This window comes from Rhinoderma darwinii, chromosome 2 (assembly GCF_050947455.1).
Source record: "Rhinoderma darwinii isolate aRhiDar2 chromosome 2, aRhiDar2.hap1, whole genome shotgun sequence".
NCBI classification, from domain to species: Eukaryota; Metazoa; Chordata; class Amphibia; order Anura; family Rhinodermatidae; genus Rhinoderma; species Rhinoderma darwinii.
Window position 1 is genome coordinate 366,948,966 of NC_134688.1, and position 144,179 is coordinate 367,093,144.

The 144,179-nt window shown below is 42.5% G+C and overlaps 1 protein-coding gene across 2 annotated transcripts; it reads right to left on the minus strand.

Annotated features, from left to right (window-relative positions):
• Positions 1-21,982: 21,982 nt before the first annotated feature.
• CTTNBP2NL (CTTNBP2 N-terminal like) lies at positions 21,983-97,462 on the minus strand. Of its 2 annotated transcripts, none has more exons than XM_075853871.1 (5): positions 97,363-97,462; positions 74,232-74,339; positions 41,970-42,203; positions 30,932-31,039; positions 21,983-29,866 (listed from the first exon to the last, which is right to left on the minus strand). In XM_075853871.1, the coding sequence occupies exons 2-5, from the start codon at positions 74,328-74,330 to the stop codon at positions 28,403-28,405; spliced, it is 1,905 nt and encodes a 634-aa protein (XP_075709986.1). In that variant the 5' UTR covers positions 74,331-74,339; positions 97,363-97,462; the 3' UTR covers positions 21,983-28,402. The 2 variants fall into 2 exon arrangements, with proteins under 2 accessions (XP_075709986.1, XP_075709985.1); XM_075853870.1 differs by lacking the exon at positions 97,363-97,462 and adding an exon at positions 83,149-83,297.
• Between the last annotated feature and the right edge of the window lie 46,717 nt (positions 97,463-144,179).

Here is a 144,179-nt window from a genome sequence, read left to right on the forward strand (position 1 = left end):
GACAAGATAGTAAACTATAATCACTGCAAACTAGCTAAAATTGACATTTAGGAGCCTGGTAAAACTGCATGCCTTGTAGATATAAGGCCGGGTTCACACGAGCATGTTACGTCCATAATGGACGGAACGTATTTCAGCCGCAAGTCCCGGACCGAACACACTGCAGGGAGCCGGGCTCCTAGCATCATAGTTATGTACGACGCTAGGAGTCCCTGCCCCTCCGTGGAACTGCTGTCCCGTACTGAAAACATGATTACAGTACAGGACAGTTGTCCTGCAGAGAGGCAGGGACTCCTAGCATCGTACATAACTATGATGCTAGGAGCCCGGCTCCCTGCAGTGTGTTCAGTCCGGGACTTGCGGTCGAAATACGTTCCGTCCATTACGGACGTAACATGGTCGTGTGAACCCAGCCTAATGGTGGTCACCGGCCAGCAAGGAAAGAGAACCTAGAAGAGTATAAATAGATTATTTAACAACTTTTAGTAGTATATTTTTTATCTTAAACCCCTTGGCGCCAGCCAACACAATGTAAGCATGTGGTTGTGCCCGCGTGATCACCCATACAAGTGGCTGATTGACAACCGTTGCAATGGCTGTTTAAGGCTTGTAATGTGCATCATCAAAAGGGAGGGGCGCTCTCTGTTTCCTGATCATCAGGCCTGAACGTTTTTATAAAGGACAGCCCTGGGACCAACAAATGCCCCAAGGGCTGTCCTAAAACTATACACATTTGGGCATACCAAACAGCTGCATGTTTTGGAATACATAGGTATTCCTATGGATTATAATAAAAAAAGAAAATGTAAAAGTCCCCATTATGGGACAAAATAATTAGTTGGGAAAAAAACACATACACATGAAAAATAAAGAATATTTTCAATAAAAACAGTTTATTAAATAAAAGTCATATAACTTAAAAAAATACATTATATATCCCCTTAACTTCTACAACCGTTATATAAAAAAACAAAACATAACTTAAGACGTTTAGAGAACTACAGGAAAAAAATAATAATAATGTATATACAGCTGCTTTTCTCCACCTGTGGTAGTATCAACTTGCTGGTTCTTCTGTGTTTAGCCCTGTAAAAATTGTACTGTAAACATGTAGAAAGAACATATGGAACATCTCTCCTGCGAATATCTCCAATGTGTTCACAAACTAACAGGTAACGCTCTCTGTGAACCGCCATTGTGGGCCTCCAATTTAACTGGTTGAGTACAAACAATGAGTATACTTGTTCTGAGCAGCAGTCTGTTGCATTAGATATATGGCAGTACATTATAGTTTAAAAAAAAATGTGCATTGTCTGTGCTGTGTGATCTTTCTCGCGAGATTACAGTCTTTCCTTCACGGTCTGACGAGCTAGAGAGAGAAGGAGAGCGTGCGTGCACACACAGCAACGACGCAGCCGCTACGGAACAGAAGAGGAGAAGAATTCAGATTCTTCTCCTCTTCTGTTCTGTGGCGGCGCTGTGGCAGCACGCTCTCCTCTCTCATGCGGTTTTGAGGTTTAGAAAATGAAATGAAGGTGGTTTTATTTTTCCCTTCATTTCTTGAACTGTTGCGCGAATCACGCGCAGCACACAGAAGTGCGCCCGTGTGCTGCGCGTGATTTTCACACACCCATTGACTTCAATGGGTGCGTGATGCGCAAAAAACGCTAAAGTAAAGTATAGGACATGCAGTGAGTTTTTCACGCAGCGTGTGTCCGCTGCGTGAAAAACATGGAATGTCTGAATGGCCCTATTGACTTACATAGGTCAGTGCGACGCGCATGAAAATCACGTATCACGGACGTGAAACATGTTAGTGTAAATAAGGCCTAAAGATGCAAAGTCCTTCATTCGGTCACCTTTAAATAGATGTTTTAATTTTACAGACACCCTTCTAACACCACCACTATCCATCCTCTAGTTTACAAATTTCAAGAAAATATATATTCTCCCATAATGATGTGAACTGTAAATAACCGCTAATCCCTTCCTTACATCAACCTCTTTTCATACTGTGTTAATTAAGTGAAATAACTCACTTTTTGTGCATCTTTTAAACTCCCCCATTTCCAACAATTAAATGATTATATACTCCTGAGGGTATGTTCACACTGCAAATCTTTAGGTGTATTTTGGAGCGTAAAGGGCTCGTATTACGCTTCAAAATACACTTGAAATATGCTTGCAAACAGTTTCCTATTGATTTAAATGGGAAATACACTGTGTTGTTCATATAAGGGTATTTTTGTGGTGCTGGATTAAAAAAACGCCTCATTAAAATACGACTTTTAAAAAGAAGTGCTACTTCTTGAGGCTTTTTGGACACTACAAAAAACACCTAAAGAAAAGTTTCAAAATATGCTTGCAAATACCAAATCCAGCTCCAAAATGCCTGGATTTAGAGGCTGTTTTAGCTTGAAATCAGCCTCGAATTTATCCGCCTCAAACATATGCCATGTGAACATACCCTTAGTTTATCTGGATACCAAACTCCTGATACACGCGAACGACATGCTTCACATCCGATGATTGCCAAAGATACAGGAGAATGTCATTCGCGTATAAGGACATTTTTTCCTCTTACCTCCTGAACAAAAATAACCCTAATAAATGCTCGTACCTTTTTTGAGAGGCACGCCATGCCACTTCATCTGAAAGAAAAAGTGTATACTCCGCTCTATTCAGATCCTGCCTCATGGAGTCTACCACCTGTCGCTCCTGTTCTTCTAGATATTTCTCGATAATAACCGCACATTATTTAAAATAACCAATGTGAAGCTGACAGTGAGTAACCTATAAGGCACAATGCCTAGGTATTACTGTATTTGATATGGTCTATTAGTGTTTGGACCAGTGGCTGCAGTACGCTGTATCACCACTACCTACTTCTGTTTATTTATCGGTCAGCTAAAACATTGTACTAAAAGCGGCCAGCCCCCCTCCCCCTACACGTTTCGCTACATATGTAGCATCTTCAGGGGTAGCGAAACATGTAAGGGGGGGGGGGGGCTGACCACTATGACATACAGTAATACCTAGGCAGTGTGCCTTATAGGTTACTCGCTGTCAGCTTCACATTGGTTATTTAGAATAAATGCGTGACTCTCTAATGTTGCGTTGAATAGTAATTAATAAGTTATATTTTAAAATTCTTTATATAGGTATTTGGGAAAGTTTTTTTTCTTGCCTTCTGGCAAATAATGTATAGAAATTGTTCATGTGCCTGCCGACTACCAGGGTAGTTTGCTGTTAATCAATTGGTTTAATCACCTGTTTCTTTTTGACCCTACTGTCCCACTTCAGAATTTTTTTCTGTCTTTTGACAGCTTATGGTGATAGCAGGTTTTTTGCCTAACAAATTGAATCCAAATATATGCTGCCGCAGCGGACAGGCTATCTTCTGCACGGATCATATACCACTCCATCAGTTTGATGTCAAAATGGCCTTCAGGGATTTGCACAAAACATACAAGCAATATATAAGATCCTGTTGGGAGATGGCAAGTTTGGAAGCATATATGCAACAAAAAAATGTATATAGAGGTTTACTTATTAACAACCTTGCCAACATTTTACGTATCCATACGTCATAGCCGGGTAGGGGAAGTATGGAACGGGCTCACGGAGTGAACCGGCTCCATATGATGCAAGTGTCGGCTGTATGTTACAGCCGACAATTCAGAGTAACGAGCGGGATCCCGCTCGTTTAACCCGTTAAATGCCGCTGTCTGTAGTGACCTCCTCTAGCAGCTCATCGCGCCCCCCGCAATGCAATCGCAGGGTGGCGATGGTTGCTATGGCTGCCAGGGGGTCTAATGAAGGCCCCCAGGTCCGCCATCTTTGTGCTCTTACTAAGCCCTGCCTCTGGCCGGGCTTAATGGAAGCCTGTCAGAAAGACTATATACTGCAATACATCGTGCAAGCAACTATCTATCGCTGGTTGAAGTCCCATAGGGGGGGGGGGGGGGCTAATAAAAAAAAAAGTTAAAATTTGTAAAATAAAGATTTTTATATGTAAAAAAAAAAAAAGAAAATTAAAAGTTACAAAAATCCCCCCCGTTTGCCATTTTCCCCCTAGAGCATAGAAAAGAAAAAAAAAAAACAATTGGTATCGCCGCATCCGTAAAAGTCTGAACTATTACAATATATCATTATTTAACCCGCACGGTGTACGCCGTAAAGAAAAAAAATGTAAACGCCAGAATCTCTATTTTTTGGTCACCTCATCTACTACAAAAAAATCGAATAAGAAGTGATCAAAATGTTGCATGAACCCCAAAATTGTATAACTAAAAACTACAGCTTATCCCGCAAACAATAAGCCCTCATACCACTTAATCGACAGGAAAATGAAAAACTTATGGCTCTCAAAATTTGGCGACACAAAATAAATTTTATTTTTTACACTTAGTATTTTTACTTGTAAAAGTAGTAAAATATAGAAAAAACTATATATTATTTGGTATCTCTGTAATTGTATTGACCCGCAGAATAAAGTTAACATGTTGTTTTAATTGCACAGTGAATTCCGTAAAAACGAAGCGCAAAAAACAATGGAGGAATCACTGTTTTTTTTATTTTCTACCCCACAAATAGTTTTTTTCCCGTTTCCTAGTACATTATATGGCACAATAAATGGTGCTCCGAAAAACTACAACTCATCCCGCAAAAATCAAGCCCTCATAGGACTAGATCAACGGAAAAATAAAAAAAGTTATGGTTTATGGAAGGTGGGGAGGAAAAAACGAAAATTAAAATCTGAAGTTGTTTATGACAGGAAGGGGTTAATAGTACACCTAACTCTTATTGTAGTGATACAGCTTTCATAGAGGACTGAAAGGAATTCTTAACAGACAATTCCCTACATATGCTCAATTATCTCCTAGACTTTGAAAAATGAGACTTTACTAAAATTCGTCTTTAACTAGAAAAGGAAATTGAGGACATTCAGGTGTTCAATTCAGTGCCCGATTTTAGCAACTGCGAAACTAAACTGCAAAAAAAAAAAAAACATTGGGGGTTTACAACCCCTTACTGCTTTGGCCAATTTTGACCTTCCTGAAGGAGCCTCATTTTTAAATCTGACATGTTTTACTTTATGTGGTAATAACTTTGGCATGCTTTTAGCTATCCAAGCGATTCAGAGATTCTTTTTTCGTGACACATTGGACTTTGTTACTGGAAAAATTAGCTTGATACAGTCAGCATGTAATTGTGAAAAACACCAAAATTTAGCAAAAAATTGCAAGGGGTATAGTGAGCAGTTTCACCCCACAGGTTTATTACAGAAATTATGGGAAGTAGGCCGTGAAAATTACATTCTTTCAAAGAAAACGTAGGTTTAGCTATTTTTTTTCTCGTTTTCACAAGAAGTAAAGGAAAAAAAGCACAACAACATTTGTAAAGCAATTTCTCGTGAGTAAAACAATACCCCACATGTTGTCTTAAATCGCTGTTTGGACACCCACAGCAGGGCTTAGAAGGGAAAGAGCGCCATTTGGCTTTTGGAGCTCAAATTTAGCAGGAATGGTTTGCGAAAGCCATGTCGAATTTGCAAAGGCCCAGAAGGGACAAAACCGTGAAAACACCCCACAAGTGACACCATTTTGGAAACAACACCACTTGAGAAAATTATCTAGGGGTATAGTGAAATTTTGACACCCACAGGTTTTTTCCAAAAATTATTGGAAGTAGGCCGTGAAAATGAAAATACAGTCTTTCAAAGAAAATGTAGGTTTAGCAAATTTTTTCTCTCAGGAGTGATTTGCAGAGGCCATGTCGCATTTGCAAAGTCCCTGATTATACCTCCCGGGTATGGTGATGCCATATATGTGGAAGTAAACTGCTGTTTGGGCACGCTGTAGGGGTCAGAAGGTAGGGAGCACCATTTGGCTTTTGGAGCATGGATTTTGCTTGGTAGTAGGTTTGTTTGGAGTATTGCGGGTATTTCAGGTTATAATGTGGGGGTACATGTAAGCTGGGCAGAGTACATCAGGGGCATAGTCAGGTGGTATAATAATGGGGTAAAAAAATAATAATAAAATAGTCCATTGTTGCATATTATGCTGTGAAGCAATTCTTTCTGCACAGGTTAGTGTCAAACTAATAAAAGGTCCTTACTTTTCCCCCTTTTGGTCCACACTCCGCACCTTTGCAGTTTGGAGAATTTTACTGGGAAAGTGTTGTCCTGGTATAATATGGGCACCCTCACTGTAGTTATTATTGGTACCATATTGGGGAACAAGCGACTTTTTAATCACTTTTTATCCTATTTTTTGAGTGGCAAGGTGACCAAAAAACAGCAACTCTGGCATATTTATTTCGTTTTTTTTATACAGCGTTCACCATGCTTTATAAATTACATGTTAATTTTATTCTGCGGGTCAGTACGATACCAGCGAAACCTAATTTATAGCACTTTTTTATGTTTTACAACTTTTTGCACAATAAAATTACTTTTGTAAAAAGAATGTATTTTTTCTGTCCCAATGTTTTGAGAACCATAACTGAATTTTTTTCGTAGACGGAGCTGTATGAGGACTTGTTTTTAGCGAGACGAGCTATAGTTTTTATAGGTAACATTTTTTGGATACATGCGACTAGGGTATTTGAAGGTCCAACTGTCAGATTTTTTTTCCTAATACTTTGCACTACCTATGTAGTGCAATGTAACAGAACTGTCAGTCATTCACTGACAGCAAGCCGATTAGGCTTTGCCTCCGGCGGGGCCTAATCGGCATCCGTAATGGCAGAGCAGGAGGCCATTGTTAGGCTTCCTGTTGCCATAGCAGCAGTCCAGCAGCCCTGCGATTGCAGGGCAGAGCTGCCGATCTGCTGCCAACCACCAACGCGATCGCTGCATCTAAGGGGTCAATGGCAGGGATCGGAGCTAGCTCCGGTTCCTGCCGTTACAGGTGGATATCAGCTGTAACATACAGCTGACATCCACCGATGACGCCGGCTCATCTCCTGAGCCGGCGCCGGCTCATCTCCTGAGCCGGCGCCGGCTCATCTCCTGAGCCAGCGCCATCTTGCCGACAGCTACGGAAGCCTTTTAGGCCCTGCGGGGCTCGGAAGGGTTCCGTACTAGGCCTCTGGTTGCCATTGCAGCCACCGGAACCCCAACAATTTCATTGCTGGAGTGCCGATGAGCTGCAAACACCTTAAATGCAGTGATCGCTTTTGACCACTGCATTTAAGGGCTTAATGACGGGGATCGAAGCAAACTTCGGTCCCAGCCATTACAGCAGGGTGTCAGCTGTAAGACACAGCTGACATCCGGGGATGATGGCACCATCAGCTTCTGAGCCAGTGCCATCCATTTGTCGTAAGTATACAACAATTTGCGTGAAGCACTGGCTTTCCATGACGTATACTTTACGACAAATGTCGGGAAGGGGTTAAAGATAGAAAACATCGTAAGTACATACAAGATCATAGAGATTTGGATACAAGACAAGCCTATACCTACAAAGCATGAATACATCCAATCCCTAATAGGGAAACTAGATTTACAGATTTTCTGAATCTGACGTTTCGGGCACGGGCGAATCTAAGCAATCTAGCGACAACACCAGATTAGGTATTAAACGTAAAATCAAAAATAGAAGAAATAATCCTTTAAAGAAAACTTCTAAACCATCTAAGACATCTAATACATCATGTCAAGGTAACCGGACCCAGCGGGGCTCCTCTATCACCTCTACCTCAGCCTCCTCCACCTTTCTCTCCTTACCCACACTTGGCACCCAAAATATGCCAACATCCCCCTTTGTGATGGTGAAAAACGCCAAAATTAAGGGAATAGTACGTTCTTAATTGGCACTGGCAGTACACCTATAGGTCCCCTCAACTAAACGGCAAGGGGGCGTGATGTCTTCGCTCTGACACTGTCCAAACAGCTACGGAGTATGTCAGGGCGGCTTGCGTTGTGTTCCTTTCCACGAGAACACACACAGACTGAGAGAGCGCTCTCTGCAGAACCACCAGTCTGTGTGTGTTCTCGCAGGAGGGAACACAGCGCAAGCCGCCCTGACACTGTCGGACAGTAGCCGATTGGACACTGTCGGACAGTAGCCGATTGGACAGTGTCAGAGCGAAGACATCATGCCCCCTTGCCATTCAGTTAGATAGAAAGGCACCATTGACAGTTCAGGGGCTTATTTACATATCGGGCAACAAATATAACGGCACCAACATGTAAATAACGGATCAAGATAGGGAAAAAATTTAAAAAGTGAGTGTTTGTGAAGCCCTGCCTATTACATGCTGCGCTCAGCTGCACACGTAAGGGCAGATGAAAGGTTCTCTTTAATTTAAACGGATATATAATCCTAGCCCACCTTAGCGTCTTTCTATGCATTGCCTAAAATCCATAAAGCCTCTAGCCCTGTACGTGGCAGACCCATAGTATCGGGTAATGATAACCTCACACAGGGTATCAGTATGTACGTGGATGAAATGCTTTCATCTTCTGTTACAGACTTACGCTCTTTTTTGCAGGACACCAAGGACACGGGTGCATCTACTTACACTAATTTATTTTTAGGGTGGTGGGAAGACACTTGTTTTCACTGAAGATTTACTTTTTTCACTTCTCACATTTTATTTTCGGGTAGGAATTAACGAGGATATACTGATTTTATGGGATGGAGATTACATTTTTTTCAGAATTTATGATCATACTCAATATCAATACTATTGGGATGAAATTTACTCACGAGATAAAAAAAACTTAGTTATTTTTTGTGTATTTAAAAATCTCGCTGGACCCTGGTGGCAGTGTCCACACTGATATTTTTCGTAAGGCTACAGCCACAAATAGTTTTTTACACTGGGAGATCGGTCATCCACTTGCATTGAAGAAGGGAATCCCAATAGGACAATATTTGAGGGCCAAGAAAAACTGCTCAGATGAGCAGGCTTTCCAATTAGAATGTGACAGTTTATACCAAAGATTTCTAGCACGGGGTTACCCCCCAAAAAAAGCTTATATAGGGTTTATGCCAGGGCCAGGGTGACTGATAGGAGAGACCTTCTTTATGGCAAGAATCCAAAAATCGATTAAGTCCTCTTCTAATATCAGATGCATAGGGACTTTTGATGTTTGTTCCTCTCAGGTAACCAATATTCTCTAAAAACATTGGCCGATCCAGACTTAAAGAGGCTCTGTCACCACATTATAAGTGGCCTATCTCCTGCATAAGGAGATTGGTGCTATAATGTATGTTACAGCAGTGCTTTTTATTTAGAAAAACTATCCATTTTCACCACTTTAGGAGCGATTTTAGCTTTATGCTAATTAGTTTCTTAATGCCCAAGTGGGCGTGTTTTTACTTTAGACCAAGTGGGCGTTGTACAGTGGAGTGTATGACGCTGACCAATCAGCGTCATGCACTTCTCTCCATTCATTTAGACAGCGCATAGTGACACTGGGTTGTTCACGATGTGCTGTCTTATACTGACATATTAACGTTACTGAAGTGTTTAGACAGTGACTAAATATGCCTTCCAGCCAGGACGGGATGTCTATTCACAATCCCTGCACTTCATTAATGTTTGTTTGGTACTTACAGCAGAGCAAGCGTAATCTTGCGAGATCTTGCTGTAAATGGCAGGTTACAGCGAGATTACGCTTTGCTCTGCTGTAAGTACCAAACAACCGTTAACAAAGTGCAGCTATTGTGAATAGACATCCCGTCCTGGCTGGAAGGAATGTCTAGTCACGGTCTAAACACTTCAGTAATGTTAATATGTCAGTATAAGACAGCACATCATGAACAACCCAGTGTCACTATGCGCTGTCTAAATGAATGGAGAGAAGTGCATGACGCTGATTGGTCAGCATCATACACTCTTCTGTACAACACCCACTTGGTCTAAAGTAAAAACACGCCCACTTGGGCATTAAGAAGCTAAATAGCATAAAGCTAAAATCGCTCCTAATGTGGTGAAAATAGATTGTGTTTCTAAATAAAAAGCACTGCTGTCACCTACATTATAGCACCGACCTCCTTCTGTAGGAGATAGGGCACTTATATTGTGGTGACAGAGTCTCTTTGAGGGTATGATCACACGCTGAGAGGCAGTTAAGTGTGAAAAGACAGACTGTTAACAGCTGCCTCGTTTCACACGTAAAAGCTCCTCCTCGTAATTTACGAGGCGTCTGAGACGCTCGTAAACCTTGAGCCATGCTTCATTGATTTCAATGAAGAACGGCTCAAATTACGTGGCAAAGTGCCCTGCACTTCTTTGCCGAGGCAGTATATTTACGCGTCGTCGTTTGACAGCTGTCAAACGACGACGCGTAAATTACAGGTCGTCTGCACAGTACGTCGGCAAACCCATTCAAATGAATGGGCAGATGTTTGCCGACGTATTGCAGCCCTATTTTCAGACGTAAAACGAGGCATAACACGCCTCGTATACGTCTGAAATTTGGCCGTGTGAACATACCCTAAGTCACGCCATTTCTGCCATTCCAAGCATCACGTATTGTAGAGGTAAAAACCTTCGTGAATTTTTGGTTCACAGTACCTATTTCAGACAATCACACAAAGTATTTGTCTCTCATCTCCAGTTAAAGGATCTCACCCACGTGGGAGATGCTCATTCTGTCCACTTATGCCCACCACCAAGAACTTTTGTAATCCTTTGGATGGTAAATCCTATAAAATTAGGCAATCAATTGCCAGAGTAGTGGAGTAATCTACGTGGCAAGATACCCACGCCCCAAACTATATGTGGCAGGACTGTCCAACAATTAAGGAGCAGAATTTCCTAAGCACCTCAGTACGAAAAATAAAAAAAGAAGACACGCCTCTATCAAGACATATGAGATCCAATCCTTGATGGTAATATGAGGGTTCTCCAATTTTGGGGTGTTACCCAATTAAAACTGGGCCCAAGAGCTGGGAATTTGGATCTTAAAATGTTGCAGGAAGAAGCCTGGTGAATCTATCGACTTGGTACCCTAAGTCCAAATGGCTTAAATGAGGGCTTTACCTCTGTCCCAACTACCCACCTCTCTTGCCCCAATTTTATATAACATACCCCTTACTGTATGCTATAGGAATTCTAGTTCTAGCTTTTCCTGTGATTCCTCCTTAGACAATAGCTGCATTAAAATCTACATATGTTTACTTAATATTGGAAAACAAACGGGCTATGCTTTAGGCCCAGTTTTGAACCACTGTCTTGTGACAAAAACTCTCCTCTTTACCCTTTTAATTTCCTTCTTAAGTTAGCTTTACTATCTAATAAATCTTGTTTCCAATAATTTTTCTTGGCCACCTCTGGTGCCATTGGCACACTCAATATAGTAACAAGATACATTATTATATTAAATTTCTATTTCCATCCAAATATTGGTAATAACAGACACACAGTACAGATGTAGCCATGTTTATATTGACATTTAACGCATTAAATACACAGTGGCAAGATCCTTTATCTTGACTTTTTCAATGCCTTTTGTTGTGTGAGGTCACGCAGCAGCAAGTTATCAGAGTCAAGATAAAGATGGCTTCATCCATACTTGTACCAGTGGTTTATTATGTATCATTTTGTTATTTAAATTCTACTATGACCACATTGATCCATACAGAACTAGCCTTTAGGGACTAAGTCCATAGGCATGCGCAGTAGATCTGCTTCTTGGAACGTCTAAGTGACCTGACATGCGCACTTAGTTAATTCTGACACTTAAACTACCTGTGTCTTCCCTTAAGACACAGAAATTGATTGATGTGCTCCGTGGGACTAAGTCCCTATGCAAGCGCAATGCATCTACTTTAAAATACTGGAGTGCACAGATATGCGCAGGGGGTTCTCCCTGCATGTAGACACTTAGTGCGTCCCACTGTACATATGCGCATGCGCGGGCAGAGTATCTCGGATTGGATGAACCTGTGGCTTTGTGATTGGACGGCTTACATGTCCATCCTATTGAACGGGGGCTCGACCCTCGGAACATATTTCTATTGCCCATTTCTCGAAATACACCTATTTACACGTTTCGCAAGTTTCGAACATGCCGTCATTAGCCCCAAACTACTGAAGATGCTACATATGTAGCAAAAACATGTCAGGGGGGGGGGGCTGACCACTTTTAATGCAACGTTTTAGCTGACAGATAAACATAAGTAGGTAATAGACATTAACTTGCTCTCAAATACAGTAATACCTAGGCATTGTGCCTTATAGGTTACTCACTGTCAGCTTCAGATTAGTTATATTAAATAATGTGTGGTTCTCTAATGTTTCTTTGAATAGTAATTAATAAAAGTTATATTTTAAAATTCTCTTTATAGGTAGTTGGGAAATAGGCTTTTTCTTGCCTTCTGGCAAATAATGTATAGAAACACCTTGAAGTCTCAATTTTAACAAGCAATGGTTGTCCGAGAGGCCTGTGGTTTCATATTCTACCCCATATAAGGACAGTGATATCAGGAGCAGAACTGGAGTCCCAGGAAGAGCGCTGCTAGAGCTCTGGCAGGGACTCCAGCTCTGGGGTTGCCCCGGACATCACTGTCCATATATGAGTGATATCAGGGGCTTCCCCAGAGTTCTGGAGCAAAGCTAGTACCAGTGCTCCGCTCTGGTACTCTGGTGTTGCCCCTGACGTTACTGTCTATGGACAGTGACGTCAGGGGCTCCTCCAGCAGAGGAATCCCCGGACAAAACGTCGGCTGTGGATTCCACTCCTAGAGGGACCCCCAATGAAGATATCTACAGGGAGGTGTGTGTGTGTGTGTGTGTGTTTGTGGCAGTATCTACAGAGGGCACCGTGGCATTATCTATGGGTGGGTGTGTGGCAGTATCTACAGGGGGCACTGTGGCACTATGTAAAAACTGGCTACCCAATCTTGATATTCTTGTGTCTGCCAAACGCTGCAAACTGAGCAGTCAGACTGCATTTAGCGACACTTAAACTGGAAAACAGGATTGTTAAAATAAACACTTGGAGTAAACTCACAAATTTCCATTGAGTTTAAACCTAGTGCTATTATGGTAATGTAGTATCGTTATAGTAGTTCGAATAACTAATTGATTAACAATACTTTTGTATTGTATCAAATTTGAAAGTAATGCGGCCAGTAAATTTCAATTTTTTTCTATGTTCGGCCCATTTACCTGGCCAAGTTGGAGACCCCTGTTCTACCCTCTTAACTAAATCATTCAGTTGTTTATTGGCCAATACGAAGTCTATTCTTGGGAGGGATTCCAAGGTCTTAGAATAACAGGAGAACTGGGATGTATCTGGATTACAAATCCTCCATGTATCAAACCATCCCACCTCTTCCAAATAGAGCTCAAAAGAGTGGCTAACACATACAGATTTTAAGGGGGACCTCCTGTGCTGGAGCTTTTACTTCATCTGACATTTTATTAAAATCCCCAATTAAAAGGAAAGGAACTCCAGATTTATTAACCAGAAAGGAGGCAATCTTAACCAAGACTAAGTAAGCAAACGGTGGAGGGACATACACCAAACCCAGTTCCATGTCGAGCCCTTCAAAGCTCTCATATAATAAAACAAATCTTCGCGCATCATCCAGCAAGACCTCGTGGATCTGGACCACAATACCCTTGTGGACAAAGATACCCACTCCTCTAGAAAAACATGAATAGACAGAATGGTACGTATAGGAAAACCAACTCCTAAATAGTCCACTGGATGTTGCGGGAAGGTGGTGATTACCGCAGGTAGATTATTTTGGATCAGGTTGAACACTGCCAACCTCTTGAGTCTATTGCCCAACCCCCTAATTCTCTTACTTTGCCAAAGAAAAAATTAAAATGAAAAAAAGAAATGGAAAAAAACCACAAACCCTCCTCTCCTCCCTTATGCGCCAGGTCCAACCCCCTCCCTCACCCCCTACAGCTCCCCATAAAAAAAGACCTACTTTCCAGGGAACTCCTATATTTGGCATTGCTTTTTCCCCCAACCCCACATCAAAATACCACATTATCTATACAGCCTGCATAATATATAAGTATATGTGCCCTCCTGCATTACTACCATGGTTAATATAATTCTATATAAGGAAGCAAACTATTAAGCTTCAAAACTTAACATACTATACAAGATTTATAAAAAAAAAAAACAGCTCGTTAATCCTATTCGTGTAGCTTCCCATTGTACGGTACCCATCAGAAAAAAATCCCCATCCTTTGTATATTAACATCCTTGGTATGCAGGAAGCCGCTATTCTTACCAAACCACTCTCCATCCAATTCCAAAACATAGAAACCCAGACCACAAAATATTCTGTCCTACATCTTAGTTGACCCATCCGCGGGCCACTTCATCCAACTGTGCAACATAAAACACAAAACGTTTTGAACAAATGTGGTCGTAATATTTGGAGGAGAAAATTCCCATAATATATTGTGCATTTAAATACAAGCGTGATATATGCATCCTACTGGTCGTTATTACAATTCACAGCAAAATATACATATAAAAAATACACCAAATGCATCCATGTCATCCTCGAGATATACATGCAATAAAGAAACGTCCCCAAAGCGGTTTCCATGGAAGTTGTCACTAGTATTTTATAATAGTGCTACAAATATACAGTGCATTCTTAAAGTCTTCAGACCCTTTCTCTTTTTTCACATTTTGTTATGTTGAGGCCTTGTGCTAAAATCAAAAATAAAAAAATTCCCCATCATACTGCACTCAATACCCCATAATAACAAAATGAACACAGAATTGTATAATTTTTTGCAAATATTTTAAAAATGAAAAACACAAATTTCGCATGGACATAAGTATTCAGACCCTTTGCTAAGACACTTGAAATCTAGCTCTGGGGGCCTCGAATTTCTCTAGATTATCTTTGAAATGTTTGTACACCTTGATTGAAGTCTAGCTGTGGTAAGTTCATTTTATTGGACATAATTTGGAAAGAAACACCACTGTCTATATAAGGTGTCACAGCTGACAATGCATATCAGAGCAAAAACTAAGCCATGAGTAGAAAAGCCCTGCCTGCAGAGCTCAGAGACAGGATTGTGTGGAGGCACAGAACTGGAGGGTACAAAAAAATAAAATTCTGCTGCACTGAAAGTTTCCAAGAGCAGAGGCCTCCATAATTCTTAATGGAAGAAGTTTGAATAACCAGGACTCTAGCTAGAGCTGGTTGTCCCACCAAACTAAGTAATCAGGGGAGAAGGGCCTTGGTAAGAGAGGTGACAAAGAACCCAATGGTCTCTCTGGCTGAGCTCCAAAGATCCTATGTGCAGATGGGAGAAACTTCCAGAAGGTCATCCATCACTGCAGGACTTAACCAATCTGGACTTTATGGCAGAGTGGCAAGAAAGAAGACTCTCCTCAATAAAAGACACATGAAAGCCTGCCGGAAATTAGCAAAAAAGCACCTAAAGGACTCACAGACTGTGAGAAACAATATTCTGTGGTCTGATGAAACCAAGATTTAACTTTTTGGCCTCAATTCTAAGTGACATCTCTGGAGGAAACAGACACTGCTCATCACCTACCCAATACCATCCCTACAGTGAAGCATGGTGGTGGCAGCATCATGCTGTGTAGGTTTTTCAGTAGCTGGGACAGGGATAAGGGAACGATGAATGGAGCAAAGTACAGAGATATTCTTAATGAAAACCTGATCCAGAGTGCTCGGGACCTCAGACTGGGCAAAAAAGGTTCGCCTTTCAACAAGACAATGACTCTAAGCACACAGCCAAGACTACACAGGAGAAGCTTAGAGACAACTTTGTGAATGTCCTTGAGTAGCCCAGCCAGAGCCCAATCAAACATCTCTGGAGAGACCTAAAAATTACCGTTCACCAACAGTTCCCATCCAACCTGACAGAGCTTGAGAAGATCTACAGAGAAAAATGGCCGAAAATCCCCAAATCCAGGTGTGCAAATCGTGTAGCATCATACCCAAGAAGACTGGAGGCTGTTATCTTCAACTAAGTACTGAGTAAAGGTTCTGAATACTTATGTCAATGGGATATTTTCGTTTTTCCTTTTCAATAACTTAGCAAAGATTACTAACATTCTGTTTTCACTTTGTCATTATGGGATATTGACTGCAGAATGATGGGGAAAAAAAAATTGAATTTCTTTTCCATTTTAGAACAAGGCCTCAACATAAAATGTCAAAAATTGAAGAGGCCTGAAGACTTTCTGAATGTGTTGTATATGCACCATAAATTATCAAGAGTCAATATAAAGATGGCTACATCCGTATATGAGAAATAAAAAGGTGCCACTCACAGTCCTTGATCTAGATGAGCATTAGGAAATGTGTAAAAACTTTTTTCATTCAGCAAGTTCTACAGCAGTTTACGAAAAATAATCACTTTGCTCACATACTTTCACTGTGATCCCTCTTAAATTATAAGGTTTTAGATATCTCTAATGGATGAGTAAAGATCTACCTGAAAAAAGCAGGATGCAGAACCTGCGGGTCCTGTAACAGACATTTCATCGGGATTGACTGATGCATCACGAGTGAAAAGGGCGATTACAAGAGGTTTGAAGAGCAGAAAAGTCCATGAGGTACAGCTTCAGGCCCCATGCACACGACCGTAAAAAATCCTCCGCAAAAAATGGACCCATTCACTTTCATTGTACGTGGACACCTTTCCATAGCGCTACGGATGGGTGTCCGTGCCGTAGAAATGTTCTGAAAATTATGGAACATGTCCGTTCTCTTGCATTTTGCGGGCCGTGCTCCCATACTTTATATGGGAGTACGGCCCGAAAATGCGGGTGGCAGTCGGCGGCCGGCCGTGCCCGCTATTGCGGGCCGTGATTGCGGGCACGGTCATGTGCAAGGGGTCTCAAGTAATAGCTGCCGAGCACCGAGTGATGTTAGGGAAGGGGGCATTGCTTTGGCAACATTAGCTGTACAGCCCAGTAACATGAAACAGTATTTATAATTTCGTCAGAGCTTCTTTGAAACTTGCATTTGAGATACCAGATTAAAATAATTAACAACCCTGGTATGTCACATGATCGTAGATCTACCCTACTATGAAAATCTATCTAGCGTTTCACTTTAAAAACTAATAAGAAATAATCTGTGAACATATTTCAGTTTTGAGTTGTTCCTATCTTAGCTTGTGGTTTTGCAGTCTAGTGATTCTTTACAGTACACTGCGGGACCAGGTAGTCATTTCTGCATCTCTTGTAGATTGTCATGTTGGAAAGCACAGACTCCAGGATTATATACTCAGGAGTCATCTTCTATTATTATTAACCTTTTCTATTATACAGGGAGGCAGTAACTATACTTTGATGAGGTGTGGTCACAACATTTTTAGATAACACAAAGTGGGTTCTTGGGTTGGCGTCTTCCTTCAGATTGTCGCAATTGTATTTCTAACCCTCTCTTATTAGGTATATCAAAATTCTATTGTTGAGCAATAGTATGTTCCATTTCCCTTTTGCTGAAGAGTCTAGAAAGCCATGTAAAAAAAAAAAAAAAAAAAAGGAAGTGAAAATAGCACAATTCTATCATAAAAACCCGTACTTCTCTCGAACCAGTGTCATTGTTTTACATGGCCCAGGGCTTTTCTGTACATCTACCTTTTTAAATCAATTATATTTTTTCAAGCATAAGGATAAGTCCAGGTTTACATAGGGCAGTTTGTAATGAATTTAAAATTATTTTTAGCTAAGACAAGGAGTGTGTCCTAAACTGAAGGAAAGACTAATGTGCATCAAGACACTTTGTTTAACTGCTATAGATTTCCCAGATTTCCATATTGCACATCTGTACAAATCTGTTAAACACACATGAAGTACTATGAAGAAGCAATCCCAAGGCCATGCTCACATGGAGGGTTTTTCCTGATGAAAAATCCAACGAGGATTTAACCAAGATTCCGCAACAGAAATCCAAAGCTGACCCTCTGAATTCTGCCACGGTTTTGCAGTCATAACTGCCACATTTCCGCATGCAGGTATGCCCTATTAAGGGTATATGTATACAGGTCAGATACGCTGCATAAAAGTATGCTGCGTATCAGTCCTAGCACCCACAGGGAGTTCCGGCTGAAAAACCGCACCAAATTTTGGTGCCGTTTTTTGGTCGCAATCTCCACTGCGGAAAACAGTGCTTGAAAGAAACAAACAAAAAAAAAACACTAAGCCCCTGGGCGTTATCATAGCGAAACATCATTCTGTTCGAGGCAGCCCAGCCTCCTGGGATGACGCCACAGTCCATCTGACCGCTGCAGCCTGTGATTGGTTGCAGCAGTCACATGGGATGAAACGTCCTCCCAGGAGGCTGGCCTAGATGGAGAAGCAAGGAACGCATTGCTGAGACAACGCCCGGGTGGTATTAACTATTTTATTAATTTAAAACAAAAGGTTTTCCTTTGTCCGATTTTTGAAAATCGCAACTTTTTAAAAATCACAATAATTTTCCATTAAAAACAAGTGGAGAAATTTTACAAGCAGTTTTGACACGAATTCCAAAGCGGGAAAACACTCCGGAATCTGTGTGGTCACGAAGACTACTACAGGAGATATTTGGGAGGATAAAAACCAAAGGCAATAAGGTTTTAAACATAGTAACTGGTAATTTCAAGTGGCTATGTTTTCAATGTTTGTGTAATGACATTTGTTTAACTTTTTTTATGTCATACTTAAAGGGGTATTCCTTTTGGTAATCAAAAGCTGCACAATTTTCCAATATACCTTCTGTATCAATTCCAAGCAATTTTTGAGATCTCGGCTGTCCGTCATTCAATAGGAACCGTCATTGTTTTTCCTTCCAGAGGACAGAAATCTGTCCTGGTCATGTGATGACACAGGTGCAGGAATTTTTACAGGTACAGTAGTCATCAGAGCTATGCTTTGTAACGAGCCAGCCATACACTGGTGTGTCCATCACATGATCAGAAAAGATTTCTATCCCTGGGAGTAAACAATAAAAGTTACTATTGAATGACAGCAAGCAGGGATTTTGAAAACCATGAGTTGTTACAGAAAGTATATCGGAAAATCGTATAACTTCATTACACAGAAAATAACCTTCATTTGCTGAAACTGGAATACCCCTTTGAGGTTAGAGTCTGTGTTGCCGATTGCTATTATGGTAGGTCTGCGTTACTATCTTCCCCATTAAAGTATTGTGGTTTGTTTGCACCCTGCTAGGATATTAGTAGTCGATTGGGAAGAGGTATATAAAGCTGCCTTAATATATTTGCCCATTTTAGGGGCATGTGAGCAGGTTTTAATCTTATTTTCAGTGAGAATTGTATTTTAGGTCAAAAAGTACCATCAAGGTAGCAGCTCCTATTAAAACCTCCAGTACATCTACTTTTGGCACACATCTCTATCATCTGGCAATATACCAAAAGGGGTATTCCCAACTTTGAAATCTATGGCATAGAATATCTGATAGATGCAGGTCCCAACTTGATCTCCAGAATCACGCGGCTGCCGCTTCCCCGTGGAGAATGAATGGAGAAGTGGCCACACTGTTCTCTCCAATTACACATGCGCATGGCTTTCTCCATTATTTCTATGGGCCGCTAGGCTGTTTTCTGAAGTCCCATAGAATAGTGCCATAGAAAATGCACAGCCATTGCTGGATGTGGCGGCGCATGACTATACGGGAGAGTGGTCGGGTGACCACCATTCTGGAGATGGGACCCACATCTATCAGACATTTATGGCATATCTTGCGGATATGCCATAAATGTCTAAGTTCTACTGCCATTTTACAGATGCTTATTAGCAGTCGGGGCAGTGAACACAAGAGCGTAAACTATACAGTCCGCTGAACAGGAGTTCAGGGTTAATGGACAGTGCTTAAAGGGAAGAGTCCTGTCAATCAGCGTCTCTTGTGCAATCACCGGTGATGCGGAAGAGGTGAGCAACACGCACAAACTGTGGTCCCAGCTCTGTAGCCAGCTGCTGATAGGCATCTGCAACATGTCACTATTTAAAGTGCCCTTTTCATGACAAGGGGAACGTTAAACAAGTTTCCTTTCGTAACATATAATGCATTTTCATTGGTACACAAGCTCTTCTTTTAATCTGGTCTCTAGTAATCTTGAAAGGTAAAAGTTAAGAACTGAATCAAAAGGTGGTATTGATCCAGATTTTACCAACGTAATACAGTATTAATCATACTCTTGTAGTTTTCCCTATACCAGTTTAGTCATTTACAAAATAAACACAAAGTTGAATATGAAGAAACAAAATCTTTATTGAGTAACGTTTGACGTATTGCTGAGAACAATTTGTATTTTTCTAATAGTGTTATATTTACATCTTGGCCATTACAAAAGGCACTTAAACATAATTAATCCCATATAAAACGCACGAAAGCCGGCACACCAAATGCAATTCATATTTCCACCATCCACCTAGCCTTTATATAAGCCAGTTGTACAGATAGCGTTATATAGCATAGACATTTATAAGGGTTATTTCTAACATTGCCTAATACAATGATCCTGTGTATTCTTATAGGCTATTGCAGACCGGGTCCCAGTTCATGTGCTGCATAAGAATTTGGATTCAATGAAGCTTGACTTCCATATGAAATTGGTAGCCATCGTAGGGCGACTACTAATAAAAATATAGTATGGAAGCTCATGATAAGTCCGCAGTTTTCAGAGAGGAGCCAGCACTACATAATTTAGCAGAATTACATCACTGAATGCTAATAATGTGCTCAATACAATATTTCATCTAGTTATTTCCTACTTTTATCTGTATAAAAAACATAAATATACAAGAAACACAATCTGATATTATATACAAATGCAATATTTGATAACAGTACATTGAATGTATTAGGTTCCTATACAGGTTTAAATGTGCAACGCGTCAACTAATAAATGCTTCCTTGAGTTGATAAATCAATCTTTTGTCACGCAGTGTTGTGAAAATGTATTTGCCCCTGTCAAGAAGTCAGGCATACTGATCAGCTCTTAAGTCCTTCTTTCTGCTTTAGAAAACCCCTTTAAATAAGCCATGTTAGGACATATGGATGTAATAGAGGGGGTATCCCACTTTTGTCAGAGCGACTCTCCGGAGGACCCAATATGCATTACAAAAATTGTCCATTGTTCTCAATGAGCAAAGTGTAATGCTGCATTTCTCCTGCAGGAGGCGTAGTGTGGGGCCAATACTGGGACCCCCTGTAATCAGAAACATTATTGGGGGACCAGTCAGATTAATAGAGCTTTTCCAAATCAGACAATCCCTTTAAACAAAGTAATACACAGATTTTAAATTACTACTGCAAAGAACAAAAGTTTTCTCTAAGTTTCCTTTAAGACCAAAAACAAATCAGTGCGACAAATATGCAATAGTAGGTGACATCGGAAAAGGGCAAATATTGTTTCACAGCCCAGTATATCGTTTGACAGCTTTGGAATATAGTTTGGGAATTTATACTGAAATGCTTACTGCACTTTAACATGCTGGGTAACTGCCTATATTTAGTAGTCCTATATGCTCTGACCTGAAGGACACAATCTTTGTTTATCTAAAATATTAATATAGAAGTAACATGATGCTTTCAGAATACAGGACTCGAATTATAATATACATAATCCAGGGACATAAAGGAAGGCCCAACAGAAGAAAAAATAATAATAATATGGCCCACTTAGGTTTAGATCACTTCTTCCCATTGCCATACAGGAGGTCCCTTCTTCCGATCCCTTGGTTGGTGTGACTTCCCTTCATAGTTTTCTAATGTTGTGAAACCTGTAAAGAGGTTTAAAGAGGCTCTGTCACCACATTATAAGTGGCCTATATTGTACATGATGTGATCGGCGCTGTAATGTAGATTACAGCAGTGTTTTTTATTTAGAAAAACATACATTTTTGATGGAGTTATGACCTATATTAGATTTATGCTAATGAGTTTCCTAATGGACAACTGGGTGTGTTTTACTATATGACCAAGTGGGCGTTGTGGAGAGAAGTGTATGACGCTGACCAATCAGTGACCAATCAGCGTCATACACTTCTCTCCATTCATTTACACTGCAGATAGCGATATAGCTATATCGCTATCTGCTGCCACATAAACACACTATAACGTTACTGCAGTGTCATGACAATGAATATACATTACCTCCTGCCAGGACGTGATGTGTATTCAGAATCCTGACACTTCTCTGCACTTCTCTGTGATTTACAGCACAGCAGGCGTAGTCTCGCAAAATTACGCTGTAAACGGTCATTTACAGCGAGATCTCGCTGTGCTGTGCATCACAGAGAAGTGGTCAGGATTCTGAATACACATCACGTCCCAGCTGGAGGTAATGTATATTCATTGTCAGAACACTGCAGTAACGTTATATGTGGCAGCACATAGCGATATATATGGTTTTGCAGTACTATTTGACTGTTAAAGGTCACAATAAACATGGCAATGGCGTTCCTTATGATTTATGTGCCTGAACCTGGTTCACAAATTGTACTATGCTCCAAAACCAATGCAAAGGCTGAGTGTATTGTCCCAATTACATTTAGTTTTGGGCAAAGATTTACATAAAGCCCACACCAGGTCTATCAGCTAGGGACAGTAACGAATATCACCAGTCAAAATATAGCGACTTACAGCATCAGACTGGAGTTGCCTGGGCCCGTCATACATATCGTATGCACACCAACACGCCAGGTACATTTTTTCAGTGGCTTGAAAGTCAGCTGCAAATGGGGTTGTCTTCTGCTGAACTTTTGGTGCCCTTTTGTATTAGGGTCCCATTATTGTGTAAAAGCCTGGGCCCACCAGTATGATTTTTTTTTTATCGCCACAAGCTGTATCCCTACTAGTCGTTTTGAATAATAACATTTATTTTATTATAATACTCATGGAATACTGACCAGTGTTTGAAAGGGGAAAAAACCCAATGAAATACAATAATATTCCTTAAAACCGTCTAACATTGAATGGTCACTTTTTCATATATCTTTTCACAATAGTTTAAAGAGCTCCAGAGTAATATAAATGTAAAATTTAGGGCAACAAAACAGGCCTATATAAGTAAGTTTCCTTAAAGAGTTAATAGAAACAAGGCATTAGATATCCAATTACCAAAAAAAAATCAAAAGGCTTTCTATCGAAGGAATACAAGACGCAGTGTATCTCAAATATGCAATAAAATTGAATACATTTCTATAAATACGCTTATAGTTTTTTTAAATGTACTCAACATAGGCAGCACAAAATACACAGCAGTAAAAATGAGGGCATAAAACAACAAGAAAATATACTATACTAATAAAAATTTTTTTTTTTTTTACATTTGTAAACATTCCAAAAATTCTAACCAGCTTGAATTGGAAAAACAAACAATTTTTACCTCAGAAAATGGTAACTACAGATGCACCAATCTGTATTTTGACTCTCAATGCGTTATATAGAGTGTGGCAAGAAATGTTAACTTGACATCAAGTCAAGTTAAACTTTGCTACATCCATACTTGAAAAACTATTAAAGCGTGTTAAATTATTATTCCACTGATAAAAGAGCCAGTTGTCCGTATATAGAGCAGTGGAGAGTAAGTAAAGAGAGCACACGGTCAATTGCGCTGGACAGGTTACTCATGGGTGAGGGGGAAACCTTGCATGCAGCGAAATGACCTCCTTGATACCTCACATGATACTAGAATTCACAGGGGTAGGCAGTGTTATACAGCAGCAAACTTTGCACAAATTTTGCCACGGCCAGATTCCATTCAGAGCTGTATCATGGTATGATAGTAGTCCACATCTCCAGTGCTGTAGTTCATTTAGTAGGAGAAAAACCGGCTGTCTACTGGGCCAGAGCAATTGTGCTCGAGCACTTAAAAATTCATAAAAGCCATTTCTGGATACAGATTACAGAAAGTAGGGCTTTATTTTGTGACTAAAAATAATACAAATATTATTCAGATATAAGAAGACACATCGTGTTGAGGCAAAAAAATTAAATAAAACTGGATTCAGTTTAATATGTCAATTTTGGAATTACAATAAAATTGAATGAAACACTAATGTTCGTAACTAGGAGTAGAAGTAAAATTGATTTTTTGTTCTGGTCTATATGGTGTGACATCTGACCTGTCTTCTCTACAGGAAATATCTTGTACAAACGCTCTAAGAATATGCATAGGAAACGTATTACTGACCCTCTCGGTCATGTCCTCCTCATGTCATCTTGGTGAAAAGGATCAGATAATGAGGTGCAAAAAATGGGAGATCTTGTGACCGCTTCTAAATATCAATTGATGCTCACAATTCCTATTACCATGCTCCTGAAATACCTCATATCAAGTTCATTTGTAGCTAATAAAGGCAATGGAACCAACCAACTTTGCACTTCTATACACATCCAATATTTCAATTATTGACAGAATTTGTTCTATATGCTAAAAGTTAAAGCAACGAAACTTGCATGGAAACTAAAAAAGGTGACTTGCTAAAAACGTCGATCAAACAACCTGTTCTTTCCATTTAACTGACCGAGACCATTGGTGTCCACAACAAAGACAGCAATACGTCCCCAATTCTCTAGATTTTGCCAACTTTCTACATAAATGACATCATACACTTTTTGCATGAGGTTTCTGGCAGGATAATGTACCTAGAATCTATTTATTTTTTAAATTTAATAACTTAGTCCCATCATTTTTAGAACTGGTTTAGGTCTTTTTTTTTCCTTTTTTATAACAAGAGTTCCAAATCCCCTGGTTCCTTTCACGCATTCATGGTGTCACATGACAAAATTCTCTCGTTCTGCGGTTGCCACTCTCATTGAACTAGAAAAAAAAACTCAAATACACGCTCTATAACGGCCAATCACTTTTTCCACTCGTGTGCTGCCACATTATGCCCCTGTGAGGCACAGTTTCTAGTGGAGAATAACTCGAATATTTACTTTAAATGAGAATGCCACAATTCTTTTTCTCACAGATTGCGCAGAAAATAAATGTTACGTGCTTCTGTATAAAACTGGAGGCACACAGAGGTACAGTTTGGGCCTGTCGCAGTCTATCGATGCCAAATTACAAAACCCTACAACACGAATCCATAATATGGCCGTATGCACGTTCCCCAGCTTGTTTTCCAAACTAAATTTTTGATGAGCCCTCTAGGGGTGATCATTAGTTGCACACACAGAATATCTGTCAATAGATTACAATATGCTGTGACATTATTTCGATCGTACATGAATTGTATTAAATTAATATCTATCAAACATCACCTTAAAATTAGATCAGAAAGTGACTTCATGCATTTTTAAAATGGGACAAATACTGTGCAATAAGATTGTTCACAATTGCTATGTAACTTGTGTGCAATGTTATCAATGTATCCATATTACGATAGTAAAACCAGATTCATGTAAGGCCCCATTCACACGACCATGCCCGTAATCACAGTCCATGATTACTGGGCACGGCCGTCCATTTGCGGACTGAGCTCCCATTATAGAGTACAGGAGAACGGTCTGTAAATTAAAAAAAATGGGACATGTCCTATTTTTTACGGAAGGTTTCAACGGCACGGACACCTTCCAATAAATATACGGGAAGGTGTCAGTCGGCCATAGAAGTCGTCTGCATGGGTCCCAAGTAAGTAAAATACATATCAATGAGACAGTGCTACTCGTAAAATGGTAGCAGGCGAATCAGGAAAATTAGAGCTGAAGTATCACAATTGTACTTTATGGAAGGATCAGTTGAGAATAGCAAAAAGCCTATGCATTGCTTATTAAGCAAAGTCAGATAACAGATTGGAGCAGACAAAACATACGAATCATGATTAATAAAAGATGATATACTTTTGCCATAGTTGGCAGTATGGGCAGGGATACCAGTGTCCTGATAATGTATTACTACTATACATGGAAGTTTCTGTAGTCCTGGTGCCCACTGCTTTTCGTGAAAGAAGGAAAAACCATTACAATAGAAATATCAAGTACAGTATCATATAAAGAACTACGAAGAATGCTTTCTAACCTTAATAGAATATCACATTTACGCCTCACCTACATAGGACAGTGATGTATAATCACAAATCATGCGGCATTCACACGTCATATCCGCCGCCAGATTAATGTGGCTACAACACCAACTAAAACCTGTAATAATGCATTTTTGTATTATTATCTAAGTAAGATATGTCCACAGCCTGCAATAATTGTTCCTTTAATATCATTTTAAGGCACTTGGGGTTGGGTTGGGACACTAATCCTTACTTATCGTGCAATAAACTCATGGTTCCAGTGCAGTAAGCAATAGTGCAAGAACGTGAATATGGGACTACAATACATCTTAGGATGGGTGGGGGGTACAGAATTACTGCCCAGGATTTTTCTATGCAACGGTCACTGCCACGGTTGGCCCCGAATCCAATATGCAACTAAAATAGCTCTGGAAAGCAAATACCCAAGGTATAGCAGAACATCAGAAACACATTAAGTATAGGGCTCCAATAAGTATAGTTAGAATAATACTGAATAAAACGCCTGCCGCCTGTCCAGCTGAATGTGAATGCTGCAAAAGTCACGGCAGAACTTATGTATTCATGTTGTTAATAAAAAGAAAAATGGTGCAAAGATTCCAAAAATACGGTGTTTAAAGGGGAACTCGACCTAAAATGTATGTTTTCACATACCATAGATGTATCATTTGACAGCATCATAGGAGTCTGTTAACCTGTACCTCTGCTCTGCTATAGAGCACACAAACTTTGGCACCACACATAGATTTTCATCAATTAAAATCTCAAAAACAACATTCTCAGAAAAGTCGTTGTTTTGAATGGTCTTCTGCTTAGACTGTTGTGTCAGAGATTCCCAGTAACTGAAATCTGAGCGGTGCCGAAAAGGTACGATCGCCACAGCCCCTTCATTATCATTGTGGATACCGGTGCTGGTCCAAGTTCATGGATTACACGGATATCTTTTGACACGTTATCAAAGACATGTCAGTAGATCAATTTTGGATGGACTTCACCTTTAAAGCGTTTACCATATTTATCAACATCGTGAACCGGTTTACTTCCAAATACCATTGGCATTCCTGCACATTGTGATATATATCTTCTCATTACGGCAACTATGTATACCAACAAAACTATATAGGAAGTAAGACCAGTCAGTCAAATAGTATAAAATTCTGTATAGCCTTTTAAAAATGTTTTGAACACAAGTCTTTAGTGTCATCACCATTAGAACGAAGATGTTGTACAAGTAGCAACCATGTTACATGATCCCCTCATAGTTTTTGCCCATTATTGTTATGTAACTTATTGCAAAGACTGCCAACTGTGTCGTTGAAAGAAAATGAAGCCAACCCAATGGTGACTTGACATTCCACCTTTTTGTCACCTAATCAGACCTTCTATACGTGTACTAAGGAATAACGAGCCACCGTTAATATGTAGTTGTTTGAGTGGCACATACTGTATAGGTTACAGTATGGGCAAACCATTTTAAGTTGGTTCCTTTTTACTGAACCACAAAGATTAAAGCTGAAAATACTCTTTTTACGGCAACATGTAGATAACGGATATTCTCCGCCCAAAACCATCCTTTTTTATATGACGTACATAAAAATGAACTGCCGCTTATCACAAAAGCTAGAGGTAATATTGTGCTTTGTTTCAGTAAAATACAGAATTTCCCTTTCAAATGCGTGCAAAAACCTTGGCACATGATCGCTTCTTATGCTAGTTTTTCTTCAGATACTGGTGGAGTGTAACACATTCAGAACTTTTTTGTTATATACTTTGGCAGTCCAATGTAATCGAGTCATAAAAAATTGATTACAGTAATCCTGTTACGTGGGAACTGAAACCGTTATAATATATCCCACAAGTAGAATCATAGAAACCTGCAGTCTGCTGCTCTAGTGCTTTTTGTCCCTTTATTCCATCTCGCAGCAGCTCTCCACGGAGTATGAAGGTGAGCTGCCGTTCAGCAAATCTTGTTACCCTGGAGGCCTAGAAAAAGTGCTTTAATTTTCCGATAATAAAAAAATGAAAATCCTCCGAGCGTACAGAATAAAGCTCAATTGCCAAAACGTCAGTATGATATTTCTTATTCAGTTATGTCGAATTTGAATATCGAAAAGCAAGCATTTTCCTATTATTAGCCTTCGTCCAGGATGTGAAACTCATGGAATAGTATGTAAGAAAACTTTGCACCATAGCGGTTTGTCACGGTCACGTCTCATATCTTCTGATTAACAAGAGATGTGAACATTTTCTTAGCGCTTTTAACATAATTAAGACTAAACCTTGTATGTGGGTTACACAAAAAAAACAGACGATACATATAATATACCATATTTTCTACTAGCAAAATAAATAAGTTTGATCGTCTAGACTGTATAGATTATTCAGGTCTGAACTGACAGCATTTAAAGTCCAAATAAATCTGTAATAAAACTAGCTTCCAGACGGTAACATTACTTCAATTTCCTTGCCATTTGTTATAATGCCATTGTTGGAGCAGTGGTTACTGGATATATCCACTGAAGCGGCCAGTGAAGAGGGTTGGGTCGGTGCTTTGGCTGGTGGAATTGGAGATGCGGGGGACTGGGCAAGGCCGGGCTTCTTTGGAGGGATGGGTGGGGGGTTTCCCCTTTCCACTCTTGATATGGTAGGGGATTTTATTCCTGGAGAGACAGGACTGAGAGGACTTGAAACTTTCAAGGGATTTGGAGAGTGGCTTCCATCATTTTTTGGACTGGAGGCATTTGCAAGGGTTCTATAGTCTGTACCAAATGGTGAGCTATTGGGAGGCACGGATTTACCAGAGGTCTGCTGGCAGGTGAAACGGGACAACACCTGAGTTACTGTATTGCGAGCAAGCTGCTTGGCGGCAGAGTTGTCTGCCAAAGTGGGGGACAAGTCCCTAGATGGGGGGCTCTGCAGTCCAGAAACATGCTGATCATGTTCAGCTTGAGACTGGAACTTGTGGCGGGCAGCATGAAACCGCTGGTTGATGCCAGCCTGATAAGGTGACTGGTAACCAGGACTACCAGTGGCCCCAATTAGACGTCTTGAGAGAACGGGAGAGGAGCATGGAGAGGATGTTAAGGAAGAAGCTGCAGTACTGCTAGGTGAGGAGGAAGCTCCACTAGAAGGAACATGTGCTATCATGTGTAGAGGAGATTCCACTCTGACAGGCGAACCTCCGTTCTCCGATAAACTGTCATTACTTGCCACTTTCTCTTTAAGGCCATCCCCCACATTTAACTTTAGGGCATGTTCATTACTCTGGATTGCTGCTCCACAATGTCCATTTATTTTCGAATAAGGCTGAGGAATTTTACTAGGTGTTGACAAGGAAATTTGAGCTTTTGGTAAAGAATCAGTATTATTCTTTTCCTGGTGTACACTTTCTGTCTGGCAAGATACAGAGGAAACTTCTGCCTTCCCTGTAGACGCACTTACACTAGATACTATTTCCTTGTTGGGCTCTGCACAGGTCGCTTTGACATCAGAGACAGCAGTCATGTCCTTTATAAGTTTCTTCAAGCTCTCCAGCTCCTCTTTCAAAGCTTTAGTACGATTTTCTTCGCGATTGAGCTTGGCCCTTAACTGCTCCCGTTCGATGTCAAACTCTGAAAGCTGTTTCTCCACCTGGGCTTCCATCTGTAAGCTACGTTTCTTCTCCAGGGCCAGCTCTTCCTCAAGCTGACTCACCTTGCTTCTCGCCTTCTCCAGCTTTAAGTTGACATCTTCCACCCTCTGCCCTTCCTCTGCCGCCCTGTTATTAGCTTTTGTGCATTCTTTCAAAAGAACCGTGGACAGTTTTTTGTGACGAGCTTTCTCCTCTTCTAGCTGAGCCGATAAATCCTTCTGTTTCTTTTCAAGCTTCTTTACTTGTGATTTTTCGAACTCCAACTGGAAACATCATTTGTAGATGGTAATATGTATAAAAAAAAACACAAGAGAAAACAATTATGGATTACATTTTTCATGGTAATGATCTCTGTTGCAGTACATGGAGATTCATCTTGGAAGCCCCTGGTTACATAGTCAAAATTATGAAGACATTTTACTTATATGCCCAGTGCTAATGTGTAATTTAATGCAGGTGGCAGATGGCGGGGGAAAGAATGATTGGGTATGCCCGAGCCTTTGTACCCACAGGAGATAAACCACTGTCAGAGGGGGCTTATACCCCTATCCCCATTAATATAAAAATGAAAGGCTCAGCTAGACCAAACATGCATGTTTATGAGGAAGTCTGAAGAAATAGCTGCTGGCACAACAGTTATTTAATGTATGTCCACCTGAAGGTTTACAATACTTTTAAGCTGTGTTAAACGAAGAAGCCCCCAGTTCACATTTAGAGAAGAATAAAACATTTTTTTGCCATCAGACAGCAATGAAACATAATAAAAATATATTGCACACTACACTCTTTTCAATATAGTTGAAAAAAAAACTGGTATGGAGATGTACACTTGCCTGGTGGATGCCAAAAGGACACCGTTTTGGCATCTTTCAGGTCCATAGGGGTAAATGGGCCCGTTCAGCGTATTTACCAGGAGTATTTTGTGGCACATATGCTACATGGGCATATCAATTGTGGTTTGAATAGATCTTATAACTTTGGTGTTCCACTGTGAAATATGTTTAAAATGTCGTTTTAATCATAAGGCCCATGCTGTAATGTATAAATATTGACGGGGTCAAACTATTGTGTGCTCTCCAATCGCTACAATTGCGCCAATAGCAAAAAAAAAAAAAAGTTCAACAAAAGGTTGTAGAGATTAAAAGGAGTATAAACACTTGAAGTGTCTCACTGTTAACCTATCAGACTGTTGTCAAAAATACATCGTTGTGGCACGATAGGATCAGTTTACCGAAATAATGAACAAAAACTTGACACTAATAGAATATAGATAGTTTATCATCATTCATAACTATGGAGTGGTGGGATGTATAAAAAGGAGGGATTACCTGCTGAGCAAGCCGCTCTCTTTCTTTCTCCAGCATGTACGTGACATCATCCCCATCCGCTGCATCCTGAGCATGCCTCCTCCGTTCTTCTTCCAAGTCTAGGATAACCTGCAGCAGATGAGCGAAAGGTTGTAAAGGGGCATGGGGTAGGTAGAAAAGGCTTCTCACTAGTACAAAATAAGCGGACTTCTCTAACCCTAGACATTCAGCTGCTATCTCTGTGGAAAGTAGGATCAGGCTATATATTTCCATTGCAGCGTCCACTGCAGGAGACGTGTAGTATTGCATGCCTGCCACTCAAATGAATGGCCATCCATGTAATACAAGCCGGGATCTGCCAGTTCTGGCTCAAATAGACGGTTCCCGAGCAGGAGACCTCTCTTTAGGATGTTCTTCTGCCCTAATAATACATAAGGACAAGGGTTGTTGCCGTGGAACAACCCGTTAAGAAGGAGTTTTCTGTCAGGGTGGCAGGATTTTTGAAAGCCATTAACTGTCAAGAACATATGTAATAGTTCATGACTTTAATTTATTGCCCTGACTAGATTAAAGTTTAGATCTTGGTAGAATATTAAAGCCCAGAATTTGTGTCTTCAAATGATACCAGGGTACCAAAGCTCCACGTGCAACACACTAGTTTGAAGTCGGGGGAGAAGTATGAAAAGTTTTACTTCCTAGTGTCTTTGTAAGTGAGTGTGGGAGAGGGAAGCTGCAAGTGACAGCAGGAAGAAAGAACCTGTTACTGTCATCTCTCCTGTACAGCCTCCAGTGACCCATGGGGGGGGGGGGGGGGGGGGGATACATGAACAGAGGATATGCACTTTCATATTTAGGAGGTGTCGGGGGTTGTTTTTTTTTCTAAAAATAAATAAATAAAAAGTGGTCCATTCATTTCTATGGCCAACGGACACCTTCCCATATATTTATGGAAAGGTTTCCGGGTCATAGAAAGCATCCGTAAAGGAAATAGGACATGTCCAATTTTTTGATTTTACGGACCATGCTCCCATACCTTATAATGGGAGCACGGCCCGCAAATGCAGATGACTATCCGCAGCCGGCCATGCCTGTGCAGGAGACCTTACGAGGTGTTGTGCGATTAAGGCCCCCTGCACATGTGCGGCCGCTGACAGTCACCCGCATTTGCCGGCCGTGACCAAATTATAAAATAAGCAGGGAGCACGGTCCGTAAAATCAAAAAATAGGACATGTCCTATTTTTTACGGATGCTTTCTATGGCCCGGACACCTTCCCGTAAACATATGGAAAGGTGTCTGTTGGCCATAGAAATGAATGGGTCAGTATTTTGATCCGCAATTATGGATCAAAATTATGGTAGTGTGCATAGGGCCTAAGACTCTTTTTTTTAATGCACATTTTACAAAATCTAACTAATGCGAAATTGCACGAAGGCGCTCATGAGAATAAAGTGTTTAGTGGCATTTTCACAAAACTGTATGAGGGGTATATTTTTTTTACTTTATAATTTAGGCTTTATTTGTATGTCAAAAGAGTGAAAATTTCCCCAAAACCCCTGGCAGGGATAGGGTTAAAAAGCTATATATTGTAGAACCCATTCGTAAGTGACAAAAAAGAAAGTGATTATTAGTGCATGGTGCCGTTATTTCAAGTGTGTTTTTGGTGCATTTTTTCCCCATTATAAGCATAGAAGAAAAAAATAGTGCGGTACGTTCCATAGAATAAGTGCTATAAACATTAAGACTTTGTCTAAAATAAGTACTAAATAGCACAAATATTTTTTTTTTGCATATTGGGTACTAAAAGTTCTGTATAATCGGGCATTAATCAGGAGGGAAGAGTCATATGAAGCAATTCCCCTAGGACAGTGCTGACCACAGTGCCAAGTGCCTGGTTATATTGTTTCTTTATTGGCAGTTTGTAGGAAAGTCACTAGAGGGAGCCCTTGTAGTTGTAGTGCAGAATAATGAACAATAAATGGAGATTGAAATTGGATTGTTTTATATTAAAATGGCATGTGTATTTGCGGTAAGGAGACCGAATTGCGAGTCCCCCACTTGTGGACAAACTGTCTGCTGTGGAATTTCCCGCTGTATATGTGGAAAACAAATTAAAAGAATGGTCCAGGATTAGAGAAATATGGCTGCTTCCTTCCAGAAACAGCGACACACCTGTCCATGGGTTGTGTCTGGTATTGCAGCGCAGTTCAGCTCAGCTCAGTTCAAGTAAAGTAGGCTGAGCTGCAATACCACTGTAGTGCTGTTTCTAGAAGAAAGCAGCCATGTTTTTAAAATCCTGTACAACCCCTTTTTAACCACTTGACGCACCTAAATGTAACCGTACGTCCTGGTGCGAGGGTTAAAGTATGTAGCGGGCTCACGGGCTGAGCCCGCTCCACGTGCTGCGGGTGTCCACTGTGTATTACAGCTGACTCCTCGCACTAACTGCCAGGAACAGAGAGAGTGCTGATCCTGGCTGTTAAACCACTAAGCTGATGCAGTCAATAGCGACCACGGAATCGAAGCCTCTAGAAAGAGGAGGGAAGCCCTCTCTGACAGCCCAACACCCACCCTCCACGGAACGAGATAGTGGGGTGCCAATTGTTGTCATGGCAGCACGGGGGCATCCTAAAAGTCCAAACTATTACAATAGAACATTATTTAACTCGCTTGTAAAAAAAAAAAAAAGTAAAAACATTTAAAACCACCAGAAATCGATGAATCACCTTAGAACTCAAAAAATTTTAATAAAAAGTGATCAAAAAGTCGTACGTACCAAAAAAGGGTAGCAATAAAGACTCCAGATTGCCCTTGAAAAACTAGCCCCCACACGGCTCAAATCGACGGAAATATTTAAAAGTTGTGTCTCAGAATATGAAGACGCAATTTTTTTTTTTTAACAAATTGTTTTTTCTTTGTAAAAGTAGTAAAATATTTTTAAAAAAACTACAAAGATTTGGTATTGCCATAAATCGTATTGACCAGCAGAAAAAAAAGTTTAAAGTTGTCGTTTTTACTGCACGCTGAAAGACGTATTAACGAAACCCAAAAAAACTGTGGAGGAATCACAGTTTTTTCTAATTCCTCCCCACAACAAAGAATTTCTTTTCAGTTTCCCTGTATATTATATTGTACTTTAACCCCTTAAGGACGCAGCCTAGATTGGACCTGAAGGCTCAGAGCCCATTTTTCAAATCTGACATATTTCACTTTATGTGGTAATAACTTCAGAATGCTTAAACCTATCCAAGCGATTCTGAGATTGTTTTCTCGTGAGACTTTGGGCTTTATGGTAGTGCTAAAATTTGGTCGATATATTCAGTGTTTATTTGTGAAAAATTGCAAAATTTGGAAGAAAATGTAATTTTTCTGAATTTAAATGCATCTGCTTGTAAAACAGAGGGTTATACCACCCAAAATAGTTACTAGTTCACATTTCCCATATGTCTACTTTAGATTTGCATAGTTTTTTGAACATTCTTTTATTTTTCTTGGACGTTACAAAGCTTAGAACTTCAGCAGAAATTTCTCATATTTTTAAGAAAATTTCAAAAGCCTTTTTTTTTTTTTAAGGTACCTGTTCAGTTCTGAAGTGGCTTTAAGGGGCCTATGTATTAGAAATACACCCCCATAAACACCCCATTTTAAAAACTAGACCCCTCAAAGTATTCAAAACAGCATTTAGAAAGTTTTTTTTTAACCCTTTAGGAATTAAAGCAAAGTGGAGGTGAAATTTGCAAATTTCATTTTTCTTGCTGAATTTCAATTTTATTCCATTTTTTTTCAGTAACACAGAAGGTTTTACCAGAGAAACACTACTAAATATGCATTGTCCAGATTCTGCAGCTTTTAGAAATGTCCCACACGTGGCTCTAGTGAGCTCGTGGACTAAAACACAAGCCCCAGAAGCAAAGAAGCACCTAGTGCATTTTGGGGCCTCTTTTTTATTAGAATATATTTTAGGCAGCATGCCAGGTTTGAAAAGGTGTTGAGGTGCCAAAACAGTAGGAATCCCCCAATAGTGACCCCATTTTGGAAATTCACCCCTCAAGGAATTCATGTATGGTTGTTGTTACCGTTTTGACCCCACAGTTTTTTGACAGCATGTATTTGAATTGGGCTGTGAAATTAAAAAAAAATTACATTCTTTCCAATAAGATGTCATTTTTTTATCAAAATTTCTTATTTTCACAGGGAAAAAAATACCCCATTTTGTTGCCCAATTTCTCCTGAGTGCAGCAAGACCCCATTTGTGGTGATAAACTCCCGTTCGGGCACATGGAAGGGCTCAGAAGGGAAGGAGCGCTATGTGTTCTTTGGAGTGCAGATTTTGCTGGATTGGTTTTCGGGTGCCATGTCGCATTTGCAGAGCCCCAGATGTATCAAAGCAATGGAAACCCACCAGAAGTGACCCCATATTGGAAGCTACAACCCTCAAGGAATTCATTTATGGGTGTTGTGACCATTTAGACCCCACAGTTTTTTCACAGAACTTATTTGAATTGGGCTGTGAATTTAAAAAAAACATGTTTTTCCAATAATATGTAGTTTTGGCTCAAAATTTCTTATTTTCACAAGAAATAAAATACCACAATTTGTTGCCCAATTTCTCCTGAGTGCAGCAATACCCCATTTGTGGTGATAAACTGCCGTTCGGGCACATGGAAGGGCTCAGAAGGGAAGGAGCGCTGTGTGTTCTTTGGAGTCCAGATTTTGCTGGATTGTTTTTCGGGTGCCATGTTTCATTTGCGGAGCCCCAGAGGTATCAAAGCAAATCAAAACCACGAGAAGTGATCCCGTTTTAAAATCTACACCCCTTAAGGCATTCATCTAGAGGCGTAGTGAGCATCTTGACACCACAGGTATTGTCTAAAAGGTAATACGCAGCAGATGGATGCAGTGTGAGATTTGTAATTTTCTATATATGTATGCCATTTCAGTGTCCAATATATTGTGCCCAGCATCCGCCACCGGAGACATACACCCTATAAATTGTAATGTGGGTTCTCCTGGGCACAGCAATACCCTACATGTGGCTGTTATCTGTTGCCTGGGCACACGGCAGGGCTTAGAAGGGAAGGACCACCATTTGGCCTACTGGGGATTTTCTGGTGCTAAGTCGTGAATGCAGAAGCCCCTGAGGTACCAGTACAGTTGAAACCCCCGAGAAGTGACCCCGTTTTAAAAACTACACCCATTACACTACATTCATCTAGAGTTGTAGTGAGCATTTTGACCAGAGACATACACCCCATAAATTGTAATGTGGGTTCTCCTGGGTATGGCAATACCCTCAATGTGGCTATTAGCAGCTGCCCGGGCACGCAGCAGGGCTCAGAAGGGAAAGATGAGGGGGATAAGATGTGCGGAGTGCATCAGTGTAAGTAAAACTGGGGTAAATTAAAAATAAAGGGATGTATGATACATTTTAAAACACTTTCATACAGAGCCCTGGTTTTTCGGGACACGTGTCACATTGATATATTGTGTCCTTCCTTATCCCCCTCTTATAACAGACTTTACACCTCTTTTGACTTTTTCCCTTGCCAGGTTGGGGAACTTCTCCTGGAAAGTGTTGCCCTGGTACGATGCGTGTGGCCTCGCTTCCAGAAGTGGGGTGTGTCCCCCCATCTTGGTCCCTAAAGATTAGGTTCTTGATAACCACCCCTTGAAATTCCAGGAAAGTTCCCATCTGGCCTGTAAATCGATGTAGCACGTACGAATTGTACAATGCCATCTGTATGATGTGTATGGCCAGCTTCTTAGACCACACTGCATGGCGCTGTAGGGCTTCAGGACTTAATATGACAAGTCCACCCCTCCCATGTACCTATTGTAGTCCAGGATGCAGTCTGGTTTGGGGGTCTCTGTACTGATACCTCTAACAGGTACATGGGTACTGGTGTGCCCATATATTGTTGTCAATACAAGGACATCTCTCTTGTCCTTGACACACAATAGGTTGCTGCTAGATTGTGCCCTGCTCCCACCCCTCCTGAGTTTTTGCCCAAGCAGAGTCTTAGGGAGGCCTCTCAGATTTCTTCTAGCAGTGCCGCATGCCGCAGTACTTCTGGAAGCGAGGCACTTGAAGAGTGGGACGCTGGTATAAAAATTATCTAGGTAGAGGTGGTAACCCTGGTCCAGCAGTGGGTGCACCAAATCCCACACAATTTTTGCATAACTCCCAGTAAGGGGGTACATTCTGGGGGATGAATACTGGTGTCCTTTCCTTCATATATCCTAAATCTGTAGGTATACCCTGATGCACTCTCGCACAGCTTATACATCGTCACACCATACCTTGCCCTCTTGCTCGGCAGGTACTGACGGAATTGAAGCCTCCCTCTAAAATGTACCAAGGACTCATCAATAGAAATACACTCCTCGGGGGTGTATGCTTGGGAAAATCAGGCACTGGAATGGTCTAATGGGGGTCTCAGTTTATACAAACGGTCAAAACTGGGGTCATCTCGGGGTGGGCACGGCTCATTATCAGTATAATGTAAGAAGCTAAGTATTGCCTCTTTTTCTTTTTTTAGGTTCCAATTCAGTTCTGAAGTTGCTTTGAGGGGCCCATATATTAGACACCCCTATGAAACACCCCATTTTAGAAACTAGACCCCTCAAAGTATTCACAACAGCATTTAGAAAGTTTATGAACTCTTTAGGTGTTTCACAGAAATTTAGAGCAAAGTAGAGATGAAATTTGCATATTTATTTTTTTGGACAGAAAATCTTTTTTATTCCATTTTTTTTCTGTAAAACAGAAGGTTTTACCAGAGAAACGCAACTTAATATTTATTGCCCAGATTCTGCAGTTTTGAGAAATATCCCACATGTGGCCCTAGTGCGGTAATGGACTGAAGCACCGGCCTCCGAAGCAAAGGAGCACCTAGTGGATTTTGAGCCCTCCTTTTTATTAGGCACGATGTCCGGTTTGAAGAGGTCTTGTGGTGCCAAAACAGTGGAAACCCCCCAAAAGTGACCCTATTTTGGAAACTAGACCCCTTGAGGAATCCATTGTAGTTTTCATGGGGTGCATGCGGCTTTTTGATCAGTTTTTATTCTATTTTTAGGTGGCGTGGTGACTAAAAAAACAGAAATTCTACTATTGTCTTATTATTCTATTTTTTTTTACAGCGTTCACCGTGCGTTATAAATGACATTCACTTTATTCTGCGGGGCGATACGATTATGGCGATACCAGATGTTTATAGTTTTTTTATGTCTTATGGCGTTTGCACGATAAAATACTTTTTGTAAAAAATAATTTACTTTTTGCGTTACCATATTCTAAGAGCCAGAACTTTTTTATTTTTCCATCAAGAAAGCCGTGCGGTGACTTGTTTTTATGCGTAACGAACTGTAGTTTTGATCAGTACCATTTTTAGGTACATGCAACTTTTTTTTTTTTTTTACACCATTTTTTTGGGAGGTGAAGTGACCAAACAATTGTGATTGTGGTACGGTTTATTATGAATTTATTTTATGGCGTTCACTGTGCGGGATAAATAATGAAATAATTTTGTAGTCCAGGCCGTTACGGACGCGGCGATACCAATTATGTATAGTTTAATTGTTTATTTTTATTAATAATAAAGGACTGATAACGGAAAAAGGGGGATTATTACTTTTAAAACTTTTATTTTCTTATTTTTACACTTTTTTATTTTTTTATTTTATTTTATTACTTTGTCCCACTAGTGGACTTGAGGGCAGGAGACTCTGATCGCTATTCTAATACACTGCACTACATGCGTAGTGCAGTGTATTAGAACTGTCAGCTACTCACTGACCGCAAGCATAGTGGGTCCTGACTTTGTCAGGACCCACTAGGCTTCCGTAGATGGCATAGCCGGACGCCATTACTAGGCGTCCAGTTGCCACAGCAACCATCGCTGCCGTCGATGGTGGTTTAACCCCTAAAAAGCCGTGATCGCTATTGAACGCGGCTTTTAAGGGGTTAATCAGCGGGGATACATTGATCGGTCCCCGCTATAGGAGCTGCGGCAACTGCTGTACGAGACAGCAGCTGTCACAGCTCATGTATGTGTCGGGAAGACGGCCGAAATGGCCGTGCCTCCGTGACGTACTATTAGTTCATGTGGCGCGAACAATACAGTTACCATGACCTAATAGTACGTCCAGGAGCGGGAAGGGGTTAACCCGTTAGTGACTGCCCATAGTGTTTTTACGGCGACCACTAATGGGCTTTATTCCGATGCAATAGCCTTTTTACGGCGCTGCATCGGAATAAACAGAGCAGAGAGCCGTTAAATCTCGCTGCACTCAGCTACCAGAGGTAGCTGAGGGCTGGGGGCATCCTTGCTCTAATGGGTGAGAGCGATATCAGTAACGATCTCACCCGTTTAACCCCTCAGATGCGGCACTCAATAGCGAGCGCCGCATCTGAGTGGTTTTGGAGAGAAGGAGGGAGCTCCCTCTCATCCCACCGGCACCCAGCGATAAGCTCGCCGGGTGCCGGTGTCTCCTACGCAGCCGGGGGCCTAATAAAGGCCCTCAGGTCTGCCCCTAGTGCCAGAGGCATGGCCTAGAAGATGCCTGTCCATTTTAAACGGACAGGCACTAATATACTGGCATACAAAAGTATTGGAGTGTATTATAAATGCGATCGGAGGATCGTATAGTGAAGTCCCCTAGTGGGGCTAGTAAAAAAAAAAAGTTTAATAAAGTAAAAAAAAAAAAGTGAAAAACCCACTTTTTCCACTTACAAACTGCTTTATTATTAAAAAACCAAAATAAAGTTACACATATTTGGTATCGCCACGTCCGTAACGACCCCAACTATAAAGTTATTACATCATTTAACCTGCACGGTCAACGACGTAAAAAATAAAATAAAACACAATGCAAAAATTGCTGTTGTCTTTGAATCCTGCCATAGAAAAAAATGTGCTAAATAGTGATCAAAAAGTCGCATCTACTCCAAAATGGTACCAATAAAAATGACAAGTCGTCCCGCAAAAAAAAAAAGCCCTCATACAGCTGCATCGGCAGAAATATAAAAAAAGTTAATCTTCAAATATGGAGACAAAAAAACAAATAATTTAAGGCCTCATGCACACGAACGTAAAAATGCTCGTAATTACGGGCCCATAGACTTCTATTGGCCACCGGTAACTTCCCGTTTGCTTACGGGAAGGTGCCCGGGCCGTTGAAAGATATAGAACATGTCCTATTTCAGGCCGTAATTACGGCATTGGCAGGCCCATAGAAGTCTATGGGGCTCCCGTAATTACGGGTGGCTATGTGTGTGCACCCGTAATTACGGAAGCATTGCTAGGCGACGTCAGGGGATAGTCACTGTGCAGGGTGCTGAAAGAGTTAACTGATCGGCAGTAACTCTTTCAGCACCCGGGACAGTGACTACCGCTGGAGTTAATAGTATTAAAAGTTAACTTACCCAGAACGCCCAGCTTCTTCCTCCAGTCCGGCCTCCCGAGATGGCGTTTCATCCCATGTGACTGCTGCAGCCAATCACAGGCCAAACACAGGCAGCAGCGGTCACATGGACTGCCGCGTCATACAGGGAGGTCGGACTGGATGTCAAAAGAGGGACGCGCCACCAAGACAACGGCCGGGGAAGTATGAACTTCTTGTACTTTCAATCGCTGTGGAAACTCTGCCCGAAAGGGCTGCCCCTTCTCTCTTTCCAGCACTGATAGAGTGAAGGGGCTGCAGATTAGTGAAGAGAAAAAGGATCCGTAAATACGGGTGGAATACTGGTGACAACGGACCCATATTTACGGGCACGGGTCCATAAATACCGGTGGAATACGGGTCGAATACGTGTGACAAAGGACCCATATTTACGCCAGTATTTACGGGAAGAAAAAAATAGTTTCGTGTGCATGGGGCCTTACAGTGTAAAAGTAGTAAAACATACAAAATCTATATAAAATTTGGTAACGTTGCAATCGTAACAACCCCCTGAATAAAGTTATTGTGTTATTTATACCACAGGGTAAACGGCGTAAATTTAGGACCTAAAAAAAACTGTGCAGAAATTGCTGGTTTTTTTCTACACCCCAACCAAAAAAAGTTAACAAAAGTTAACAATAATCAATAAATTCTTTGCACCCCAAAATGGTGCTATTAAAAATGACAACTTGTCCCGCAAAAATAAAGAAGTTATAGCTCTTTGAATGAGACGATGGAAAAACGTAAAAAAATTGCTCGGTCATTAAGGTCTAAAATAGGCTGGTCACTAAGGGGTTAAATCTATGTCAAATATCTTTGCAATCCATTTGTTTATATATCTTTCACTCCTTATATGTTTTATTCTCAATTCACACAGAAAGCTAAATTCTGCTGAATTCCTGTTACCGGATCGCAGTGTAAAAGCGGAGATGACAGTGACACAGAACTAACCTGTTGGGTCACATGATTGTCTGTGGAGTGCAAATTAACTGCACACAGATTCCAAAACACAACCAGCAGATTTTCGTTTTACTTTGGTTGTGAATGAATAAATATACAATATATAGCGCAAAATAAGCAGAAGGAAAGGAAAGGACTCGGCTTTTTATGATCCACTGTAAAATTCTGATCCTTCAACAATGTACAGAAAATCTAAAAGGATTAGTTTTGCTCTTTCGATAAATTACAAAGCAAAATCCTGGCAGTTTGTCGGAGATGAAATGATTGTGACATTTCAGGATTGCCTTTTAGAAGAACGCTCTTTTGTACAGAGGTCACGTCTGTCACACGCCTCAGGAATAAACAAAGCGGAGTCGGTGACATCACAGAATGCTTGACATTCCACCCGGCTGACAAGGCTCATACAGATACAGGAGACTTTGAAGAGATGTCATTGTAGACCCTAAACCTGAAGTATACATAAAGCCTCTAGTATATAGGCTCAGTCTATCATGAATCACATAGAAATAACAGCCTATTTGTCGACCTGCACACATCAGAGCTCCTCCGGATCCTAGAAGGAAACTTTTCTAGCCGAATCTGTAGAGTTGAAAGCCCTGAGGAACTTCCAGGACACCCAAGTGGAGAAGTGATAATACAATCATATATCAAACCTTCACCTTTCTGTGTCTGCTCTCAGCAGCCGCCAACTGAGCCAGCATCCGCTCCTGCATAGTCTTGCATTGCTTCATCACTTCACTCAAGATGTACAAGGGATTGGAACATACAGGGGGGGGCGCCTGCCCATGATTATCTTCCTTGAGGATCTCATAATCCCTCTGTAGAGCAAGTAAGGGGTCGCTGATGTTGTATTTGCCATAGCGTTCCTCAGTGAATCGGTCTTTGTGCTGTGCCTGGAAAAATCAATGAGATAAACAAGATAAATAAACAGCTAACGAAGAAACAAACAAATATGTAATAATATATCGAACGATAAATACAGCTCCATATTACTGAGCCGTAGGCGCGATATGGGATACCAAGGCAATGTTTTTAAGGGAGAGTACCTTCTGAATATAGCATGCAATAGAACAAGGCCACTATTTTTTTCCATATGGATATGTGCATTGTATGAAATCTGAAGCAGGTATAGTATGGTATAGGAGGTATAGTATGGGCCTATAGATCTCAATGGGTGCCATATTATGGATCAATAAAACACGTGTGGCAGTGTGCACGACATCTTAATCTACATCAAATATTAAATAACTTCGGTTTACTCATTTTCTGTTACATCAGGTTTCCATCTTCATTCCCATTTATAGTTGCTTTCAAAATCCTACTTGTTGCCCATGGAAACATACGGTCAGCTATCTACACACTTCTATCAGCTTTACCTGCCGGCATAGGCCCCAAGCACACGACCGTGCTCATAATCACAGTCCGTGATTATAAAGTATAGGAGCGTGTGCCGTAAAATAAAAAAATAGGACCTGCCTAAGGCCCCATGCACACGATCGTAGAATTTATCCGGAATTATGGACCGTAATTACAGTCCGTGATTACAGACCCATTCATTTCTATGGCCGATGGACACCTTCCCATATATTTACAGGAAGGTGTCCGTGCCGTAGAAACCTTCCGTAAAAAATAGGACATTGTATTTTTCTATTTTACAGACCATGCTCCCATACTTTATAACGTGAGCACAGCCCGCAAATGCGGACGTCTGTCCGCAGCCGTAATCACTGGCACGGTCGTGTGCATGGGACCTTATATCTACTTGGGGTCCTGATCACCTGTGCTCCCACAATGCACTGCTCTCTGGTAAGAGGGAATCAGCGACATAATTGGCTACGTTGACATGTACCAGATAAGCTACGGAAAAATTTGCAAAGGAAATCCGAAAGGCGGTGCAGAAAAATCTGCACCAAATTGTGCAGGCTTTGGTGCAGATTTGCCGCTAAGGATTGGCTACAACAAACAAATCTGTGTCTTCACGTTCCCAATCTCCTGCCGCTCCCCTGGTAATGCTAGTCTGGTCACCCGCCGTCTCTGGCCTTCAGCAATGATGCGTAGACACAAGAGAACAGTCACATGTCTGGATGACAAGTCATCACTGGCGGTCAGGATACAGAGACCAGCGAAGGACCAGGCTAGCGTTACCAAGGGAGCAGCAGAAAATTGGGCGAGTGAGTATTTGAAACACCTTTTTTTATTTTACAATTGTCCGCACCTGCAGATTTTGCGGTGGATCAGTGGTTAATCTGTAGCAAAATCCACGACAATTGGGTTTGTTGCAAATCCTGACTTCCTTATTGAACTCAACGGGAAAAATTCAGCAAGAAGTAATGGACATGCTCCAGATTTTAAATCCGCACCACAGGTCAATTTCCACGAGCAGGGTGAGATTTGTTGTAATCTCATCCATTTTGCCGGTACTGTAATCCACTTCGGATTTTCCGCCCACATATCTGGACAGAAAATCTGCAGCAATTTAGTCAGGTGTGAACAAGCCCGTTGAAAAGAATACATCATGTAATCCAAAAATCATAGATCGATAAATAGAGCAAAAGTATTTACCAAGTGACACAAAATTCTACACAGATATAAAATGTGGAATGTTGTAAAAATGATCAATAATGGAGTCTTCCTATAAACAATATACTTCATTTAAAATCATTGGAGCTTATAATAACTATTCAAGATGTGAAATCGCCAGCCACGATCGTCACTTATTCTGACTGTACAGTAGTCCAGACTGGGTGGGACCGTGGTGAAGATCAGCCGTTCACGTATAATTTTTCCCAATAGCTCATGTTACCAGACTGCAACTTAAAACCAAACAGACACGTAAAACTTGTTGTCACAACGGCTCAGTGAAACCCAATGGTGATGCATTATACATGGAGTTTGTGTGGGATTAGTCCCATTAAGCAGTAAAGCCGTAAGTATTGTGTATGTCTGAGGTGGAGTGACGAGAGTCAACAGAACACTGCGATTCCTCATCTACAGATGTGTTTAAAAGGCATTTCCCAGAGTGCACTTCTTCTCCAGTATTTTTGCCCAGGTAATACGACGACCTAGCCAAAGACTCTGCTGCGATAGACTAGAAGAAAAATTTAAAGTTCTTTGCAAAAAAAAAAAAAACTATTGTTGGATTTTTTACGATGGAGATATCCGAGCGGCAGTGCATTACATGTACACATGCGATCCCATAGAAATACATTATAAGCAATATAGCACAATACTGTGCTGCAGTTTAGTTGCATACGTGCTTGTGTGATAATTGTGCGCGATATATAACCCATGAAGAATTTTAGCTCAAAATGTTAAACTCCCCAGTAAAAAAAAAATCTTAGATTGTCCTTTTATAAATCCATATCTGTGTCTTTCCAAGTGTGTCAAACCTCAATAGGAGTTGTTACAGCTCCCACAAGGGTTGTGATCCAGCTTTCCTAGATCTCTTATCTTAGGTGAGAAAACACCTATCCGCCTGCCCTATTAGGGCAAATAAATGTAATATCGGAAGCGAAACATGTCTGAACATACAAGGATGACCCAGGGAAAATGAGGACTTGCCAGCAGCTTCCCATCGTTGGGTGGGCCATCACATATAAAAGGGGTTGTCAAAAGCGTACCGCCCCTATAAGGACCTGAATTATGTGAAACTGCTTTACCATTACCATATTACTTCTCCAAAAAAAACAAAAAACTACTAGGATCTCGTAAATAAATATCAAAATAAACAAAGGTTTAGTAATTGTATCTAGTCTGTACACAAAGTCTTTAAGGTGCTCAGTTCATCGCTCGCGCCATTTGAAAGCCCCATAGCACTACCAAAGAACGCAGCTCAGACTTGATTTGCTGCACACAGATCAGTCCCTGAAGAATGACAATTCACCACACCCTTATCTTGTGTGTTATACAATGACATATTTATTACTGCTGGTAACCGCCCTGATCAAATGCTGCATGAAGACCTTTGGAACCTATTGTATTGTACTATACTGATGGGTGTGCCAGAAAATGTTTGCGGTTGTTGCCCAATAAACCCAGCTTTACTACACATCCCGTCAGCTTCTCATCACTCATTACCAATGGTCATGGCATGTGCCTATTATCCATATGCTCGGTCATAATCCAAGGACGCCTGGCATAGTCCACTAATGTCTTTGACTTCGTAAACAGAAAAGTTATTTTAGAGAATTAACAGTTTTAAACAAAAAACCTTCTAGTGTACGTGAGAAATGCAGGTTGTCACAACACTTCATGTTCTGTATTCAGCGGGTTCAGTGTTGGCATAGGGACATGATGTGGGTCCAAGTCAACAGACGGGACAGCCATTACTCCAGACACACCATAGGTGGTCATTTAAATCAATGCAATGTTCCTATGACAAAGCTAAATAAGCAGAACACAGACGAGGACGTTTTGGAACATGGACCTAGTTGTATGACAAAATGCAGACTACGGGCTGGGAAACTTCTAGCAATGATAAAAAAAAATTATATATTAACATTTCCTCTGATAGTTTTCCTTTAAGAACAAATATATGAAAGAAAAAAAAATCAAGAAAAAAAAAAATAGGACCGTGAACAAGTAGTCAAATGTCAAAATTAGTGTATAAAACAAACTGTTTAATATCACCCCCGTCTACAAGATTGCGTTGTCCGACTTATAAATCACTCTTGGCACCTAGGAGAACGGTCATTGTGGCTGGAAGAAGTCGACACAAATATTTAGATAGATGTCACCTTTGGTTTTTACCTCAGATACTGATCACATTCATTTTGAAAGGATCTAATATCTAGAATACGCATTCAAGAATCTCGCGACACCAACATTTTAGTGGGCTGGCATAGACTACCAGAGACGACACATACAGCTAACAAAGCCCCCGATACATACCGACCAGTGGTGATGACTGGGCAACACACAAAGATGCCACCATGCTAGGATAGGATACACAGCGAGGGGTTAGTAGAACATTTTTGCAGTCCCTTTGCATTGCTAGGGTTATTTCCGGATAATTATCGACAAGATGCTCCGCATTCTATAGACGTTTCACCCTTTTTACCGGTTAAGAACAGGATGACATTATTCCTGCTGTGTTTATTATGAAGGTCACGGTCATTCTGGAAATCCTGATTGCTTTCAGTCTGAAAAGTAAACTGCCCTTATCCTTTTACGTACCCACGCGAGCGAGGAATGCACGTGTACATTGACCAGGGCACGACACTGACCTACAGATACCAATAAATACCATGTTGAGGGCAGGTAAGGTTATGGACTGTAAATTCACTTAGTCTTAAGCGGCCCGTTGGAGACTCAACTTTCCTAAGCCAATTATTATACACTCTGGTTGGGAGGAAGAATCAAATATTGCTTGCAAGCATCTTGGGTACCTTAGGCCCTATTCAGGCAGCAGGGATAATCGGCTGTCTGATGGCCATTTTTTTTTTTATTAACGGCGTCACATGGCTGCATTAAAATAAATGCATGTCTATGGGGTTATTCACACGGCCGTTTTTATTTTAACAGACCGTGTGAACGTCCTATTTTTGTCTGTTTTCCCAGATCCCTCAACAGACTTCAGTCATGAAAAAGGCAATTTTTAACGCCAATTTGACACCGTCATGTGAATAAAGCCTTAGTCTATGTATGTATTTACAGTCTTGCAAATAGCTTTTTAACCCTTTGCAGAATTTTTTTTCGCTCTCCTAGTTTTAAGTCTTTATGACATTCACTAATGGTAACGTTCAAAATAATTGATTAATATTTTTAGTCTTATATTAGTATTAAAAGGGTTTTCTGGTTTCAGCAAATTATTATTTGTATAATTAATAGTCATACAATTTTCCAATATACCTTCTGTATTAATTCCTCGTTTTTTTCAAGATCTCTGCTTGCTGTTATTCAGTAGGACCATTCATTGTTTACTTCCAGGATACAATTCTGTCTATGGTCATTTGAGAAGACACAGGTGCTGGGATTGTTAGAACATACAGCTCTGATACACATACTGTAACGAGCCCTGCACCTGTTTGTCCATCACATGACCATGGACAGATATTGTATCCACTGCAAGTAAACAATGAATGTTCCTACTGAATAACAACAAGCAGGGATCTTGAATACTGTGAGGAATACCAAAAGCATATTGGAAAAATTTATAACTTATAACTGTACAAAAAATAACATGTTTTCTGAAAGTGGACAACCCCTTTAATATATTAAAACTTGTTTTTCTATTAATAAAGATTGGGCAATGCGAAGTCTATAAATGAGTGAATGATCCAGTATAGTATTTATATCTGTGCACACTCCTTTTGGTAATAAAAAGGTGCACTTACCCCTTGAGGTGGATGCTTTTGTTATTAGATGCTGTAGTTTGAAGGATCTACACTTATTACAGAGTATTGCTGAAATCTATGAATAAAACAAAGGGGGAGCCATTGATTGGCCTTTCATTACCATGTGACCCCGAAATACGTCCAGCCGTCTCCTGGTCGTTTTCTTCTGAACGAACAGCAGCAGCTCTCTATTAGTGGATAGACATCACATGGACCAAGCTTACGTTCTCATGCACACGCCCATGACCGTAATCACGGCCCGCGATTGTGGGCGCGGCCAGCCGCGGAAATCCACGCGCATTTCCGGGTTGTGCTCCCATATAAAGTATGGGAGCACAGTTCGTGAAAAGCAAAGATGTCCTATCTTTTGCGGTGGCTTTCTACGGCCCGGACACCTTCCTGTAAATAAAAGGGGAAGGTGTCCGTTGACAATAGAAGTGAACTGGTCCGTAATTGCGGACCGTAATGGCGGTCCGTAAATGGAGTAATTGCGGACCATAACATTTTTTTTTCTTTGCTTGTTTTATTGTTTAAAGGGGTTGTCTAGGCATGGGGCAGTTTTCCATACTGATGACCTATTTATAGGATAGGTCATCAGCATATGATCGGTGGGGGTTCAACACCCAGACCCCATACCGATCAGCTGTTCTGGTTGCCTCCGGCATCGGAAGTTTTGTGGTGGTTAGTGCCGGAAGCAGATGGCTCAGATGTGCACCATAGAGCAGCGGTGCTGCAACACCGCAGCTCTGCTCCTATTCAAGTGAATAGGAGCAGAGCTTCCAGTGAATAGGAGCAGAGCTGCAGTACGGCCGCTATACAGTAGTTCCGGCACCGACCACTGCAAAACTTCTGACGCCAGAGGAGGTCAGAACAGCTGATCGGTGCAGCGTCCGGGTTTCGTACCCCCACCGATCATATACTGATGACTTATCCTGTGGCTAGGTCATCAGTATAAAATACTGCCACGTGCTCAGACAACCCCTTTAAGTATGAGAGTATAAATATCTAGAGTCATGCTGCAGAGGTCATGCCCCGGCAAAAATTGTAAGGGCGAAACTCAAGTTCCGTCACATGCATTTGGACTTATGCTGTCCTGCGGTCTTGTTTTATGATGTGCTTTTAAATGTTGGATATCTTGTGAGTACAGAAAAACCTTGTGCTTTAAGGAGCTGGGTCATTGTAGTATTTTCCTACAGTAGTCCGTTGCCTCTTACAGGAAGTCTTGGAGAAAAACAAAAATTTTGGTGCTGTTTCTATTACCAACCTCCAACTTTCTCACCCAAGTCACGAAGTAAGCGATAGAATATTTGAAGATCTCTCAGTTTTCCCTGATCGAATAACTGTAATCTTATGCTTAGCGATCCCACACTGCGCCAATTGACTTTTGTAATTAAGATTCATAAATCGAGCAGGATGTAAATCGCTTTGTTCAATCTGTTGATTCTAGTTACCCCATTATTTGGGTTCATTTACAGGAACTAGGGGAATTAGAGTATATTTTGTAACCTTGTCAGTTAGTGTTGGACAACAGAATTCATTACATGAAAAGTCAGTCAAATCTATTATCTGGTGACTTGGAATCCCATTGCAAGGTTAAAAAAAACAGATAAGTCCATCAAGTTAGCATTATTCCTTATACTACGATTCAGAGAAAGAATAAAAAACCCCTGTGAGATACACTATATTGTCAAATCATAGTGACATCTGACCAAGCACATCTATATGCACTTTTTACAGACATCCCATTCCAAAACTCTGTGCAATGTCTGTGGTCGCTGACCACAAACGAATTCCATCTGGTCGACGCCCTTCTCTCCAGAGATGTCTGCACATGTGGCTGTCCTGTTACACAGTGACCACCAGTGTGTGCTCGCGAGCTCAGTCAGCCTTGGAGCAAACACTAGTGTGATATTGAGCGGATTGCTTCAAGAGCACCCTGGACTATAAGAAGGGCTCTGCCCCTTCCTATCTTGCCTGAGCCTGGTTGTCGTTATCCTAGTATGTCTATGCAAATGGTCTCCTAAGTGTTTTCCAGCTCCCAGTGTTTCCCGTTCCTGCTACCTGTATCCCGCGCTATCCTGGTCAAGTGCCGTGTGGAGCTGAAGTCGTGCTGTGCTGTGCTGTGTTCCACGCCTGGCGCCTGCCTAGTCCCAGCTGAGCCTGTCTTGCTACTGTCTGAGCTACTACAGGTATATACACTATACGAACTATAGACTGTGACCTGTATCCTGTTGGCCAACTGCCATACCGTCAAGGCGGTACGGCCCAGTGGGTCCACATACCCAACGTGACACTATGGGTCATAATATGTAGTTGAGCCCCATAATATGGAGTGACTAGAACAGTCTCCACTTTCAGACTTTGGACAATATTTTGGAGTGCGTCTGTGGGAAATTGTGCCCATTCAGCCAAAAGAGCATTTGTGAGGTCAGGCACGGATGTTGGACGAGGAGGTCTTTGCTCTCAATCAGCATTCCAATTCATCCCAAACCGGTAAAATCAGGTCTTTACAGACCTCACTTTGTGCACGGAGCACAGTCACGCTGGACCAGGAAAGGACCTCCCAACTTTGTGGCAACCATTTGAGAAAGCTACAATTAATACTAATACTACTAAAATGTCTTTGTATGCTGTAGCGTTAACATTACCCGTCACTGGATATAATTAAATACATATAGAAATTAGGAATGGTGTCTCCATACTTTTGACCATATAGTGTCAATGCCAATTTCTTATGTAGAGGGAAACACACACATACCAGATGCCAATTAATAAGACAATGGATTAATTACCCATATAACAAATCTTCTATACATGACATGAAATCTAGTGGACGTTGTGGCTGACAGACAACCTGAAAATATATATTGTGACAAATATTCCATGAGGAAGGGAAATGAGTCAAGTTCACTGCACACTGTAAAGACAGCTCTGCCTGTATATATTAGTGTATCCTTCCAAGGATAGAAGATTTAGGTTTGGGAAAAACGGCTAACCTGTTGTAATGAAAAGTATTTTCTTACCTACTATTAATGATTTGGATTCTTCGGTGGCGGCCTATATGGCTTTAGACAGATAATTGTGGGTACTACCAATGGAGCTCATACCGCATTTTATATGGTCTTCCTTCTGTGGGCAATGTTGTGTTTTCCTCCACTGACACCAATGTTTTTGTATCATGGGAACTGGCAAGCTAACGGAGGTCACAGGACCACAGATGAGTTCCAGATGGAGTTTGTTGTTTTAATAAATAACCTAATGTCTCAACTCCCACATATAGACTTACTTTTAATAAAATGTTCCAGTAGCTAGAAATGCTCGCCCATCCTATAGTCTCTATATCGGAACTATTATATTAGAACAACTAAAATAACCAAAAAGTGATTTTTAGCTTTTTTTCTGACGTTTAATTTTCCATCAATGGTTTCCCAGGCATATAGATTCTCCCTTATCTAGATTTTCACCCTTTATTTACGTGCATGCTCCTGTGAATGTGTCCCGTATACTGACCCAAAACATATACCGTGTCGTATAACTGCGTACTGTACTGTGCTGCGGAGTACAGGGGGTTCTGTGACTAATGCCACATTTAGTCCTATTCAATAAGCATATAGATTCACCAATTCAACGTGGCAGAGACAGGGGACTAATGCACTGGCATAGGAATGATATGTGAGCAGTATATCACAATACTATATGAGTTTTTAATCATATAAAACAACATACCCTTTGAAACTATTTTTCAGGTATTAAGTATTGTCTATATAACCTTTAAGCCCTGGCTCCCTCATTGATACCAAAGGCCCCTTGGTTTTATCCTTGGGAAACCCAATTTCCCCTTGTGACATACATCAATAATTTATATCTAGAACGCTCCAAATTTATGCCCTTCAATTTCCATCATTTGATGACTCCATGCAATGTAACCATTAAAACACCTGCAATTACTTAACCAATTTCAAATGCCCACAAGTTTCCAACTCCGACCCCTATACAAGTACAAGGCCCAGCTCATCGAACATATCCAGGGTTGTCTCCTTATTACATAGTCTGGGATAAAAAAAAACTGGGCAAATTATTTTCAGAAAACCAAAGCATGCAATATGAATGAGGCACAAATTATTTTTTTTTCTCACTAGACTAGAACAGGGTTCCTAACCCCCTTTACTGACGGTTCCAGGTACAGTGGTGCACAGGGTGCAATAACGCACATTTGGTTATTCATATGCTTTTGGTCAAATCAAGTATCTTTTGGTGAATTGCAGTTTATTTTGACCGGAGGAAATCCCCACCAAATATGCTACCTTAGGTTGTATGCTCTCCAAGGTTGCTTGAAGAACTGACTATCCATTAGAAGATGGCCCTAGAAAATTTTAGAAGGAAAAAAAACACTGAGCCTAAGCAGGCAATCGGGAAGTGCAGGTAAATGGTTGCCCAGGATCAAACATGACCGACCAGGAATAATACATTTCTTGAGGAGCAGAAATTTCAAAGTATTTCCACCTACAGCAACATCTCATCAGTGTCTGTGAGGAGCAGCTCTTACATTCTTCTCCCTATCTCCACTGTTTTATTTTTTCAAAGAGGACCTATCCTTAGGTTCAAAAAGCGTACCATCAGTCTCCCCTTACTAACGCTGTCTCCTAGACTCCAGTTGTGCTTTTGTTTTATTTCTAGGCCTCCCTCATTCCTGACACATGTCCCCTGATTGTTTGGGTGCCAAATATGCGAATGAATCGCTGGGCAGCCAAGAGGGTGTCAACGGCAGCGATTCTCCTGAGGTGGAGCTACCTCACAGCCTCTGATACGGTCCTATCAGAATGAGGCTGCTTTACAGTCTTTGCTCAGAGTGATCTCGCAAGACGGCATTTCATGTGGATTTCTGCAGCGAGATCCGCCTTCAAAAGTTTTAAATGGGAAATCCACGTGTCCGTACATCGCTTCAACCACTTCAAAAATCTGAGTTGAGAATCTGATTTTTGCCATGGATCCTGAATTGAACACAGGTCGGATTTGCCTAAGCTTTAATCTGATTGGTTAACACTGTGCATTGCAGGTAAACAGTTAGTGCTTCAGTCATTTTATCCCAGTATCTAACAGTATGTGTGGTAAAATTGCTTTTGTTTCATAAATAAGCAGGGAAGGAAATAAACAAAAGGTCCTGGAAGTAGGAGCAGCACATATTTCGGTTTTATTAAAGAATGACAGGAAGCAACTGGGGAGATGCGAAGCAGGAAAGTACTTTCCCAAGAACTGGGAAATGTACCAGGTTCTATTAGACTGAAGAAATGCTGAATATATTTATCACCCACTATAGTCGTATATAGTCTCCAAATGTAGGCCGTCTGAATGGGGTTGATAGTTCTAGTTTCCAATAAAAATAAAAAATCATTAGTATCTCTCTTTTATGAATAGGTACATATAATCTATAGTACTGGAAACTGCAGTTGTAGCTTTTTGGTGTAAAGAAATGAAAGCAAAACTAATTTAATTTCCGTTGTGTAAGAAAGTAAAATCAAATGAAAAAACATTTTTTTTTTATTAGCAATAGAACGTAACTAGTATACTTAAATTATATAAACTGCCAGAATGATCATTTGTATTTGTATTACAGGAAACAAAACCTTCTAGCCTCTTCAGTAAGCGGTCAAACAAACACGTTTCTTTGAGTTTTAATGCTGGCTGTCAAAAAATAGAACATGTTCTATTTTTGGCGGCCGTTAGCCCCCCATAGAAGTCAATGGAACAGTTTTTAACCGCCGTATTTTAGAAATCAATTTCTTGTGACATCCGTTAAAAACCTGATCCTGGCCCTTACAGGAGAACTCCCCAGGCACAGCGCGACTTTAAGTTCTGAGTGACGGAAAGCCCTTGATGTCACTGTCCATATATGGACAGGAATGTCAGGACTTTCAACTATGGATTCCCTGGCCTGAGCATCGTAAGCTCTCTGGCCGAGAACTCCTGTCTTGGGAAAGCTCTTGACGTCACTGTCCATATCTGGACAGTGACGTCAGGGCTCCTCCAGAAGCAATGCTCTGGCTGGGGATTCTGCTCCTAGATGGAGCCCTAATGGTGCTATCTACAGGGTGGGGTGTGTGTGGTGTTATCTTTAAGGGGGTGTGGAACTATCTAAATGGGCACTGTGGCACCATCTATGTGGGCACTGCGGCACCATCTATGTGGGCACAATGACTATCTACAGGGGCATTGCAGTGTTTTCATGGGGTTGTGACAACAAAACCATGGCAAATGAAATCCATCTGTTTTTCAACGCCCATAAAGAGCGGATAGCAAACTGCCATTAAAAAGGGTCAAACTGACTTTAAATGGATGAAAATTTGGAGACACACGAATGCAAAACGGCCATGAAAAACTGAAAGTTGGGCATTTTTTTCACTGCCTTAACCTTGTAGCTTTGTATGAGTTGTGTTTTTAAATATTTTTCACATTGAAATTCATTAAAAAAAAATATTTACATTTTGCAATGCAGCATCAACGTAAGCAAAATACATAGAAGCTGCATAGTGTCGCTTTAAGCCGAATGAGTCAGTTAGCTGGACTGACAGCACGGCTGACAGCTACTCCAGTTTGCCTCTAACACACTGGATAACCCTAAAACTGATCACATCTAAATTCATTAACTTAGATGTGATCGTTATAAGGGTTAACCTGTGTGATAGTTGCACACAGGGATCACTGTCAGCCGAAATGCCGGTCCCGCTAACTGATGGATTCGGTTTACAGCAATGCTATGCAGACTATGTATAGTGCAAACATAGAAGCTGCATCACAAAAAGTAAGACAAAAATTTTGTGGGAATAAACGGCAATTTATTTATTTTAAAAAAAGGTTACAAAAGGTTTACATTGCCTTTAAATTGCAAGTGGTGTGGTAGCATATCGTACATTATAACTAGATCTAGTATTTCAGCAAGTGTTTACGCACACTGAATATTGTTAACCCCTTAATGACCGGGCCATTTTGCACGTTAATGACCAAGGATTATTTCTTGTTTTTTCACGGTCGCATTCCAAGAGTCGTAACTCTTTTTTTATTCCGTCGACATAGCCGTATAAGGGCTTGTTTTTTCCGGGACGAGTTGTATTTTGTAATTGTACCATTTTTAGATGCTTACAATATATTGATTAACTTTTATTAACTTTATTTTAGGAGAGAATTGAAAATAAGCAGCTATTCCAGCATTGATTTTCACGTTATAAGTTTACGCCGTTTACTATGCAGCGTGAATAACATGTTAACTTTATTCTATGGGTCGGCACGATTACGGGGATACCAAATATGTATAGGTTTTATATGTTTTTTCTATGTTTGCACAATAAAAACCCTTTTAGAAAAAAATTACTTGTTTTTGCATCGCCGCATTCCAAGAGCCGTAACGTTTTTATTTTTCCGTCAATGTGGCCGTACGTGGGCTTGATTTTTGCGGGACAATGTGTAGTTTTCATTAGTACTATTTTGGGGTACATAGGACTTCTAGATTAACTTTTATTTTATTTTTTATGGGGGGAATGGGAGAAAAGAGAGAATTTTGCTGTTGTTTTTTGCGTTTTCTTTGGACGCCGTTCATCCGGCGGTTTAATTAATGTGTTCATTTTATTGGTCAAGATGTTACGATCGCGGGGATACCATATATGTGTATGTGTGATTTGTTTTGACCGTTTTATTAAATAAAACCACTTTTTGGGGCAAAAAAGTAGTTTTATTTGACTTTGACTGTAATTTTTTTATTTTTTTGTTCACAAACTTTATTTAACTGTTTTACATTTTTTTTTTTTAGTCCCACCAGGGGACTTCACTATGCGATGTGCCGATCGCATATATAATGCTTTGGTATACTTCGTATACCAAAGCATTATTGCCTGTCAGTGTAAAACTGACAGGCAACCTGTTAGGTCATGCCTCTGGCATCGCCTAACAGGCAGATGCTGAAGACAGACCTGGGGGTCTTTGTTAGACCCCCGGCTGTCATGGAAACCCGACGGCGACCCGCGATTTGTTTGCGGGGGCGCCGATCGGGAGACAGAGGGAGTTCCCCCTTCTGTCAAACACATTAAATGCCGCTGTCACTATTGACAGCGGCATTTAATGGGTTAAACTGCCGGAATCGGCGCGCGCTTCGATTCCGGCAGTTGCAGCAGGAGCCAGGCTGTGTATAACAGCCGTGCTCCTGCCGCTGATCGCGTGTGTACACTGGCAGTACCCGCGCGATCACAGGACGGATATATCCGTCCTCCTGCGCGAACTAGCAGCTGCTGAGGACGGATATATCCGTCCTTCGGCGTTAAGGGGTTAAACCGCAAGGTGAACACCGTAAAAACAAACCGCAAAAAACAATGGCAAAATTGCAATTTTTTTCCATTGCCCCCCAAAAAAGTAATAATAAAATTGAATCAATAAGTCCCATGCACCCCAAAACAGTACCAATCAAAGCTACGTCTCGTCCCGCAGAAAACAAGCCCAAAAAATAAAAAAGTTACGCCACTTGGAAAGCGACGATGCAAAAACAAATAATTTTAGTTCAAAAGTGTTTTTATTGTGCAAAAGTCGTAAAACATAAAAAACCTCTACATATGTGGTATCGCCGTAATCGTACCGACCCATAGAATAAAGGTAACATGTTATTTACGTCGCACAGTGAACGGCGTCAATGTAAAAACGCATAGAACAATGGCGGAATTTCAGTTTTTTTTTTTTTTTATAATCCCCCCAAAAAAAGTTAATAAAAGTTAATAAAAAAATTATATGTACCCAAAAATGGTGCTAATCCCGCACAAAACAAGTCCTCATACAGCTATGTAGACGAAAAAATAAAAAAAGTTATAGCTCTTCGAATGCAACTATAGAAAAACGAATAAAATAGCTTGGTCATTAGGGCCTAAAATGGGCTGGTCACTAAGGGGTTAAATTACATATTAACTTTATTAATGGAGTCATTACGGTTGCGGCGATACCATATATGTGTACTTTTATTTTTTTTTACACTTTTACTAAATAAAACCACTTTTTATGGAAAAAAATGGATTTATTTTTTTACTGTAACTTTTATTATTAATCTTTATTTCACATTTATTATTTATTTCACTAGTCCCACTAGGGGACTTTACTGTGCGATCTTCAGATCGCTGCTAGAATGCTTTGGTATACTTCGTATACCAGAGCATTATTGCCTGTCAGTGTAAATCTGACAGGCAATCTGTTAGGACGTGCCTCCGGCGCGCCCCAAGCCCCCGGCTGCAATGACAACCCATCGGAGACCCGCGCTTGCATTTGTGGGCCGCCGATGGGTGACAGAGGGAGCTCATTCTCTCTGTAAACAAAGTTAAATGCCGTGGTCGCTATTGACGGCGGCATTTAACGGGTTAAACGGCCGCGATCGAAGTAAACTTCGATCGCGGGCTTTGGAGCAGGAGCTCAGCTGTCATCAGACAGCTGAGCCCCGGCTCCAGCCTGCACGGGAGACCTGTGCAGGACTTAGACTAGGCTGACGTGAAAAGGCGTCAGCCTAGCCTAAGGCCCCTTAGTGACTCACGTGAAAAGGCGTATTGGTGGTCACTAAGGGGTTAATTATTTGGAAGCCCATCTGACTGGAGACTCTCAAAGTTAACCTATTGCTTAAAGGGAACCTGTCACCAGCATTTCACCTATTAAACCAGCACTACCTGGTGGTGGTGGGTGAAAAATAATTTCTATATAACCTATAATTGTCTTCTTAGTCGGCTCTGTAGCTTTAGTATTCAGTTTTTTAGTGTTCCCACACCGTATGCTAATGAGCATAAAAGAGTTATATCTTTGTTTGAAAAGACATATCTTCATTCCTCAAGTCTTTCCGAGTTTACTCCGCCTCCTTACTCACACAAAATCCTGCACTTGTGCATTGATGTCCTCTTCTGGGGTGTGCGCACAAAGGGACACCGGATTATTACGATAAAAGGCGCAAAAATGTTTGCAGACCGTTATTTACTGTCGGAGGAGGAGTTTAGGAGAGGGGATAACGGCAATGAACTTTTTATAGCAGCGGCCAGTGAGGGAGAAGTAAAGTTCAATAGGTGAAATGCTGGTGACTGGTTCCCTTTAAATCTATTTTAGTTTAGTTTTAATTTATTTACCATGTCGCTATTTTTATTTAAAAACAAATAAAAAACTGACTTCTTAAAATAGACTCATACTAAGTGTATGTTCACATAGGGCAGATACGCTGCATAAAAGTACACAGCGTATCCCTCCTGGAACTCCGCCTGAAAAACCGCACTACATTGTGGTGCAATTTTTCGGCTGGAATCTCCACTGCAGAAAGTAGTGGTTAAAAAAAAAAAAGCGCCGATAACACTTACCCCCTCCCCCCGGTCGTTGTCATAGTGACACGTCCCTCCGTGCAGCCCGGCTTCCTGGGATGATGATGTAGCACATGTCGACTTTTTACGCAGACGTCCATGTGCCAACTAGTGGGGCTAACCTGCCCCGTTAACCAAACAAAAGCTGCGTCAAGTGATAGAATCCACCTAAAAATTCTGCAGGGTGTGAACATGGCCTTAATGTTTCTTTTCTAACTCTAACCGTGCCAAGTGGGCGGGTCCTTCCAGCTTTAGAAATATGATGTGTGCGCTCACCAATGAGCTGCCTCCCCCTACTGCTCCCCGCTCACAGCAAGAGTTAGGCCTCATTAGGGGACGTTCAGACGTGGCGGTATTGCTGTTGAATTCCGCTGCGGACAGTCCGCAGTGGAATTCTGCAGCAGCCGTTTTTTACATTTGTTTCTATACATTTTTAGGAAAGTTAGTTCAGACGTTGCAGAAAATAACTGTGCGGAAATCAGGCTGCGGTGCAGAATTTTCCCTCCGCAGCATGCTCATGACGTTGCGGAGAAGTGGAATTTCACTGCAGATTTCAGCCTTTGCAATTCAAAAACTGAAATCTGTGGCAAGTCCGCTGGGATATCTGCAACGTCTGAATTACATGTCAAATATGCAAATGTTGAGTCAGATTAGTTGCGTAATTGCCCCAAATCTGCACCAACATTTGCAGCGGAAAACTTCTGCCACGTCTGAACGTGCCCTTACAGTTGCAAGACCCGACTCCCATAGTTCAAGTGAACCGAACTTCGATCACTATGGGATTCTATGAGGAGTTTGTATGTGGAAACCGTTGGTGCCCTTTTCTTTTATTATTTTTTTGCTCTTATTTCTGTTCTGCAGCTTCTATGTATCCACTTTATCTCTCACATCACAACTAACCCCAACACTACGACTTAATAAGTATTATACTTATATGAGGTGTCAGAGGCACAGAGGATCTGCTGTTAGCCAAACCGTCGGACCAGCTCACTGACAGATTCGGCTGTTCTGCAGCTTCGATGTACAGTGGAACATAGAAGCTGCAGAACAGAAACAAAGCAACAGTTTTAGTAAAATTATATAATGAAAGTGCTCAGAATCCCAAAATGCATACATTACAAAAAAAAAAAAAATGGCATCAAAAGGCTTCCATAGCCTTTGAGTTTACTTGAGCCGCAGGAAATCCAGATCTATAAGGCCTTAGGCAGAAAAATTGTAACATCATCCCTTCCCAAATCTTCCGTTAGGGCATGTTCACACATTCGGGATTTGCCATAGGCATATCCGACGTGGATTTTTAAAAGAATCCGTGGCAGAAATCAGAGTTTGACACTCGGATTTCTACCACAGATGTGACATTCCATGGGGCGAATCGGCAGCTTTTACGTGCGCGGTTATTTACGTGTGGATTTTTCATGCTGCATGTGATTGGGGTACAAAAATATCCATTTCACTTGCAGTAGATGACAAATAGAAGTGGAATCCACACCTAAAGCCTCATCAAAGCCTGAATGTGTGAACATGGTCTTTATTGTATTACAGAAGACCAGCTTTTTACTCACTAAGGGGGGTTTCTGAACATTTACAGAGAACCTAGAGGCAGGGAAAGGTAGATACAGGCTGCTGGAATGTGAGGAGGATGTTGCTTCCCGCTAAACAAAAATAACAGTTTCATATACTGCTGACAGATTCACGTGGCATCGTTTCAAGGGAGTGACTTTGTTTAACATTATTGCAATTACATAAAACATATGGTAGATGGTAGGAAGTCTAGATTCTAATAATAATCTTTATGCGGTGTCAACAAAAGAAGCAGAGCTCCACAATCAGGGGAAGTTTAAGACATAAAAAACAACACATGAGGACCCTGTACCCAAATTGCAGATCGATCTCTTCCTTGATCTGTGGCCTGGTCTGGGCTTCTATTGATAGGATATTTATTTACTTATTTCTGTTACTTATAGAGCGCCAACATATTCAACAGCACTGTACAGAGGTCCTTACTGTCCCCATTGGGGCTCACAATGTAATTCCGATCTGTCTTAAATTGTTTAAATCGGCCTTTTCTGCTGTTCATTTAAAGCTGGCCATACACTAGAAATTTTCAACAGGCATCTGTGACCAGATTAGGTTGTGTACGCGCGCGCGCCATGGACTCTGGCTGCAGTGGGGAAAAAAAATGAGGTGTCTTTGAAGTAATGATTTTTCTTGGCAAATCTCATGGTACAGAGCCAAGTTCTATAGGATAGGTGCAGCACAAGAGAAGTACTGGAAATGACAGAGAGAGGACGTAATAAGGAAGAATTATAGCAGGTTGTGCGAAGTGCATGAGTGGGCTGATACACAGAGATGAGGGTGGAATATAAAATATGACTAATATTTACTATATAAAATTTAAAAAAAAAGTCTGATTGCACTAGGAAAACAGAAAACTACTGAATGATTTCTTATGTTTCCCTCTATCCAGAATTCTGAAAAAATATTGTTGACGTTTTTGCGGATTGGAAAATACAGTTTTTACAAGATCACCATGGGTCCTGTATTTAGTCTGCTAGAGCAGTCAGCGTGTGGTTCACAGGTTACTGTGAGATTATAATGCGGGCATCAGAAGCCAAAACCAACTCTGTCTGTGTACCACACAGCTTGGCATAGAGACTTATTGTGCCATTTCTCGTTGAAGACAGCCGTAAGTCTGCATCGCAGCAGAATAAAATAACTAATGGCATTTATAATTTACATGTCCCCTATAGAAGAAACGGTTAATGGTGCTTTTGGCTGCGCGATATGATACTCTTGGGAGCAAACCGTTATCTGCAGACGCTAAGCGCAGGGAAAATAAGCCCGACTTTACAGTAGCTGAAGTGGGCTAAAAGCCAGTGCTGTATGAAAGACGTTCTGTGCCTGGAAATGTCATTGCAGCATGTATAAGAGAGGTCTTTATGATACTAGGCATAGTCAACAGGAAGGGGAGCCGGGAAAAGGGGCCTGGGAGAGTTCAGCGAGATAGACCTGACATGAGGGCGGTATATTAGCAGTACTTGATAACACTTCAACTAAACCTTACATACTTTTTATCACATTGCTTTAAAAAGTAGCAGATTTATAGGAGGCTATAGCTAGAAATATTCCTAACATGGACATAAGGAGTTGATACAGTAAACGCATATTGCAGAATAGCTATACTTTGTACTGCCAATCCTCATGTTCTCCAAGTCATAAAGGGAATTATTGGTGCAAAATGGTGAAAAGAGAAGAACCAGATTTCACCAAGTTAAAATGGAGACAGAAAAGGCGCAATAAGGTTAATGGGAGAAGGCTGTAATACTGTAAACCGCTGCTACAAGTGTGTTGGGTATTCACAGCGTGAGCAGGGACAAGAATAAAGGGACGCAGCGGCCCGTCCAAAACATCTGATGATTTTTTGCTAACTGGAAAACAACTTTAATTAAATATCACGTGCACACATTAATTGTGTAAACCGGAGTCCTCCACCACTGGAACGTCTGCAGCATAAGTCAGCTGTCATTCAGCCCCCAAAAAGAGTCACATCTTCTCCCTCCCCATCTGACCTCTCTGCAAAATGCATCTGGTGTCAGCACATAGCAAAGAAGAGATGGCCCCACACAGTGCAGCCTGAAACTCTTCCCAGCGCTGTGTCAAGCTTCTGAGCTGAGGAACCCTGGTGACTGCCCGCCTGCACAGCCTGCCACGGTTATAAGCCCGATCAGCCAGAGGATAGGGGAGCCCTGCTCTGCTCCACTGTGCATTTATTGTTCCGGGTCAGACTTCGATTGTGTCAATTATTTATTTTCTATAAAAGTAAACCTGGAAAATAATAAAGTCCTCACCTCTCCTACGTTCTACCGTGACTCTTCTTCTGGATTGAGTGGGTGGACAGGCAATGATGAGGGACGTCACTAAATGTACCCAATTCATTCACTAGCGCTGTGGTGACCTGAAATTACAGGCGTCAGCACAGTGTAGGGAGGGTCTCAGACTACCACTTCCTTTATGTTGTCGCGTTGGGGAAGCAGTAGTCCGAGAGTTACTGAAATATTAGTCGCCATTACTACTGCCTGTATCGAGATTAAGGAAAGGATGTCAGGGTTGTATATACAGTGAAGGAAATAAGTATTTGATCCCTTGCTGATTTTGTAAGTTTGCCCACTGTCAAAGACATGAACAGTCTAGAATTTTTAGGCTAGGTTAATTTTACCAGTGAGAGATAGACTATATATAAAAAAAAACAAAAAAAAACAGAAAATCACATTGTCAAAATTATATATATTTATTTTTATTGTGCACAGAGAAATAAGTATTTGATCCCTTTGGCAAACAAGACTTAATACTTGGTGGCAAAACCCTTGTTGGCAAGCACAGCAGTCAGACGTTTTTTGTAGATGATGATGAGGTTTGCACAAATGTTAGATGGAATTTTGGACCACTCCTCTTTGCAGATCATCTGTAAATCATTAAGATTTCGAGGCTGTCGCTTGGCAACTCGGATCTTCAGCTCCCTCCATAAGTTTTCGATGGGATTAAGGTCTGGAGACTGGCTAGGCCTCTCCATGACCTTAATGTGCTTCTTTTTGAGCCACTCCTTTGTTGCCTTGGCTGTATGTTTCGGGTCATTGTCGTGCTGGAAGACCCAGCCACGAGCCATTTTTAATGTCCTGGTGGAGGGAAGGAGGTTGTCAGGATTTGACGGTACATGCCTCCATCCATTCTCCCATTGATGCGGTGAAGTAGTCCTGTGCCCTTAGCAGAGAAACACCCCCAAAACAATGTTTCCACCTCCATGCTTGACAGTGGGGACAATGTTCTTTGGGTCATAGGCAGCATTTTTTCTTCCTCCAAACACGGCGAGTTGAGTTAATGCTAAAGAGCTCAATTTTAGTCTCATCTGACCACAGCACCTTCTCCCAATCACTCTCAGAATCATCCAGATGTTCATTTGCAAACTTCAGACGGGCCTGTACATGTGCCTTCTTGAGCAGGGGGACCTTGCGGGCACTGCAGGATTTTAATCCATTACGGCGTAATGTGTTACCAATGGTTTTCTTGGTGACTGTGGTCCCAGCTGCCTTGAGATCATTAACAAGTTCCCCCCGGGTAGTTTTCGGCTGAGCTCTCACCTTCCTCAGGATCAAGGATACCCCACGAGGTGAGATTTTGCATGGAGCCCCAGATCGATGTCGATTGACAGTCATTTTGTATGTCTTCCATTTTCTTACTATTGCACCAACAGTTGTCTCCTTCTCACCCAGCGTCTTACTTATGGTTTTGTAGCCCATTCCAGCCTTGTGCAGGTCTATGATCTTGTCCCTGACATCCTTAGAAAGCTCTTTGGTCTTGCCCATGTTGTAGAGGTTAGAGTCAGACTGATTAATTGAGTCTGTGGACAGGAGTCTTTTATACAGGTGACCATGTAAGACAGCTGTCTTTAATGCAGGCACCAAGTTGATTTGGAGCGTGTAACTGGTCTGGAGGAGGCTGAACTCTTAATGGTTGGTAGGGGATCAAATACTTATTTCTCTGTGCACAATGCAAATAAATATATATAATTTTGACTATGTGTTTTTTTTTATATAATCTATCTCTCACTGGTAAAATTAACCTAAAAATTCTAGACTGTTCATGACTTTGACAGTGGGCAAACTTACAAAATCAGCAAGGGATCAAATACTTATTTCCTTCACTGTAGCTATTTAGCCCTGGCATCATATTTAAAGAGGCTCTGTCACCACATTATAAGTGCCCTATCTCCTACATTATCTGATCGGCGCTGTAATGTAGATATCAGCAGTGGTTTTTATTTTGAAAAACAATCAATTTTGAACAAGTTATGAACAATTTTAGATTTATGCTAATTAGTTTCTTAATAGACAACTGGGCGTTGTAAAGAGAAGTGTATGACGCTGACCAATCAGCGACATATACTTCTCTCCATTAATTTTTCGCAGTACTCGCAGCCCAGCGTGATCTCGCAAGATCACACTGTGCTGTCACATACACCCACATTAACTTTACCGAAGGGTCTTGAGAGTGAATAGAAATTGCCTGCAGGCAGGATGCGATGTCTATTCACACTCCCGACACTTCTGTAAAGTTTCTGTGGGACTTAAACACAGCACAGCGTGATCTCGCGAGATCACGTTGTGCTGCGAGTACTGCTAAAAATGAGTGGAAACAACCACGGTTATCTACATTACAGCGCCGTTCAGATTATGTAGGAGATAGGGCACTTATAATCTGGTGTCAGAGACTCTTTATTGACTGTCTGACCAGTCTAAACAGATTTGACAAACAAGGCATAATTCCAAGATTTACGTGCCAAATCACACTTCAAGTTAAACCACGCCCTGAAACCATTCAAGTATTACCCTGGCCAATATTTTTTGGTTAACAAAATAAAAGGCAGGAACCCATGATAACAGACATTGTTATTCTAGAAAATTACCAATATTAGCAGACCGTACAACACAGCAAAACAAATGTTTACATCCCAGTTCACAAGGGACGGATACGCTGTATAAAAGCACGCAGCGCCTCCATCCTGTGCACCACAATGAATGCCGGGCGAAAAACCGCACCAAACCTGTTTCATCCCAGGAGACCGCTACAACCTGTGATTGGCTTCAGCGGCCACATGGGATCAAAGGTTACACAAGGAACCCGCGCTGGAGGAAAGAACACAGACTTTAGGGTAAGTATCCAGCTTTTTTTTCTGAGTTGCATTTTTACGGTGTTGCGAATCCGCCGCAAAAAAAACGCAACATCTGATATTTGTTGCAGGATTTCGCTCCCCCCTGAATTTAATGGGGAATACTCGCTACAAATAAGCAGCGTTTACGCATATACAATTGACACGTTGCGCTCACTATTTACGCAGCGTGTGGATGAGATTTGTTTTATCTCTTCCACTTTGCTGCTACTGTATTTGTGCAACGTGTAAACTGACCCTAAGGCTGGATTTACACGAGTGTGTGCGTTTTGCGCGCGCAAAAGGTACTTAACTCCGTGTGTCATCAGCGTATGATGCGTGATTTTCGCGCAGCCGCCATCATTATGACACTCTGTTTGTATGTTTGTAAACAGAAAAGCACGTGGTGCTTTTCTGTTTTCAATCATAGTTTTTACTGCTGTTGCGCGAAGCACGCGCGGCACACGGAAGTGCTTCCGTGTGCTGCGCATGATTTTCACGCACCCATTGACTTCAATGGGTGCGTGATGCGCAAACAACGTACAAATATAGGACATGTCGTGCGTTTCACGCAGCGGACACACGTGCGTGAAACTCACGGACAGTCTGCAGTGCAGTGCAGTGCACGGCCCAATAGACTAACAAAGGTCCGTGCGAGGCGCGTGAAAATCACGCGCGTTGCACGGACGTATTACATGTTCGTCTAAATAAGCACAAAGGGTATGTGCACACACAAACTCAAAAGCGTCTGAAAATACGGAGCAGTTTTCAAGGGAAAACAGCTCCTGATTTTCAGGCGTTTTTGAAACTGAAAATGAATTTGGAGCTTCTTTTGAGGCTTCTTTTCAGGTGTTTTTCATAGTGTTCAATGGAAAATCTGCTCCAAAAAACGCCTCAAGAAGTGACATGCACTTCTTTTTACGCTCAGTTTTTTAAAACCGCGGCGTAAAAAGATGCCCCATATGAACTCAATGCTGTTTTTCCCATTGATTTCAATGGGCAGATGTTTGTAGGCGTTCAGCTTCCGTTTTTTCAGGCGTTTTTCAAGGCGTAAACGCCCCAAAATACGCCTGAAAACACTTTATGTGAACATACCCTCACAACTTATAGATCATATAATCAAGGTAATGATGGTTATGGAGACAGAGAATGAAGGATACAACTGTGCGAATGTTCCTATTTGAGTCTTCCGAAAATATACATGCATATATGGATATACACCGGAGAGATAGCAATATCAGGGAATAGTTAGAAGATATGAGGTTGAAATTCTTGTATTACCTTTATACTATTTAATATCCTGCTCCTAGTATGCAACAATGAGTGATTACTTGAGCGCTCTAATCATGCAGCCCACGTATTTTAAAATTTAGTAGGTGTGCTCCTTTTTTGGTTGGCAAACTTGACATCAATATTTTGTGCAAAAAAATAAATAAAAAATGTTGCGCCATTATCGAATCTGGGGTATTATACGACTCATCTTAGCAATGCCCCTTTTTCTACACACTTCAAAATTGCCTAGGAAGATGCAAAAGGACGGAAGAGGGACGTGTCACCATGGCTATGTAAGTATGAAACTTTGCGGGCATTCCGGCCAATTAACTGCACCTCAATTTGGTGCGTTTTTTCGGCCGGAATTCTCTGCGGCGCCCAGCGTGGACAGGCAGGGCTAGGCATCCTTGGTGATGCAGAGAAATCTACTGTGATAATGCAGAAGGTTCCTATTTATATCATGGAAAATAGTGTAAGTCTGCAAATGTCATCTCAAAGAAAAAAAAAATTGAGAAGTACACTACCGTTCAAAAGTTTAGGGTCACTTAGAAATTTCCTTATTTTTGAAAGAAAAGCACAGTTTTTTTCAATGAAGATAACATTAAATTAATCAGAAATACACTCTATACATTGTTAATGTGCTAAATGACTATTCTAGCTGCAAACGTCTGGTTTTGAATGCATTATCTACATAGGTGTATAGAGGCCCATTTCCAGCAACCATTACTCCAGTGTTCTAATGGTACATTGTGTTTGCTAACTGTGTTAGAAGGCTAATGGAAGATTAGAAAACACTTGAAAACCCTTGTGCAATTATGTTAGCACCGCTGTAAACAGTTTTGCTGCTTAGAGGAGCTATAAAACTGACCTTCCTTTGAGTTAGTTGAGAATCTGGAGCATTACATTTGTGGGTTCGATTAAACTCTCAAAATGGCTAGAAAAAGAAAGCTTTCATTTGAAACTTGACAGTCTATTCTTGTTCTTAGAAACGAAGGCTATTCCATGCGAGAAATTGCCAAGAAACTGAAGATTTCCTACAACGGTGTGTACTACTCCCTTCAGAGGACAGCACACACAGGCTCTAACCAGAGTAGAAAGAGAAGTGGGAGTCCCCGCTGCACAACTGAGCAACAAGACAAGTACATTAGAGTCTCTAGTTTGAGAAATAGACGCCTCACAGGTCCTCAACTGGCAGCTTCATTAAATAGTACCCGCAAAACGCCAGTGTCAACGTCTACAGTGACGAGGAGACTCCGGGATGCTGGCCTTCAGGGCAGAGTGGCAAAGAAAAAGCCATATCTGAGGCTGGCTAATAAAAGGAAAAAAGATTAATATGGGCAAAAGCACACAGACATTGGACAGAGGAAGATAGGAAAAAAGTGTTATGGACAGACGAATCGAAGTTTGAGGTGTTTGGATCACACAGAAGAACATTTGTGAGACGCAGAACAACTGAAAAGATGCTGGAAGAGTGCCTGATGCCATCTGTCAAGCATGGTGGAGGTAATGTGATGGTCTGGGGTTGCTTTGGTGCTGGTAAAGTGGGAGATTTGTACAAGGTAAAAGGGATTTTGAATAAGGAAGGCTATCACTCCATTTTGCAACGCCATGCCATACCCTGTGGACAGCGCTTGATTGGAGCCAATTTCATCCTACAACAGGACAATGACCCAAAGCACACCTCCAAATTATGCAAGAACTATTTAGGGAAGAAGCAGGCAGCTGGTATTCTATCTGTAACGCAGTCACCAGATCTCAACCCCATAGAGCTGTTGTGGGAGCAGCTTGACCGTGCGGTACGCAAGAAGTGCCCATCAAGCCAATCCAACTTGTGGGAGGGGCTTCTGGAAGCATGGGGTGAAATTTCTCCCAATTACCTCAGCAAATTAACAGCTAGAATGCCAAAGGTCTGCAATGCTGTAATTGCTGCAAATGGAGCATTCTGTGACGAAAGCAAAGTTTGAAGGAGAAAATTATTATTTCAAATAAAAATCATTATTTCTAACCTTGTCAATGTCTTGACTATATTTTCTAGTCATTTTGCAACTCATTTGATAAATATAAGTGTGAGTTTTCATGGAAAACACAAAATTGTCTGGGTGACCCCAAACTTTTGAACGGTAGTGTAAACGCAGCAAATTTTTACAGAATAACTAACTTATTTGAGTAGAGGAAGGTCAGAATGGTAACAAACGAAAACACAGGCTTTCTGTGGACTATAGTGATAAAAATTACTGCTGTTTTAGTCCAAAACTTGCGGACTGCAGTGCCCTCATTGGTTAACTATGGCATTAGTGATCTACTCAGCACCTGTCAAAGATCTACCAGTAGATCGAGATCTACTGGTTGCCTACCTAGGCTTTAAGGCATCTTAAAACAAGGAGATTCTGATTTTTCATGGATAATAATCGTACAAAATAAAAGCTTGAGTGTTACAGGTAAAATTAAAGCTCAAAAGCACTTAATACATTAAACAAAAAACACTATTAAAAGGATAAATATAAAATATTAATGTAAACTCTGAAAACAAGCTGTATAAAATCTTTATCTGATGGGATTAGGTTATAGAGTCAATTCTCCAGAACATGTAATGCACCCCTACAAATTGTTAATGGTATCACTATTTGGTAGTTGCTGAATGATCCCTGTGAACTAGAAGCTCAGAAGACATTGGACTATGAGCATAGAAAAGAAAGACAAAGACATCTCAGTTTTGCTGAACTGGTCTTTGTGGCTTTTTCCTGGCGCTCTGTCACTTCTGCTGCCGGCCACAACTCCAGATGCTGATGAAATCATTGCCTCGCACACTAAACACTTCCTATTCTGCGGCAGCTTCAGTCTAACCCACCCTCCTTTCTGATGTGCTGCACGAAAAAAAAAATACAATGTAATAAAGGAGATCAATTAACTACTGGGACAAGTTCTTTCCTCGTCTTAAATGCCCGTATACACATGTCAATCATCATTCATTTCATGATGATCACAAGTGCTGGAAACTTTAACGGCCCAATGTAAGCGTGTAAAAAAAATCAACGAAGAATGGTAAAATCTCTATTCAACGTTAAGAATACATTTTTAGTTTATGTCTTAGGTTATATCTATTGATGTTCTTATTGTTGGAATACTAGAAGATGCTCCAGGAGTCAAAAGCCCATGTACTGCATAAGGAACACAGTACCATGTGGCGAACTGTACAAATCCACAAACTGCAACGCCAAGTACGTCCCTCTCAACTTCCCACCACTGCCTGGACCTTCAAAGCAGTGCACTTATACTGTGCATTATATTTAAAGGGCCAAGCGCACGTCAGCGGAGTGCCTACCATGATTTATAGCTCCTCAGGATACCCATCCCTTCACTGAGCAGCAAAGCTCCTTGGTTCCTGTTCATTTGTAAAGGTGTTATTGATCATTGCCTGCCACGACCTGTATCTGTTTTCCCATATTACATGAGCTCTTCCAGTCCTGACCTTGGATTTGTATGACCACGCTTCCGAATACCAACTGCAAGTAGTCAGCTGTTTTATTGGAGACTACTCCGGGAACGCAAAGTCCACACCCCAATGAGGGGCTTGTTAAGATGAAGATGGAAACATTTCTTACACTCTACAACATTTCTCTCTGTCCAGAGGACTGTTCATGACAAGATATGATTGAGCAAAATTGTACGCTCCCTTTCATCTTGCTGAGCACAACTTGGAATAATCAGTAAGACTTTTTATGAACAAATTTATCCAACTCCCATATCGCCCATGTGAAAAAAAGTGTAACAAAAAAAGCTATGGAAAAGGGTTACAAAGACATTTCTATAGTTCTGTGACTTCATCAGACCACTGTGAGATAAAAATGAAGAAGACTTCCCAGGAGTGGACAGCTTGCCAAAATGATCCCAGGGGTGCAGCAACAACTCATCCAGGAAGTAACAAAATATAAAAAACAAAAACACAACACACACACAGAAATTGAGTTTTTCCGAGCATCAGAACAAGGCAGTATCCATAATGTCATAATAATAATGAGACGGGGCAAAAAGAGTAATTCAATACCAGGATAATTTCTGAGCTGTTGGGGAACTTTTCATGGAAAGAGGAGTCAAAAGTGGAACTCCTTGTACAATACAGGTACCAGTAACAGCAAATATAAAATAGAGAGAGATGATTATACTAGCAGAAAAACATGGAGGTGATATTGGATGGTGAAAGGAGGTTTTTAGATCGGGACATCTTGCCATTATTAAAAGGGACAATGCATTTTTTTGCTTTTCCGGGGAACGTCTGGTCACCTGTACATAAACTGAAGTTTAGCTGGTTTGTGCAGTAACAATAATCCAAAATACAAAAGCCAAGTCAACATCTCAATAGCTAAGAAAAAAAAACTTTTTAATGATAGTCAAAGTACTGACACAAGCCCAACAGCAGGACCTGAGCAAAGTGTCAAAGGTAACGCAAAGACACCTATAAAATAATCAGAAGATTGTTACCTAAAAACTATAGAATTATTCTGTGTGAGTTAAAAGGGTTTTCTCAACACGAGCTGGCCCGGCGATAAGCTCAATGTGGCTGCTGGCATACAGGGGTAACACTGGTGGAAAGAACATAATACTGTACATGGACTGCCAGGTCTGGCTAAACTAAGGGGGTCCCGAGCAGAGCAGACGCCTCTATAACGTTTATATGCCTGGGAGCCGTGTTACTTTAACCATTTCCCGCCGCAGCCATTTTTCCCCACATTCCAAAAGCCATAACTTTTGTCTTTTTACATCAATATTGCCGTATGAGGGCTTATTTTTTGCGGGACGAGTTGTAGATTTTCATGACAGTATTTATTGTACCATATAATGTAGTGGAAAACTGGGGGGAAAAATATTTGTGGGGTGGAGTAGGAAGAAAATAGTGATTTTTTTTGGGGGGGGGTTCTGTTTTTACAGCATTCACAGTGCGGTAAAATCTGCATGCTAACTTTATTCTGCGGGACAATACGATTACAGCGATACCAAACTAATATCGTTTTTTTTATGTTTTACTACTTTTACAAGGAAAAAACTGACTGTTAAAAATAAAATTTGAGTTTTGCCGCCATATTCTGAGAGCCATAACTTTTTTATTTTTCTGTCGATTGATCGATATGAGGGCTTATTTTTTGGGGTACATGGGACTTTTTATGGAGTTTACCGTGTGGACTAAATAATCGTATATTGTATTCAGACTTTTACGGACGCATCAATATCAGTTATGTTATTTTTTAATTTGTTTTACATTGTGCTTGAGGGAAAGGGGAAAAGTTTTTTTTTTTTACTTTAAATTATTTATTTTTTTATTAAAAAAAACAACAACTTTATTTTACTACCAGAGGCAGGGCTTCATAGGAGTACAAAGATGGCAGACCTGGGGGCCGGGTCCCCAGGTCAACCAACGGCACCCCGGGATCGCGTCGCGGGGGCCGTTGAAAAGTTACAGGGGGCCGCCCCCCCTGCATCTAGTCATTTAAATGCAACGGTCGCTATTGACCGCAGCATTTAACGTGTCAAACGAGCGGGATCGCGCTCAATCCCGCTTGTTACCTTGAAGTGCACAGCCAACATTCTCGTTGTATTGAGCGGGCTCAGCCAAAGAGTCCGCTTCATACTCCTCCCCCCCACACCCGATGCACGCCTGACGTCAGGAAGGGTTAAGGCCTTATTCACATAAACAGGTTTTCTCATCAGTGTGCTGTCCATTGTTAAAACGGACAGCACACTGACCCATGCAATCAATGGCTAAAACATGATGTGAACGAGGCCTAATTCCCATAGAACAGAATGGGGAGATGGGAGCAGCCCCATTTCCACTTAATTCCCATTCTCAATATAGTTGCAGGTCCCAGAGCATCGATCAGACATTTATGGCGTATCTGGTCCGTTTTGCAAACCAGACTCGCCCATGATACTCGGTGTGCACAAAAACAAAGAGCACACAAACGACATCCACGTGCTGTCCGTTTTTGACGGATCCACTGCTAGAGAAATGGAAAAAAAAAAAAAAAGAGAGACCAGGAAGTCCTTGCGGAGGTGAAAAATGGATGAAATGTGGAAACCACACTAACGCAACACGGTCATTCATATGCATGAAATGTAGTCCGTTTTTTTGTCTATGCAAATCAGACATGCTCATGTGAATATGGCTTAATAGTACCCACAAGGTTATGGTCATACACTGTAAATACCTTACACACCTTTGTATTTGACATGAATTTATTTTCAAATTAGCAGTCAGATAGTTAGAGATCTATCTATCTATCTATCTATCTATCTATCTATATACACACACAGTGTATATATAGGGATGTGAACGATTTGCATAGGCTTAATATTGAATCAAGCTACAGAGTCTAAAGAATAGAAGAGTACAATATCCAACAACCAGCATGAAATGGATGAGGTAACACTGACTTAGGGGCCACTGCGGCCAATTCACAGGGCGAAAACAAACTGTTTCTAACAAGTGGATTTAAATATTTACTGCTCTGAGCCCTTATTAAGGCATTTAATTCAGCTCAGAGGTTTAATCTTGGCACACAAGCCTTTCAGAGTCCGGCTAAAGAGCTCAGAACTTGGCTGCGCTTCTGCAAATGGTCCATATTGGGAAGTCAAATCCTGGCATTGCGTGCACAGAGCATGTGGGCAGAGCAGTCTCACTGGGATGTGCGCGAAGACAAAGAAATCAATGAGAACATTCCTTATCTTAAAGGCGCAGGTGCATTTAATCCAGAAACTATATCTTTACTGGATAGCCGTCAACTGCATGTCCACACGTATTACTTCAGGCAAAGATACAATTGTCCTGGAAAAATGCTTAAAAGGTGAAAATACCACAGGATATAGGGAACAGAATTAACCCATAGGAGAAAGCGGAATAGTTCAGGCAGCAAGTATGATATAGTGAGGTTTAAAAGACAGTCAAATGACAGATCGAGGCCAGGGCAGTCGTGCGTTACAAATAAGAAACGGCAATAATACTGAGCAAATGAAGTAAGTCACGTATAGACAAAATATACAAGCTCTGCAAAAAATAAATAAAAGGGAAGCATGTTAATGTGTATGACCTCTTTAGAAGAAAGAAAAAATGGCAGAAACCAGTCAAGGTTAAAATTCTATTCAGTTATTCCTTAGTTATAGCAGTTTCTAGAAAAGATGAGTAAAAAGAAATAGAATAGTACAGGGGATGCCACCCATCTTACCCAGAAACCAAAGTGGCAAACAGGTACCGGGATGTATAAAATTCTAGGGAAACGGGGCAACAACCAGTGTAAAAACTAACGACAGAATTATTGGTTTTCACCCATCTTTCCCAGAAACTCTGGGATGGTGGATGCGGAGGGAGGAGAGGGAATGTTATAGATCCTTACAAATGTAACATGGTTTATAAGGATCAGGAAGTTACCTCACCCACCTGGGGCTCCTATATCAGGACATTACAGCACCTTCGGTCCTGGAAGCCCCTTTAAAGGGTTATTCCCAACGTAAACATTCATGGCATAATGCTCTGTAAACATCACGTTTATAGACTTCTGTCGGAGGTATTCCCGACGTATACCACCAACTGAAGGCTGAAAAGTATGTCACCTGAACCCCCAGGGCAGACCGAAATGGACAGTGATGTTAGGAGCTACAATGCCGGAGTCTCCGGCCAGAGAATCACAAGCGTTCTGGTCAGCTCTGGAGAAGACCTGAACATCGCTGCAAAAAAAAAATTATACTGCACAGTTTACGTGTTTTTAACATGGGAGTCTCTGTGTGTGACAGATGCCACGGCATGGCATCCGTCACAGGTATACATTAAATGTATATGTGAGGAAGCTCCAGACACCACTGTTCATATATGGACGTATACCAGTAACGGATGCTATACAGTGGCATCCATCAGCCATAGGGCCCCCCCCCCCCATATACCACAAAGCATACTTTTTTTTTTTTTTTGCGGGATCCCTCACGTAGTTGCGGGTCTCAGAGCTGTACATGCCATTATTGTCGAAGTTGGTAATAACCCTTAAATAAACGAATATTGACAAGTGTAAAGGGACTGAACAAAATTGCTTCAAAAGAGAGAAACATGAGGTTATACAAAACATTGGAGGGAGAAAAAGGAATACATTACAAACGCTAAAGCCTGAGGCAAAGACGACGCAATATTTGTTGCTTTCTATCCGATTGGTATATTTCCGTTTCATATCTCCATGGGTAAAGTTCTACAAGATGAATGAGCTGTAACGCAGAACTTACCTTTATTGCCTCGATCACAAGCTCTCTGGCTTCCAGCTCCCCTTCTAAGATGCTCAGTAGCGTCAGCAATTCTGGCTTGCTGAGTTTTTCTAGATTCATTGTGTTCCCCTAAAGGAAGAAAGCACAAGTCACAAGGATTCACAGATTCACGCCATCGCGTCAACCATTCCCTTACTGACGAAACCCCCCCCCCCACCCCTCTCATCCTTCCGTAACCCGTCCTATACCTCTCTTACAACCCTTCACAATTTTGTAAACATCGAGTTTCAATATTTCATGGATTGTTTCTAGTGTATTGATATGGATGTTATTCCCTACGACTTGCTTTGTATAATCCTTTTGTTATATTGAAGACTGACTATATATGGTTTACTTTATCCTTTTGGAAGTTTACCGTCAATAAAAATTTGTGAAAAATAAAAGTATTCACAAAATTCATTCATCATTCAAACCCAGCAAATGAGGACTTTAGGGTTTCATTTCAGAACATCTTTTCATTTACTTTTTCAATATACCATTTAACACTAGGTTTTCGTATTTGTGTTTTTTGCTGCCTTTTCTGCATGCCAAAAAAGCCACCCAAAAAGAATAAAAATAAACAGGAAAATAAATACAAAAACACCTTACTAAGTTTGAAACATTCCATCAAATGTATGCAACTACACGACTATACAGCTGAATACATCTGCCGTTGACTCCCACTGGAAAAATATATATATACCACCTTGTGGTGAAAAGTTTAGTTAACTGTGTTTTTTGATACAGTTGAGGAATACAGAACTATAAAAATCGGCCAAAAGCACGCCAAAAAGACACGCTTTTGTTTAGCTAATGATGGTCTATATTCCGTCGCATATGACAAACGTAGCGCTTACATACAGGGTAACGCCGGCCTTATTAGCAAGTCTGAACAGACCACGGATATTCAGAAAATCTGATCAATATATGACAAACTGCGGCATTCACAACATACCATGAACTGCAATTTGAAATCAAACACACAACGATGAAAAAGTCAGAACCTTTAAAATGAATTTCCACCCAAAATGTAAAACGGCCATATATTAGTAAATCCGAAGTCCGAGTCAGTTTAGTAATTATATCTCTATTACTTACAAGGACATTGGCATTCACTTTGTTACAGAAAGGACAGGCTAACAAAAATGATACTTAAACGTTAGCAATTGAGAGGATATGTGACAAACATCTGCAGTGTGACCTATAGAACGCCTGTAACATCATGGCAGAATGCAAGACCCAGCTCCCATACCACACCCAGACAGGTCACCCCACAAATACCCAGGTGAGCGAAGATCCAGACCATGAATCACTGCCTACCAATATATGTCAGACATACAGACAAAAACATGTTCATATCTTGCTCTGTGAAAGGATTTCTTAGCAAAGAACCAAAAATGTCAAAGCCAAAAGTCTAAGGCCCTGTTCACACTGAGTTTTTTGACGCGGAAACCGCGCCCAAAAACTCCTCAAAAACCGCCCGAAAATGCCTCCCATTGATTTCAATGGGAGTTGGACGAGTTTTTTTTACCGCGAGTAAAAAAAACGTGTCGCGGTAAAAAGAAGCGTCATGACCCATTTTGAGGCGGTTTCGGCCTCCAAAACCCCATTTCAAATCAGTCAGAAAGAGGGAAAAAAAACCCTCGACGAGTATTTTGACGAGTTTTTGTCAAACCACTGTGCAAAAACCTACTGGAGCAGTTTTTTGCAGGAGGAATTTTCCTCCTGCAAAAAACTCTGTGTGAACACAGCCTTAGGGTATTTTCACAGGAGTCAGGATTTGCGCTAGGGAAACCAGCCATGAATTTTAAAAAGGTAATCCGCAACGGAAAAACGGATTTCTGCCACCTTTGGGCATGCGGATCAGCTCCATTGTAATTCAATAGAGCTAATCCACTGTTTTTCAGAACGGAATCGGCCTTAAAATCCCTTATCCTTTCAATAATTTTAAAACTCTTATCAGATGCCATCCATGTCTATATATATATATATATATATATATATATATATATATATATATATGCCTTATAAGAAAAGCCTCTATTACCAAGAGCCGAAAAAACAGCTCCCGCTCTGACAGAGTTGGCGAGATCATCTATTACGTTGCGGTATATTCCTTTAAATGAGCACTGTATGCCACAACATTTCCACTGCAGCCGCCATAGTTTCCCCCAGGAGATATCCATCAGTATCAGAAGCCATATCCACTACGATCGGTTTAAAGGAATTTTATTGTAGATTGTACAAGGAAAAGAAACAAAAACATTTGGCTATGCAGCCAAAACAAATACGGCTTGTGAGCCAAATGGTTGGCATGCTACAGGTCTTTCTCACGTCATCTGTTTCTTGCACTCCCTTGAGTACTCTAACTTCAGGAAGGCAGTGAATATTTTATCTGAAACACAGGACAGCATTTAGACCATGTATACACAGCAGTTTCTTCAATGGGGCTAATGCGCGTGTGGCTACCCAACGTGGTTTTAGTGCGGCAACCACGTCAAGAAGTGGCTTACAATGCGGTCTTCAATTCAGTTTTTAGGGTCAGTGGAACTTTTAGGCTGGGTTCACACGACCTATTTTCAGATGTAAATTAGGCGTATTATGCCTCGTTTTACGTCTGAAAATAGGGCTACAATACGTCTGCAAACATCTGCCCATTCATTTGAATGGGTTTGCCGACGTACTGTGCAGACGACCTGTAATTTCAGCCGTAATGGACGCTGCCGTGTGAGCATACCCTAAAAGGGAATCTGTCAGCAGTTTGAGCCCTAAAAATGTCTGACGGAGCTATAAACAGGGTGGGGAGTGCAGCATAACTATATCGGTGGTGCCGTCATACAACTTGACGGACCGGGTTCTCTTCACTGAAGGCTGCCAGCCACTCCCCTCTGCTTTGAGTGATGGCTCTAGCCTTCAATTAGGAGACCGATAGAGCCGTCACTCAGGGCAGAGGGGAGGGTCCGGCAGGGTTCAGTGAGAAGAGTCTAGAGCACTTATTTGAATATCAAGGTACCGTATCTGTGGAACCTGCGATCGCGGCAGGGAGGGCATAAAAGGTTGATTTCATGGTCATGCAACTTGCAGGACGACACCACCGGTATAGTTACGCTACAGTCCAAACGCTGTATATAGATCTGTCAGCAGTTTTGAGGGCTCAACAGATTCACTTTAAGCACGTCCTACTTTTAAGACTAAATTAAAGTACAAAACATTAATGGGAGAAAGATTTTAAAAAAATGATAAAAAGTTAAAACATTTTTCAGCAGCCGTTTCAACAAAACACACGTGAGGCATTGTGGTGCGGAAAAAACTGCAACACAACCACAAACCAAACCATGTGAATTGTGAAAGACCGGTTCTATTGCAAAGTGCGCAGCAGTAACACAAGCAAAACACGTACAAATCCTTTGATTTCTCATTGAAGTCAATGTAACATCATGGGGACAGGGAAAGCCGCATTACACAAAGTCTGAACCTAGAGGTCGAAATGTAATCATATTTGTTGTAAGTACAGAAGCTGCATAAAAAACCATTGTAAAGATGCAGCCGGTCCTATAGGATACAGCACATTCCATAGGTGCACAGTTGCCCTACACAATATTTCTGCCCATTTCAAGCTTCTAAACCCCTTTCATCTGTTTTTTTATCTTGATCGTAATAACATAATAGATGGTGGCGAACGTATCAGTGTTACATATTGAGTTACCAAGTAGGAGAATCTTCTATATGACAACTCACCGGGTTGATCTTGGTACAGAAATAGCAAAAATGGGCGATTTGAATCTTTGAACCGCTTAACTCAATAACTCTAAAATACAGAAGTGGCCATTGTGGATGATAAAACGTATAGCCCAACAGGCTCATGTTCCAACCACATCCACAGGAATCTTTTTCTCCATTGAGAGGGGATAATTATCAGGCACATAGACATCTGGAGTCCATACAAACTACTTTATAGGGGCAAATGCACAATATCAACGGAAACATGGCGGCTACAAAGTCTCAGTACAGAGCGGAGCAGCTTGACAGTCATTTTCACTAAACTGACCCGCAAATAAACATAAAAGGCAAATATTGGCTTCTCTGGACCTTAATGACCAAGCTATTCAAAGAGCTATAACCTTTTTATCTTTGCGTCGACATAGCTGTATAAGGTCTTGTTTTTTGTGGGACAAGTTGTATTTTTTAATAGCACCATTTTGAGGTACATATTTATTGATTAACTTTTATTAACTTTTTTTTTGGGGCGGGGGGGGGGGGGGAATAGAAAAAAAAAAAAAAAAAAAAACGGAAATTTCGCCACTCTTTTTTGCGTCCTAAATCTACGCCGTTTACCGTGTGGTATAAATAACACAATAACTTTATTCAGCGGGTTGTTACGATTGCAACGATACCAAATTTGTATAGTTTTTGTATGTTTTACTACTTTTACACAGTAAAAACGCTTTTTTTTCTAAATGATTTGTTTTTGTGTCTCCATATTTGAAGAGCCGTAACGTTTTTATTTTTTCGCCGATGCGGTTCTATGAGGGCTTTTTTTTTGCGGGACGACTTGTAGTTTTTATTGGTACCATTTTGGAGTAGATGCGACTTTTTGATCACTTTTTAATCACATTTTTTTAAAGTTAGTATTCACAGAAAACAGCAATTTTTATGTCGTTTTTTATTTAATTTTTTACAGCGTTCACAGTGCGGGTCAAATAATGTAATAGATTTATAGTCGGGGTCGTTACGGACGCGGCGATACCAAATATGTGTAACTTTTTTACTTTATTTTGGTTTTTTAATAGTAAAGCATTTTGTAAGGGGAAAAAGTGGGTTTTTCATTTTTTTTTAACACTTTTTTGAATTAATTTTTGTAAACTTTTTTTTAAACTTTTTTACTAGTCCCACTAGGGGACTATAATATGTGATTCTGCGATCGCTATTATAATACACTGCAATACTTCTGTATTGCAGTGTATTATGCCTGTCCGTTTAAAACGGACAGGCATCTGCTAGGTCATGACTCCGGCATGATCTAGCAGGCATTCACTCCAGGCAGACCTGGGTCCTTTATTAGGCCCCCGGCTGCCATTAGAGACACAGACACTCGGCGATCGTATCGCCGGGTGTCGGTGGGGGAGAGAGGGAGCTCCCTCCCTCTCTCCAAAACCACTCAGATGCGGTGCTCGCTATTGAGCACAGCATCTGAGGGGTTAAACGGGTGAGATCGATACTAATATCGATCTCACCCGGCAGAGCAGGGACGCCCCCAGCCCTCAGCTGCCTCTGGCAGCTGAGAGCAGGGAGATTTGACCGCTCCCTGCTGTTTACTTATTCCGATGCCGCGACGTAAAAAGTCTATGGCATCGGAATAAAGCCCGTTAGTGACCGACGTAGAAACACGATGGGCCGGTCACTAACGGGCTAGATAAACTTAGGAACTACCTAAAAACAACAATAACAACTAGCTGGGAAAGTAATAGTAGTCCTGGCAGAACAACTAGTGCGGAGGGGCACAGGTCATTATACAACCAACACAACAATGCAGTTTACAGGCATTGCAGTGCTCATCGCATAATGTTGCCAAGTAAGGTTTATTCAACCCGTCATAGAAGGTTAGAAAAACAAAAAAAATATCAGGAATTTGTTCATAAGCATCCTGAATTCCTGACCTTGCCAAATAATTGCTTTATGTTTAAAAAAGATCCAATAGGATAAGCGAGGTAGAATAGCAGTACTTCCGGAAGAGATGAGATTAGAACGGCCAAAAGCATGAAATCTCTAGTAGTGCGGTTATCCCACCGTACATAAGCTTATGCTCCAAGGAGAAAATGCAAAAACTTCTGCGACTGAAAATCCATCACATACATTCGAAGGGGATTGTTTCTGCAGTAGGTGCGTAGATTTCTGCAAGACCCATGCAGATAAATTAGGCAGTGACAGAAATTTCTGCAACAAATCTGCCGTGTGCGATTTCACCCTTAAAGGGGTATTCCCATCTCCGACATTTATGGCATATCCACAGGATATGCCATAAATGTCCAATAGATGCAGGTCCCACCTTTGGGACCCGTACCTATCTCTAGAAAGGGGCCCCTGACCCTGTCCTACTTTCTCCCACCGCCGTTGGTCCCCAGTCACTGGGTTACGAGTAGGCTGAGGGTATGGAAACATCCGATATTGCTAAGCTACGCTGTTTCCGTAGCTCACGAGTTCCTTAAACAGCGTAGCTCGCGGTCTCTCGTGTCCTATTCAGTTCTATGAGAGTTACGGGAAATAGCATGAGTCAGCAAGCTCGTCTTTTTCTGTATTTCCGGACACCTCGTAACGGAGTGGCCCAGGACCATCGACAACAGTAAAAGATAGGGCAGGGGTCAGGGGGTGCCATACTAGAGATTGGTGCATGCACATTTATGGGATATCAATGGCATGTCCAGTGGATATACCATAAATGTCCGAGATGGGAATAAGGGGTTTTCTCAAAATACATTTTTAGGACTATAACTCGGATGTCAAAAATCACAGAGAGGTGTGACCTGGAACCCCTACTGAACTCAAAAACAAGCGCCTCTCCAATTTCCATGACAAGGCGCCTGCAACTTATGCTCCCCCTCATAGGGTACTGTAAGCATTTACATATTTTTTTGACGTTACTAAAAACATACTGTAACATCCACATACTGATTCAAGGCAAGAGCTAAGGTAAGGACCAGGCCCTTGTTCTCACTGACCTTCTGACTTCCGGTCTAGTTTTAATACAAAGCAATCATAAAAGAAAATTTAAATTTACTTATGTACTGTGATTTATCAATATTGGTACTTGGGGTTGGGACAAAATCTGTCTTTAGGAATCAATAAATATTATTTCCTGAAGCTGTGACTAGCCGGCCGCACCCCAGAAATTCTTAAGCATTTGAATTTGTTATTGTTTTTTGCACTATAATGCACTGGCACATGAAGTGCCTTGCAAAAAGTATTCTTCCCCTTGGTGTTTTCCTGTTTTACTGCATTACAACCTGGATTAAAATGAATTTTACATTGGACTTTATGTAGTGGACCTGACAAAATAGTCCAAATTGTTACAGCGGAATGAAATAAAAGAACAAAAAAAAAACAAAACACAACACTACTAAAAACTGAAATATGCAAAAAAAAGTTTGGACTTCGCCAAACAGCGTGTGGTGGTCTCTCCAAACACATGGAAGGTGGTTCTGGTCAGAGGAAACTAAAATGTAACTTTTTGGCACTCAAAGGGTTAAACGGGGCTGCGGCTGTGTTTTACAGCCGACACCCTGTTCACATGGGAATACGACGATGTGCCCGCGCAACCAGCAGGATGAGAATGTTTGTCCTGACGTGGGCACTGCCTGCCGCTCAGGACGAGAATTCTCACCCTGCGTCATCGACGATTTAAAAGCGGTCTTATAGTGTCAGCAAATATTCGTGTATACCGAAAACAAAGTCAGTTTACCAGTTATTAAGATCTCTGCTTGCGGTCATCCAATAGGAACCTTTATTGTTTACTACTGGTAGATTTTAGCACAAAGTAGTTTTAGCAAGCAGAAAACTAGCAAACGTTTAGGAATTTATACAAAAAGTATATTGGAAAATTGTACGATACTTTCCATTATACAATGAATAATCTATTGTTTGTACAAGTTTATACAGCATTTTATATGGGACGGTTTAGTCACTGAGCTCTTAGATTTAGCGGTTACTTTCCCTATAAACCCCTTTATCCCTGTGTACACATTTTTTTGCCCATGGAACCACTATACATAAGCAAAAACTGCCCGTAATATCAAACCAGTCCTGTTTATTGACATAGTCCTGGAGATCCACGTTTGGAAATTTTTGGGATTTAGGGACTACGGTATAAAATTGTTATTTTTTGAAGAAGACAGAAGTCGTTTTCTTCCATTTTATCGTAAGAATATAAAACCGGAATAAGAGGTAAGAGACTTCCACGTGCAGCTTCTAGTTGAAACATGACTCCGTCTGCTCCGCATCTGCGCTACCGCTATTATTTTCATCGACTAGCACGGACGTCCATTTAGACTCAGCTTGCTGCGGGCACACAAAACACCAATGTCTTTTGTAAATGGAGTCTACAGCCCGAGGCTACAGAATTTATGTGGCTACATTCCTGACCCTGTGGAGCTTTGAAAGGTTTAATGTTTAATCCATTCCAACTGCTGTCTGAAAGGCACCAAAAAGGTAAATAAGCGCTAGACGCAAGTGTATGGGTTAACGTACAATACAAGCAGTCACGTAATGCACATACAAACAGAACTAAATACATAAAAGATATAGGATACGTAAAGGGATATCCTTAAAACAACTTACTCCCTAGGGTATAGTGAAGCTAATGGCTAGTCGTATGGGTAACAAAATTAGCTGCATGCAGAATAGGCTTATTGCCCATTCACTCAATCGACCACCTGAGACCCGTTTATGAGAATCATCCGGCTTTTCCATATATTCCCAGGGAAGCAATGTATACTGCTGCTCGGCAGGGTTAAATCACCGGTCACACAATAGAGGAACACCGTGGTATTGACTTTGTTAGATTACGTCTACACGACGAGTGAGAAAGTGGTATATAAATGTGCAATATTAAAAATAAACAAATAACTTGCTTAGGGTCTGATCACATTAGTGTCAAAGTGCTATGGCAGCCGTGATGGATCCATTTTCACATGGATCCTAACAGATCCTGTCAGATTCAATTGACTTCTAATGGGCTCCATCCGGTTTCCGTTTTCTTTTACGGTAAGAGTGTTGAGAACATATACATATCTGACTTATAAATAATTAACGGACATTTCCCTTTAAGTGAAAGGGAAAAAAAGTGTTCCCTCAGAAATTGCAGACCGATAAATAGACAGACAATATACGGGGTTACTGTTATTACCAGATTGTTCATCTGTTGGATTGAGCGGAAAAGTACGTTTTTGGTCTCCACTGGCAAAGGCCTTGTTCACACAGCGCAGTTTTTACACATTGCAATAGCTGGAGTTTTTTTTGGAGCCAATCAGCTACCGCACAATGGCTTCATCGGTATAAACCTTCCATGTAAATCCCATATGCCTAGAGCAAAAAAGGATCAGATCCTGTTAGAACAAAGCAGGGAAACGGTTCTTACAACCTACTGAAACGTTTCCATACATATGTAAGAATACATTATCAGCTTTCTGATGACAGGCTTTAAAAACATGTCAACCGGAAAAGAAATACAAGTCTGGTTGGTAGGGGCCCGATAGCTAGAACCCCCACCAATCTCGAGGACGAGGGGTATTAGAACGGTTTCATGCACAGTCACCCTCCAATGATGTGAGCAGATTAATGAAAGATACGAGCGCTCCCAACAGTTTGGATCCCTATTAATCACTAGTGTGAAGCGTTTTTCCCCTGCACAGCGCCGCTCCTGTCCGGACACTGTGCGGAGAACTGCAACTCCGCCGCATTCTAGTGACTGGTGGGAGCTCCGATAGTCCTGACCATGTGTAGCTCTACCTTAGATCTGTTAATAGATCCTAGAACAGGAATAATATATATGTATTATAATAAAAGGCAGAAGCTACAGGAAGACATAGAGCAAAAGTTTCATCTAAGCAAATATGACAACGTTAGAAAAAACAACCATCGCCATGGGAACAGAAACGGTCAATTATTGAACTGCTTTCTGTACGTCACACCCGTAGGTCTCTTCAGTGACAGCCGCCCTGATCTTGGATCCAGTCCAAGCTCAGAGTTTCACTACAGCAGGAACAGGGTTTGCATCACTCGGAACATTACGAGCCATCCACACCTCCACCCACACTGCTGTGAATCACGGAGTCAACACCTGGCCTGCCACAAATACATACAATATACGGTATATCATCAGAGGGGCTGTCTAGGGTCCCTCAGGCTCATTCATAAAGCTGATCACATGTGAACCCCAATTGACTAGCTATAATCTGCTGGGGAACCCGCAAGAAAGCGTTCAATTTGCCTGCAGCAGCACCACAGCGGAAATGAAGCATTACACAATTTCTATTGAAATTAATGGGCTGTCCGTGTAATGCACCGACATGCTGGATCCTCCAACATAAGGCCCCCTGCACAAGACCGTGCCCGTAATCACAGAGTCGACTGCGCTATTGATTCCGTCGGAAAACCGGAAACCTGCCGGAATGGTGACGAGCGGAAACCATTAGCGATGTTTCTGTCGCCATTCAGATCAATGGTGACTGAAACAGAAGCTGTGCTTTCACTTTCCGTTGCGGGGTTCACCCGACGGAAACCTCCGCCGGAACCCCGGAACGGAAAGCGAACGGTGATGTGAACAGTCCCTTAGACCACGTCACCTTCAACTAGCACTAAACAATGTACCAACTGAAGAATGGAGAGGCAACAATTCAGTAAATCTTCCTACTTACCTTTAGAGATGGTTACTGCTCCGCATCCAGTAAATTCTTAACCAGCTTCACAAAACAAACTATTTCACCAAATGGAAAAGTGTTGTGTAAGGAGCCCCGGCAGGTCATATGGGTGTAATGCCACTTGAATAATAGGATTTGTGGGTTCCGCCTCCACAGGATTCTCATGACCCAGTGATACCTTTTCAATTACATAATACCGGAGTAGAGCTACAAATTGCACATTTTAAAACCGCTTAGTTTAATCCCAGCGCAGCTTGTGAACGTGGTTTATATGCAATCATTTCCAGACTCGCATAGCTGAATGTCCACGTTTAGGCTAGGACTACGAATCAACTGAAATTCACAGTAAAACTGCAGTTAAAATGCAACTTCCGTGTCTACACTTATATAAGGTATAGTCAAAATGTAGCTCGTTACCGGCTTTCCGTATAGGTAATAATCGACGTGGCATCGCACCTTAGATGTTGCCCCGTAGCCCTGGCACTGTGGCTCAGTGGTTAGTACAGTTAGCTGGCAGTACGGTGGTCCTGGGTTCGAACCGGACTGTGTTTCTCATGTTTGCGTGGGTTTCCTCCTGGTACTTCAATTTCCTCCCACACTCCAAAAATATACTTCTAGATGAACTATTAGCTTCCTTAGAAATTGGCCCTGGCGTGTGCGTGAGTTTAAGGTGGGGAATTTAGGTGGGGACAGGGATTGATGTACATTGCTCCATCATATGTTGGCGCTATATAAGCAATAGGCAATAATTAAAAATCCTGTATGCGCTTGGTGCAGGATAAAGAAAAGTTTTCTGGTGTAACACGAAACTACAGATCTATATTTTTTTGGGCGCAAAGAAGCAGCATATGACTAAAATACTCTAAATCTTTTTCTGGGGGTCCGCTACTTACGTAATTACATTGGGTATCACATATTGAAACGTCTGCCCCAATAAGATTACGTTTCTTTTTACCAAGCTGCAGACAATGCTCAGCCCCACAATAGACAAACAGAGTTCAACTAGAATACTTCCTTTCAACCCTGAAGGAAAAGTGCAGCGGAGATAATGGCAGATAATCCTATGGTGTTTTACCTCTCCACTCTTTATGTGCTGAACACCTGGCTGGCGTCCTCCATAGAACCAACAGTAAAATAACTGTAATCAGGAGCTGAGAACATCCTCGGCGCAGGAACTAATGCATAGGAATAGTGTGAGCATGGCTTCCTGAATGGTGGAAAGACTCGATAGCTTTGCTAAACAGTTATCATAGACATTGATCTATCAGGCAAGTTATTTGTTACACTTAGGACTTATTTAGACGAACGGTATATACGTCCGTGCAACGAGCGTGATTTTCACGCGCCTCGCACGGACCTATATTAGTCTATGGTGCCGTGCAGACAGTTGCGTGATTTTTACGCCGCGTGAGTCCGCTGCGAAAAAGTCACGACATGTCCGTTCTTTGGCCATATTTCGCGCATCACGCACCCATTGAAGACAATGGGTGCGTGAAAATCACGCGCACCACATGGAAGCACTTCCGTGGGATGCGCGTGATTCACGCAACAGCTGTCAATCTATGAATGAAAACAGAAAAGCACCACGTGCTTTTCTGTTTACAAACATCCAAACGGAGTGTCATAATGATAGCAGCTGCGCGAAAATAACGCAGCCGCGCATCATACGGGGCTGACACACGGAGCTGTTAAGTGACTTTTGCGCACACAAAACGCACACGCTCGTGTGAATCCGCCCTAAAAGTTACTAGCCAAATAATATTTTTTATATACACCGGGAGCAATGTCTACACTAGACTATGGAGTGACTGGCGGCAGCATTTACGCTAAACTGTGGAATGAGCGGCAGCAGCATTTACGCTAGACTGTGGACTGAGCGGCGGAAACATGTACGCTAGATTGTGGACTGAGCGGCGGCAGCATGTACGCTAAATTGTGAAGTGACTGGCAGTAGTGCCTACATTAGGCCTTATTCACACGAACGTGCGTTTTGCGCACGCAAAAAACGCATCGTTTTGCGCGCATTGCAGTTCAGTGTGACATCCGTGTATGGTGCGTGTCTGCGTGATTTTCGCGCATGTGGTATCGTTAGGACACTGTTTTTATGTTTAAAATCAGCATTGAAGGAGGTGCTTTTATTTTTGCCTTCATTTCTTAAACAACTGTTGCGAAAATCACGCGCAGCACACGGAAGTGCGTCCGTGTGCCGCATGTGATTTTCACGCACCCAATGACTTCAATAGGCGCGAAAACTGCTCAAGTATAGGACGTCGTGAGTTTTACACAGCGGACACACGCTGCGTGAAAATCACGGACTGTCTGAACGGCCCCATTGATTTACATAGGTCCGTGCTACGCGCGTGATTTTCACGGACGTGAACTACGCTCATGTGAATAAGGCCTTAGGGCTTATTCAGACGAACGTATAATAGGTCCGTGCAACGCGCGTGATTTTCACACGCCTCGCACCGACCTATGTTAGTCTATGGGGCAGTGCAGAATGTCCGTGAGTTTCACGCAGCGTGTGTCCGCTGCGTAAAACTCACGACAGGTCCTATATTTCTGTGTTTTTCGCGCATCATGCACCCATTGAAGTCAATGGGTGCGTGAAAATCACGCGCAGCACACGGAAGCACTTCTGTGTGACGCGCGAGATTCGCGCAACAGCAGTAAAATCTATGAATGAAAACAGAAAAGTACGTGCTTTTCTGTTTACAAACATACAAACAGAGTGTCATAATGATGGCGGCTGCGCGAAAATCACGCTGCCACGCATCATACGCAGCTGACACACGGAGCTGATATGTAGCTTTTGCGCGTGCAAAATGCAGCGTTTTTTGCGCACGAAAAACGGACATGCTCGTGTAAATCCGACCTTAGACTGTGGACTGACCAGTAGCAGCATTTACACTAGACCGTGGACTGACCAGTAGCAGCATTTACACTAGACCGTGGAGTGACCGGCAGCATTTACACTAGACCGTGGACTGACCAGTAGCAGCATTTACACTAGACCGTGGAGTGACCGGCAGCATTTACACTAGACCGTGGAGTGACCGGCAGCATTTACACTAGACCGTGGAGTGACCGGCAGCATTTACACTAGACCGTGGAGTGACCGGAAGCATTTACACTAGACCGTGGAGTGACCGGCAGCATTTACACTAGACCGTGGAGTGACCGGCAGCCTTTACACTAGACCGTGGAGTGACCGGCAGCCTTTACACTAGACCGTGGAGTGACCGGCAGCATTTACACTAGACCGTGGAGTGACCGGCAGCATTTACACTAGACCGTGGAGTGACCGGCAGCATTTACACTAGACCGTGGAGTGACCGGCAGCAGTGCTTACATTACTACCCAATGACCAATTTGAGATGTGGCTACTGTTGCCGATCTTGAGCACAAACACTTAGGCTTCTTTACTGCACGAGTTATACAGTCAAAAATGTTCAAAAAGTGGCAATCGCTGCTGATTTTACAAACATGGTTGAGCTAGTTTGGTAGAATAGAGGAAATATTAAACTGCTATCGGTGCTCACTACTACCTGACACTTCAGATTGACATGTAAGGGATTGCAGTAAAGCCCAGACAAGTTTTATTTTTAATTATGCTGATAAACCTGAACTTGGCATGCATGATTTTCATGACCTAGCCTCTTAGAAATTCCTGTTATGTGAAATCGAATGCTGCTGAGGATACCTAAGAATTGATAAGATCTGTTGAGGAGAGGCGGCTCTGAAGTACACGCCAGTTAAAGAAAGTGTCATTCCTCCTGTAGAGAGTACTTAACACTTTGGCACCAAGTGTTTAGCGACTCTACACTGGCAGCGGACGTGCCTTTTAGTCCTACTCATTCCCTTAAACCAATAATTTTTATATCCAAACTAAGCTGAATAATTTATAATGGCTCTGCAGGTTTATTATTTTCATTCTCGTCAAAAAACTGAAATAGTGGTGGTCTTGGAGATGGGAATAAAAGAGTCCTGGCACTTGGTATCAAAGTTTGGCCATTTCAGGCAAATAAAATACCCAAGTGAAAGACTGAGGACAAAAAAAATAAATAAAGTATATATATATATATATATATATATATATATTTATATATATATATATATCAATGCTAAATGCAATTATGTTGTTATGCGAAGGACATGGCACTCATAAGGGTCAGATCACACAGAGTTTTTGACGCTGATTTGGACACAGAAACTGCATCAGAATCAGCGCCAAAAAATGGCCAAAATCGTGTGCACTATGATTTATCGCACTTGTAAAACGTCCTTTCTAATAAACCAGGCAGCAATGTAACAGCTCTCCAGTGATGAGATGCCCTATTCATTCCCTGCACACATAATGGAAATTTCAGCCCTATGACTCTGGGTCAGGGAGGAATGTAAGGAAAATAAACAGGCAGAGCTCCATTCATGACTATATATAGCCCTGTGCCATACGGATTCAATCAAATGTCCATAAATGCCTGGAAATTAGCTGCCGAAGCCATCCTTTATTAGGACAACGGCTACTATCTCACCCCGAGCATTCATTCATGAGCCACCAGAAATTAAAAATCTTAAGTGTCGGATTTCTGTTATTTTTTCCTGCAATTATTTAAAAAATCTGCAATGGAGACTCCCAAGCCCTTGCGGGCACGGTCCTCTCTCCTTCTTTACCAGTCTGTCCTAATGCCAATGTAGAACATGTTCTGTATTAGTGAATGTGATCCATCAGTTTAGTGTGTTCTTTAAAGGGAACCTGTCACCAGCATTTCACCTATTGAACTTTACTTCTCCCTCACTGGCCGCTGCTATGAAAAGTTCATTGCCGTTATCCCCTCTCCTAAACGCCTCCTCCGACTGTAAATAACGGTCTGCAAACGTTTCGCGCCTTTTATCGTAATAATCCGGTGTCCCTTTGTGCGCACACACCAGAAGAGGACATCAATGCACAAGTGCGGGATTGTGTGTGCTGGGGGAAGGCGAGGAGCTGTCAATCAAAAGTAAGAAGGTGAGGTAAACTCGGAAAGACTTGAGGAATGAAGATTTGACTCTTTTCAAAACGAAGATTTGACTCTTTTCTGCTCATTAGCATACGGCACGGGAACACTAAAAAACTGAATACTAAAGGTACAGAGCCGACTAAGAAGACAATTATAGGTTATATAGAAATGATTTTTCACCCACTACCACCAGGTATAGTCGGTTTAATAGGTGAAATGCTGGTGACAGGTTCCCTTTAAGAACCAGTTACATCACTCTGGGATCTAGATTCAGTTTTGAATAAGAAATTCGATAGACATTAAGATCCTAATTTTTATCCGGAATTTTGGGTGAAATTGCAGACCGATTCACTTCTACAGGCCACGGACACCTTTCCGTATATTTACGGATGTGTTTCCGAGCCGTAGAAATGATCTGCAAAATATAGAACATGTCCCATTCTTGTCCGCAATTGCGGCACGGACTTGCCCATAGAAGCCCATGGGCGCTTCTGCATTTATGGACGCCTACGGATGTGCACCCATATTTGTGGATCTGTAATTGCGGTCAGTAAAAACCATTACGGTCGTGTGCATGAGGCCTCAGGCATCAACATGACATTTCTAGATACACTGGCTACCTGGCTTGTAGGATTTGTCCAGCTCTCTAATAAATATAATATTGTATAGTCGCAGATGTTACCTTCATATCTTTCATTATAGTCTTCAATTATAGCGCACCAACATATTCTTTAGTGCCGCACTGTTAGACGCCCAACCGTTTCCTTCCAAATCTGCCATCAAGGAACATTAGGGAAGCGGCCATACACATCAGATTATCAAAATCGGTAGGATCCCCCAACGCGAATAATGTAATGCGAGCTGGACGTTAACATTAGAACCAAAGACCAGGCATAGAAAGAAACAAATACTTTAAAACCTCAGGGAAAATGACGAATAATAAATTGAACTGTCTTTAGGATAACCCAGTAGTTGGGGTAACCATGTGCCATTTTGCCCTGTGGACCAGCAATCAATATCTATGTCTAAATATATGATGAGGAAAATAGTGTAGATCTACCAGAAGATCTGTATTAAAGAGAGAAAAATATTTGTAAAAATCAGAATTCTACACAATGGTTAAAGTGACAAGCCTCCTGTAAGAAATGCTGCTTTTTCTGTGTCCTCATGACAACACTATTTGCACTTGTGTTGAACTGATAGTTCCATATTATCAACTCGTGGTTACACAGGAATAAGATGAACTTATTTAATCCCTTTATGAACGGACTACCTGGTATGGTGGAGTGCTTGTTCGTATACACAGCAGCCAATCTTTAAAGTGTAACAAATGTTTTTAAAAAACTTTTGGACATGCCAGTGTAACATGTCAGAAGTTATCTGTGGGGGTCCGATTACAGAGACCCCCAACGATCGCTAAAACGAAGTGCGAGAAGCGCTTGGCTGAGAACTGTGCCGCTTAGTTTCTGATCGGTTTTCCTCGGAAAGCCAAGCGAGCGGTGTACGGGCTCAATAGAAAGTCTATGGTTCTGTTCACGGCTCGCTCGGCTTTCAGAGGAAAGCCAAATCAGAAGCGAAGCGGTACATCGCTCACTAAAGCGCTTCTACCGCTTAGTTTTAGCGATTGGTGGGGGTCTCCGTGCTAGTCACCCCACCGATCAAAACTTCTGACATGTCAAAAGTTTTTTAAACATTTAGTTACACTTTAAATGGTTGTCTCATGAGGACAACCTCTCCATGTTTTATTGGGGCATATGGAAACCCCTGATAGACCGCCAGGTGTTTCATCAGCCCGACCTGCTACAAATCACTGATCGTCAATGAGTCTGTATTTAGAAAAGTGGTTGTCACAATAGGACAACCCCTTTAACCCAGAGCTGCAGTTTAAAGCATTGTGGGGAAAAAAAGGAGGAGTCTTTGATGAGACAGAAAGAAGATGCCGGACTACTTCAGTCTCCCATTAGACAACGCAACAATGAAGAAAATAGAAGGTAAACATTACACGTAGGTAGAGCCTTCCATATAAGTTTAAAGATCACAGATTGGCATGAACTTTACACATGGTGCAAAATACATGCGTGAAACCCAGAAACACAGGCGTCATTTCTACACATTAGGTCACGGAGCGCAGCATAAATAGGTTTTACAACCTTTGCAATCCTTTTCCTGGTCTGACAAAACTGATGTATAATAGAGGGCCATGTGTACAAGTGCATTCGAAAAATCTTCAGATCCATTCACTTTTTTCACATTATGTTATGAGGCCTTGTGCTAAAAAAAAAATAATTTACGTTTTCCCCATCATTCTGCACTCAATACCCCATAATGACAAAGTGAAAACAGAAATGTAGAAAACGTTGCAAATTTATTAAAAATGAAAAGCTAAAATTTTGCATGGACTTATATAAGTATTGAGACCCTTTGCTATGACACTTACAATTTAGCTCTGGGGGCCTCTCATTGATCATAGATGTTCTACACTTTGATTGGAGTCCACCTGTGGTAAATACATTTGATTGGACATGATTTGGACACACCCCTGTCTATATAAGGTCTCACAGCTGACAATGCATATCAGAGCAAAAACTAAGCCAGGAGGAGGAAAGAACTGCCTGTAGAGCTCAGAGACAGGATTGTGTGGGGAAACAGATCTGGAGAAGGGTACAAATAAGCTTCTGCTGCACTGGAAGTTCCCAAGAGCACAGTGGCCTCCATAATTCTTAAATCTAAGAAGTTTGGAACAACCAGAGATGGCTGCCCCACCAAACTAAGTAATCGGGTGAAGAACAGCCTTGGTATGAGAGGTGACCAAGAACCCATTGGTCACTCTGGCTGTGCTCCAAAGATCCTGTGTGCAGATGGGAGAAACTTCCAGAAGGTCATCCATTACTGAACCACTTCGCCAATTTGGGCTTTACAGCAGAGTGACCAAAACGAAGCCTCTCCTCAGTAAAAGACACATGAAAGGTCGTCTGGAGTTTGCAAGAAAAGCACCTAAAGAACTCTCAGACTGAGAAACAAGGTTCTGTGGTCTGATGAAACCAAGATTGGACTTGTTGGCCTCAATTCTAAGCATCATGTCTGAAGGAAACCAGGCACTGCTCATCACCTGCCCAATACCATCCCTACAGTGAAGCATGGTGGTGGCGGCATCATGCTGTGGGGGTGTTTTTCAGCGGCTGGGACATGGAGACTGGTCAGGGTTAAAGTAGAGATGAGTGGGCCAAAGTACAGAGATATCCTTAATGAAAACCTGATAGAGAGTGTTCTGGACGTCAGACTGGGCCAAAGGTTCATCTTCCAACAAGACAATGACCCTAAGCACACACCCGAGGCATCTCAGGAGTGGCTTAGGGACAGCTCTGTGACTGTCCTTGAGTGGCCCAGCCAGAGCCCTGACTTGAACATCTCCGGATGACCTGAAAATGACTGTCCACCGATCCTCCCCATCCAACCTGACGGCTTGAGAGGTAAATGGCAGCAAATCCCCAAATCCACATGTGCAAACCTTGTGACATCATACCTAAGACGACTGGAGGCTGTTATTGCTGCCAAAAGTGATTCACCTAAGTACTGAGTAAAGGGTCTGAATACTTATATCAATGCAATATTTCAGCTTTTCCTTTTCAATAAATTAGCAAAGATTACTAACATTGTTTTCACTTGGTTATTATGGGGTATTGAGTGCAGAATGTTAGGGAAAAACTTGATTTTTATTTTAGCACATGGCCAAGGGTCTGAAGACTTCACAAATGCACTGTATATTGTGGACATGTGTGAGTGATGGCGGGCAGCCAGATGGTACATCAGGAGTCGTGTGCTGGAAATATTTATGTGGTGAGAACGGCGCTCTGAACACTGGAACGCGCTGTCTTCTGTCCGTCACTCACAGGTATAGCCGTTTGGTTCAGTATTCACAGCACTATAAATAGGAGGATGACTCAGGATGAGCTGTTTCCGTGGATATAAAGTATAAGATTATCTCTTCAATAAGTCAAGACGATCCTGGATACATTGGGGTCTTCTAATTTGCTTTACAGGTGAAGGAATGTGGTCAAATTATCTACAGGAGTAGAAGAGTTTAGTGCCGTAAACCAAAGTATGGTAGTGATCTATATCCCATATTGCCACTGATTTGCTGTACATAACTTTAGAAAAACTGGTGACAACCCTATGGAAGCTGACCAAGGTCCCCCGTTCTAGCAATTACTGAGGGTCCCACCAATCTAACATTTAGTGAATGGGTGATTAAATGTATATGGCTGGAATAGCCCATTAAGCTGAGTAGAGCCGGCCTTATGGTGGATGGTGCCCTCTATGATGTTTCTAATGCCTTACGCCTCTTGCACATGACCGTTGTGCCACTCGGGCAGTTTTTGACAACATCCGAGTGGCACCCGGTAGTCTTCACATACCCATTCACTTTATCAGGTCCATGAAAAATGGTCCAAGTCTTCCATTCGACTAAAGATAGAACACGTCCTATCTTTCCTCGGATCACTGACAGGACTTAGACGGCACACACGGCCGTGTGCATGAGGCGTTAGGCCTAGTTTCCATAACCATGTATAAAATCGTCCGTTTCGCATCCCAAGAAACCATCGTTTTTCATCGTATGGAGTACATATCAAGTCTGTATGAGTTTTATGTGTCTGTATTTGACTTCCACATGTCATCCATTTTTTTCTGCATCGCTTAGCAACAGATCCGTGAAATACGGATGTATATGGATGGTGTTCGTATGCGGTCTGTTCTTTTTGTGCCCCATTGATTTGGCGAATTTCCCCGGCAAATTAGTCTCCAACGGTGTATGATGCAACTTTTTCCACGCTTCCGTGTGGAAAAATGTGTGTGTGAATTGGGCCATTGGGTAGTGCGAGTCTGGGATAGAACACGGACAGACAATATTACTGGGTAAATTAAGCCTTAAAGGGAACCTGTCACCAGCATTTTAGCTATAAAGCCAGCAATACCTGGTGAAAGTGGGTGAAAAATCATTGTCATCTAAGCCATAAATATGTTCTAAGTAAGCTCTGTAACTTTAGTATTCCGTTTTTCAGTGGTCCCACGCCGTATGCAAATGAGCAGAAAAGAGTCAAATCTTCATCTGAAAAGAGTCAGGTTTTCATTCCTCCAGCATCTCAGAGTGGACTCCACTTCCTTCTTTTTGATTGACAGCTCATTAGCCAGTCAGGATCGGACAGGTGGTGGCAGTGGGCGTGGTTAAGAAGCTGCATCCCAGAGGGAAAAATAATTACCATAAAAGGCGGGAAAAGTTTAAACGACGATATTTACTGGCAGAGGAGGACTTCAGGAAAGAAGAGAACAGGAACGAACTCTGGACAGCTGCGGCCATTGAGGGGTCAGGCGAGTTTAACAGGTAAGATGTTGATGACAGGATCCCTTTAAGGCTGGATTCACACGCACAGCGGTTTGCTGTGATTGTGTTTTTTCTCGTGGCGTTTTCGGCAGCATTTTTAGTGCGACCAGATGTTACATTAAAGTCTATACTAAAACATAAAATGTACTACACACAACTGTGTATTGTTTTGTGGTGTTTTTGAGGTCATTTTGTGGTCAGTGCCGGTTTTTTCCCAACGCAGCCTGCTCTAGTTACGGGGTCTTTTTCAGGCGTTTATCCCATGGGCTTCTCTATAGGACTTCAAAAACACCAGAAAAAACGGAACATGTACAAAATGACACCAAATGAAAATCGCCACTAAAAACACTTTACATTTTAATAACTAGCGTTTTAGATGCAGATTAAATTGACATTAAACTTCTATGGGTGAAGGCGTCTGGAAAGGGATTTTGGGTTTTCCAGCATTACAGGCTTCCATATATAACACGTGTATTTGAAACGGAGAACCTTGATAGGTATGAAATCTTAGTCTGGAGGGGGGGGCACGTTGGTAGCGTAGGTAATGCAGAAGAACGCTTTATTTAATAATTTTTTTTTTCAAAAGGAAACAAGATCATGAGAAAAACGTAACTGAACCCTGTGGACCCTGGGTAAAAAAAAAAAAAGCGTATGTGAGGGAGGCAGAGACGACAAAACAACTGGAAAATATTATTAATAGTCCAGCTTTATTCTAATTTACTGGCCGGTCTGGAAAACATTAGGAAACGTAATAATAGAGGGCAGAAGAGCCGTCCATGGTTGAAATAACACGTTAATAGTAGTGGCAGCGGGCACACGTGCCAGGTTTACTAAGGGCCCTTCTCTCAGGATGCGAATATTTGCCACTGTATGAAAGTACTCGCTAACACAATTCACAAGTTGCTAATGTTTAAGCCACAAAGCTCAGACGTCAGTAAATACATTGCTCAAGGTGCCACATTGCTTCTTTGCTGAGTCAATCACAAGTTACCCATATATAATAAACATCTGCACACTACCAGCAATATACCATGGCATGCCAAACAGTTTGTGATACTACCAGTTTCATAAGATATTGGGTGCTGGATTCTCATCTATCAGCAGTATTGCTTTATAAGAGGCATCCAGCTCCAGTATCAGCAGCATTAGTGTATACCCTGGCACACACTATGTACCAGTCCCAGCAAAGGAGGCATCCAGCTCCAGTATTACTAGTGTATACCCTGGCACACACTATGTACCAGTCCCAGCATAGGAGGCATCCAGCTCCAGTATCAGCAGCATTAGTGTATACCCTGGCACACACTATGTACCAGTCCCAGCAACGGAGGCATCCAGCTCCAGTATTACTAGTGTATACCCTGGCACACACTACGTACCAGTCCCAGCAAAGGAGGCATCCAGCTCCAGTATCAGCAGCATTAGTGTATACCCTGGCACACACTATGTACCAGTCCCAGCATAGGAGGCATCCAGCTCCAGTATCAGCAGCATTAGTGTATACCCTGGCACACACTATGTACCAGTCCCAGCAAAGGAGGCATCCAGCTCCAGTATTACTAGTGTATACCCTGGCACACACTACGTACCAGTCCCAGCAAAGGAGGCATCCAGCTCCAGTATTACTAGTGTATACCCTGGCACACACTATGTACCAGTCCCAGCAAAGGAGGCATCCAGCTCCAGTATTACTAGTGTATACCCTGGCACACACTATGTACCAGTCCTTACATAAGAGGCATCCAGCTCCAGTATCAGCAGCATTAGTGTATACCCTGGCACACACTATGTACCAGTCCCAGCAAAGGAGGCATCCAGCTGCAGTATTAGTAGAGTATACCCTGGCACACACTATGTACCAGTCCCAGCATAGCAGGCATCCTGTCCAGTATTAGTAGTGTATACCCTGGCACACACTATGTACCAGTCTCTGCATAGAAGGCACCATAGTCAGTATCAGTAGAGTATACCCTGGCACACACTATGTACCAGTCCCAGCATAGAAGGCATCCTGTCCAGTGTCAGTAGTGTATACCCTGGCACACACTGTGTACCAGTCTCTACATAGAAGGCACCATAGTCAGTATCAGTAGAGTATACTCTGGCACACACTATGTACCAGTCCCAGCATAGAAGGCATCCTGTCCTGTGTCAGTAGTATACCCTGGCACACACTATGTATGAGGCATCGAGCTACAGTGTGAGGAGAGAGGCCCCTAATACTGAGCCCCGCAGCATCACAGCCTCCCCCGGAGCAGCTCCCCCACATCATCCCTCTCATGAACCCTAGTATAGAAGTGGTAGTAGAGCGCTGTACTCACACTTCGCTCCTTTGTTGCAGAGCAGGACGCAGTGAGACAATCTCCCGGTGAGGTTTCCTCCCAGCCCTATACAATCAGGACCAGGCTGTGCTCCGGCCGCACTCCATGTAAACAGCTCCTGGATTGGCTCCCGTCAGCCGGGAGAAGTGATTGGACCACTCACACAGGACTGGGAGAGGCCACATCCATCCCTCTCACTGCTCGTCCTCTGTCATCCTGAGCGGCAGGCAGCTGACATACACAGGGAAACAATAGTGTAACTTCTCCGTCCTCTCCCTCCCCCTACCTCCTCATAATACATCTGTACACCCCAGCTATAGAGGGGGAGGGAGGGGGCTACACAACATCCTCTTCTACTATATGTATATATAATCCATACTGTATGCTGGGGCTATAGAGTATATATAATCCATACTGTATGCAGGGGCTATAGAGTATATATAATCCATACTGTATGCAGGGGCTATAGAGTATATATAATCCATACTGTATGCAGGGGCTATAGAGTATATATAATCCATACTGTATGCAGGGGCTATAGAGTATATATAATCCATACTGTATGCAGGGGCTATAGAGTATATATAATCCATACTTTATGCAGGGGCTATAGAGTATATATAATCCATACTGTATGCAGGGGCTATATTTCTATAACACATACTGTATGCAAGGGCTGTAAAGTGTATATATAATCCATACTGTATGCAGGGGCTATAGAGTATATATAATCCATACTGTATTCAGGGGCTGTAAAATATATATGTAATCCATACTGTATTCAACGGCTATATATATATATATATATATATATATATATATATATATATATACATACACACATGGGCTATATTTATATATCACATACTGTTTGCAGGGGCTATTATGTGTATATATTATCCAGACTGTATGTAGGGGCTATAGGTTATATGTATAATCTATACTGCATCCAGGGACTATAGAGTACATCTATATATAATATATAGTGTATGCAGGGGCTGCAGAGTATAAATAATCCATACTGTATAAAAGGTCTGTAGTTATATAATTCATACTGCAAGCAGGGGCTATAGATTATAAATAATCCATACTGTATGCTGGGGCTATAGATTATAAATAATCCATACTGTATGCTGGGGCTATAGATTATAAATAATACATACTGCATGCAGGGGCTATAGATTATAAATAATCCATACTGCAAGCAGGGGCTATAGATTATAAATAATCCATACTGTATGCTGGGGCTATAGATTATAAATAATACATACTGCATGCGGGGGCTATAGATTATAAATAATCCATACTGCATGCAGGGGCTATAGATTATAAATAATCCATACTGCATGCGGGGGCTATAGATTATAAATAATCCATACTGCATGCGGGGGCTATAGATTATAAATAATCCATACTGCATGCGGGGGCTATAGATTATAAATAATCCATACTGCATGCAGGGGCTATAGATTATAAATAATCCATACTGCATGCAGGGGCTATAGATTATAAATAATCCATACTGCATGCAGGGGCTATAGATTATAAATAATCCATACTGCATGCAGGGGCTATAGATTATAAATAATCCATACTGCATGCTGGGGCTATAGATTATAAATAATCCATACTGCATGCAGGGGCTATAGATTATAAATAATCCATACTGCATGCTGGGGCTATAGATTATAAATAATCCATACTGCATGCTGGGGCTATAGATTATAAATAATCCATACTGCATGCAGGGGCTATACAGTATACAGAACTGTTCAAAAGTTTTAGTTAGTTGTGGAAAAAGTCAGAATGATTTAAAAAATAGAAGTGTTAATAGTTGTTTTTTTTTTTATCAATTAACAAAACAAAGTGAATGAACAGAAGAGACGTCTAAATCAAAATAATATTTGACGTGACGCCTTTTTGCGTTCAAACCCGCATCAATTCTTCTAAGTACATTTGTACACAGTATTTTTTTAAAGAACTCGGCAGGGAGGTTGTTCCAAACATCTTGGAAAAATAACCAGAAATCTTCCTCACATCCTTCTGTCTCTTCATGTAATCCCAGACAGACTCGATGTTGAGTTCAGGGATCTGTGGGGGCCATATCATCACTTCCAGGGCTAATTGTTCTTCTTTACGCTGAAGATAGTTCTTAATGACATTGGCTGTAGATTTGGGGTTGCTGTCCTGCTGCAGAATAAATTTGGAGCCGATCAGACGCCTCCCTGATGGTATTGTATGATGGATAAATAAGTATCTGCCTGTATTTCTCAGCATTGAGAACACAATTAATCCTGGCCAAATCCCCAACTTCATTTGCTGAATTGCAGCCCCAAACTTGCAAGGAACCTCCACCATGCTTCAGTGTTGCCTGTGAATACTCATTATTGTAACGCTCTCCAGCCCTTTGGCGAAACTACTGTCTTCTGTTACAGCCAAATATTTACAATTTTGACTCATCAGTCCAGAGAACCTACAGATATTTTAGTTGAGTTGCTTGGACTTGTTTCCACCTTGAAGGTATGGCTTTTTGGCCGCAATTCTTCCGACCACTGCATCTACGGTCCTCAACGTTGCCAGTTTCTTTGTTCTTCTTCAAAAGAGCTTAAACAGCACATCTTGAAACCCCAGTCTGCTTCGAAATCTTTGCCTGGGGGAAATCTTGCAGTATACCTACGTTGTGTCTTGTTGCTGTGTTCAGTCTTGCAATGGTGGACCTGTGACATGAAACAGTCATCCACAACCTCACCTTTGTAGCAGAGTTTGACTGTTCCTCGTCCAGTTTTAAGCCTCCTGCACAGCTGTTTCTGTTACAGTTAATGACATTGTTTCAACCTACATCTGCAAATGATGATCATTTTCACCTGTTTGGTATAATTGGTTAATCATACACCTGACTATAATTCTACCAAATCCATGACTTTGTACAAGTGTACCTAGAAGAATTGATGCTGTTTTGAAGGCAAAGGGTGGTCACACCAAATATTGATTTAATTTAGATTTATCTTCTGTTCATTCACTTTGTATTATGTTAATTGATAAAAAAAACAAAAAAAACTCAACGCTTCTATTTTTGAAAGCATTCTTACTTTTCAGCATTTTTCCGCAACTGCTAAAACTTTTGCACAGTACGGTATGTCATCTGTACTGTCTGCAGGGGCTATAGAATATATATATATGTAGAGATAAGCAGCACTCTGCGACAGATTCCAACATGGTAATGGGTGCAAGCAGGTAATCCAGATCCGTTGATTATAACACATAAACGAAAGAAAGCACACAGCACACGATGGAACGGATGCTTGAAAAGCAATGCTTGAAAAAGGTCCTATAGCAGGACGGAAACGTTGCAGCTGTTGACTGAATAAATCACATACTTTTTGGAACCATCGGAGTGCTGTGGGATTTCTTTCGTTTTTATATATATATATATATATATATATATATATATATAATCTATACTGTATGCAGGAACTCTAGAGCTTATATATATTATTCATACTGTATGCAGGGGCTAAAGAATATATAAAATCCATACGGTATGCAGGGGCGATAGAGTCAGGGCTGGCGTCAGCACCCAGAAAACCTGGGCAAGTGCTAGGGCCCACTACCCTTGGGGGGGGCCACTTGACCGCCGGGTGCTTTACGCTGATGCTGTGGCTCCTCCAGGAGGGGAATCCCCACCAAAGCCTTGCCAACACTCTTGCCGGAGAATCCGCCCCTAGAGTGTCAGCAACGCTCTGGCCAGTAAATCCGCTCCTGGTGGTACGAATTGGACAGTGACGTCAGAGGCTCCTCCTGGACCAGAATCCCCGGCTAGAGCGTTGCCGGCGTTCTGGCTGGGCATTCTGCTCCTGGCGGGAGCCCCTGAAGTCACTGTCCAAATATGGACAGTGACGTCAGGGGCTCTTTCAGGAGAGGAACCACCGGCCAGATCGTCCGCAACACTCTGGCTGGGGATTACACCCCTAGGAGAGCCCCAATTGCGCTATCTAAAGGTAGGGGCATGTAGCACTATCTAAGAGGGAGGGTGTGAGGGGCACTATCTACAGTGTGTGTGTGTGTGTGTGTGTGTGTGTGTGTGTGTGTGGCACTATCTACAGGGGGCATTGTGGAATTATCTACAGAGGGCAATGTGGCATTATCTACAGAGGACGCTGGCATTATCTACAGAGGGCACTGTATATATGGGACACAAACTGGGGGCCTAACTTCTATATGTGGACATAGGGGGCTAAACTATTATATGGGGGCACAGACAGGGGGCCTAAATTCTATATGGAGGCATAAACAGGGCCTAACTTCTATATGGGGCACAAACTGCCGTTTTACTGCCACTACGAGTTCCCCCGAAAAGGGGCACACTAAGTCTGTGTCGCCCAAGGGCACACATAAGCTAGCCCTGTAAATAGAGTAAATATAATCCATGCTGTATGAACGGGCTATTGAGTAAATATAATCTATACTGTATGCAGGGGCTATAGAGTATATATAATTTATACCGTATGCAGGGGCTATAGAGTATATATACATATCATCCATACTGTATTTAGAGCTATAGAATAAATAAATATATATATGTATATATATATATATATATATAAATAAAATCTATACTGTATGCAGGGGCTATAGAATATATAAAATCCATACTGTATGCAGGGGCTAAAGGGTATATATAATGTATACTATTTGCAGGGGCTATAGTGTATATATAATCTATACTGTATCTATGTCAGGGGCAATAGCAGCGGCTATATAATTATATATATATAACCTATACAGTATGCAGGAGCTATAGAGAATACATATAATCCATACTGTATGCAGGGGCTATAGCGTATATACAGTTGAATCCAATGCTGGAGCAGGGAGTCATCAGCTCCCTGCTCCACCATTAACTATGAAATGCCAACCCTGAGTGGCTCTGTGCAGTCATCGTGCCTGTCTGCGCCAAGCCACACACTGCACAGATCGGAGGAGCAGAGGGATCTCCTCCAGTCGTCGTGGGAACGGGGTTAGGTGAGTTTATTTTTTATTTAATTATTAGTCACTGTGGGGGCATTATAAGGTATGGGGGCAGCTATGGGGACACTATACTGTATGGGGCAGTTATGGGAGAATTATTCTATGGGGCATCTAAAAAGGCATTACACTGTGTGGGGTGAACTATGGGGCATTATACTTTGTGGGGTTCACTATGGGGCATTATACCGTATGGGGCAGCTATGACAGCATTATATTGTATGGGGGCAGCTATGGAGGCATTTTACTGTGGGAGGGCAATATAGTGTGTGAAGGGCACTATGGGGGTATTATACCGTGTGGGAGGCACTATGGGACATTATACTGCGTGGGAGGCAGCTCTGGGGGCATTATCCTGTGTGGGTGCAGCTACAGGGGCATTATACTGAGTGGGGGCACCTATGGGGGCATTATACTGTGTGGGGAGGCACTATAGGGGCATTATACTGTGTGGGGAGCACTACGGGGTCATTATGTGGGCACCACTATAGGGGCATTATACTGTGGCGGCAGCTATGGAGCATTATTCGGGGGGGGGCAGCTATAGGGGCAATATACTGTGGGGGCCACTAAGTGGTCATTATAATCTGTGAGGGCCACTATGGAGGCATTATAATGTGTGGAGGGGCACTATAGGGGCATTATTCTGTGTCAGGGCACTATGGGAGCATTATACTGTGTGGGGAGGCACTATGGAGGAATTATACTGTGTGGCGAGGCACTATACTATGAATGGAAGTTATGAAAACATACATAGCTATGCTACGTTGTTTCCATAGCACCCATTCACTTCTATGGAAGCTTACAGAAACAAAGTAGCACAGCAAACTTCACTGTTTACATAAGCCTGACCCTGCTGGATGCGCCTCCGCGGTTGTAAACATGCGTTGGGGGGCCCACTCAGATGTGTTTTGCCACCCCCTGTGCTAAACCCCTAGATACACCTCTGATAAGATACATACAATACGATAGATCTATATGAAATGCCATCGCTATCTGATCGGTGGGGATCTGACTATTTGCAACTCTGCCGATCAGCTGTTTGAAGGGGCCGTGGTGCTCCCTCACACCTTTAAATTCAATAAACAGTGGTGGGACATTATGAGCATATTGTTAAGGATCTGCCAGGCACAGCTTCTGTATCCACGCCCATAGGTAATCAGTCTGCACCTGCTTCTATGTCTGTGAGACTGACTCCATCTTCCACCACTCAGGATGGCACACTTAGGAGTGGGAGAGCCTATCACAGCCTGGCCAGACGGAGCTAGCTCCCGCCCTCCATCTATTTATACCTGCCTTTCCTGTTCCTCCTTGCTTGTGATTCTTCTCTGTTGGTTTCCTGGCCCTGCTGCAGCTTCTTGAACTACTTGTCCCTGCTTCGTATTGACCCTGGCTTACTGACTACTCTTCTGCTCTGCGTTTGGTACCTCGTACACTCCTGGTTTGACTCGGCTTGTTCACTACTCTCCTGCTCTGCGTTTGGCACCTCGTACTCTCCTGGTTTGACTCGGCTCGTTTACTACTCTTGTTGCTCACGGTGTTGCCGTGGGCAACTGCCCCACTTCCCTTTGTTCTGTGTTTCCTTGTCTGGTTGTCTGTCGTGCACTTACTGAGTGTAGGGACCGTGAACCAGTTGTACCCCGTCGCCTAGGGCGGGTCGTTGCAAGTAGGCAGGGACTGAGTGGCGGGTAGATTAGGGCTCACTTGTCTTTTCCCTATCCCTGTCACTACACATATAAAGAAGTAAGATTAATCCGCAGGTATTTTAACTTGATGTCTTCCGGTTGAAAGAAACAATTCTGTTTGAGGCGGTCAATAATATCTGATGGGAGATTTATAGGGAAGGCCTTAGTTTTTAACTTTATAGCCTAATAGACAGCCAAATTCTTATAAGGGGGCATGTAGATTTGGGATCGAGATATGCATGTTGGATAGAGTGAGAAGGACATCATCTGCAAAATTAGATATCTTAGTGGACATCCTTGTCTAGTGCCGTACCTTATTAAGAATGTTTAAAAAGTTGTATGAGGCAGTTTTATCGCTGCCATAGTGTCAGTGTTTAGAGACTTTAAGGCTGTCAAGAAAGGGCCAGCAATCCCGTAGGAGTTGAGTGTCTCAAGTATTAAAATCCATTCTAGACGATCAAGCGCCTTCTCAGTGCCAAAAATGTCTGATAGATGTGGGTCCCACCTCTCTTCTCTCCACTGGTCTTCACCTGGATTCTGCGGTCAGTTCTTGATATAGGTGTGGGTCCCAGAGCTGGGAGCCGCATCTATCTGACATTATTGTCATTTGCTGTGGATATGCCATAAATGCTTAAGATGGGAAAAATGCTTTAATACAATAGAATGAATACAGTGACGTCTTCTCAGATTGGAATCGCTGACTTTTCCTTTTCTTCTTCATCCAGCCCAGATTGCCCTGACGCCTTCTCCTGACTACGAATCGCCTCTGCAGAATTTGCAACACAAACATCTTCGGCTTATCGCTTTTCTAGAACCTCCCCACTCTCTACAAAAACCTCACCATTTATACTGCCCCAGTTGAAAATAATGCCCCCTCAGTGCCACACACTATAATAGTACCTCCCTTTAGGTCCCACACAGTAATGGTTAAACAAACACAGCTCCCTGTAGATAGTCCCACAAATAGCCCCCTGTAGATAGTGCCACACACAGTCCCCCTCTTGTAGATAGTACCACACAGCCCCCACTCTTGTAGATAGTGCAATACAGCCCCCACTCTTGTAGATAGAGCCACAAAGCTCCCACTCTTGTAGGTAGTGCCACACACAGCCCCCCTCTTGTAAATAGTGGCACACACAGCCCCCCTCTTGTAGATAGTGCCACACACAGCCCCCCCTATTGTAGATAGTGCCACACAGCCTCCCCTCTTATAGATAGTGCCATACAGCCCACCCACTGTAGATAGTGCCACACAGCCCCCCACTGTAGATAGTTACACACAGCCCCGCAAACACAAAAAATGTTTACTTACCAAAGCCCATTCCATCGACGGACAGGGCTGCTCGGAGACGGGACCCTTGCACAGGCTAGCCTCATGCAGTGACGTCATTACCCCGGCCTGCACAAAGATTCTTCCCAGTGTCTTATAGGCTGCAGACCTAGCATGGCTTGCAGCCTATAGTATTCAATTGTAACTGCGTCCTGAGGACGCAGATACAATTGAATGTAGTAGTCGCTAGCAACGGGGCCCCCCGGTGCTAGCGACGCCACTGGGCATTAGGAAGCCCATGTCGCCTGGATCATAAATGTTATGTGCTGGGCATCACCGCCTACAAGAGTAAGCAGCAAGGCAGGGAGGCAATGTCTCCCTGCTCCTGCGGTAGGATAAAGCAGCTCGCTGCTTGGGCCCACCGGAGGATCTTCTGGTGGGCCAGTCAGATGGCGACTAGGCTAAGGAGGATGGCCAGATTTCTTCCTTTGTTCACTGCATCAATGATGTCCGCTGAGGTAGATAAATATTTTTACAAAGCACTCAGAGTCTTAGGCACTGTTCACTCTGCGGAATTTTAGGGGGAACCCGTTGATTTCTGCCTCCCGGTGATATAAATTAGAGTCGGACAATTATTTTTCCCGCTAGCTGATTTTTTCAGCTAGCGGGAAAAAGAAGCGCCCTGCTCGATCTTCGGGCAGATTGAAGTCAGTGAGAGGAGGAATCTTCCACAGCGGATTTTGCGGTGGGACCACGCAAATTCCGCAGTATGAATGTAATGGCAGGAAGGAGGTGAAGGGAAAGTGAGCCCTAATCTACCCACCGCCCTGTCCCTGCCTACTTGCAACGACCCGCCCTAGGCGACGGGGTACAACTGGGCGGCGGTCCCTACGCTGTCTAAGTGCACGGGAGAACAAACAGGGAACACGCAAGGGAAGGGGCAGTAGCCCACGGAACGCCGCGAGGAAACGGAGCGGTGAACGAATAGTCAGGACCAGGATGAAGTGGAGTATACCAACGTGAGCACGGAGAAGGAAGCAAGCCAGGGGCAAAGCGAAGCAGGTAAGCGGAACTGCAGCAAGGCAGAAGCAAGGCAGAAGCAGGCTGGAGCAAGCAGCAGTGGGGCCAGGAATCCAGAAGAATTACAAGCACTGAGGAAGAGAACACGGCAGGTAATAAAGGACAGGGGGCGGAGCTAACTCCGACTGACCAGGCCGCGATAGGCTCTCCCACTCCTGAGCCTGCCACCCTGGTTGGTGGGAGACGGTGTCAGTCTAACAGGTCTGGCCTCAGGTGTGGATTGATTAATCCCAGGAGTATACCTAGACGTAGTACATGGCAGATCCCTAACAGTACTCCCCCTTTTATGAGGGGCCACCGGACCCTTACTAAGAGGACCCGGTTTAGTAGGGAAGAGAAGGTGGAACCTCCTGATCAATACCCCAGCGTGAACATCACGAGCAGGTACCCAAGTCCTCTCCTCCGGCCCGTATCCTCTCCAATGGACCAGGTACTGGAGGGAGCCCTGGACCATCCTACTGTCCATAATCTTGGCCACCTCGAATTCCACCCCCTCAGGGGTGAGAACGGGAACAGGAGGTTTCCTCGAGGGGGACCAGGACGGGGAGCAGCGTTTGAGGAGGGAGGCATGGAAGACGTCATGTATGCGAAACGATGGGGGCAGCTCCAGACGGAAGGATACAGGGTTGAGGACTTCACTGATCTTATAAGGTCCAATAAATCGGGGAGCAAACTTCCTGGACGGGACCTTAAGGCGCAAGTTCCTGGACGACAACCAGACCAAATCCCCGACGACAAACCGGGGGTTAGCAGAACGTCTACTATCGGCCTGAATCTTTTGTGCGCTCTGGGACGCCTCTAGGTTCTTCTGAACCTGGGCCCAGACTGTGCACAGTTCCCGATGAACATCCTCTACCTCAGGATTATTGGAACAACCAGGGGAAACGGAGGAGAACCTTGGGTTAAACCCAAAATTACAGAAAAACGGGGAGACCCCTGACGAGTTACTGACCCGGTTATTCAGGGAAAATTCAGCAAGGGGAAGGAATGAGACCCAATCGAATTGACAGTCAGAGATGAAACACCTTAAATATTGTTCCAGGGATTGGTTAGTCCTTTCCGTTTGGCCATTAGTTTCGGGATGGAAGGCGGAGGAGAAGGACAGATCAATCTCCAACTTTTTACAAAAAGCTCTCCAAAATAAGGAAACAAATTGTACCCCTCTGTCAGAAACGATATTGACTGGGGCCCCATGGAGACGCAGGATGTGTTTCACAAACAAAGAAGCTAACGTCTTGGCGTTAGGTAGCTCCTTAAGGGGCACAAAGTGGCACATCTTGCTGAAGCGGTCTACTACCACCCACACCACCGACTTTCCCTGAGATGGGGGCAAATCGGTGATAAAATCCATGGAGATATGGGTCCAAGGTCTCTGGGGAATGGGCAAGGAACGTAGTAGGCCCGCAGGTCGGGACCTAGGGGTTTTTGGACCTAGCGCAAACCTCACAAGCGGCGACGTAAGCCCTAACGTCTTTAGGCAACCCAGGCCACCAATAGTTTCTGGTAATGAGGTGTTTGGTGCCCAAGATGCCAGGATGACCAGATAGAGCGGAGTCATGGTTTTCCCTGAGTACCCTTAGCCGGTATTGCAGGGGAACAAACAGTTTGTCCCCAGGGACGTTCCCGGGAGCTGAACCCTGATCAGCCGCAATATCAGAAGCTAAATCAGAATCCGTGGCAGAAAAGATTATACCAGGGGGTAAAATACAAGCAGGATCCTTCTCGGAAGGAGGATTGGCCATGAAACTACGTGACAGAGCATCAGCCTTAATATTCTTGGACCCAGCCCTATAGGTAACCAAGAAATTAAATCTGGTAAAGAATAGTGCCCACCGAGCTTGTCTAGGATTAAGCCTCCGGGCCGATTCTAGGAAAACCAGATTCTTGTGATCCGTAAGGACCGTTACCTGGTGTCTGGCCCCCTCCAGGAAGTGCCGCCACTCTTCAAAAGCCCATTTAATGGCTAGAAGTTCGCGGTTGCCAATATCATAGTTACTATCCGTGGGCGAAAACTTCCTAGAGAAGTAAGCACAGGGGCGGAGATGGGTGAGGGAGCTGGTACCCTGGGACAAGACGGCCCCCACTCCCACCTCGGATGCGTCAACCTCCACAATAAATGGCTCCTCTTGGTTGGGCTGAATCAGCACGGGGGCCGAGATAAAGCACATCTTGAGGGTCTCAAAGGCCTGGACGGCCTCAGGGGGCCAATGGAGGACATCAGTACCCTTGCGAGTAAGGTCCGTAAGAGGCTTAGCGACGACCGAGAAGTTGGCAATAAATCTCCTGTAATAGTTGGCGAACCCTAAAAAACACTGTAACGCCTTGAGGGAGGCAGGTTGGACCCATTCCGCCACAGCCTGAACCTTGGCAGGGTCCATGCGGAATTCATGAGGAGTGAGGATTTGCCCTAAAAATGGTATCTCCTGTACCCCAAAGACACATTTTTCAGTCTTAGCAAACAGATTATTCTCCCGAAGGACCTGGAGCACCTTCCTGACATGCTCCACGTGGGAGGACCAGTCCTTGGAAAACACCAGTATGTCATCAAGGTACACAACAAGAAAATTACCCAGGTAATCTCTCAGGATTTCATTAATAAAATTCTGGAAGACAGCAGGGGCATTACACAACCCAAAGGGCATGACCAGGTATTCGAAATGACCCTCGGGTGTGTTGAACGCCGTTTTCCACTCATCCCCCTCTTTGATGCGGATAAGGTTATATGCCCCCCGTAGATCGAACTTAGAAAACCATTGGGCTCCCTGAACCTGATTAAAAAGATCCGGAATCAAAGGAAGTGGGTACTGGTTCCTTACGGTGACCTTATTCAGGTTACGATAATCAATGCACGGCCTAAGACCACCATCCTTCTTCCCCACGAAGAAGAAGCCAGCACCTACAGGAGAAGTCGAGGGGCGAATGAAACCCTTGGCCAGGCATTCTTGGATATACACCCTCATAGCTTCACGTTCAGGACATGAAAGATTAAATATCCTACCCTTAGGAAGCTTGGCACCAGGCACCAAATCGATGGCGCAATCGTAATCTCTATGGGGGGGCAACACCTCGGAGGCCTCCTTAGAAAACACATCGGCGAAGTCCTGAACAAACTCAGGAAGCGTGTTTACCTCCTCCCGGGGAGAAATAGAGTTAACAGAAAGACATGACATAAGACATTCACTACCCCATTTGGTAAGCTCCCCAGTATTCCAATCAAACGTGGGATTATGCAACTGCAACCAGGGAAGACCTAATACCAGATCAGACGATAATCCCTGCATCACCAGTACAGAGCACTGCTCCAAATGCATGGAGCCAACCAGGAGTTCAAAAACAGGAGTATGCTGAGTAAAATAACCATTAGCAAGGGGAGTTGAGTCGATACCTACTACAGGGATAGGATAAGGTAAATCAATAAAAGGCATCTTTAGAGACATAGCAAATTCCACAGACATGATATTAGCAGATGAGCCAGAATCCACGAAAGCACTGCCCGTGGCAGACCGGCCAGCAAACGAGACCTGAAAGGGAAGCAAAATTTTATTGCGTTTCACATTAACGGGAAATACCTGTGCGCCCAAGTGACCTCCCCGATGATCACTTAGGCGCGGAAGTTTTCCGGCTTTTTATTCTTGCGCCTGGGACAGGTGTTCAGTAGATGCTTGTCGTCCCCACAGTAGAAGCAGAGACCATTCATTCTGCGAAACTCCCTACGTTGTCAAGGGGACATGGAGGCCCCGAGTTGCATAGGTACCTCCGAGTCCTCCGTGGAGGGGCGAGGGGACGGGACCTCGGGGGGGATCGCAGAAAAGTCAGAGGGGAGCACATTGAAACGTTCAAGCTGACGTTCCTTGAGACGTCGGTCAAGTCGTACTGCTAGGGCCATAACCTGGTCAAGGGAGTCAGAAGAGGGGTAGCTAACCAGCAGATCCTTCAGGGCGTCAGATAATCCTAACCTAAACTGGCACCTTAGGGCCGGATCGTTCCACCGAGAAGCTACGCACCACTTTCTAAAATCAGAACAGTATTCCTCAACCGGTCTCCTACCCTGACGTAAGGTCACCAGCTGACTCTCGGCTAAAGCAGTCCTGTCAGTCTCGTCGTAAATGAGTCCGAGGGCAGAGAAAAAACGATCAACAGAGGAAAGTTCAGGGGCGTCAGGAGCCAAGGAGAAGGCCCACTCTTGGGGCCCTTCCTGGAGTCGGGATATGATAATACCCACCCGCTGGTTCTCGGAACCTGAGGAGTGGGGTTTTAGGCGGAAATAAAGTCTGCAGCTCTCCCGGAAGGAGAGAAACGTCTTACGGTCCCCTGAGAACCCCTGAGAACCGGTCAGGTAACTTGAGGTCGGGTTCTAGAGGTGAGGTGAGGGGTACTACTAAGGCAGCGTCACCCTGGTTGGCCCTCTGGGCCAGGGCCTGGACCTGTAGGGAGAGGCCCTGCATCTGCTGGGTCAGGGTCTCAAGGGGGTCCATGATAGCGTAGCGTAGGAGAATTGTAGACTAGGTATGGGCTTGTAATTATGTAATGGCAGGAAGGAGGTGAAGGGAAAGTGAGCCCTAATCTACCCACCGCCCTGTCCCTGCCTACTTGCAACGACCCGCCCTAGGCGACGGGGTACAACTGGGCGGCGGTCCCTACGCTGTCTAAGTGCACGGGAGAACAAACAGGGAACACGCAAGGGAAGGGGCAGTAGCCCACGGAATGCCGCAAGAAAACGGAGCGGTGAACGAATAGTCAGGACCAGGATGAAGTGGAGTATACCAACGTGAGCACGGAGAAGGAAGCAAGCCAGGGGCAAAGCGAAGCAGGTAAGCGGAACTGCAGCAAGGCAGAAGCAAGGCAGAAGCAGGCTGGAGCAAGCAGCAGTGGGGCCAGGAATCCAGAAGAATTACAAGCACTGAGGAAGAGAACACGGCAGGTAATAAAGGACAGGGGGCGGAGCTAACTCCGACTGACCAGGCCGCGATAGGCTCTCCCACTCCTGAGCCTGCCACCCTGGTTGGTGGGAGACGGTGTCAGTCTAACAGGTCTGGCCTCAGGTGTGGATTGATTAATCCCAGGAGTATACCTAGACGTAGTACCTGGCAGATCCCTAAGGGTATGTTCACACGGCCTATTTACGGACATAAATCGGGCGTTTTTGCCCCGAATTACGCCCGAAAATAGCGCCTCAATAGCGCTGACAAACATCTGCCCATTGAAAGCAATGGGCAGACGTTTGTCTGTTCACACGAGGCGTATATTTACGCGCCGCTGTCAAATGACGGCGCGCAAATAGACGCCCGCGTCAAAGAAGTGACCTGTCACTTCTTTGGCCGTAATTGGAGCCGCTATTCATTGACTCCAATGAATAGCAGCGCTAATTACGGCCGTAATTGACGCGGCGTTCAAGCGCCTGCACATGCCGGTACGGCTGAAATTACGGGGATGTTTTCAGGCTGAAACATCCCCGTAATTTCAGCCGTTACGGACCCCCGCCGTGTGAACATACCCTAACAATGAACTTACCCTTAGATAGTAAATCTGCTCATTTATACAGTTGTACAGAGTACTGTGTGACATTATTCTTATATTGTCCTATTCATCTAACCGAGGCTTGCGTAAATCCATGCACATGTTACAGAAACAACCCCATTCAGATGTTGGGGATGTTGGGAATGGGATGTTGATGGGAAAAAGTTACAAAGCCATTTCAGGCTCTGAGACTTTATCAAACCATCGTAAGGACTATCTCTAAATCAAGAAAATATGGAACATTGGTTAACCCAGACACAAAAGAACACAGACAAACATCTAGCAAACAGTAGACCTCACTCACCTCAGATAACGTCAGTGTTTATGATTTCACCATTATAAATAAGATAAGCAAATATGGTAGCCCTGGAAGAGATGTAAGGCAAAATACACATTTAACCAAGGGGAACATAAAGGCTTGTCTCATATTTGCCAAGAAACACTTTATTGCCTTCCAAGCTTTTTAGGATAATGTTCAGGTAATTTAAATGTCGAAAGTGGAAAATTTTTGGAAGCCATTGGTAGCCATTACATCTAGCGTAACATTATCTGTATATTTCTGTTATACCAGATGAACCCTGTTTTTTTGCAACTTCGGTTTGGGTTTGGTACTCTGTTGGACACAAGTGTGAGTAGATTTTCCACAAATTAATTCTCTGAGTAAGGCCCCATGCACACGACTGCAAAAAAACTCCGTAATTGTGGACCGCCATACAGTCCGCAATTACGGACCGGCCTAGTTCTATTGGGCACGGACACCTTTCCGTAGAGCTACGGAAAGGTGTCCGTGCCGTAGAACCGTGCTGGGAAATATGGAGCACGTCCTACTTTTTAGATTTTGCGGGCCGTGCTCCCATTCTTTGTATGGGAGCACGGCACGAAAATGCGGCCCGTGGCCCGCAGTTGTCAGCGGCCGGCCATGCCCGCAATCGCGGGCCGTGATTACGGGCATAGCCGTGTGCATGAGGCATTACTTTGAGTCTGTCGAGTAGAGCACCAAAGGATACAGTACAGTAGCCAAATGCAGTCAAGGGAGTATAAACAAATTAATGGCTGAGGTCAGAAAAGGGAGAAAAGATGTAATCCAATTGAGTTACAGAGGGGTTACACTCTAATGGCGTAGTCAAACTATCTGAACATGAAGTATTAAGCAGCTAATAGGATAACAGCAAGTTACAGGGTATAGGCCACTGACTTCTATAACAGGCACTAGACCAGGGGTCTCAAACTCGGCCGGGTAAGTGGGCCGCATATAGAAAAAATGGGAAGTTGACGGGCCGCATCCAGCTTTCCAGTTTAAGTGTCGCTAAATGCAGTCCAGCGGCTCAGTTGGCAGCATTTGGCAGACAGATAGATAGTTCCGCAGTGCCCTCTGTGGATGCTGCCGCAGTGCCCTCTGTGGATGCTGCCGCAGTGCCCTCTGTGGATGCTGCCACCGCAGTGCCCTCTGTGGATGCTGCCACCTCAGTGCCCTCTGTGGATGCTGCCACCGCAGTGCCCTCTGTGGATGCTGCCACCGCAGTGCCCTCTGTGGATGCTGCCACCGCAGTGCCCTCTGTAGATGCTGCCACCGCAGTGCCCTCTGTAGATGCTGCCACCGCAGTGCCCTCTGTTGATGCTGCCACCGCAGTGCCCTCTGTAGATGCTGCCACCGAAGTGCCCTCTGTAGATGCTGCCACCGCAGTGCCCTCTGTAGATGCTGCCACCGCAGTGCCCTCTGTAGATGCTGCCACCGCAGTGCCTTCTGTAGATGCTGCCACCGCAGTGCCCTCTGTAGATGCTGCCGCAGTGCCCTCTGTGGATGCTGCCGCAGTGCCCTCTGTAGATAATGCAACACACCCCTAGATAAGGCCACAGTGCCCTCTGTAGATGCGGCCACAGTGCCCTCTGTAGATGCGGCCACAGTGCCCTCTGTAGATGCGGCCACAGGGCCCTCTGTAGATAAGGCCACAGTGCCCTCTGTAGATAAGGCCACAGTGCCCTCTGTAGATAAGGCCACAGTGCCCTCTGTAGATAAGGCCACAGTGCCCTCTGTAGATAAGGCCACAGTGCCCTCTGTAGATAAGGCCACAGTGCCCTCTGTAGATAAGCCACAGTGCCCTCTGTAGATAATGCAACACACCCCTAGATAATGCCACAGTGTCCTGCACATGCTGCCACAGTGCCCTCTGGAGATGCTGCCACAGTGCCCTCTGGAGATGCTGCCACAGTGCCCTCTGGAGATAAGGCCACAGTGCCCTCTGTAGATAATGCAACACACCCCTAGATAATGCCACAGTGTCCTGCACATGCTGCCACAGTGCCCTCTGGAGATGCTGCCACAGTGCCCTCTGGAGATGCTGCCACAGTGCCCTCTGGAGATGCTGCCACAGTGCCCTCTGTAGATAAGGCCACAGTGCCCTCTGTAGATAATGCAACACACCCCTAGATAATGCCACAGTGTCCTGCACATGCTGCCACAGTGCCCTCCGGAGATGCTGCCACAGTGCCCTCCGGAGATGCTGCCACAGTGCCCTCCAGAGATGCTGCCACAGTGCCCCCTGCAGATGCTGCCACAGTGCCCACCGCAGATGCTACCACAGTGATGTCAGGGGCTTGCCCAGAGCTGGAGTGGAATCCCGGAGCAGAGCCGCTTCTGGCACTCTGCCTGGGATTCCAGCACTGCTCCTGACATCACTGTCCATATATGGACAGAGATGTCAGGGGCAACCCCAGAGCAGGAGTCCCGGGCAGAGCGCTAGTAGGCTCTTCCTGGCACTCCAGCTGTGCTCCTGACATCACTGGGACTCCTGCTCTGGGGAAGCCCCTGACATCATTGTCGGTGTATGGACAGCGATGTCAGAGGCTTCCCCAGAGTCCCGGAGCAGAGCCGATAATAGCGCTCTGCCCGGGACTCCGCTCTGGGGAAGACCCTGACACACTGTCCATATGTTGAGAGCGATGTCAGGGAATTCCACAGAGTCCCGGAGCAGAGCCTGTACTAGCGCTCTGCCCGGGACTCCGCTCTGGGGAAGACCCTGACACACTGTCCATATATGGGCAGCGATGTCAGGGAATTCCACAGAGTCCCGGAGCAGAGCCTGTACTATCTCTGCCCGGGACTCCGGCTCTGGTTAAGCCCCAGACATCGCTGTTCATATGTGGACAGCGATGTCAGGGAATTCCAGAGTCTCGGAGCAGAGCCGATACTAGCGGGCCGCGTGCTTGAGACCCCTGCACTAGACTGTGGCCCCAAACAAATTTATATATAAAGGTTCTCCTTTCTGATTGGTCAGTCAAGATGAGAACATCGCCATGAGCTGTTAGCTATTGACATCACTGAAATGTAGTGAGTTATGTTCTTTACACTACCACAGTATTCTACAGTAAGAACATCATACCAACAGTCAAACATGGTGGTAGTAGTGTGATGGTGTGAGGATAAATTGTTGTTTCAAACCAAGGGTGACTCAGTTAGGCCATAATTGACAGAACTATAAATTCTGCTCTCTACCAGAAATGTCCCGTCATGAGTCTAGGAGCAGAAGCTCAAGTGCAGTTTGGTTACGCACCAAGATAACGATCATTCATGACCTGAACCTCATTAAGGTACTGTGGCAGGACATTGCCAGTGCTAGAGGTGGTACAACTGGGTATAACTGCCAGTGATACAATTTGGGATACAAGATAGAGGAACCCTATTTCTTGCAATTGCAAGGGTTGTTAGTAAATAATAAGCGGGTATAACTTTTAGGGGCAATTACTTTTTCACATGCGTGATATATGTTTTTTTTCCGTCAATAAATTAAATGATCATTTAAAATTTAAATTTTCATAGACACACTCCATGTAAACAAATATAGGGGATTTCATACTTAGCTCTGTGTTTACTCAAAGGAAATATTTTACTATGATAGGGGCAGAAATATTTGTTTACATTCCAGGAAAAATGGGTTTTCTTTCTAATTGGCAAATTTGATTTTGGTCTTTAAACTGACATACAGTATCGGATAGCAAATTGGTGACCTCGACCACTCTTTCAGACACATTTGTATTAGAAAAAAATTATCAATACATTGATAAATCTTCCCCACTGATCGAATCCTAAAACATTATGTGCAGGTCAGATAATATTTGCATTTCCGTTATTAACAGCTTTACATCATACACTCTTACTAGAACTTAAAGTATTGACTACTGTTATTACCAAACCCCAAGAGATGTAATGTGGTATATTGCATTTAGATACTTTCTGAGACTTACAGACAAAAGAAATCCATTAGTAAGAGATGATCTAAAGATGCTTTAAGTAAGCTCTTCTGAGATCTATTTGCGCACATATAGAAATAATATTGCCAAACATTTATGGATAGCAAAATCTTTACTTATTGTTTAGACAGCTACATATATAATATACACAGTACTTAAAATAAATGGGCTAAAAAAATTATGCCTAGTGTTTTATATGGTGGCTCAAGGGTTAACACTGTTGCCTTGCAGTTCTGGGTTCTTAGGTTTGAATCCGATCAAGGACAACATGTACATGGAGTTTGTATGTTCTACTGGTATTTTCGTCGATTTCCACAGTTATCCTCTCCCATACTGATAGGTTAATTGGCTTGCTATGAAATTTGGGTTGTGTATATATGTTTGCTTGAGATAGGGAAATTATGGTAGATTGTGAACCCAATTGGAGAAATATTGAATGGTGACAATCTCTTTATAGCGCTGTGGAATAAGATGGTATTATAGAGGTGTAACGACCGCCATAGATGACCGCAGACCCCCTTCATCCTGCCCACGTCTTCCTCTCCGGACATGCCAGCACAGGCGGCCGTCTTGTCCTGCAGTGACCACTAGGGTGCGCGCACGAGCTCACTCCCGGCCTTAAAGCACACACACATGTTAAGAATGAACTAATTAGTCCGAGATCCCTGGACTATAAAGAGGGCCCGCCCTTTCATTTCTTGCCTGAGCGTTGTTTGTATTCCTCTGTTAGTCGTTTCCTGTTCCCAGTGTTTCCGTGTCCTGCTACCTCTATCCCGTGTCCCGTGCTGTATTTGTTCCTGTGCCCTCAAAAGGTGTTGGAGTCGTGTTGTGCCGTTTACCACGTCTGCTGTGTTACACCATGTCTGGTGTCATCTGCCACGCTTTGCATCATCTGCCGTCTGAAGTTCCATCTGTGTCTAGCCACTGCGACTGTCTGGACTATTCAGGTACCCTTGTGCTGGACTTTGTATTGATTGGGTACTCTGGTGTTTGGCCAGCTGCCTCCCCGCTACGGCGGTGCAGCCTAGTGGGTCCACATACCCACAGATCGTTACAATAGGCAATGGGAACTTATTAAATATTAATAATAAATACCTGAAAATTAGTTACCTTAGAGTATCGACCGCGCAACCACAAATAGAGGCTGACTGCAGTTTATAGCAGCCTGTAATCAATTTACTTGACTCCCAACTACAGGCCCAAAAATTGGCAATGACAATTGACATACGCTATTTCCCCAAGCTCCTGTATTTAGTATGGGCTACCTTGCTGTATGGCTCCTATGACAACTAAGTCCCGTCTAATGGTTCTTTAAAGTGGGAGGCACACTTGAAATAAACATGTAATTTTTTTATGTTCCTGCCGCTACCATAGCTAATGCTTCAAAAGGACACTAATTTCCCCTGGTGGGCTATATGATCTATTTTAGAATATTTTAGTCCCACAAAATGCTTCTCTACTGAAAACTACTTTTTTCAACCTTACGTTTCTCCTACAGTATGTAGCATAGTTGTCTGCTAATTTACCTAAGTCTTAGGCCGAGAAGTCAGAAATTCATTATAAAGCAGAATCTGAGGCCTCAATATAATTTATATCCTCTTTAGTAACCTTCATCTTTTGGGGGTACATAAAATTTGACTAATATTACTGAGTAGACCCAAATAATTGTCTTAGTTGTTAGTTGATATTTTCAGTTACCATACTAGATAATTTAAGCATCTGTGGAAGCCATCCTGGATAAGCAAAACCAAAATCGGTATAAATTGAATAATATAATCTAAATTAAGAATATTATAATCAAGTAGGTTCATCCCAGACCATAGGTAATGAGAATGGACTTACATGGCCATCACTGTACGCCCCATATGAATGGAGCGGTACTTCACATGCTCGGCCAGTGCTCCATTCACTTTCCATAGGGCTTGCCAAAGACCGTGTCCGGCAACCCCATAGATAATGAATGGAGCGATGGGCGAGCATGCGCAGTACCGCTCCATTCATATCTGGTGTACAGTTACGGCCAGGTAAACCCGTTCTGGGGATCGGTGGGGGTCCCAATGGTCACAACATTGCAATTAAATATTTATCACCTCTGGATGGGTGATAAATATCAATCATGGGAATCATAGTCTGTGCCATAACTCCCAACCCTTCAGTTTTACGCACTTTTGACCTGCAAAACAGGACTTTAAATAGGTCAGGACGTTTGCAAGTATGCCTCAAATTGGGATTTCTGGGTGGTTTTGTGGATGCTTTTGGGTAGAACAGGGGTGGGGCTTAAAAATTTATTGCGGATGGGGATTCAAATGTTGGGAGGTATGTTTCCTTCAATGGCGCCAAATATCATAGTCAATAGAAACTAACAAGCCTGGTGTAGTTTAAATGTATTGCACTTAAACTATAGAATCAGACATACAGCAATAAAACTATCTTTTTTTCAGCAGAAAACCTCCTAGGAATAATATTCCAGATGGGAAACTACGCCACAAAAGATTATTTGCACACATGATATAGTATTATGCAGGTAGAGTTATGCTTCTTGTCTGTATTCCAGGAATCGGTAAAAATGAGTTCAGCTAAGGTCTCAATACATTTCCAACCATTGTATCAAGTATTTTTGCAGATTCCTTACTAGATATTGCAATATAACCCATATTCATTGCATTTCAGCCACGAAATCCAGTATTGAAAGGATAGATTTATTTTAGGATAGCTATATGGTATTCACACATTGACCAATGCGATTTAAAAAACTTCTTTAATGTAAGCATGTTATACATAAGCATGTATGAAAATAGCAGACCGAAATGAAGATACAGAATACAAGGTTCATTGCAGAAAGTCCAACAAGGTGATAAGTTGATTAAACTCACAGGTTTGACTAGTAAAGGTGCTAGGATACCAATTTTTTTATTTTTTTTTGTAAGGAAGCCAAAATATATTAAAATATTAAAAACAGTATCACTATTAATCTTTTAAAAACTAGTTCACAAATAACAGCACCAAGAAATGCCCAAATAATACCACCACAAAGCCCAAATAGTAGCTGTACAGTGCCTAAACTGTAATGGCATATAGTGCCCTCCTGACCCACAGAGCAGTCAGATAATTTCCTGAATCTATTAAACCATTCATGTTCCATCTGAACACCTCTGAATGCCATTAGTAATAAGATACATATGTAGCTCCTTTTTTATATTCTAAAAATTGTATTTGTCATGATTACATCAAGTGGTAGAGCATCCCTAAGCTTCACTACACCAACTGTGAAGAACCCTTTCCTATATGGATGATTAAACCACCTTTTACTTATGTCCTGCAGCAGCACAGTAATGGGGTATCTCTACCCCTGTGAACTAGTAGGACAGATGGAATTTTTAATTTAATCTAACTAATCACCTAGAGTCTCCTCCCTACATAAGAACGTCCTGCCCTTTCTACCATGTGTATTTTTCTGTCCTTTAGACTTGGACAAGATGGGTTTGCACTGCTGGTTTGCATAGTGTTACTGTTTTAATTTGTTATACTGAACTTCTGATATTCCAGGGAGATTGACGTAGGGTGTTTTAACCCTATTTCAGTCTGGAGACTGCTGCTGCAACCTGCTATTAGGGTTTAGCTGTTACAAAAAATGCACCTTAAAGAGGCTCTGTCACCAGATTTTGCAAGCCCTATCTGCTATTGCAGCAGATCGGCGCTGCAATGTAGAGAACAGTAACGTTTTTATTTTTAAAAAACGAGCATTTTTGGCCAAGTTATGACCATTTTTGTATTTATGCAAATGAGGCTTGCAAAAGTCCAAGTGTGCGTGTATTATGTGTGTTACATCTGGGCGTGTTTACTTCTTTTACTAGCTGGGCGTTCTGACGAGAAGTATCATCCACTTCTCTTCAGAACGCCCAGCTTCTGGCAGTGCAGACACACAGCGTGTTCTCGAGAGATCACGCTGTGTCGTCACTCACAGGTCCTGCATCGTGTCGGACGAGCGAAGACACATCGGCACCAGAGGCTACAGTTGATTCTGCAGCAGCATCGGCGTTTGCAGGTAAGTCGATGTAGCTACTTACCTGCAAACGCTGATGCTGCTGCAGAATCAAATGTAGCCTCTGGTGCCGATGTGGCCGACACGATGCAGGACCTGGGGCAGGAAGTGAGTGACGTCACAGCGTGATCTCTCGAGAACACGCTGTGTGTCTGCACTGCCAGAAGCTGGGCGTTCTGAAGAGAAGTGGATGATACTTCTCGTCAGAACGCCCAGCTAGTAAAAGTAGTAAAAACGCCCCGATGTACGCACATAATACACGCCCAGTTGTACTTTTACTTTAAACACGCCCACTTGGACTTTTGCAAGCCTCATTTGCATAAATACAAAAATGGTCATAACTTGGCCAAAAATTCTCGTTTTTTAAAAATAAAAACGTTACTGTAATCTACATTGCAGCGCCTATCTGCTGCAATAGCAGATAGGGGTTGCAAAATCTGGTGACAGAGCCTCTTTAAAGAGGCTCTGTCACCAGATTATAAGTGCTTTATCTCCTACATAATCTGATCGGCGCTGGAATGTAGATAACAGCAGTGGTTTTTATTTTGAAAAACGATCATTTTTGAGCAAGTTATGAACAATTTTAGATTTAGTTTCTTAATGCCCAACTGGGCGTGTTTTTACTTTTGACCAAGTGGGTGTTGTAAAGAAGTGTATGACGCTGACCAATCGGTGACCAATCAGCGTTATACACGTCTCATTGTTCCAGCCCAGCTTCTTTCACTGCACAATCTCACTGTGCTGTGGATCATGCTGGGCTGGAACAATGAGATGGGTATGACACTGATTAGTCACTGATTGGTCAGCCTCATACACTTCTTTACAACACCCACTTGGTCAAAAGTAAAAACATGCCCAGTTGGGCATTAAGAAACTAAATCTAAAATTGTTCATAACTTGCTCAAAAATGATCGTTTTTCAAAATAAAAACCACTGTTGTTATCTACATTCCAGCGCCGATCAGATTATGTAGGAGATAGGGCACTTATAATCTGGTGACAGAGCCTCTTTAAACTATTTCCTCCCTCTAGGAAGCTGAGGGCAGAAATGCCCGGAGAGTTCAGCATTTCTCAGATAAGAGTCTTTGAGAAAGTTTAGTATGAAGAGCAATCCTCTTCCGTTTGTTCATGTATGCATTTAGTCTGAACATAGTTCTGCACTGTCTCATTGAGCTCAGCTATTGCTTGGTATAATCTATTTTTTAGATGTCTTCAGCAGGTTCTTGTGACAGAGATTGGAGGAAGCTCCTCAGCAGAAACCGTTGCCTGCTAGAGATGAAGCAATATACTCAGACATATTGGAGCATGTCTGCTGTGTAACAACGGTCTGTGTGCAGCCCCAGCTGTGGGTTTTAATAGGAAAATCAACTTCAAATTGAGAGCACAGTAGCTGCAGGGACTGTGATATTCCCCTGGCTGTAGCTAGGAACCATGCCTGTGTTAGACTAATGTGCCTGCCCATGTCAGGTTACAGAAGCTATGCAGCTTAAGGCCTGGCAAGCACCTATATTGGAGACTGGGTGATTTAAGGAACATTCAAAGATCCATGTGGAATGGAAAAATTGAGGTTCCTTCTTAAAGAAGTTTGAAGAGTTGCCAGGGGCTGCACCTCTATTCAATTTATCATTCTAATGGAGATTGTGGAAGTCAAGGAACCAGGATGTTGACCAGGGGGGGGGAGCGCTTGTCTCCACCTCTAGGGGGCCTAGGGCCTCCTAAGTGGAACGAAGCTTTGGAATAAAGTTATGACAGCAGAATAGGAAATGTCTTGAATGTGGTCCATTTTCCTTTGGATAAACTACACTTAAGCAGTGAAGTTCTCCTCCAAGACCGTCCAGGCTATTGTACCTGCTGAGTCAGGTCAAATCTCCAAGTGTGTGCCTGTAGGGCCTACTCTGATAAGCAGGGCCAGTAGCGCAATTCACTACGGACCATAGGGCACTGGCAACCCCTCCCGAGAGATATCCAGAACCAAAAGGTAATACAACCCAGAGTGGTTAAACAATGGGTGCACCCTGTCATTCCAAACTCATGAATCCATCAGATGTGTAATCATCTTAGGGACGTGACGTGCCTGGTCCAGAGAATTGGATCTGGTCGATTACTGATGCATCTCAACTATATTGGGAATACTCCTTGAGTGGTAGACAGACCGGGCCTCAAAGAGCCCCCTCTATAGCTCTATGTCCTTGATCCTAATGAAACTCAAAAAGGCAGGGTGGTACCCGATCAGAACCCCATCTCAGGAAGGTGGGAAAGTTCTTGATATGGACAGAGTTGAATCTACCCATCCTCTGCTGTATATATGCAAGGCTCCGACTGAGTCAAAGGCTAACAGTCTGGGAGCAATATCTCTGAATCTAGAGATCTTCAAGCAGATCACCAGGATGTGGGAAGTGCCAGGGATCGACCTCATGGCCAACAGGTCCAGCACCAAGGTGGAAACATTCTCTCCCTTTGTCAGGGTGAAGATCCCTTGGACAATCCCCATAAATATATATATAGATGCTACCATATAAGTACTGTAATAACATATGAGTACACCATAGGTACCATGCAAAAAGAGTTTTATTATATTTAATCACAAATAGTAAAAACAATGGCCAGCTCGACCTAAAGAAAATGACAAACAAGTTTAAAACAACATGGTGGTGGTGGGGGGACTACAACATACAGAGCAGCTTATCACACCAGTATAGTACAAAAAATATCAAATAGCACAAAGTATCACATGAAATGGCAATACATATTGCACAAAGAGACAAGAAATGTACACACTCAGTATATTACTGTTTATCAGTGCTGTCTCAAAAAATATAAGATGTCTAAAACATGGATATCGCTAGGTTAAGATACCAACCACTGTGCTGCATAGTGAGTCCCAACTATAACCAAACAACCACCACAGAATCCCTTGGAAGGGGATGCCCTGTCCATTCCTAGCAAGTTCAGGCTGGCCTACGTTTTCCCTCTGGTTTCCTTGATACCCAGGGTATCGATGAAAATCGAGCAAGACCGGGCCACGGTAAAAGCCTTCATGCCATTCTGGCCACAGAGGTCATGGTATTCCCACCTCATTCAGATGAGTCGAGGGTGTTACTGGAAACTTCACTCAGTGCAGAACTTGGTGTCATAGCACTCAAACTCTTGCCAGGACCGGAAGAGTCTCAACCTGACAGCCTGCAGGTTGACCAGCACCTTTAGAAGCCAAAGGGCTCTCCAATCAATTTATGAAGACATGTCCACAGTCCAGGTCTGGAACTACCAAGAAGACTTACTGTCACGGCACGGGGTGTGGACCCACTGGGCCGTACCGCGTAACGGGATAGCAGCTAGCCAACTAGGTACAAAACAATGTCTATAGTCCAGAAAGGGTACCTGAAGCAATGTAGACAGTAGCGGTGACACAACTTGACTTTCACTGTAGATGACACAGTATATGCAGCGGAAGACACAACTTGACTTTCACTGTAGATGGCACAGAGGCACAGTAGCATGGGATACAGCGTACAGGCAGCCGGAACAGGTAACACTGGGAACTGGAAAACACTGGGAGACCATTTGCAAGACAAACTTTAGGTATACAACAACGCTCAGGCAAGGATCAAGTGGGCAGAGCCCTTTTTATAGTCCAGCAGCATTCTGGGCTAATTACTGATTAATAACAACTGGAAGTGTACTGGCCCTTTAAGGCCGTACACGCGCGGGCACGCCCCCGCCCTGCGGGAAACCGTCCCAGAATCCGGAAGTGAGTGTCGGCCTCTCCCTGGAGGGAGATGCCGCCGAGAACACAGACGTCCATGGCCGAGACCGTCAGAGGGTAAGTCTGAACGACGGCCCTCAGCCATAGACGTTACAGTATCCCCCCTCTTACGCCCCCTCTTCTTGGGGCCAGAGCAGGAGAGAAATTTCTTCACGAGGACAGGGGCATCGATGTTCTCCTCTGGCTCCCAAGACCTCTCCTCTGGACCAAATCCCCTCCAATCCACCAAATAAAATGTCCTTCCTCCCACTTTCTTGGTGGCTAGGATCTCCCTCACTTCAAAAGTCCCTGACGAACCGCCAGGAGTCACTGCGGAACTAGGAGTCCTGGAGTAGCGGTCCAGGACCACGGGCTTTAGCAGGGAGACATGGAAGGAGTTAGGGATCTTGAGGGAGGGACATGCCGCCGAGAACACAGACGTCCATGGCCGGGGCCGTCACAGGGTAAGTCTGAATGACGGCCCTCGGCCATAGACGTTACACTTACACAAGGGGCGAATTTATTGTTTCAGCTTGATATTCCATTTAAGGAGTGGATAGTTGCAACCCGTGGCTTAACAACATCCTACACTTCCAGTAGGAAGGATTTGGGAAAGGACTGAGTCTAGTCCAGGCTGAATTTTGGGTAAGATCCTTGTCACAAGAGCCCTTAGTGAAAAGATTCCTGAAACGGTCTGTTAAATAGGACCTGTTGTCCTCAGACCTATTGCAAAAGGAGATATTGCATTAGTACTAAGAGGTTTATGATCAACTTTTTCTGAACCCCGGGAAGAGGTCCCACATAATTCCCTATCCTAAGAGTTTATTTCCTTCTGGTCATAATCAAGGGCGGACAAAGACGGTGGAGAGACCCGTGTAGGGGGTGGGGTGTGTGGGACCCCATACTCTCCAATGGTTTACCATGGCACACTAGGATGTGTCATTCCAACAGTGCACCAGTGACTGTGAGCACAATTTCAGTCCCTCAATTATATTATACTGGGCTCCTGTGCATCTGCATGGTTTGGAAATGGGGGATGTCCGCCCCTAACCATAACATCTGTCAGAACAGGGGAACTTCAAGTCCTGTCATCAGTGGATCCATACATCAGATTCCTCCAGGACAAGGTCTTGCTGAATCTACTACGAGGCTTCACTCCAAAGTTCCTCATTTGTAACCAGAAATCAGGTCGACTCCCTTCCAGGGGCTCTGTTCCGTCGGAACGGAGCCCTGACTGACACAAACTGAAACCATAGGTTTCTGTTTACATCACCATTCATTTCAATGGTGATGGATCCGTTACCAATGGTTTCACTTTGTCTCCGTTGTCAAAGGTTTCCGCAGTTCTGACGGGATGAATACCGTAGTCGACTATGGTATTCATCCTGTCAAAACGACGGAACCCTTGCACAACTGAGACAAACGGAAACCATTGGCACCGGATCCATCACCATTGAAATCAATGGTGATGAAAACGGAAACCTATTCTCCATTCCTACGGAACATCTGACCATGAAGAAGAAAACAGCGTAACTTGCTGATCTACGCTGTTTCCGTAACTCCCATTGAACTAAATAGTAATTACGGAAACAGCGTAACGCGCATGCTATGCTGCTTCCGTAACTGCCATTCACTACTATGGGAGTTATGGAAACAGCACAGCTCAGCGAGCTACGCTGTTTTCTTCTTGATGGCTGGAAATCAGCCAAAACACAGAGCAGTAGAATGGGATTTAGGGTGTCCCATTCTAGAGATAGGTGCGGGTCCCAGAGGTGGGACCTGCATCTATCTGACATTTATGACCTATCCTGTGGATAGCGTAATCTCGCTGTAACCTGTCATTTACAGCGTGATCTCGCGAGATTATGCTTGCTCTGCTGTAAGTACCACAGAAACGTTACCGAAGTGTTGGTATTTTGAATAGACATCCCGTCCTGGCTGGAAGGAATGTCTATTCACGGTCTAAACACTTCAGTAATGTTAATGTGTCAGTATAAGACAGCACATATTGATCTAGCAGGATCCCTATGCGCTGACTGAATGAAAGGAGAGAAGTGCATGACACTGATTGGTCAGCGTCATACACTCCTCTGTGCAACGCCCACTTGGTCTAAAGTAAAAACACGCCCAGTTGGGCATTAAGAAAGTAATTAGCATAAAGCTAAAATCGCTCATAACGTGGTAAAAATAGATAGTTTTTCTAAATAAAAAGCACTGCTGTCACCAACATTATAGCGCCAATATCCTTATGTAGGAGATAGGGAACTTATAATGTGGTGACAGAGTCTCTTTAAGTTGATAATTTTGTATGGCCCGCGAATGATGTTATAAATATCCAAATGGCTCTTGGCAGAAAAAAGGTTTCCCACCCCTGGTTTAGGGCATGAAGCTGCTGAAAAAAATAGCATTACCAGTGATGCTAAAAATTGACCATTGTAGACATAGCCAACTAATAAGATTACTAGCCTGGTTTATTATACTGTAAACTATTCTAAACTAATTTCACCATTTCATTGAATGGGCAATGGCTTGGTATGATCTGCTTGAGTTGAGTGCAAAAATTTGGGTAGATTTCTAAACAATAAAATTAATTAAAAAGTGGAGAATATATCTAAAGCAACCAATCAGGTTGTTGCTCTTATTTTGCAAAGGCCCATACAAAGTTGTTATCTGGGATCTGATTAGTTGCTTTGGTCAACTCCTCCTCCTTTTCTGTGTACTGGTTTTGCTCGATCTCCCCCACTGTGTCTAGATTGTCAAACATTGGTAGCGGAAATCTTTCTAATTATTATTCAGTATGGTAAAAAAGGATTTTTTTTTTGTACTATATTATTTGTTTATTATAGAGCAGTATAGAGTACTTCCCCAGTAACAATATGTTAATAATAGGAATCACATTTATATTAAACTGAGTGGGAAAAATATGAGAGCTACTTCTCTTTTTTAGTTTACTATGTGTGTAAAAAGTGATACAGTTCAGCAAATTTCTGCTGGGAGTACTGGTAATAACTACATATGGTATCTTATATTTGTTAAAGACCTTTGAAAGGCAATTTTTAAAAAAATAAAAAGGTGTAGCAGTGTGTTTTGTGTAAGGCCTAAAAAAACGGCCGTAAAAAACGCAGCGAGAACGCCGCGGAAAACGCTGCGGAAAACGCGAGTTGCTAAAAAAATGGCTTTTAAATCAGGAGCGGTTTTCCCTTGAAAACAGCTTCGTATTTTCAGACGTTTTTTGTTAAGCGTGTGAACATACCCTGACATCTAGGTTATGGTCCAGAGTGGGTAAGAATTGATACCATAAATCAGTGGTACAGATGCCCCCAAAAACCTGGCCTGTCCATTATGGCTTATTTCAAAGCGTACCACACCTTGTTGAATTATTAATTTTATTATCCCACTAAATAAATTTCTTGGTGGGTGTAGTTTCCAAAATGTATATTTTTTCTGTTTTTTTCTTCTGTTTTGGCATCTTCAAACATGAAATGGTGCCTAGAAAACATCCTAATAAAAAGGAGAGCTCAAATTCCACAAGGTGCAACTTCATTTCTAAAGCCTGGGCCACAAAAGGGATATTTCTAAATATTGAGTTGTGTTTCTCTGTTAACACCTGTTGAAATAAATGGATTAAAATTGAATATTTGAAAATAAAAATAAAAAAAATAGATACATTTTACCTTTACTTTGCTTTAATTCCTGTGATACACCTAAAGGGTTAATTGTTTTTCCTAAATGCTGTTTTGAATACGTTGAGGGTGCAGTTTTTCAAATCGGGTGATTTATGGGGCATTCTAAACTGAAGTGATGCCTAATACAATAGGTTTTTTAAATTTTGGTGCAATGTTAAATACTTTTGTGTCAAAAAAGACAAAAGTATTGTAGGTATTTCGGTGAAAATTTGAAAACTCCTATAAAACTTACTGTATAAGCCTTATAACCTCGTAAAAAATAAAATTAAAGTAAAAAAAAAATGATGCCTACATAAAGAACACGTTTGGTGTGGTATTATTATCTATTTTAGCAGCTGAAGATCTAAATAGTAGGAAAATGCTATTTTTTTACATTTCCGATTTTATTTTATTTTTTAATGAAGAGAAAACGTATGAACCAAACTTTATAACTATCATAAACAACGATATGTCATGAAAAAACATTCTCAGAATCACTTGGATAAATAAAAACATTTCAAAGTTATTACCACATAAAGTGACACGTGTCAGATTGAAAATTGGGTCTGCGTTCTGAAGTCCAAAAAAATGCTGCATCCCAAGGGGTTTAACAAGGCACCGTCATAGGACGCCACATTTGGCACTAGTTAGTTTCTGAAATGTATGCCTGGGTCACGTGTAAGTGCTATTATTCTTGAGTTTAAGCATCTAGAATTAACAACAGCTGAACCACAAAGCAGTACATCACGGAAACTCACAGCGTGGTGCACCTGCCACGTAAAAATCGCCTATCAATTACTACAGAGTACCAAACTACCTCTTGAAGTGACATCAGCAGAAGAACTGTGCGTCAGAAGATTCATGAAATGGGTTCGCATGGTGGTACAGCTGCACACAAGCCTAAGATCACTATGTACAATGCCAAGCGTCGGCAGGATCGGTGCAAAGCACGCCGCCACTGGAGCAGCGGAAACATGTTCTCTGGAAAGATGAATCACATTTCGCTATCATGCAGTCTGATGAACATATCTTGGTTTGGGAACACTACCTACTGGAATTCAAAGTGCCGATAGATTGATAGAAGAGGGATAATGCTATGGGGGCTGTTTTTCAGGGGTTGGCCAGGGCCTCTTATTTCCAGTGAAGTGTAATGTTAACTGTGGCAACAGTTTTGGAAAGGCTCTCTCCTGTTCCAGCAAGACTGTCCCCTAGTGCACAAGGCAAGGTCCTTTTGGTCATATAGTGTACAAATACTCAAATCACAGTTTGCCCATACTGCAATCTATGTTTCACAAAGACAATTGTATCGACCTTTCCTTTCTGACTGCTGTTCCCATTTCCTGTAGATATGACTCAACAAGACAACTCTGCTAAATTTACTTTGGTGACACACATTTTACATAGAATATAACCTACACACGTTTTATATAGAATATAGTCTAATATAAGAAATGAATTGAAAAATAAATAACCAAAAATCCATACAAGTTTTTTTTTAAAAATGTCTTCAGGTACTGCGTTTATCAAGATGTAACTATCATTATGGATTATGTTACGAAAAGAGAATTTACATTTTGATAAATTTACATAATAAGAATAGTGCTACGTCTAGAAAGAAGCAGCCATGTTTTTACTCTCATACAACCGCTTTACAGGTGTAGGGGTTGATTGAGAGTAAAAACTTGGCTGCTTCTTTCTAGACGCAGCACCATTCTTATGATTAAATTTATCAAGATGTCAATTCTCAAGATATAACTTTTCGTAACATAATCCATAATGATACACCTGTAAATGGGTTGTATGAGAGTAAAAACATAAAAACATGGCTGCTCCTTTCCAGACGCAGCACCATTCTTATCCATGGGTTATATCCTGTATAGCTGCTCAACCACATTCTCTAAAGCTGAGCTGCAATACTAGACAAAGTATATATTTCATAAAACCCCTTTAGCATATGCTTGGACAAACACCTGCATTTTATACAAAAGGTGAACATGAAACTGCAGGTTTCCGGTAATCTATTTATACTATTATAACATCCACAGCTGTGGCCATGGACGAGTGAGTGCTGGGTGAGAGACGCCGGCACTCACTTTCGCATCACTGTGCTGGTTCCCGTAGGGTGCATGCTCGCGCCAGGCCTTAAAGGGCCAGTATGCGCACACGTGTAAAATCTGTAATTAGCCCACGATCACCCTGGACTATAAAAAGGGCTCTGCACCTTCACTCATTGCCTGACCGTTGTGTTTACCCATGTTAGTCTTAGCAAATGATCCCTTAGTGTTATCCTGTTCCCATTGTTTCCGTGCCCTGCTACCTGTATCCTGTATCCCGTGCTATATTTGTTCCTGTGCCTTAGAGTGTTGGAGTCGTGTTGTGCCACCTGACACGCCTGCTGTTATACACCACGTCTGGTGTCATCTGCCTGCAAGTTCATCTGTGCCCAGCCTCCGCTACTGTCTGGACTATCAAAGGTACCCTTGTACTAGGACTGTTGTTTGGCCAGCTGCTACTCCGCTACGGCGGTGCAGCCTAGTGGCTCCACATACCCACGGATCGTGACAGCAAGCCCTAGAAAGATGAAAAACATGCTGCACATAGCTGGGCAACATAATGAAATTGAAAGATAAATACTTCTGAGCCAGCCATGGTGGCATCATCTGGTGAGCATTCAAACACATATAGGTACTTTTCTGTGTCTTTTATGAGCTCAGAAAATCCTTTTAAGCAATGCTCAAAAGTTTTGTCTAACCCCTTCTAAGTATTCCCATCAGTTACACCAAGTTTATTTTGTATTGGTAGGTCATGCTACAAGTACATAGTGCCCTATATAGCTCTGTGTGTCATGACCATGACTAGATTATTCACATGGCTATTCTCCTGATAGCATAGCCTTCTCAGAGCGTCCTTGTCATTCATTTTGCCTCAGTCAATTCTGATGCAGCATTAGCGAAGCACCTGTTACAGGGTCTCCAGGTTCTGTACGCTGCGTCTCCCAGACAGTACTACATTCCCCCATTAGAGACATAATAAATATTTTTCCTTCTGAAATAATGTAGTCCAAGAGGAAGCACAGTGACATATCCTATTCATGTCACATTAAGTTTTGCATGAAGTTAAAGACAGACAGACAAAAATCCTCAGAATGTTTTTGAGAGACAAAGATTTGACTCACTTCGCACCAATCCAGCGCTTGCCTCCTGCTCACAGCCGCCGGCTATCTGGCCCGCTCTGAGGATGTCATGCTAGTGGCAGCTTTAACCGGTTAAGGACTAGGCTGTTTTACAGCTAAATGACCAGAGCAAATTTCACAATTTTGCTATGCGCTTCTTTAGATGACTATAACTCAGCAGGTGAATAAAGTTCATCTTTGAATTTTACACTCTTTTTAAAGGACACATAGGGCTTTGTTTTAGTGGCATTTGTCAGTATATATAATTTATTTTTTTTTCTCTAAAGTGGGCAAAATTGGAAAAAAATGCAAGAATTTAACAATTGCGTCGGTTTATGCTAGCATTTTTCACACACGGTATGAACCACGGCCAAAATTAATCTCCTTTCACATTCTTCCACTTCTCCCGTGCATGGGGATACCAAATATGTGAGCCTTATTCACTGTGCGGGCATGTGCCAGGGCTTGGCATAAAAGGAGGCTTTTTGGCCTTTTCGGTCCAGGAATTTTGCATTTGATTTTATAGCCGTATACTGTTTTCTGGGGGGCCTAATGCTGCTGAAACATTAGAAACACCCCATAAATGACTTCATTCACACAAGTAGACCCCACAAGGTTTCCTTCAAGGGGTTTATCATATTTTTAGCAAGTCCAGTTTTCTTCTGAAAGTTTCTTGAATAAGATGGAACAAAATAAAATCAGCACTTTTTTAGCAAATGCGTCAGTTTAGGCTAGTATTTTTCACACACGGTATAGACCACGGCCAAAATTCATCTCCTTTCACGTTCTTCCACTTCTCCCGTGCATGGGGATACCAAATATGTGTGCCTTATTCACTGTGCGGGCATGTGCCAGGGCTTGGCATAAAAGGAGGCTTTTTGGCCTTTTCGGTCCAGGAATTTTGCATTTGATTTTAGAGCCGCATACTGTTTTCTGGGGGGCCTAATGCTGCTGAAAGATTAGAATCACCCCATAAATGACTTCATTCACACAAGTAGACCCCACAAGGTTTCCTTCAAGGGGTTTATCATATTTTTAGCAAGTCCAGTTTTCTTCTGAAAGTTTCTTGAATAAGATGGAACAAAATAAAATCAGGACTTTTTTAGCAAATGCGTCAGTTTAGGCTAGTATTTTTCACACACGGTATAGTCCACGGACAAAATTAATCTCCTTTCACATTCTTCCACTTCTCCCGTGCATGGGGATACCAAATATGTGTGCCTTATTCGCTGTGCGGGCATGTGCCAGGGCTTGGCATAAAAGGAGGCTTTTTGGCCTTTTCGGTCCAGGAATTTTGCATTTGATTTTAGAGCCGCATACTGTTTTCTGGGGGGCCTAATGCTGCTGAAACATTAGAAACACCCCATAAATGACTTCATTCACACAAGTAGACCCCACAAGGTTTCCTTCAAGGGGTTTATCATATTTTTAGCAAGTCCAGTTTTCTTCTGAAAGTTTCTTGAATAAGATGGAACAAAATAAAATCAGCACTTTTTTAGCAAATGCGTCAGTTTAGGCTAGCATTTTTCACACACGGTATAGACCACGGTCAAAATTCATCTCCTTTCACATTCTTCCACTTCTCCCGTGCATGGGGATACCAAATATGTGTGCCTTATTCACTGTGCGGGCATGTGCCAGGGCTTGGCATAAAAGGAGGCTTTTTGGTCCAGGAATTCTGCATTTGATTTTATAGCAGTGTACTGTTTTCTGGGGGGCCTAATGCTGCTGAAACATTAGAAACACCCTATAAATGACTTCATTCACACAAGTAGACCCCACAAGGTTTCCTTCAAGGGGTTTATCATATTTTTAGCAAGTCCAGTTTTCTTCTGAAAGTTTCTTGAATAAGATGGAACAAAATAAAATCAGCACTTTTTTAGCAAATGCGTCAGTTTAGGCTAGTATTTTTCACACACGGTATGGACCACGGCCAAAATTCATCTCCTTTCACGTTCTTCCACTTCTCCCGTGCATGGGGATACCAAATATGTGTGCCTTATTCACTGTGCGGGCATGTGCCAGGGCTTGGCATAAAAGGAGGCTTTTTGGCCTTTTCGGTCCAGGAATTTTGCATTTGATTTTATAGCCGCATACTGTTTTCTGGGGGGCCTAATGCTGCTGAAAGATTAGAATCACCCCATAAATGACTTCATTCACGCAAGCAGACCCCACAAGGTTTTCTTCAAGGGGTTTATCATATTTTTAGACAGTCCAGTTTTCTTCTGAAAGTTTCTTGAATAAGATGGAACAAAATAAAATTAGCAATTTTTTAGCAAATGCGTCAGTTTATACCAGCATTTTTCACACACGGTATAGACCACGGTCAAAATTAATCTCCGTTCACATTCTTCCACTTCTCCTGAGCATGGGGATACCAAATATGTGGCCTTATTTATCACAGGGATGTAGGAGGGCGGAGGATAGAAGAAGATTATTTCACATATCGCTTTTTTTCAAAGCTGGTTTTACAAAACTCAACAGAGTTTCTATAACACTTCCAAAATATCTGCTCGTCCACACTTACATTCTGCTCAGGGGTGTAGAGTTGCAGAAATAAATTATTCAGGGAATTTATTAGCGGTCTTATTTTGAACAACCGATCCCGGTTTGCATCGGTACTTGGGGGGGCCTGTGCGTTGTCATTGAAGTGGAGGAACCTCATTATTGTCTCATAACGAGACCTGGGCATTACTGCAGAATATACTGGGGTGGCTTGGGCGGGTCTTGTTGACCAGTAAGACCTAATGGAGGGCTTTTTGACAATACCCATATTTAGGGTGAGCCCCAAATTTTTTTTTAATTCCTGCAAATTGGTGGGCGTCCAATCTCTGGCATGGGTGGATGAAGGTTTCTGCCTTATATATTGCGTGGCATATAAATTTGTTTCGTGGACAATCTGATTTAGGATGTCGTCCGTTATAAATAAATGGAAGTAATCCATTTGGACAAAATGGATTCTAGGCCCAAAAGATGGGGCAGGTGCCCATACAAGAGCCTGGACTGGAGGGACCAGGCTGTCCCGTGCTACAGCGCTACTTGGCCCTGCGCTTTCATGTTCTGCAGTTTCGACTGCATCAGGGACAACGTCCCCTGAAGATGAACCTGAAGTGACGCTGTCATCGTCACTACCTAAAACAGGTTCCATCTCGGACGCCATCTCTGATGCGGTCTCCGACTCAGACCACAGCATGGCGTATGCCTCCTCGGCGCTAAACAACTTCCTCGCCATAACGTAACTAACACTAACACTAACTAAACAAATGTTATTTTTTTATTTTTTTTATAAAACACACAAACTAAGGCCCCATGCACACGACCGTGCCCGCAATTGCTGTCCGCGATCGCGGGCACGGCCGGCCGCTGACTGACAGCCGCATTTTCGGGCCGTGCTCCCATACAAAGTATGGGAGCACGGCCCGCAAAATGCGAAAGAACGGACATGTTCCATAATTCCCGGAACATTTCCACGGCACTGACACCCTTCCGTAGTGCTACTGAAAGGTGTCAGCGTTCAATGAAAGTGAATGGCTCAGTTTTTGCGGACCGCAGTTGCGGTCCGCAAAAACGGAGGTTTTTTGCTGTCGTGTGCATGGGGCCTAACTGCTATATATATCTACACTACCGCTAACAAAAAAATAAACCGCTATTGCTATATATATTATATATATGTGGATATATATATAATTATATACTCCCTACCTGCCTATTCTAATAGAATAAAAGAAAGAAAGGTAGATAGATAGAAAAAAAGATAGATGGATAGATAGATTGTATAGATAGATAGAAATCTATCTATACAGAGAATGTTTTATAGTGTAACTGTTTTTTTTTTTTTCACTGTAATCTTCTGGCAGCAATTCTCCCGAGTCTCTTTTTCTCCTCAAACTGAAACAATATTTGAGGAGAAGAAAAGAGGCAGGAGATTTACTGCCAGAAAACTCAAAATAAAACAAATGTGGTCGCTGTGATTTTCACAGCGACCACATGTTCAGGGACCATCAGATTGGTCCCTGATACTCTGCCCAGTGCCCAGAGCTGTTGGTAACAGCGAGGGCACAGGGCTGTGTGCACGCGATCGCGGGCACAGGGCTGTGTGCACGCGATTGCGTGCACACTGTTTTATAAGCAGAAATGCATGTGATCGCTGTGATTGGTTGTCACAGCGACCACATGTTCAGGGACCATCAGATTGGTCCCTGATACTCTGCCCAGTGCCCAGAGCTGTTGGTAACAGCGAGGGCACAGGGCTGTGTGCACGCGATCGCGTGCACACTGTTTTGTATGCAGAAATGCATGTGACCGCTGTGATTGGTTGTCACAGCGATCACATGTTCAGGGGCCAAAAGATTGACCCCTGACATTCTGTCCAGTGCCAGGGCATAGAGCTGTGTGCACGCGATCGCGCGTGCACAGTCTCTGAAGTGCGGCCGTATATATACTATACGCCGGACTTTAGAGACCCTGACCGCTGGCCGTATATTTACGGCCAGCGGTCGGGAACCTGTTAAAAGAGAGGATCCGCCTGGGTACCCCTACCTATGAATAAGATACAGTCAATCTAGTTAATTACACGTATTTGACCCTGACTCTGAACTTGACTTTAGCCTTGTTTTTGAATTTAGCCTTCATCTTGCTGCTTCAGATTTGTTGCATGGTATTTGTAGGATGACATCCTGGTTTGACCCCCCGTCTGGTCTTCTGGTTACATCTTCGACTGCTCCGTACCTGCTACCTTTACTTTATATACCTTCTGACTATTTTCCTGCATGTTTCCATCTTTGGCTATTTTCTAATTCTAAACCTTTTTGGCAAGCTTTAGTCATCTGAAAAGGGGTTATACAAATGGCCTTTTTTCCAATGACTTCTTGCCTTCATTGCAGGGTCTTCTGCCAGAGAGTCCCCAGAAAAGTGAAAAGTGTTAGTCACAATGCCCATAATAGGGTAAGCCAACATGTCCTCAGATTTAGAGAAAGCATGTACTGACCTATAAATAGGCCTCACCCAGCCAGGAATCTTTTTCAGCCCAAGACTTGTTTTTTTACCTCCACGCAGAATTCAGTCAGATTTCAGTCAGAAATCTGTCCCCTTTAATGAGACATGGTGGCTTTCCTATGTAACCTCAGTTGGGAACCATTGTTCTGTACTGACCTTTACTGCTGACCAGTATACTCACAGTATATCAACAAGACGATGTCTTGTTGATCGGCGCTCGCTGCACCGGCCGACTGTCGGCTGAGGAGAAATGCAACACGACGTTCTCATCTGACACATCACAGTGACATTTTAGCATGTTATGGGTATGCCGCTGACATCTATGCGAGCATGCTTCCGTGGAGTACAGCAGAATACCTGCTGCTGAACTAAATATCGCTGGCATCCCTGGCCAGAGTGACCAAGCTACAGACCCCTGATGATGAGTATTGAAACGCGTTGGGTCGGTTGTGAATAGGAATTTTCTAGCATTGGGAACACTAGCATTGTTTGTATACCTCAACACTAGGAGCTTCCGGTGCGGTTATCACGGACTCTAGTGTGAATTAGGGTCAAGACTATTGTTATGCCCATTTTTCAAATGCTGATTCCGTATTGATATTCTTGTTGAACACTGAGCTATAGTAGGTTCACAATTGAATTAGAACTCAGAGTTTATTATTTAATACGTTTTTATACACACGGTGGGGCTTTTTCACACTGGTGATTGTACCCCTGTTTTTAGAGAGTTATAAATAAATGTTATATTTTACTCATATATCACACCAGTGAATCCATGTTATGGGTAGGGAATAACAGATCAACCCCTTCCAATTCCACAATTGTATGGGCCTCGCCACTCGCTGAAGACACATGTGGACAGATTTGTACATTTCCACAACCAGATTGTACAATTGGTACAACAATGGCCTGTGAACGAGGATGATCATATACAGTATAAGTTATTTCTACTTGATGTTTGGATAGCTGTACTAAGTATATATTTTGGTCTTTGGTGAAAATCACACACCACTAGACTCCAAACTCCTCCAAAGAGTCTATTCACACGGTGCGGTCAAATTGAGGTTTATTGCTGGGATTACTGTGTCGATAAACCATGATTTGCCCACAATGTGTGAATAGACCCTTAACCAATCTGTTATCAATATGTTTACTTCACAATCAATTAATGTTTTATTCATATAAAATATGTAACTAATTGATCATCCTAAGAAATCTAACACTTGGCAGTTCCAGTATCTTTGAAGCGAAATTCATCTTATATATTGCACAGATGTTTTTTCAAAGTCAATTTGCCTTCTGTCTATTATTTTTTTTAAAATTTCAATAAATTTTCCAAAGCAAATGGATATTTTTTCAATTAAAAAACACAGTAAAATGTGCAAAAAATAAATTCAGATTGTGTGACATATTATCAGATTTGTATAAATAGCAGGCACACTGAGGCAGGCTCCATCTCATATGTATTATAGAGGTAAAATAGAGGCTCCGTCTACTGCCAAACAGGGTCAGTGCACGAGTTATTGCCATTTGCACGAGCACTGAAAAGGATCAACAGGGGCACATTATAGGGCTGTTTTCCATCTTAAATTGGGTACATTTACAGTATTCATGTTTTATGTTTGAATGCATGACAGTGAAGTCATAACATAAGCTTCAATACGAAAGTATTTACTTACCAGCAGCATGCTTTGTCTGTAAAATGTTTTGCTTTTTTCAAGTTAAACATGTTTGACTTTTGATTCTAAATAAGATACTTTAAGGGAATGAACTTGTGCACAAACATATCTCATTTATCAAAAACACAAAAATATTCATTGTAATAGACAAAAACTAAATTTTCAGCATTCCATAAAGAATCATAATCAAAATGGTTACTCAAGCTGCAATGGAAAGTAGTGGTTGGTTCCAAACTTGTCCGAGTCTGATAATACAGTATTGTTAGCTACCATCATAATTTATTTTTCACATTTTTGCAGTAGCACTCCGCTCTATCTCACAAAGTAGGAGCCATGTAGAGAGTCATACTCTAGGCCAACCATATGCTTTAATAATGCATATGGACAGGGGTTGTCATGATGGGGGGAACCCTTCTTTCTTAGAATTAATTACTCATTACATCTGTCCTACCACCATGAGTATATACAGTACATCACCTAAAGTCTAATTTTACTTACATGTGTAATTTAACCCCTTCCTGCCCAATCATGTACACTTACGTAGTCAGCGCTAATGTGTTAGCGACTGCTCACATAACTGTACGTGATGGAGCGCGTTTAGAGCCTGAACCAGCTCCATCACCAGCTGTTGTCAGCTGTATATTATAGCTGATATCCCGCTGTAATATCCAGGACCGGAGCTAGGCTCTAATCCTGCCAGTTAACCCCTTAGATGCAGCGACCAAGTGATCGCTGCATTTAGGTGGTTTCAAGCCTGTCGGCATCCCTGCTTCACGGTCGCCGGGATGCCGGTGGTTGCTATGGCAACCGGAGGACTAACAATGGCCTTCTGGTCTGCCAAGCACGGAAGCATTTTAGGCGGCGCCCGGAGGTGAGGCATAAAAGGCTTACTATCAGGGCCAAGGAGATGGCGCAGGCTCAGAAGCTGAGCCTGCGCCATCTTCCACGGGTGTCAGCTGTTTGTTACAGCTGAAACCCCGATGTAACGGCCAGGACCAGAGCTAGCCTCCGATCCAGCCGATTAACCGCTTAGATGCAGCGTTGAAAAGCAATCGCTGCATCTAGGTGGTTAGATCGCATCTGATGGTTGCCGCCGGCAACGATCTGCCCCGGTGGAGTTGCCGATGGTTGCTATGGCACCCGGAGGCCGAACAATGGCCTCCTGATGTGCCTATTACGGAAGCCTATTAGGCCCCGCCCACAGGAAAAGCCTAATAGGCTTGCTGTCAGTGAATAGCTGACAGCTCTAATACACTGCATTATGTAGGTAGTACAGTGTATTACAATAGCGATCAGGGCTTCATGCCTTCAAGTCCCCTAGTGGGACGAAAAAAAAAGTTACAAAAAAGTTCACAAAAAAGTAAAAAAGTTTCAAGTTAAAAAAAACAATAACTGCCTTTTTCCCCATAACAAGTCTTTTATTATAGGAAAAAACTGAAATCATTAAATAAAATTGGTATAACTACGTCCGTAACAACACAAACTATAAGGATATGATGTTATTTTCACCACATGGTGAACACCGTAAAAAAAACATAAAATAAAAAACAATTCCACAATCGCTGTTTTTTGTCACCACCCGTCCCAAAACATGGAATAAAAAGTGATCAAAATGTTGCATATACCCCAAAATTGTACCAATCAAAACGGCAGCTCGTCCCGCAAAAAACAAGCCCTCCCACAGATTTTCCAAAATGGGGTTACTTTTGGGGGGATTCCACATTTTTGATCCCTCCAGTGCGTTGCAAATGCGACATGGCACCGAAAACCATTCCAGCAAAATTTGCGCTCCAAAATCCATTATGCCGTAATCAGGAGAAATTGTTTTACAACTGTTCGGGTGCTTTTTCACCTTTATGCCCTGTAAAAATTTAAAAAATCTATGCTTTTTCATAAAGAAAATGAATTTTAATTTTTACAGACTAATTCAAATAAATTTAGCAAAATAACTGTGGGGTCAAAATGCTAACTCTACCCCTAGATACACTCCTTGGGGGTTGTAGCTTCCAAAATGGGGTCAATTTTGGGGGGTTTCCACTGTTTTGGCACACAAGACCTCTTCAAACCTGACATGGTGCCTAAATTATATTAGAAAAAAAAGGAGGCCCCAAAATCCACTAGGTGCTCCTTTGCTTCTGAGGCCTGTGCTTCAGTCCATTAGCGCACTAGGGCCACATGTGGGATGTTTCTAAAAACTGCAGATTTTGGGCAATAAATATTGAGTTGCGTTTCTCTGGTAAAACCTCCTTTATAACAAATGAATTTCGGCAAAATAAAGGAAATTTGTACATTTCACCTCTATTTTGCTTTAATTCCTGTGAAACGCCTGAAGGGTTAAAACACTTTCTAAATGCTATTTTGAATACTTTGAGAGTGCAGTTTTTAAAATGGTGTCTTATAAGGGTTTACAAATATATGGGCCCCTCAAAGCCACTTCAGAACTGAACTGGTCCCTGAAAAAATAGCCTTTTGAAATTTTCTTGAAAATATGAAGTACAGTAAAAAATAGTGTAGTACCGTGTTAGCCAGAGACAATATGAAATGTTAAATACTTTTGTGTCAAAAAAGACAAAAGTACAATAGGTATGATACCTTTATTGGCTAACCATGAAAGTTCTATATGCGGCTTTCAGAGCGCAGAGGCTCCTTCTTCAGGCAGTTTACAAATGAATGAGAATATATGAAAATATGAGAAATTGCAGCTAAAGTTCTAAGCCTTGTAACGTCCTAGAAAAAGCGCACAGCGCCCTCCTGCCTGTTCGCACAGCGGCCTAGCAGCAGCCAGGAACTATCTTACCAGTTGGAATCATCATGCAGCGGCGGTACTGATCTCCCACGATTCTTCCCATGATCCTTGCTCAGGCTCTGGCCGCGGGATAGTCTGCTGGGGATTCTACTCCTAGGATGGAGTAAATGTCCCCTCCTTCAAAACTCCAGCTCCTCTCCTCTAGTATTCTCCAGTCTCCATGGACACCCTGGTCACTTGGTGCAGCCGTGACAGTTCTGTTCAATAATACAGAGAGATAAAGAGAAGAAAAGCCGGGACTTGGCACTTCCTGATCCCTTCAAAAAACGTGAGAAATTGTGATATTACCGTATGTATATGTATGTATGGCTAAGACTTCACTGTTGGGTCTGAATAGGTGAAGTACTGTATTTGGCATTTTCTACTGGATATTATTTTCATAGGTACTTGAGCCTTAGTAATAACTCCTAATAACTCCTATGCCGTTAGGATCACCAGGCGCTGGAAGTACAGCTTGTACCAGAAGCCAAGCAATGGTGGGGAAAGGGAGAATTAACCCCTCTCGGGCAAGGGAAAAGAAGTTGGAAGAAATGGCTAGTAATGCGGCCAAGAAACTGCATGTGTTATACACAAATTCCAGCTAAATATAACCACCCTAATACTAATGAGTATTCTAAACTCATCTTCAATTTCATCCCCAACTATAATTCTACCCATAGAAAAATCTGCAACTGCTTGGCCAAACACTGGTACATTTTAGAAGAAGATCCCTTTCTGCGTGATATTATCCTCCCCAGACCATTAATCACATACAAAAGAGCACAGACTATCAAAAATATTCTAGCCCCCAGTTGGATCACATTGATCCGACAGCCACAACAACCAACTTTAAGTAATAAAAATAAAGTAGGCAGCTTTAGACGCAGGACAAAAAAGGTGCCTCTGCTGCCAAACTATCGCAAACGACAAAATAACATTTTATTCTCATCAAACTGGAAAAACATTTGAGTTTAAAAAAAAGACTGAACTGCCAATCTCAATTCCTTATTTACCTTATCAGCTGCATCTGTAATATACAGTACGTAGGAAGAACAATCCAGCCAAAGAGAGTTTTTTTTATTTTATTTACAAACTGAATACACTTGTACTATTGGGTCTGAATGAAATAACAGAGGCAATTATTTTAAACTAGGTAAACAACACCTCCTAAGAATAATTTTCCCAACTTTGTGAACAACCATACCACAAAGAAAATACCATCATTCTCTGCCCCTATTTTAACCTACTATTAAAACAGTCATAGAATCCTTCTACCTTACTCTTGGTACGTTTTAAAGTATTTTTTTTTATTAAACTCAGTTTATTGAAGGAGTCATATAAACACATTAATACAGTAAACTGCTGGACCCCCGCACAGCGGACATGTCCAGAATATATGCATATACAAAACTGTACAGTGTTACATTAAATACATAACAAGATTCATAACATTTATGTGAACTAAAACAAAAAGAAAAAAGAGAAAATGAAAAGAAAGAAAATACATCTCTTTTGTCAAATTCTGGCCAGCTACATTGCTGTCTCAATGTAATATGAACATTCCAAAATAAGAAGAAAAGGGAGCAGGGGGGAGGGGGAGAGAGGGATTCAGTAATTAAACAGTCAGAAACATATGCATCTCGGAGCATCCGGTACAGTATACAGACATATATAGAGAGACACCCCCTGTAGTGACGATCATTCAGCTACCTACTATCCCATCCTACCCAGATCAGAGTAGGCCGGTAATGCTCATGTGTGGGTCCCTCTAATAGCCATTGATAATTCCGTCCCAGAGTAGGACGTAAGATCCGAGTTACACCAGCTATCCCAAATCCAGTTAAATTTTTCAGGTCGGTTTCTATGGATATAAATTATACGTTCATAAGGTATAGCCGTATTTACCAGTTGAATCCACATAGCTTTGGTAGGGGGCTGGGCATTCATCCATCTAAGTGCAATTGCTTTGCGGGCCATAAACAAGGTCTCACGAAGACACGTGCGGAGGTGTGGTGAAATCAATTCCTCCTCAATCAGCCCGAATAAGCAGATACCTGGCTCCACTAACACGGGGATCGACAGTACCTTAGCAAGTAGGGTGGCAACTTCTATCCAGAAGTGGCGAATGTCTGGGCAGTCCCATATCATATGCTGAAAACCGGCAGGGCTAAAGAAACATCTATGACAATGGGGAGTAGACCGTCTACCCATTTTATATAGTCGGATTGGTGTGAGATAACTCTGATGTATGATATATAGCTGTATAAGTTTGTTATTAATGGCAGGGGATACGAATCGATGTGATTCCAAAAGGCTCGCTCTAGATTCCTCATCCATGGACGGGATCAGCTCCTGCCATTTATCCAATGCCGGGAAGTCTGCCCTACTTGCTTTGGCATGAATGAGAAAGGAGTATATCGAGGAGATCAGCCCCCCTGGTCCCTGAGATCGAACAATGCCTATCAGAGGGTATGAGGAGATGTCAATATCCCTGCCCCTAAACTGAGCCTGTAGAGAGTGCCGGAATTGCAGAAATTTATAAGAGGCCTGTCTCGGAACCTGGTATACCTCTTCCATCTGGGTAAAAGAAAACAGTAAATTGTTATCAAAAACATCCCCAATAATATTGATACCCAGATTAGACCAAAAACCAGCGTCCCGTGACGAGCTCAACTGACCCATCGCGTCATTATGCCACAGGGGGGTCTCTGCCATTATCTGACAATTCCACGAGATCTGCACCGCGGCTGCCCAGGACCTTCTCGCCACCCTATGAATCGGTAAGGTATTACTGCCGATTGGTACCAAAGTTTCCAGTATTGGCTACAGTTTCGTCAATCCTAGAAATTTTGCCAGACATCTCTCCATTCCCACCGGCTCCTCATGTGACACCCAAGCTCCTAGGTATTTAAGTTGGCCAGCCAGGTAATATACATATAGGTCCGTGAGAGCCATACCTGCCAGGTCTTTAGGCCGTTGTAGTTTGGCTAGTTGCAATTTGGATCTGGAGGACCCCCATATAAACTTTATAAACATAGAGTCCATTTCTTTAAAGAATGTAATGGTGATGGGGACAAATATATGCTGCAGTACATATAAACACTTAGGTTGAACCACCATTTTGATAAGGTTAATACGGCCCGCCACCGAGAGGGGTAAAGCCGACCAGATTTTGAATTTGTCTTTGAAGATCGTAAGCAAAGGGTCGATATTCAGCTTCATCATGTCATTGTCTAATCTAGATACCTGGATACCCAAATATTTAAAGTGAGATACCACTTGCAATCCGCAAACCTTCGAGCCCTCCATGGAGCTCCGGAGCGGGGAGAAGTACATCAGACATGACTTACCCCAGTTAATACGTAAGCCAGAATAATCTCCAAATAACTCAATAATTGACATTGCTCTCTCTAACGACTCCTCCGGATACGACATATATAATAGCATATCGTCCGCATATAAGGCTATCCGCTCCTCACCAGTGTTTAAGCATGTGCCCCGAAATATCTCATCTTGTCGCATCAGGATAGCTAGGGGTTCCATGGCAAGAGCAAACAATAATGGCGATATCGGGCACCCCTGCCTGGTTCCCCTTTCCAAAGTGAAGTATGGAGAAAGTTGCCCATTCAGGGATACGGCTGCTCTGGGGTGTAAATATAGGAGGCCTATCCATTGTATAAAGACTGGCCCTAACCCAAATTTTTGGAGAATATGCAGTAAATATGGCCATTCAATAGAATCAAAGGCCTTGGCCAAGGCCCAGTCCTCTTCCTGCCGTGAGGCTATCTGAGACACGATTTGGGTCCTACGTAAATTAGCTGATGTACTTCTCCCTTTAATAAACCTTGTTTGGTCCGGAGCTATGATAGATGGCATAATAGCATTCAACCTATTGGCCAACACCTTTGTCAGT

Coding starts and splice junctions, on each gene's coding strand:
- CTTNBP2NL (XM_075853870.1), bottom strand. Junction 42,204..74,231: donor TTGTGATCGAGGCAATAAAG/GTAAGTTCTGCG, acceptor TGATTTTTCCAG/GCACAGCACAAAGACCGATT. Junction 29,867..30,931: donor GAGAGCGGCTTGCTCAGCAG/GTAATCCCTCCT, acceptor TGATGTTTCCAG/TTGGAGTTCGAAAAATCACA.